We start from the raw sequence: 118692 nt of genomic DNA, 5'->3' as shown, positions 1-118692 counted from the left end.
TCATAGTTTTTATTGCAGCCATAGGCCAAACAACTCATTATATGGATGTTGAACATAATGTGTGAATGGGGCTTTTGAATCTGACACATATGGAGCAAATGATAGTAGATAGGCAGCAGTCCAATTCATTGTTAAGAAAGGCACTCTGCCTATCCTCAGAAGCACACCAAAGGAAAATTTTGAACTATTGGCCAGTATGCGGGAACTGGGGCCAGAAGGTGGTATAGGTTTATTACATTTTTTCTATCTGAACTTTATTGTGAGTGCTGGGGTTAGGGGAGAAGTGCCTGCTGTACATGCCTGCCTATCCTGAAAGCACTGCTCTCTAGTCCAACATTTGGAACGAGAGATGCAACAAATATTTATATACCGCTTTCCAACAAAAGTTCCCAAAGCAGTTTACATAGAGAAATAAAAATAAATAAAATGGATCCCTGTCCCCAAAGGGCTCACAGTCTAAAAAGAAACATAAGATAGACACCAGCAACAGCCATTGGAGGGATATTGTGCTGGGGATGGATAGGGCCAATTGTTCTCCCCCTGCTAAATAAAGAGAATTGCCACTTTAAAAAGACACCTCTTTGCTCAGTTAGCAGGGGACTAACTGAGATATGGTGGATAGGCTGTATTTTTACTCAAGACAGACATTCTGCATGTGCTGAGGGTCATACTATCCTATTTGTTAAAATAGCAACCAGAAAGTAGGAATGTGAGGTGAAAACTGATACTGTGGAAAGGGGAAGAAGGTTGTGAGGGAGGAAATACCCAGACACCATTTGTTTAATTTTCCTTTAGTGACTTTATAGGTCGAACATATTCTTAAGGAACAGATGTTGCTCACAGCAGAAGACAGATTTGATAGCAGCAAAGAAAAGACAAAGAGCATTTGCTACCATAAATGTGAACTCAATTAGATAATGTTTTCCACTGATAAATGTGATCCTACCTTCAGAATTCTGGGAGCCAATAAATGGAAAGGCTCTGGGATGGTAAGCAAACACCCAGCTAGCACATTTTCTGTTTTAACATTATTCCATGTATTTTTATTTTAGTTATTTGACTGATGAAAAATATTAGGCTATCTATTTAGTGAAACAGGCCCCGAACTGAGAACTTGGATAAATGCTTAAAGCAAGATCATGTTAACAGAGCAAGAAAGTATAGAAAAATATGAATAATTATGCAAAGCAATATGTAGCTCAAAATCAGATATTTTTGCTGATAACTTTGAAAAACTGACTCTAAGAATGGGACCATCTGAATGATCGCTGTCCAACCAGCTGGTCAATGTATGAAAAAGAAGCACACATCCATCTTCCCCTCCATCCAGTGTGCCATTCTGTACCCAACTAGTCATGTGAGGACATCCCAATTTATTTTATTTATTTATTTATGTTATTGTTGAATTTATATACCGCCTTTCATTAAAAACAATCTCAAGGCAGTTCACAAAAGTTAAAAAAACATACAATAAAATGACAATAAAAATATTAAGCTACAAATATAAAAACAAACCAAATTTAAAATCTATAAAATACAAGCATAAAAACTATACACATGTAAAAGATAAAAACACATAGAAGCAGCAATAAAAACAATCATGTAAAAGCCTGGATAAAAAGCCAAGATTTAACAAGCTTTCTAAAAACTGTGATGGAGTTCGAGGAGTGAATGGCCACTAGGAGAGCATTCCAAAGTCTGGGGGCAGCAACAGAGAAGGCCCTGTCCCGAGTGCACGACAGCTGAGCCTCCCTCATTGTTGGCACCCGGAGCAGAGCCCCGCAAATGACCTCGTCAAGTGGGTAAAAACCCTTGGGAGCAGGTGGTCTCTCTGGTACCCTAGGCCCAAACCGTTAAGGGCTTTAAAGGTCAAAACAAGCACCTTGAATTGGACCCGGAAATGAACTGGCAGCCAGTGTAACTCTTTCAGAATGGGTGTGATGTGTTCCCATCGGGCAACTCCAGATAAAACCCTAGCTGCCATATTTTGCACTGGCTGCAGTTTCTGGATATTCTTCAAGGGCAGCCCCACATAGAGCGCATTACAGTAAGCCAGCCATGACGTGACTATGGCATGGGTAACTGTGGCCAGATCTGCCTTCTTAAGAAAGGGATGCAGCTGGTGCACTAGCCGAAGCCGTGCAAAGGCACCCCTGGCCACCGCCTCCACCTGAGCTTCCAAAAGCAGAGCCGGGTCCAGTAGTACCCCCAAGCTGCGTACTTGCTCCTTCAAGGGGAATGCAACCCCATCCAGAACCGGTAAAATCTCCTCATCCTGATTGGCTCTCCTACTGATCAACAGTACCTTTGACTTGTCTGGATTCAATTTCAGTTTATTAGCCCACATCCAACCCATCACAGCCTCCAGCCCCCGATTCAGGACATCCACCGCCTCCCTAAGATCAGGTGACAAGGAGAGATAGAGCTGAGTGTCATCCACATATTGCTGACAACTCAGTCCAAGGATGACCTCTCCCAGTGGCTTCATGTAGATGTTAAACAGCATGGGGTCCCACGAACCCTGCGGGACCCCACAGGCCAATGGCCACAGGGCCAAGCAGTAGTCCCCCAGCACCACCTTCTGGACCCTCCCACCAAGAAAGGACCGGAACCACTGCAATGCAGTACCTCTGATTCCCATACTCGAGAGGTGGCACAGAAGGATATCATGGTCGATGGTATCAAACACCACCGAGAGGTCCAGCAGAACCAACAGGGACGCACTCCCCCTGTCTAGCTCCCGGTGAAGGTTATCCACTAGAGCGACCAAGGCAGTTTCAGTCCCATACCCGGGGCGGAAGCCAGATTGAAAAGGGTCCAGATAATCCGTATCATCCAAGACCCTCTGCAGCTGGGACACCACCACATGCTCTATCACCTTGCCCCAAAAAGGGAAGGTCTATAGTTATCCAGGTTGGAGATCAAGGGAGAGCTTTTTTAATAGTGGTCTTACCACCGTCTCCTTGAGGCATGGTGGCATCCTGCCCTCCCATAATGAAGCATTAATGATCACCTCCAACCATCTGCCTGTACCTTCCCTGGCAGCTTTTATTAGCCATGAAGGGCAAAGGTCAAGAGCACATGATGTCGCTCGCACACTGCCCAGGATCTTGTCCACATCCTCAGGCCGCACCAGCTGAAAAGAATCCAACACAACAGGACCAGATGGTACCAAAGGCACGTCTGCCGGAACTGCCAAAACTCTGGAGCACAGATGTGAGTGACTTTATCTGCAAAGTGGTAGGCAAACTGATCACAGTGAGCTGTAGATGATTCCTCCCCCATTACCCGGGGGGATGTGTGGAGCAATGTTTTTACCACACAAAACAACTCTGTTTGTCTGCACTGAGCAGATGCAGTGGAGGCAGAGAAAAAACATTTCTTCGCCGCCCCCACCACCACGGAGTAGTCCCTAAAATGGGCTCTAGCCCATGTTTGGTTGGGTTCATCATGACTCTTCCTCCAGCGTCGTTCCAGCCATTGCCCGAGTTGCTTCATCGCCCGAAGCTCTGAGGAAAACCAAGGAGCAGATTGGGCTCCACCAAGCCGGAGAGGGCGTTTAGGAGCAACCGTGTCAACAGCCTGGGCTGTCTCTCCATTCCAGAGAATGACCAGGGCCTCAACAAGGTCACCAGCTCTGGACGCTGGAAACTTCCCGAGGGCCATCTGGAATCCAAGCGGATCCATAAGCCTCTGGGGGCAGACCATCCTAATCGGCCCACCACCCCTGCAGAGGGCAGATGGAGCAGTCAAACTAAACCCCACCAGATGATGATCTGTCCATGACAAGGGAGTCGTCTCAAATTCCCCCACCTCCAGATCATTTATTTCCCAGTCGGCAAAAACCAGATCCAGAGTATGTCCTGCCATGTGGGTAGGGCCCGATACCAACTGAGACGGCCCATGGTTGCCATGAAATCCTAAAATCCATGAAATCCTGAAATCCAATAGCATGGTTTAAATACTACTTTAAAGTAGGTGGGTGGGTTTTTTGCTCAGTTAGGGGCAGTTCAGATGTGTCCCCCCCCCCCACATAACTATGTCGGGATGAAGTGATATGCCCTGTGGAGGGGGAGACCTATACAAGCACACTCCCCCTCACATTGTTTGAAATGGGCCAGAAATGTGGCAATATGATTCCAAGAAGATTTTTTTTAAAATGTAGTTAGACCAGTTCTGTGTCCAACTTCTCAGATGCCTTCTAAAGAGAAGAATTTCAGGAATCACCTGGACACAAGGTGTGTCCATATTAAGATAAGGCATATAGTCTTGTTGCAAATGTAACATGCCCAATGTTGCAGTGTACAGCATGCTGCAGCTGCTCCAACAGATCAACAACTGAAAAAGTTTGAGGAGAGGATTTTTGCTGGTTTGGGGATTACTTTGAAATGCACCGTAAAAACTACTAGTGTGGATCCAAAATTCAGAGCAAGAGCAAGAAGATGACAAGGAAACTGACAATGCCAGCAGCTGAGCATTCACATTAGGCTTTGTTCTTCATCTGACTGAGAAGAACAGGGCGCTTTCCAGACTAGCTGCTCATTAGCAACAAAATGCCTCAGTTCGGGCAAGTTGCATTTGGAATGGAAACAGCAGGGGAAGCAGTCTCGCAGCGACTAACAACCCAACAAAACAGCAACTTTTCCATACTGGATGTACGGCGTCGTAGCTTCATTTCGCAGTGATTAAATTTGAAACAAGGCATTGGAAATGTGATGTCCACGTAGGGACTGCGGTGTCAGGACAGAGGAATTGTGGAAGCACACTTCCGAGATGCTTGCTGACCCCATTACAGGGTCTAGTCTGAAAAGTGCCTAGGAAAGGCCTACCTTGTAACTCACTTCCTCTCAATGCTCCAAAGGAGTGAGTGCTGATTTTATTTTTCTGTGAATTGCTTTCTGTTCTGTATGTTTAAGTAAACCATGGAATTTGTAAAGTCTTGATTGAATTATGCGAGTCTCCTTGTTTCAACAGAAATCCTAACAACCTGTACTTATAATCTGCCAACAGGAGGTAGTATGGAAGGCATACTGCCATACTATGTACATTTAGCATTTTGGTCTCTACCTGGACTTTTACACACACACACACACACACACACACACACACACACACACACACACTTACACTTTTTTGTTGCTTTTTGCTATGGCCCTGTGCAATGCATACTCATCCTGTTACTGCTAGAGGAAATTTAAAAAAAATTCCTAGAAACCATTTCAGTGAAATTTGAATGGGGAGAAACACAAACAGGAGAAATGTCAGGGCTTGGGTTAGAAGGTCTTATAAAGTTTTAAGGGTGAAACTCAGAGGAACTTTTAAAAATGTTGTTAGACCAGTTCCACATCAGCTCCAGCTTCTCAAATACCTTCTGAAGAGAAAAATGTTGGAAATCACCTGGAGATAAGGTGTGTCCATGTGAAGATAAAGAGTGTGGTTTTGTTGAAAATATAATATGCACAATGTTGCAGAGTATAGCATGATGCTTCAGTATATAAACGACTGACTGAAAAAACATATCCAGGGTAGGAATGGTTTTGCTGGTTTGGGGCCACATTAAAGTGAACTGAAACTTTTTCCTGTAAAAACGACTGGCATGGAGCCAAAATTCAGAGCAAGAACAAGATGGCAACAAAGCAACTTGAAACAAGCTTGAAGAAATACTGCTGCTTGGAGCTTAAACATTTACTGCTGCAACAGTAAATATTCTCTTTCAGGTTTATGCTGCAACATTGCAGGTAGCAGAAGCAGCACATTAAAAGCACTATGCCTCTTCCTGGTGGTCGAATCCTGTGGAATTATGCTACATCGCCATGTGGCCTCATTCCAAGGGATCTTCCAAAGAAGAACCTGCAGCTAGATGGAGCCAGCAACTTATCTGGTTTGCAGCCAAAATGTACAGTACTTTCCCAAAAATCCCATGGCACATTTTTTTCCAAGCCCTGAAATTCAGCAATCTCACTTATCCACAATTGAGACAAGCACATTTGAATGTACTGATATGCTGCCTCTTCAGGATGTCTTTAACAGAAGGCTATTTATAAATGTATATGGATTATCTCAGTGTCCCCCTGCCAGCAGCCACATGTCATCTGGTCCTAGATTCTATTCTTTTCTCAACTACCATGAGCAATGTTTCATTCCAACCGCTGTCACCCTCATCTACATTCCATCCTTCCCATCGAGGAGTTGAATTCCATAAACTTTTCACCCCTTCCTGCCCCTGTTTTCAGTCTCCCATTCCTATATCCAATCCGTACTCTCTACATAAGCTACATGTTATTCTCCATCTCTTCCCAGTCCCACCCCAAGTAAAATTCCATGCTAGAATGCTGTATTTCTCGCATGATAGAAATGTTCAAAGTTTTGGCTGTTATATGTAAAACATATCTATTTCTCAGCTTCTCTTAATAATCAGTATATCTTGGGTTAGGTGCCTACCAAATTGCAGCTTTCAGAGTATCTTAACCAATTCTTGCTGCCTTCTTTCTAGGGAAAGAGAATACATTTCTAGTAACCTTAGACCATGTTTGCACCAAATTTGAGCTTTCTGGGGGGGCTAGAAATACTTTATGATTTATGGAGAACAGAAAGGAAAGCCTACCCAGGATACAGAAACAAAGAGGTACACAGAAGACATTTATTGCCTAGCATGTTTTGAGTACTAACACTCTTCCATGGTGGCAATTCCGATACAGCTCTTTCAAAGAAAAATCTAAACTGTTAAAGCAGAAGTTAGGCTTCTCTTTGAGAGAGAGTTTCCCTATGGAAAAGTTGCAGTACTTGAAATGTATTGGGTAATGCATTGTCTTCTCTGCATCTTTGGAGGTCTCCTCCCCATTCATTCCTAGAAGTATCTTAGCCATGAGGGATTACAGAAAGTAGTAGGGACACAACACTGTAGTCATGTGCAGCATCTGAGAGCATGCTCATAAGCTCTGGCCCACCCCCCACTAGGGATGTGCACGAAACAGATTTTGCGTTTTGTTTTAACCTGGGAACAAAACACAGATGGCTGAAAAGTTTCATTGAAACAGCAATCAAATTGGTTGTCCTAATGAAACAAAACTTGAAGTGTTCCAAGTGTTCTGGCTATAGGGTACAATGCGGAAATTCAAAACACCCCATTGTTCCCCATGGGTAGATCATAGGGACACCAAAGTGGGTTGGGTGGTAGGGCATGATGGGTGCTACCTACCACCCAAAAAGGATGGTTTTGGTGCTACCTACCACCCCAAACAGATGGCTGCAATGGGGGTTTGGGGGAAAGGTTAAAAATGGGGGTGGAATTCTTCTGATCTGCTTGCTGCTTAGCACACAGTCAAGATCCCAACCCTACCGCCAACCCTGATTTTAACGGACAGATGATTGGAAACAGGAGTGTGGACAGCACCCAAATCAAGGCAGGAGGCTTCTCCTACTATAATAATGATTGTGTCAACTGCCCTATGATATTAAACTTGTCATTGATTGACACCTCATTCAGCAGCTGAGTACAGCTGTGTGTTAGGAGGGAGCCCTCCAACCCATCTGCTGCTTAACAGATGATCAAGATCCCCACTTCTGACCTTGGCTTTAGCGGACAGACTATCAGCAAGTGGGAAGGCAGTAGGCAGCTTCTCCTACCCTAATTATAATCGTGTGACTTGTCCTCATGTGTGATTGGCCCTCAGACCTGGCAGAAGCAGTGCAATTTTTTTGGTTCCTTTTTTTTTAGCAAGCAGGCAGGTAAAGGGAGAGCAACCCGTGGATAGTTATTTTACTATCTCCAGGTGCAAGGGCCTGCATACAAGCACCATTTGATGGGCAATTACAAATGATGGTTTTATTTTGTGGCATTTTGACAAGAGAAACAAGTTTACATAGCCATGAAATACAAAAAGCTACAAATTCTGCCCAAGATGAAGTTCAGTTTAAAAAGTGTGTCACAGCAGCTTCTATAAACACGCTCTTATTTCTGTGGACGTCTGCAAAACTGCATGATTCGAACGCCTCTGACAAAAACTGCCAATATCCTGCTTATATTTATTTGCTCCCCATCATCCAGTATATAGAAGTTATCAGGAGAGTCCAACCATGCTAGTGCACAGGACTGTTAAGCCACTCCAGTGCACACTACAGACTGTATGCAACGTAAGTGGCACTATGTGCATCCTACTGTGCCTTCCTATAGTCTACTGAGCTGCAAGTGGGGAGAGTCAGAAGTACAATGCTAGAAGGGAAAGGAAAAACTGTAGGTGTGATTCTATGCCATACCCATGTTATCTTTTGCTTCCAGTCCAAGAGTTCTACAAACTCCAAATGCCCTACCACTTGAGGGACCCCATGCAGCAGCTTGGCCGCACATTTTCTATGCTGTTCATGCCACGTGGGCAGCTTTCTAGTATATTTTGCTCTCTCTCACTCAGGACTGCTGATTTCATTAGCAAGAACTGTAGGCCTACATCTCAGACAGTAGACGGAGTGGTGAATTTGCAGCTGGACTATACCACTTCAGACTGCAGGTGGGGGTTCCCATGACTAAATGCTCCTACACACACACACACACACACACACACACACACACACACACACACACACACCTACCTCCAATTCCCTGCATATAGAGAACTAGCATGTCAGGGGAAATGCTAGGCTGCAACAGTTCTGTGATATCTAGTTTTCTGTGTGGAGTTTGTGGTGTTATTGGTTAATCCATTCAGGTCAGCTTTTGAATGGGGCTTTAGTTACTGGTATTTGAGTCCTGGAGTAGAGGCGAAAAACAGCCAGCAGCAGGAGCACTTCAAAGCAGTTTGCACTTGCCTCTCTGTACATCATATCTATTTCATTAAATTATTAATATTCCCAATTCCACTCCACTGCCTTGTCCTTGCATACCACAATGCTGGATTCCTTGGATTCTACAGAGTTAGGTTTAGCAACAACTGTCCCCTAAGCTGCAATTTACAATATTTTAGAAATGAAGTAGTACATAATGCTCTAACCCCTTACTGTGCCACATTATATATTGTGTGGTTGGTATGATCAGGCACAACAGATTATACTTTTGTTCTCTTCTGGTGGATGGCAGTCTCCACCTCCTTCATGAACCGAAGGCAAAGCTCCTCTTGCCAAGACAAAGCCACACACTGGACGGCCACTGGGAGCCCAACAGCACCTTCAACAGCCTGCAGACAGAGAGCAAGGACAGCATTACCAAGTTGGAAGGGCTACTCAGGCCTAAACACACATTGACTCCTTTGGCAATGCACACTGACCTCTTTCAGGCGCTTATCCCAAGGGTCACCATAATGCCCTCTGTAGTGTTTCAGCTCTTCTTCATCAGCCTGTGTAACAGTGGTGACTGGTACAATCCCAGCAGGAAAGTTCAGGACATTATATAAATTGGTGTAGGACGTAGCAGCTGAAAGTGCAGAGAAGCTATAAATATTTATTTATTTATTTATTTATTTGATTTATATACCATCCTTCTCAAAATGGCTCAGGGCAGTTTACATCAAAATAAAAAACAAACAATTAAAATCAAAACCAAATCAATTAAACAATTAAAATCATTTAAACATTAAAATCATTTAAAACCAACATTAAAAATTTAAATACCATAAATCTAATTAAAAGCCTGGGTGAATAAATGTGTCTTCGGTGCCTTTTTAAAAGTTGCCAGAGATGGGGAGGCTCTTATTTCAACAGAAACAGTTTGGTCAACCATATAGAGATTGTGGGTTTTTATAGTACCTCTGCTGATCTACAACCTTAAACAAAGTGAATGAACTTTCCCCCATAATTTCATGGTTTCATTCTTTGGAAACACTGCTAATGACTGCTTAATTCATTTACCGTATGCCATAATGTCACATGTACTAGAACACTTAATCCAATGACAAGGTAATGAAAAGAACTGTGGGATGAAGATCAAACTATCTGATCCCAAATTTGAACTATTTAACCTCACCCAAAATGCTATGTTAACATGCTCTTACTGAAAAAAGCACATCAAATAAGTATACCCTATATATTTTTGAACCTTTGTCATCTTCACCCAAGCCCTTTGCCAATGGATTTTGTAGGCTAATTACAAAGTAGTTGTAAGGGAAGTCTATTTCCTTCTGGTATGTGGCAGGTTCCCAAATGTCCTATTAAAAACCAGGGAGATTGGCATTTCTGGCACTGCTATGGCAAAAGAAAAAAGGCCAAGTGATAATACCAAACAATTTCCCGGGGTATCCTTCATTAAAAGCTGGGCCCAATGCAGGACAAAGGATGACATCCAGCTTCAGCTTCCTCCATTCATCAAGGAATTCTTGACGGTAAGTCTGTACATCAAATGTTGGAAGAGAAAGAGAGAATGAACCCATTATTTAGTGCCATTTGCTCTTCTACACTGCAGGACAACTCACACCCATACAAATTCCTGATATGCCTTGTTGAAAAATTGCTCTTTGAGAAGATGGAAAAAGAATGAGGTGATTGGCTATCCTTGACCTTATTCTAACCAATAAGGAAGAGTTGGTTAATGAAGTTGATGTAGTGGGAACTTTGGGATGAAATGATTGTGCACTGCTGGAAAGTAAAAGGTGACCATAGACAAATGTGTATTTTGGACTTCAGGAAATCTGATTTTCATGAACTCAGAGAAGTGCTTCTAGCTATGGAAGAATCCTAACAAGGAAAGGAGGCCAAGATTAGAAGGTGTTTGTAAAGGCACAGTCACAAACAATAGCAATGAGAAAGAAAAATGTTGTTATTCACCGCCTAGAGCCTTTGGAGGAGGCGGTATATAAGAAAATTTAAATAAATAAAATGGAAAACCACCAACATGGTTCCACAAAAAGCACTGCGATGAGATAAGGGTTTTAAAAGGACACAAATGAAACTGAAGGAAAGGCTTAAGATGAATATAGATAAGTCGCTCAGATTTGTAGGGCCAAGTCTCAGAAAAGCTAAAGCGTGGAACAAGCCGAGTCTGGTGAGCAATGTTAAGAGCAACAAAAAGGGCATTTTCAGTTATATAGAAAGATAAAGGAAGCATAGGCCTCCTCCTCCATAAAGATGGCAAAATGCTAATGGATGACAAAGAGAAGAAGGAACTGTTCAGCTCCTATTTTGTCGCCAACTTCTCCCAAAAAGAGAATGGCGGGCAACACAAAAGGAATATGGAGTGGGGGGCGGGGGGGCGGTCAGGATTGCAGTTCAAGACTGATGAGGAGTTGGTCGATCTACTTTAAATGAATTTAAGTCTCCAGGACAGGATGAATTGCATGCTGGGGTATTAAAAGAACTTACTGAGATATTCTCAGAACCTCTGTCTGCCATCTTTGGTTGGATTTACCACCTGTGAGAAATCCTAAAGAACGGAAGAGATGTTACAAGACTAAGGATGAACTAATGGTGTCCTGATTTTCAAGAAGGGGAAAAGGAAGATCTGGGAAGCTAGTCAGTCTGACTTCAGTGCAAGAAAAGATACTTGAACAGATTAAAAAGCAGTCACCCTGCAAACATATCGGTAACAATGCAGTAATTAGTAGAAGCCAGCATGGACTGGTCATGAATGAATCCTGCAAAACTAACCTTATCTGGGTTTTTTTATCAGATTACTAGTTTAGTAGATAGTGGAAATGCTGCGAATGCAATTTATTTTGATTTCAGCTAAGCATTTGACAACATTCCTCATTACATTTTGCTTAGCAAACTGTTCAAATGTGAGCTAGATTATTATATTACAAGGTGGGTTCACAATTGTTGGGAAATCCACATGTGCTTGTCAATGACGCCATATCAGACTAGAGCTGGATGCCACAGGGCTCTGTCCTGGACCTGGTACTTAAAATAAATAAATTTTATATTTATACACACACACACACACACACACACACACACACACACACACACACACACACAAAATATAAATTTATATATCTATCTATCTTAGAAGAAGGAGTGGGGGGAATCCTCACCAAATTTGCTGATGACACAAGACTCGGAGGGATAGCCAGCACCTCAGAAGACAGAAATAAAATAATAATGACTCTGACAGGATGGGGGTGGGGGAAATGTCTGAAACAATCAAATGTAGGTTGGCAAATGCAAAGCTCTGCACCTGGGCAAAAAAATAAAATGCATAGGTATTAGGATGGATGGCAACTGGCCAGTAGTACATGTGAAATGAAGCTTATTATAACAAGCCAAACATGAATCAGCAGTGTGATGCAGCTGCAAAAAAGGCCAACTGAATGTTACGTTGCATTAATAGAATCATAGTTTACAAGTTACAAGAAATAATTCTTCAACTTTAATGTGGACTGTTCAGACATTATCTGGAGTTCTGCTTGCTGTACTTTTAAAAAGATGAAAACAAATTGGAACAAGTCCTAAGGACAGCAACAAAGATGGTCAAAGGTCTGAGAGCAGAGCTGGTCTTGTGGTAGCAAGCATGACTTGTCCCCTTAGCTAAGCAGAGTCTACCCTGGTTGCATATGAATGGGAGACTTGATGTGTGAGCACTGCAAGATATTCCCCTCAGGGGATGAAGCTGCTCTGGGAAGAGCAGAAGGTTCCAAGTTCCCTCCCTGGCTTCTCCAAGACAGGGCTGAGAGAGATTCCTGCCTGCAACCAGAGGAGTAACTATAGGGGGGCAGGGGGGGCACGTGCCCTGGGCGCCATCTTTTTTGGTCACATGGGGGGCGCCGCCATGACAAATTTTTTTTTTATTTTATTTTTTATTTTTTTGTTAATACAAATGTTTCCTGCTCAGTGCAGCAGTGCTGCAGCAGTCAAGGGAGCGTGTCGGTGCCCCCTCCCCCACGAGCGGTCCCTTCCGCGCCGCCTGCGCCCACGCCATTGCCTTGCTAGCGCCTGGCGGCCAGTCAGTGGCCTAGCTTGGCGGCAGCGGTGGGCGCTTGTGAGGAAAAACCTAAGTATAATGTAGTATGTTGGGGGCACAGGGGGCGCCATTTCAATGCTTGCCCCGGGCACCGTTTTCCCTAGTTACGCCTCTGCCTGCAACCTTGGAGAAGCTGCTGCCAGTCTGTGAAGACGATACTGAGCTAGATAGACCAATGGTCTAACTCAGTATTTGGCAGCTTCCTATGTCTGGAAAACAAGTCTTATGAGTAAAGGTTGAAGGAACTGGGTGTGTTTAGCCTGGAGAAGAGAAGACTTGTGATGCGGAGGACATGATCGCACTCTTCAAGATACCTGAAGGATTGTCACACAAGAGGACCAAGACTTATTCTCTGCTGCCTCAGAGGGCAGGCAGGAAAAATGGACAGAGGCACCACCAAAAACAACAACAAGGGGGGATGCTCAGATGCCTCACAAGATTCTTTATTGAGCCCGATATGTTTCAGATAAATATATCCTTTTTCAAGGGCACTTTCAGGTCTTAAAACAAAAAATTGATTTAAAAGGAGGCTGAAGCCAAACAACCTCACAATGCATCTCTGCTTCTGCCACCCCAGAATCCGACCCGAGAGAGGACAAGACTAGATCTAATGAACTTAGAGGGGAAGATTTCAGTTGGACATTAGAAGAAACTTTTTGACAATGACAGCAGTTTGACAGTGGAACCAATTATCGGGGAGGGGGGAGAGGGAGGGTTGACTCTCCTTCGCTGGAGGTCATTCAAAACAGAGGCTAATCAGCCATCTGTCAGAGATGCTCTTGGCTCTGGATTCCTTGCACTGAGCAGGGGGCTCAACAAGATGCCCTACCAGATCCCTCCGATGCTGATTCTATAATTTTAGTATGACTAGATTGCCACCTAGTGACCATTTCTGAAACAAGCTCCTTTCTAGCCCAGCACAGTTTTGCCCAAAGACCACTTCTTATTTATTTAATTATTTTTATTGGTAGTTAGTTATGAATATCACAGTACAAAAAGCACCCGTTGCTAGAGTATGAAGAGTGCATTAATGCATTTTAAAATGCAATAACAGAAAACATATCATGTGTCTAATATCTGGGCAACGCATGTATATCTATTTACTTAGATTCAGGTCCAGTTTGAATGATATCACCTGCTGGCCCAACCACCACACAATTGAAAGTGAGGATATGCACATCCTGGCCCCTCCAGGGTACTGTTCCACTTTGCGTACTCATGTGATGGGGCAGAACATCCAAGCTATCCTTAAGCATGTGGTTTGAATTATGGATGTGTGGACCGGTCCGGCAGTCTGGTCTGGGAGTTCGAGGTCGAACCGAACCACCTCCCCGGTTCCGTTGGACCGGAACCGGACTGCCGGCTCCAGTCCAGCCGGTCCACAAATTTTCTTTCTTTTTAAAAAATTAAAGTATATTTAAAATACCTTTAGCCCCTTTGGAGGGCTTGCTGAGGCCGCGCGGGGGGGGGGGTGTCCACGCAGGTTCCCTCTCCCCCCACCAGCATCCTTATCACTACCGCTGCCGGGTAATTGACCATTTTCGGCCCTTTCGGGCCTCTGTATGATTGCGTGGCCGCTGTTTTGGTGGCCGCCACGCATGTGCCAATGCCCTCTGATGCATGTGTGGCCGCCGCCAAAATGGTGGCCGCGTGCTCATACGGAGGCCTGAAAGGGCTGAAAATGGTCAATTACCCGGCCATGGCAGTGATAAGGACGGCCAGCAGGGGGAGAGGGAACCTGTGCGGACCCACCCCACGCCCCCGCGGCCTCAGTAAGCCCCCCGAAGGGGCTAAAGGTATTTTAAATATACTTTAGTTTTTTAAAAAATAAAGAAAATTTGCGGACCGGACATGGGGGGAGTTCAATGGGGGACCGGACTGAACCGGGCCAGCCAGTTCCATGCACACCCCTAGTTTGAATACTATTTAATTAGTAGTACTGAAACCACTATTACTATTTTTAAAACTAATAGTACTATTAGTTTACTATACTATTGACATTAAAAGTAACAGTATTAATTACTTGTAACTATTTAAAAGTAATAGCATTAATAATCCTGTTTATTTAGTATTTTAACCACATGTTTAGGATTTTTTGGAAGTTCCACCTCCCCACACATGAGCATGTAGAGCAAAATGACACGCCAAGCTGGAATGGATGGGATACACAGGCCCTTCTTCCTTTTAATCTCATGGTCAGTTAAGCTGACAAATTTATTTATTTCGATTGATTTATTTTAACATGTATATCCCGCTTTTCCTCCCAGGAGCTCAGAGCAGTGAACATGGTTATGTTTATCCTCACAACAACCCTGTGAAGTAAGTTAGGCTGAGAGATACATGACTGGCCTAGAGTCACCCAGTGAGTTTCATGGTTGGATGGGGATTCGAACTCGGGTCTTCCTGGTCCAAGACTCTAACCATTACACTGATAGTGGAGTACAAAAACTACCATCTGAAGCATTTTAGAGCAGAGGTTCTTAATCTTGGCTCTTTAGTTGTTGCTGAATTACAGTTTGGATTATTCCCAGCCACAGCAGCCTTCAGCCACTGGCTTTCATTGTGGCTGGGGATGATGGAAGCTGTAGTTCGACAACATCTGGGGAGCCAAGGTTGAGCGCCCTTGTTTTCAAGCTACATTGTATATTATGCTTGGTAAAATGAAATTTTTTCTCTGAGTAGAAAGCAGAAAATATAACAATGCAAGTGGTAATAATTGAATAGAAGAACAGATGGCAACCCAGTTATAAAAGAAAGCCTTAATATTCCATTGCCCTTTACCAGGAACATGAACTTACCACCACAGCCACATGATGCTTCCACAGGTTTTTTGCTGACCTGCAACAGGGATAGAATTAATGAGCCGATAGCTGCCCAATGAGCAGAGTCCAATTCAAGACCCTGCTTAAAAAGTGTGTCTGCATGGATGAAAAACTTTAGCTCAGTTGCACCATGAAGCTATATGTGTGTGAACAATTGGTGCCATGCTGCACTATGCGATTTGCATTTTATTCTATTTGTATTTTTATATCCTAATTGAATATTTTAACTGTAACTGTTTTATAATTTTATATTGTTTTAAACATCTTGTAAACCACCTTGAGATTGTTTTAATGAACAGTGGTATAAAAATCTTACAATCCATCCATCCGTCCATCCAATCAAGTGTTCTTTGGCTATATGTTCACATGATCAAGTAACAGCAAACGACACCACCGCAGAATCTCTGCATGCAACATCTGAATGGTGTAGAACCAGGCTTCCAACATTGTACTCCACAATCCCTGCAAGCTCTCCAGGATGCACACTAGTAGGTGAAAGGGACAGCAGTCAAGCTGCATACATACTGCATGGACCTCAAAGTGGGTTGCCTACTCTAGGAGGATAAATATCATCTGAAAACATCCAGAGTTCTTTATATATCATTTTATCTCCAGATCTATGAAGCTGTCAATTGCCAGCATACAACTTCCTTGATAGCTCTATTTTTCCTCCTCTGCATTCCCTGTACAATGATGAAGGCATTGCTTACATTCTGCAGAGTTGTCATTTTTAATAAGTGGGGGAGGGGACTTGTTTCTTACCCAACTCCACATAATGCATTGAGATCTCTGGCAATCCGGGGGTACTGGGAGGGAGGGAGAGAGAGAGAGAGAGAGAGAGAGAGAGAGAGAGAGAGAGAGAGAGAGAAGCACACACATGTTCATTTCTTTCCATTGTGAATCCAACAGTTGCACAATTTTATCTTCACTGGTGAGTACAGTCAATAGTGATTTCATCTCCATGCACTAGCAATCACATGTCCTGCACTGCTTTGGCTTATCACCACTATGCCATATTCCTCTACAATGAATCATTATTCTGCAGCCCCATACCCATGTCCCTACATCTTGCTCATCAGTATCTCTCAGTGTTTGCTATTATAATGAAACAAATGAACAAAATGCTCACCACTGGTTTTAGGATGAATGCCAAAATTCTCTTCAGCAGAGTTGGAATACTGTAACAATTAATCTGGGATTTCAAAACTGGATCAACAATATCTCCTTTGCTGGGAAATGAAAGAGCCATATTTAGGATCAAAAATGCTGGATTACCAAACACACTTTAATCATGTTCGATATGTTAAATTGTTTAGTGAATCTGCAATTAGGTTTCACTCTGTACTGAAGTATGTTGAATCTGCCAAACTGTTGTATTTACTAATTTTACTTAGTGTGTTTGTTGCTCAATGAAAATGCGTTGTTATGAGCTCTTTGTCTGCCTGGAGTTATTTTGTGTAAATACTACACAAGATCTTACAAATCATCTTTTGCCAAAAGTCAAAGACCATTCAGACTGGAGCTCTGTTGGCTGAATTCATAAAAACAGGTTTTCAAAAGCAATTAACTCCAGAACACCAAGCTGTCCATTTTCTCCGAGTATGCACTGCAAGACAACCACAGGAGCTCTGCCAGGAGTTGACACCGACTCGACGGCATGCTTTACCTTCTATGCACTGTTCAAAAAGGAATGCACACCCAGGCACATAATTTGGTTCTTTAGAATCATACATTTCATTTTTTTAAAAGTGATTTAACAAAGAATGTGATCCGATGCCTCCTGAATCACCTTCTTTACTTGTCAGAGCACATGCTCCACATTCAGAAGGTCCCAGGTTCAGTTCTGACATCTCCACTGAAAATGTTGTTGAGTAGCAGGGCGAGGGGTGGGGGCCCGAAGTCCTCTGACTCTGCTAATCAGAGTAATCAATACCAAGCTAGATGGACCAATGTTATGATTCAGTGTTAGGCAGTTTCATATTATTAAAACTGGTTCATCCGCTTAACTCCATTTAGACTCCATTAACTCTCCATTTGATTCCAATTACTTTTAACTAAAATTACTTTCACTACCAAGGGCAGCATCCAAATTAAGCCCCATGACTTAACATGTTCCATTACTTTCAATGGTTGCGACTAACTAGCCTAAATGCTGCCCCAAGTATTTCCCAGCTAGGTCTTAATGAAAATCATTTATTCAGTAACAATCCGGAACATGTCCCAAAACCCAACATCCAACTCTGCCAGTGCAAGACCACGACAGCAATTCCCCAAGCAAAGCTATCAAGTCCCAGTCAGGTCCAGAAGAACTACTTACAACTTGTCAAGCAAAGTTGCAGCTCCATCAGCAAAGAGGCCTCTGGTGAAGAGCTCGTCTACTACATAGTTAAGGCGTGGAGGAAGAAAGGGGATGAGCTGTGTGAGAAAGATAACGATTTTGTCTGGATAGCAGATAAATTGCATGTGCTGCATTGAGGCATTCTGTAATTTTGCCCCACTCCCATAGCTGACTCCACATTTCAGGCAGCCTTTGGCAAGCTGTCCTCCATGGCCTACTCCTCCCTGAGTGAGCACCAAGAGAGTCACTCTGCCACCATTCCATGGAGATTACAAGCAAAGAATTGGTCTGAGGGATTCAACAGTGGCCCAGCAGTTGTCCAGTGATGCCAGCCCACTCTTCAACAATTGAGGAAGTGAACATAGGAAGCAGACCATTGGTCTATCTAGATCAGCATTGTCTTCACAGACTGGCAGCAGCTTCTCCAAGGTTGCAGGCAAGAATTTCTCTCAGCCCTATCTTGGAGATGTCGGCAGGGGCGTATCTAGGGGTAGGGCAGGCAGGGCATGTGCCCCGGGCGCCACTTGAAGGGGGCGCCATTTTGTAAAATTATTTTTTTTAAAAAAATGGCTGCCAAAAACAAAATGGCCACCATGCATGCTCAAATGGCCTCTGTGAGGCCCTAGGTCATGCCAGGCTTTGCAGAGGCCATTTGAGCATGCGCGGTGGCCATTTTGTTTTCAGTGGCCTTAAAAAAAAGATTATTTTAAAAAACGGTCACTGCACATGCTCAAATGGTCCCTGCAAGGCCCTAGAGGCCAGTGGAGTGAGGGGGAACCTTTGCAACCCTCCCCCAGCCTTTAGGAAGCCCCCCAAAGGGGCTACAGGTAATAATAATAAATAATAATAATAATAATAATAATAATAATATAATACACTGTACACATATTCAGATTGGCACTATGTACAGAGAATCAGGGCTTGTGAATACTGAGCTGACGCTTATGAGCTAGGATTGTATTCATTTGCTCTTACTTTGCTTCTTGTGATAAGTGAGTTAAATGTGATGTCTTGCTAATATGGCTATTAATGGTGAGTTTGTCTTTGAATCAGTGTGAAATCCTTAATATTAAGGCCCACTGGGAGTTTCTTGCTCTCTTTCTTTCATTTTAACTGTCTTTCTGAAAGACTAGAATATATTCCAAGCAGTGACACAGTTTACTCTGCATATCCTTTAATTATTTTCAGAGTATCTGGGAAAAGTCAAATTCTCCATTGATTATATGTGCACACACACACACTTTTCAAACCTGGACTGGCTCCAAGCTGGCCCGGGGATTGGGGGGTTGGCTCATGGTTGAGCTGAACCCTTGAGCCGAACCAGTTCAATGGAGAACTGGTTCAATCTCGAGCTGCTTCGCACATCCCTAGGTTTGGGGAATACTTATGTGAATGAAAAATAGGGAGGTACATGGAATGGGATTTGCATTTCATTCCAAGCTCAGAACAGTGTATTCCTGAAATGCCTGGAATGTTCTGTTGGAACAACTGGTCAAACCAACTGTTCCAACAGAATGAGCTCTGAATGTTTCAAGTGTTCCGAGCACCATTTTGGAGGCCTGTTTTTCCCTTGCTGACTGGTTTTGGCACTAGCTTCTGATTGGCTTGCTATCTCCTTGCTTCTTGGTTGGCTTGTGATCGTAATCGGAAGCCAGTGCCAAAATCAGTCAGGAAGGGAAAACAGGCCAACAAAATGGCACCCAGAACACTTGGAATGCTCTGACTTGGAACAGCGACGTTCTGTTCTGAACTCGAAACAGGCCCTTCATTTGAAATGTGTTTGTTTTGAGCTCAAAATATTCAAAACAGCCGGTTTCAAGTCGAAATGTTTCAAGCTCGAACCATTCCGCACATCCCTAGTGAAAATGTATTGTGTGAATTGACCCTCTGACTCCCTGTTTAACGGATGAATGGATGGTGCAAATGAGAAAGTCTTTGTGGCTGTCCATGGTGGTTGGAGCACAAGTGTCAGGGACAGGGAAAGAATATTAAGCAAGAATTTGAGTGAAGGAACTTTTAAAACAGAGTGGGGGAAACCATACCATGTGCCCTGCTGACTGCAAAAGATGTTTTGTTTCTTGAACAGCTCTCCTCATGCTGGGAGATGGCTGGAAATATCCATCATCTTCATAGTATCCAATCCTGAGAGGCTTTGTACTGGTGTAAATCTGGAAGGAAGAAAATAACTGTATATACTTATGGTGTCTGGAGCAGGGAAGGAGTCTCCTACAACCTATGTAACTCATTTCATGGTTTCTTGCAGTGAAGCAATTTCTGCAGCATAGGTTGATGCTTTATAAGATAACAGACTATAGATTAGAATTTGATGCCAAGTTCTCTTGCTCGGTTATCTAAAGGAGGAAGTTAAAAACAGGTTAAACAGGTTGTGCAGGCCTACACCAGCAGCAATTCAGCCCACACTGCTGCAGGCATTTTAGGAAACGCTGGTGAACTTGCACAAGTTCACTCTTGCACAAATCCTAAAAAGGGCACAGTCACACTTGTGCAATACTACGTGCATTTTTTTCCAGTGGTGGTAGTGTCATACAACTCTAATCATGCTGCTTTAAATATTTGCACAAGGTTACCAATGGTTCCTTAGACATCCACAGCAGCATGGGCCAAGTGAAATGCTGGCATAGCCCTGCACAACATGAAGGGCAGGAATTTACTTTCGTGGATTGTTTAAGTGCTACAGAATTAATATTGCAAGGCACTGGAAACCAATTTTTTAAAAAACAGAGATAGATCAAGCACTTCAGAAAGTAGAAAACACTGTCTGAGTAAAGAAATAAAACACCCCTCTTATAAAGAAAGGCTCGATACGTGTGTGTTTTAAATTAAATGCTCAATGTCTTTGACAAATTCAGAATTGTATCAAATCATGCATTCTCAAATAATCACTATATACACTATTATTATTATTATTATTAAGATCCATCATGTCCATGATGGTAAACCTTTCATCCACTTCCTCCTTGCGGGTTCCAGTTACCTCCTCATTGAACGGCATGGGAGGCACGGTGGGATCCAAGTGGAACAACTCATCACATAGGAGAGCTTTCATGCACAAAGCCAGGCTGTCCACATTTCTTGCCATGGGGCCAATTGTTGCCGTAACTGCAAAGAAAATGAAGACATTGGGGGGGGGGGGGAGCTTCTGTGCCCTGACCTAGTTGCCCATAGAATATTCTCAAGATCTGCAAAAGCTGACTTGAAGTGCCATCAGGTATGCTACTCCAACTGAAACACATTAAAATTAGGACAGGGAAGGAAATCTTAACACACACACAAAGTTATACCTTGTCAAGATTACAGGTTTTATTACCAGTTTTGGATAGATTCCTATTACTAATCTGACCTCATCTCCAGAAGATCAAACTGTACGAGTTTATCTACACTGATCATATCCTTTTTAGACAGATATTTGCCTGACAGTGATTTTATTGCTGACTGCCACTATTGTGCCCTCTCTGTGTTGTTGCTGCTGGCTTTTATTGTTCAATGTACGTTATATTTTAGACTTATTGTACATGGCTTTGAGTACAAGTGTAGGGAAGCGGTTTATAAACTAAATGCACACATCCATAAAATTCCTTGTTTGGGAAGCTCAGGCAAGAGGATTTCCCAAGCAACTACAGGGTTCCTCAGGCAACACCAACCAGGCCAAGAAGTGAATAGCTTTAACAATGCAACAGTGTCATGCATTCTCAGATCCTCCTTTGGGATCATTTGCTCCAAAACAAATACCGACATTTCTTTAAAAAGCAGCCAATATTATTTCAATAAAAGGTACATGACACCAAGGGAACAATAACCTGATATTTAGCAAACACAAGGAATTTCACCAACACAAGAAAGATAATATCTTGACAGAAGAAAGGTTTTTGTGACAGTGTTGAATAGGTTGTAATGACTCACCCGACTTCATGCCTGCTATAGGGCCAGCAAGACCAGAGGTGCTAGGAAACATACAAATAAGGCAGAGGGGAAATAAGTAACTATATCAACACAATGGAAGAAAACCACCATACTTGAACTATAAATCCTAAGGCAGGCATGCAAATTAGGCAAGAGGAAGAAGAGTGGATTTAGGGGCATTTTGGAAATTTCTTTTGGCTTTAGTATTATGAAGATGCTTCTCTAATGATTCAGAAATAAAAAGCTGAATATAAATGTTTTTATCATCATGTAGCAATGATTGTAAAACAAAAACACAGTAATAATAATGGTCGACAATAAAATTATTTGTGATCTAAACATCCAACAACAAATTGCAATACTGAAGTAAAAGAGTACTAATAATTGATTTGTTAATTCAAAAACCATTCTTTTCCATTTCCAATTAAGTACTTCCCACTATTGTTGGGGAAACAGGATTTGTTAGTGTTCAGCTGCTTGGGTACTTATCAGTCCAATGAAGATTCCAGGACCTACCTCAGACGAGAGCCTGTTGGTTTGAGACCACAAAGCCCACAGAAACTAGATGGCAGGCGGATGCTCCCAGCAACATCCGTCCCAAAGCCCAGGATGGAACCTCCTCCTGCAATAAGAGCCCCTTCCCCTCCAGAGGACCCACCAGGACTTTTTGTGTGGTTCAGGGGGTTCACTGTCTGACCAAAGATTAAGTTGCTGCAGTCATAGCTAAACGAGAAGGGGAGAAAGTTGACTGTTAAATGCTTATAGTAACTTTGTGCCTTAGATTGAGACATTTCATAGAATCAACAAAGAAATTGCATGGAAATAGTATCTGGAAACTCACAGATTAAAGAGCAATTGATAAAAGCACGGAAAAGCATCAACAAAGTAAGCTGATGCAAGGTGGGGCCAAGACTCAATGGGATACTATATGCTTTAGCTGCCCAAAGATGGTAGAATGGAAGGAAAGAACACTCCGGCTTCAACCAATGGCCATTCCCTGGAAAGATGCACTGCCTGCCTCCCAGGATGAACATCAAGGCAAGGCGAAGATCATCCTGGCCCCTGCCATTGGCCAGAGAAGGAGCAGCTTCAGAGAGCTTGCTTTCCTCCTCCCTGCCAGAAAGAACTCTACTTCCCAGGAGTGCTGAAAGACCAGCATGCCCTGAGAGGAAGGCATGAAAGGAGGCGCCCAGGCCAGGGGAGAGCATAACATCGGCCCCCATAGAGACCACCTCTGGCCTGTGAGGACTGCTGGGGGAGGCCCTCCCCTTCCTTCCCAGGAGTACTGAAAGACCAGGGTGCCCTGAGAGGAAGGCAAGAAAGGATGCGCCCAGGCCCGGGAGCTCTTGTCCTCAGCTCCAGAGAAGACCAACAGCCTGAGATGTTTTATTAATCTTCTGTAATTTACTTCTTTTAATATTGTAAACCGCTTTGGGTGCCTTTGTCAAGGCAGAAAGGTGGTATAAAATGTAGCAAATAATAATTAATAATAATACTTTGCTGCTCCAACTGCCACTTGCCCAAGAGGACTACAGGCCAGAAGAGAAGTACACATGGCATTGGTCAAAGGACTCATGACTTGTGTGTGTAAATTATTATTGCAATCTGTTGTAAGACATCTTGAGAACTGTTTGAACAAAAGGCAGAGTAAATGTTCAATCCCTGTCTGAAACCCTGTGGAGCCACTGCCAGCCAGTGTAGACAATACTAATGTAGGTGGAATGCTCTAGATGGCGCAATGTTCTAATTCAGTTTAACCCAGCTTCCTATGCTCCAAGGTAATAATACAAGAATCCTTAATTAATCGGGTTAGATGTCCATCTAATTCAGCACTTTCTCTGCAGCAGTGACCATTCAGATGATCCTGAGAAGATCTCAAGAAGGTGATGGAGATAATCCTCCCCTGCATCTGATATAAAGATGTATACTTCCTCTGAGCATAGAGGTTTCATTCAGCCATTCTGGTTAACAGCCACTGATAATACTCTTTCAATGGTAGTTTAGATGCTTCAAAAAGGAGTTCACCAATTTATGGAAGAAGGGGTCTAATTGCCAGCACATTTTGTGGTAGTAAATTTCCTAAAGTAAATGTGTTTTGTGAAGAAACCTATCTTTTTGTCAGGAGCATACTGCCAATTTCATTGGAAGACCCCAAATTCTAGCTCTTGGAGAAAATGAATTAAAAAGGGGGAGGGGAATCTCATTCTCCACATTGTTCATAATTTCATCAGCCTACATCATATTCTTCTTAGCCTCTTTCCAAAATCAGCCTCAGTTTCTCAAGCTTTCCTTCAACTTCATGACCTGTACATTTGCAAATGGAATGAGAAGTAAAGGGAGAGCAAGAAATACTTGATCATGCTCTGGGGAATGTTGGTTTTCACAAATGGGATTGCTCCCTGTTTCTTCAGAACTTTCACTATCACACTGTCATCTTCTTCCACTTTATCGAGAAACTGCACCAAGCCGCCTGTGGAGATGTGGCCCTTGGGGAGAGAAAACATACAGCTGCTTTGACAACATGAGACTAATGGATCTAATCTCATCCACCAAGAGCAAAACAATGAACTTTTATTTGTAAAATGGAGACAATGGCAAATGTGATGAAGAAAATGCCATGCAGCTAATGGAAATGCAACTAATAGCCACTTACTAATGCTGTGCAAACTTTGTGGAAATGTTATTTCATCTTCCAAGCCACTAAAGGGCGCTGGGTAGGATTTCAGAGTTCTGACCTGCTTCTATTGGCCCGCACTGTTCTCTAAGGGTGATTAATCACCTGGTGTTCCAGTCTGCCATGCTTTGTGTAATAGTTAACAAAGTTGTGGCCCTTTTCTTCTATACTAAGTCTACGTGTTTTCTTGAGCTGGGGTCTGGGGACAATGTTTAATTTTTGTTTTAAAATGTTTTTAAATTGTTAGTTGTTTTATTGTTTTTAATTTGTTTTAGCTTTTCATTGTTTTATGAGTTGTTTTAATTGTAAACCGCCCTGAGCCATTTTGGAAGGGCGGTATATAAATTAAATAAATAAATAAATAAATAAATAAATAAATAAATAAAGGTATAGCCAGAGCATAATGTAAAGCCATTGCTTTCCACATGGTGCATCCATGAGAAATGCATTCACATTCAAATGCATATTTGAATATGAATACTTATATATAAAATTCAGGGCCCCAAAAGTCATATTTCAACTCCAGGAAGTTTTGGAGGAAACTGATTATCTAGATCCATTTCAAACTGGCTTTAGAGCTAGCTATGGGGTTGACACAGCCTTGATCAGCCTGATGGATGACCTTTACCGGGGAATTGACAGAAGGAGTGTGACTCTGCTGGTTCTTCTGGATCTCTTGGCGGCGTTCAATACCATTGACCATGGTATCCTTCTGGATCACCTGGGGGAGTTGGAGATGAGGGCACTGCTTTGTGGTGGTTCCGCTCCTATCTCTCGGGTAGATTCCAGATGGTGGAGCTTGGTGACAGTTGCTCCTCAAAGCAGGAGCTGTTATATGGAGTCCCTCGGGGCTCCATTCTGTCACCAATGCTTTTCAATATCTACATGAAACCGCTGGGTGACATCATCAAGAGATTTGGTGCTGGGTGTTACCAGTATGCTGATGACACCCAAATCTACTTCTCCTTTTCATCTTCAGGAAATGGCACTCATTCTCTAAATGCCTGCCTGGAGGCAGTAATGGGCTGGATGAGGGAGAACAAATTGAAGCTGAATCCAAGCAAGACAGAGATGCTCATTGGGGGGGCTCAGAATCTGAGAGATGAGTTAGATCTTCCTGTTCTGAGTGGGGTTACACTCCCCCAGAAAGAGCAGGTGCGCTGCTTGGGAGTACTCCTGGACCCAGGCCTCACCCTGGTATCTCAGGTGGAGACCACGGCCAGGAGTGCTTTATATCAGCTTTGGCTGATTCGACAGCTGCACCCATTCCTTGAAGAGGATAACCTCAAAACAGTGGTGCATCAGTTGGTAACCTCCCAGCTTGACTATTGCAATGCACTCTATGTGGGGCTGCCTTTGTACGTAGTTCAGAAACTTCAGTTAATTCAAAATGAGGCAGCCAGATTGGTCTCTGGTGCAACCCGGAGAAACCATATTATGCCTGTCTTGAAACAGTTACACTGGCTGCCAATATGTTTCCAGGCAAAATACAAAGTGCTGGTTATTACCTTTAAAGCCCTGAACGACTTAGGTCCGAGTTATCTTAGAAAGCGCTTTCTTCTGCATGATCCCCACCTCATGTTAAAGTCATCTGAGGAGGTCCATCTCCAGTTACCACCAGTTTGTCTGGTGGTGACTCAGAGGTGGGCCTTCTCTGTAGCTGCTCCTGGGCTGTGGAATGCACTCCCGGTAGAAATCCGTAATTTGAGTTCAGTACTGTCTTTCAGGAGAGCCCTTAAAACCAATCTGTTTGGCCTGGCTTGCAGGGTTTTTAGCTGTTTGAATGTTTAAATTGGGCTTATTCTGTTTTTATAGTTTTGATTTTAATTGTTAACTGGTTTTAATTGTTTTTATCCTGTTGTAAACTGCCCTGAGCCATTTTGGAAGGGCACAATATAAATAGAATGAATGAATGAATGAATAAAATCTACATGTTAAATGGCATATGACCCAACTCCAGTGAAAGTTCTCTGCCTTCTCTGGAATTCCACAAAGACCAAACTTGAGCTGGGTGATGCCCTGTGTTATTAGAAATCCATGATTTTTTAATACCACAATTTATTCCATGACATATCCTATCATGTGGGTCATGGGATGATCACCTTGCATCCAATGTGGTCCTTAATGCTGACAGGAACTCCGTACAGCAAACCTTTCTCCTTTTGCTTCTTCAGTTCCTGGAGTTGTTTCTCGCACCCATGAATAAAATCGGTCACACAGTTCACCTCACGAGTCACTTCCAGAGCCTTACCACAGAAGAGAGACATCAAGGAGAAGATATTTAGCATGGAGAAGGAACTGCTTTCAATTAAAAAAAAAACCAAAATAGAACAGACATTTCTCTTGCAAGCTGAAAAAGGTCAACATTGTAAAATAGCCTAGACTTGATTACAATAGGACTTTTTCCTTTTGCTATGTACTGCTCCATAATTTAGTTAACAGCAAGTGAATAACGATGAACGTAGGGATAGATTATGGCCTTTCCAGGACCTAACATGAGATGCACTGTAACCTGCTACTGACAATGTAGTCAAATGATACCCTAATTACTTGTCCCCTTTTCTAAGTAGGGTCTGCCCTGGTTGCATTTGAACAAAAGACTACATGCATGAGCACTGTAAGATATTTCCCTTAGGGGATGGAGCTGCTCTGGGAAGAGCACCTGCATGCTTGCATGCAGAAGGTTCCAAGTTCCCTCCCTGGCATCTCCAAGATAGTGCTGTAGCAGAAGATAGAAAATAGGGCAGAAGCCTGGCTAAGCTTCTCCTAAAACTATTCTATATTTCCAAAAGGTTTAAAATGCTGCTGCCACCACCCCTTTTGTCTTCATAAACAGGGCTTGGGGCTGGGATAATCCCAGAGAAAACTCTCTTAATTTGGTTCTTGGACAAGTACAAAAATCTTCCACATAAAAACCTACATGTGATGAGAAAACTGATAGCTGCTGAACATTTGAGGACATGTTTGCACTAGAGAAAGCCCCCTTCGTGCCCCGCCCTTTCCCGAGTTAAAAACCAACTCAGAGAGGCTTGTAAAAAGGAAAGAACAAAAAAAATCAGTTTTATTCCATTACTACAGATTGCTTCCATCTGAGGCTTTATCAGCTTTTAGATACAGTTAAAAATACTTAGTAGGATTACAAAAATAGGTTGTCTTAATGCACGCTTAAATGTTCACAGAGGCTTTTGCAATGTCCTAGGGGTATTAAGTGTAGGCTAGTGTTTATTTCAATTACATTGCAGGTAAACTATAATAGAACAGTGTCCAGAATATGCAGAGCACATACACCAAAGAAATATAACATCTGTAATGCAAAGTCTGACTAAACAAACTTTTCCCTAGACTAAATTTCCCTTTTTGCTTGAACTTACCAAACTCCTGATGAGTCTTTAAGCCACCTGTAATCCTGTCTTCCCAGGCTTTACAGTTATCCTCCTGGAACCAACCTCCATGGCCACATATCCTCCTGTGCACCTCCAGCCTAGCTTCTCTCAGCAAAGAACTCCCTCCTTCCTGGCAGCAGCTCTCTAGGTCCCACCTACCTGGAGTCCTGGAGTTCATCAGCCTGTCAGTCAAGACCGGGTTCACTTCCTGTTAGTTCTTTAGAGGGAGGAGAGGCTGGTTACTACAAGGCCTGAGAGAGATTCCTGCCTGCAACCTTGGAGAAGCTGCTGCTGGTCTGTGTAGACAATACTGAGCTAGATGGACCAATGGTCTCACTCAGTATATGGCAGCTTTTTATGTTCCTATCATGGATAAGTCACAGCATGCTCTGTAGCATCTTATGAAATCCATAGTCCCTATACCAGCTGCACAATGAGTCCAATTTGTTTATTGGTGAGGATTTATATCTCATCTTTCTATTATTAATTATTATTATTAATAATAATAATTCAATTTCTATACCACCCGTCCAAAAATGGCTCAGGGCGGTTTACACAGAGAAATAATAAATAAATAAGATGGCTCCCTGTCCCCAAAGGGCTCACATTCTAAAAAACACACAAGATAGAGACCAGCAACAATCACTGCAGGTATTGTGCTGGGGGTGGATAGGGCCAGTTACTCTCCCCCTGCTAAATAAAGAAAATCACCACGGTGAAGATGCCTCTTTGCCCAGGTAGCAGGGGATTAAAACATAATAATATCAGGTGACAAGGAGGAGACAACCACCTTGTAGTTACCAGTCTCACCTCCCTCTAAAGAATTAACAGGAAGTGAACCCTGTCTTGACAGACAGGCTGATTAACTCAAGGGCTCAGCCAATCAGCCATGTAGTAATTGAATGCAACTTTTTAAAAAGTTCTTTTCTTTTTACAAGCCTCTCCGAGTTGGTTTTTAACTCAGGAAAGGGTGGGGGGGAGGGAGAGTTCTCTGGTGCAAAAACATCCTCAAATGTTCAGCAGCTATCAGTTTTTCTCATCCTGTGTAAGCTTACACATGGAAGGTTGTCCCCCAGCCCCGCAATACTCAGTTACAGAGGGACCTTGGATTACAGCACCCAATCCACTGCTGGTCCAGTTCTCTGCAAGTTTTAGGGTGCTTGGTGGCAGCATTTTGAACCTACCAATAATACAGAATAGGTTTAGGAGAAGCCTAGCCAGGCAGCTCAGCAGGGATGATACAGCATTTCTTTCCCACACATGAGCATGCTCTGAGACAAAGGCTGTAATTCGTTACACACCTCTTAAACTAGTTAAAACCCCAACTGAGAGAGATAAACTCAAAAGGGGGACTTTAAAAACTCTCTGCTGGCCAAAAGCCTGCACACACACCAAATCTCTACAGGCCAAAAGCCCAATACACTCCAAACCTCAGAAAACAAAACTCAGAATATATCAGCAGTGTGGGTTAGTTTGTTGGGATTTTCTAAAGATTCATTTGTTTCAGAATCACATTGTCTGTAGTGGTTTGCCCCTTTGTATGCTTATAGTAAACTCATCTGCTAGAGATTTCCTAGGACAAATGAGCAGCAGCAGCACCCTATTTACTGCATAAGATGTGTACACTTTTGTGTAAGTCACTCAGTTAAATAGAAATATGGCAGATTGCTTCATGTTGAAGCAGTACTAGTAAACCGTGTCTCACTCACCTTCTTAATGTAGGTATACAGGACACTCTCTGGAGAAAGAGATTCCTCTCTCATTTTCTCTGCCAGCTCCACCAGTGGCAGAGAAAGGATAAATTCTGACTGGACTCCAGGGTTCTGCAAGAGGAAGCAGTTATGTTATAGGTAGAAATACTCCCTTCAGGCACTGGGAACATCCCCAACCAAACCCTTAGGCTAATTTTGAAATATAAATATAATGTCTGAAGTCACAAGCTCAAAATTGTGAAACTGGAATGAAACCTCCTAAGATCTTCCACAGTCTTCTTTCATTCTAGGAGATAAAGAATCTTAAGAATACAGAACTTTTATTTTGCAAAATAATTCCTCATACAGTGCTGTTGAAGAACAATGGGCTAACAGATGTTGCACTCAATAAGGCAATAAGCTAGCGGATGCTGCACTTTCAAATTAGGGTTTATGTTGCAAACACGGTGGCTCCCTCAGCCCAAGCATGGAGCCAGGATTCTATTGTATCCCAGCTTCAGATCTTGGTTTATTTTGAGATTCTTGCAAAAAATAAACCAGAATCACCAGCTTCAAATACAAAGAGAAATTCTGGCTTGTTCTAAGCTAGGACTGGAAGTGGAATCATCCCTCCCCTTGTGCTCAGGGTGGAAGGGAATGTGCACATGCCCAAAGCTAGGGCATCTTCTGCAAAATCAGGATTTAATCCTGGTTCTGCATTCGGTCTGAACATTTGCCAGTGCAAATGTCACTATTACTGCCCAAATTGCAACTATCTTCCTGTCTCAACAATTTCTAAGGTCTTGGAGTTGCTCAAATACAGCTGGCCTTCGTTACCCTTGTTTTTGCATATCCGTGGTTGGCTCTTTGAGACCCAGTTGCTTTATCCACGGTATAAAAATAGGCTAAAATCTGCCTATTCACAGTTCTGTGTGGCCAGAAATGACCTCCAATGTAATTTCCAGCTGCCATTTTATAGTGCAGAGCCATTTTGTGGCTCCTTTCATTTAAAAACTTTGAAACCTGGGTACCAAAAATGGCCAGTGTGCATGAACGGTGGTAAAAAGAAAAAGGAAAAAAGTGGCCTTCACATGCACAAAGGCCCCAAACAGGATGAAGGCAGCCCAAACTGGCCCTATTCACTGGGGAGAGGCTGGCGGGGGTTGGGGGAGCTGCGGCCGGCAGCAGCTATAGTGAGTACTTTCTAGATGATTTTAATTGTTCACACACACCATTTAAGAAGCCCACCGCTCCGACTGCCCCTTTACCAGTAAAGGGGAATTCTTGCTGGATTCTCCTTTGTCAATAGGGCTCCAAACCGGGCCCGAACCAGTTCAAATTTGAACCAAACCGGGTCCTGAACTGGAAGGGGGCAAAACCAAACCTGTCCAACCCAGTTCTGATTCAAATTGAGCCCCAAAAAACTAGTTTTGTGCACATCCCTATCAGTGAGACAGTATGCTTCAGTCGGGTGAGAAAGGGCACTGGCAGCAGGGATGGTGTCCATGGTAGCAGTGGGCTGGTGCCCTGTCCTTTGTTGTGCCCATGACAGCCACCTCACTCTGCCTCATAGAAGCAGAACTACCACCAGCAATGGCTGGGAAGGAGCCTTCTCAGATTTCCCTGCCTTGCTCTGACCAGAGATTTCCAGTAGGATGAGATCTGCCCCTTCTTGGTCAAGCCCCTTGCTTATTACTGCAGGGATCCCATGAAGTGGCTGGAGCAAGGAGCATTTAATACAGTCCCTGCTCTTTTGGTCACTGTCCCATGTTCTGACAACCTTTGCACCAAGATTTTGGGCTCAATGGTAAAAATCAAGCCAGGGATCACAAGAATCAACAGCTTAGGCCTTGAGTAATCAAGAGAACACCTTCTTTGCCATGAGCCCCATCGCCCATTGAGATAATCTGGAGAGGTTCGTCTGCAGTTGTCACCATCTTGTCTGGTGGCTACTTGGAGACCGGCCTTCTTCATTGTTGTTCTGAAGCTTTGGAATGCACTCCCTGACAACTTTTAAGAAAGCAGTTAAGACACATTTGTTCACTCAGGCTTTTAATTAGATTCACAGTTCTTAATAGTTTGAACTTTGTGTTAAATTTTTAAAAGTTAATATTTTAACATTTTAATTCTATTTTAAATTGTATTTTATTGTGAGCCAGCCCAAGACACAAATTTTGGGTAGTATAAAAGTATGTTAAATAATAAAATAATAATTTGAGTGGGGGGTGGGAAATGTGGCTTCAAGTCTTGGGATTCTCTGTGGTGGATTGGAAGCAAGGTAGGAAGAAACACTACTCAGGTTTTCCTCCTACCTTTCTTCCACACAATGAAGCTATTCTTATGAGCAGCAGAAACCAGGCTAAGGGAGCCCAGCCCAGTTTCTGCTGCTCGTGTGCACCAATGGGAGCTGCATAGATCCCAGTGGTGGCTCAGCGACAAGCCTACTTACGGAGCCCGCTGCTTAACCCAGGTTTGGGGCACAAGCACACCCCATAACAGGTTAACAGATCATGGTGGACACACTCAGGGAGGGGGATCCCAGAAATGCACCATGCACTTGTGCGGTGCATTACTGGTACTTGGAGGGAGGGGCGCAGCGTGGCAGCGCTTCCTCTCACTTGACCCCCGGAGCTGCCAGGCAAGGCACGGGCAGATGGCAGGAGTGCTGCTGCTCATTTGTGCCACTAGTCCACCCGCCCAGAGCCCTGGCTGCAATCATCTGCAGGGAGGTAAGCGCTTTGGGCTTCCTCCCCGCAAAAGAGGGTAGCCTCCTCATGCAATCGTGAGGATCGCTTCAATCACTTCTCCCTCTTCCTACCTAGTTGTTTGCAGCCACACAACCGAAACTTGGGAGTGAGAACGCACAGCTCCCAAACCTGGATAGAACACAGTTTTGACTTGTGTGAATTCATAATCAGAATGGCATCAATTAGGGAAGATACATATAATTCTAGCAAATGTTTAATACGTTTCTAAAGAACACCCAGTACTGTGTGTGTCCTTCCTGAGTTAACTACTACAGTCTGTTTTACAGGCACAAAACTTAATCCTACTATAAGAATAAATTGTAACCAGCACATTGAGAGTTTCAAATTTCTCTGTTCTTAATCAAGCCTTCTCTCCTGAGTTGTGGGACCATTTGCAAACTGCTCGTGCCCATCCTTGAACGGACCTTGAAAACAAACCCACTTGTGACAGAAACAACCTTGGCTCCCCCAGTTTGTTAAGCTTTAACCCCACATTCAGGACAATCAAGACTTCTTGGTGATTATTAAATCATGCTGGATCTCCTTCAGCCCACAAAACAAGTTTCTCTCACTCATACCAGTTACCACAAACTGAGCCCATTCTCACAACTGGAGAATGGACCTGGACAGGGTGAGGAGAGGAAGCTATGAAAAGCTTACCTCCCCCACAGACGACCCCATCCATGTTGCTGGGTGGCCGGATCAGCCACCCAGATAATTGCTGGCTTCTGCCGGTAGCAGGGAGGTTTGGGGACCAGGAGTGTGCACGGTGCATGAGTGCACGGTGCATTATGGGGAGCCTCCCAACACTGGTCAGGAGGCTACCTGTGCGTAGGTGCAATGCAAAGCTGCGCAGCATCGACACATGAACATTCAGCCCGCTTTGGGGGCATCCTTGCACCCAAAACCTGGGCTAAATGAAGGGCTCCCTAAGTGGGCTTCCTGCCACACCACTGCCAGGAGCAGCACAGCTCCCAGCAGTACACACACATGCGCTGAAAATTGGGTTGGGCTTCCTTAGCCTAGTTTTCGGTGAGCGTGTGACTAGCTTCACTGAGTGCAGGAGCACACACAGCATGTCATGACAGAATGTCACATACAAAGATTCAAAAATAGTTTAGTTAACACAAAACAGATTATTTAAGATGGGGAACTTGATGTGCAAAAAGAGGCAACACAAAAGGGCTCTGCTATCCAGACATGACCATAGCTTCAAAACCGTTGTTTCAGAGAGAAGTTATCAGAGCCCACCTCCATCTCCGCCCCCCACTGTATGTATGCACACACGCTCTCACTCTCTCGCTCTCTCTCTCTCTCACACACACACACATCACCTTCTGTTATAACTTACAAACCACTTTTCCCATTTGCTGCAAGCTGATACCTCACCACCTGGCCTTTTCATCGTCTGGATTCATCTGTGTTCCACCCATTTCCATACCGCAGCCATACAGTACAGGCAATCTTCCATACAGGCAAGGGCAAAAGCTGCTCGAGGATTTATCCATGCTAGGGAAGGATCTCTCCCAGCTTCTCGTGGATCATGGCAGGAACTCCTGTCTGCCTGCCCTGCTTGGCCCTACACAGTTCTCTCTGAAGCAGGCAAAGGCTCGTTCTATTTAGCAGTCAGCCCCAGAGCTATTCTAAATCCAAAGAGAGCTTCAGAATTTAAGCCCACGCTAGTGTCCTCCCAAGGCATCTCAGAATCTAACCTTTAGACCAGGGTTTTCTAACCTTGGGTCCCCAGATGCTGTTAGACTACAACTCCCATCATCCCCAGCCACAAAGGCCATGGCAGGGTGTGGGACTCAAGGTTAAGAAACCCTGCTTTAGAGAGTAACGAGAAGTTACTCTCAGTCGCTCATATCAGTTACCACAGGAGCCCACAAGGCATGCTATGAGAGTGTGATAGTACAAAGATTCAAGGATTAGTTCGGTAACACAAAATAAATCACTTATGAACGCAAACCACACACTTTAGGGAAAAGGCAACTAAAAGGGTCCATTTCTTGACCTGGCTTCTGCCATTCAGACACAAGCACAGCTTCGAAATGGTTGTTTCAGAAAGCCTCCATTAGAACCCATTTCAAAAGAGGACTCTCTCTCTCTCTCCTGCCCCCCAGAAAAAAAACCCTACACAACCACAATTACTTTTATTTAAATATTTATGCTACCTCACCCAGATAGCTTTAGGCGGTTCACATAAAAACAAAATAAATAACCCATTAAAAACTCAAAACCATTTTTAAAAAATCACTAAAGGTCAGGCTAGAATGGTGTGTTTGGGGGGCTATTTTAAAGGCTGGTAAAGATCTTAAGCCTTCTAATGTCTATAGGAAGCACCTTCCGCAGCCCAGAAGCAGCTATGGCCTGATCCCAAGTTGCTGCCAGGCAAGCTGGCGGCTGCTGGAAATGGACCTCTCTTGATGACCTTAATGTGCAGTAGGGATCATGCTGAAGAAGCCAGGTGCTCATTCTCCCAGGTAACCCGGTTCAAAGGCTGTTTAAGGCTTTGTAGGTAATCACCAGCACTTTGTATTTTGCCCAGAAACACACTGGCAGCCAATGCAACTGTTTTAAAATAGGCATAATATGGTCTCTCAAGAAACCCCAGAAACCAATCTGGCTGCTGCATTTTGAACTGACTGAAGTTTCTCAACTACGTAACAAAGGCAGCCATGTAAAGTGCCTTTTTTCCTATAGGAAAAAGGAAATGGATGGGTTCACACAACCACTTGTAAGTACTTAGAAAGAAGGTACGAGAGGAATCAGAGGTTCCAGGGAGCATCATGCCCATTAAGAGCACATATTTGAACTTGCCGGCCTCCAGTTCCTGAGCCCGGTTACCCACTTCTACCTTAGGTTTTTTATCATCTTTGTTAAGCCAACTTCAGCCTTTGGTTTCAAGTGGGCATCAAGTCAGGAAAACTCAAAGGGAGAAGTGGGTAACCAGATTCAAGCAGTGGAGGTGGGCGGATTCAGACATGTGTGCTTGATGGACAGAACACTCCCTGGAACCTCTGGTGCCTCTTGAGTCTACTTTGTAAGTAGTCAGTCAGTCAAACTTTATTGTAGTCTCCCACCAATAATTTTGGGGAGACCCAACATTAATAAGATAGATACAGCATTTTGTAAGTACTGACAAGTAGGCATGTGCCTGAAACGTTTCAGAGGCCATTATAAAGGCCTCCGAAACGTTTCTGCGCTGGGGGGGGGGGTGTTCGGCATTTCAGCGCCAGTGGGGGTGGTGTACTCATCCCTCCTGCTGCATTTCCCCCGCTGGCGCTCTGTTATCTTTAAGCCCCTCGGGGCAGTAGCATTCCTCCTTGCTGCTCCGTTTCCCCCATCGGCCAGAAGTGGCCGGAAGTAGCGAGCGTACATGCGCCCATCGTCGTCCCCCGCCCTTAAAGTACTATCTCCACCGGTGCCGAAGTTATTCGTGCACATCCCTACTGACAAGTGCTTGTCTGAACCCTCCCAACAAAACAAGGTCAATTGTCTGACCTGGGTTCTGCCATTCAGACATAAGCATGGCTTCCAAATGGTTGTACCAGAAAGCAAGGATCAGAGTCCACTTTCAGAAGAGACCTCCATGTCTCTCTGCCCACCACCAACATGCATGCACACACACTCTTACACAAATCACCTTCTGTTTAAACTTCCAAACCACTTTTTCCATTTGCTCCAGGCTGCTATCTCGCCACATTCTGGCCTCTTCCATCTTCTTCTGGATTCTTCTGCGTCCTACCCATTTCCATACTAAAACCACAGCAGCTGAGCTACAGGCAAGGGCAACAGCAGCTTGAGGATTTATTCTATCCTTGGGCAGGATCTCTCCCAGCTTCTCCTGGATCATGGCAAGAGCTTCTCTCTGCCTTCTGCGTTTGGCTGTCTTTGAAACAGCTGGGTTCTATTCAACCAGCAGCCCCAGAGCTATTCTAAATCAGAAGAGAGCACTAAAATCCAAAACAGCCCTAGACTCCTCCCAAGGCATCTCAGAATCTGACCTTCAGACTCTGACAAAGAAGAACTTCCACTGGTATCCAAAAGCCTGTCTCCTCCCCTGCATACACAATTTGATTAATGCCCAATAGAATAGAGGCATCTAGTAAAATGGACCAATGGTCTTCCTTGAACTGATAAAAATATTCACCTTGAAAACAACAGGGATTGGGGAAGGAAGAGTAGTGTATCATGTAGCCTGAATATTTTTATTTATTTTTACATTTGTATCCCACTCTTCCTCCAAGGAGCCCAGTACTACATACTTGAGTTTATTCTTACAACTCTGTGAAATAAGTTAGGCTGAGAGAGAGCGGGGATTGGGAGGGAGGGTGTCAGTTGCAAAAGTGTGTCCACTGCATCCTCCTTTGAGTCCTCAGTAGAAGTTGAACTATCCCGTATCAAGATAGGCGTGCTTGGGCAAGCATGCCATGCACACAAACATCCAACATCGAGGCACTCATTCTGTGCATCTGTGGGAGCTTTTGCTTTTCAACCACTCCAGTGGCAAACCTATTTTGAAACTGAGGGACATTTATTTCATTCATTCAGATATATCTTTAGTGGGTATAGTACCTTTTTCTCACAGCAAGCCTGGAAGGTAGATTAGGGCAATAGGGACCAAGATCACCCAATGAGCTCCGTAGCCTGAGCTGGAATTCAAACATGGGACTACACAATCCAGCACTGTAACTACACCACCACACTAATTCTCATTCAAAAAGAAGCAATTTTGCATGTTTTTTTAAAACGTGGAATAAGTGCTACAAGGCAGGCAGGGATGGGGGGAATTAGTAATTCTATTGGGAACAACCTAGCCTTTGAAAATGCCAAAATAACCCTTGGTAACCTGTCCAGTACTCTCAAGCACAGAACTTAATTTTCTTCCAAGTGAGTGAATGTCAGTATATTTCTGTGGGGACAAGTAAAGAGATGTATCCCAGGAGAGTATCATGGTGGGTGCTACAAATCTGTAGCTCTGTGTGTGTGTGTGTGTGTGTGTGTGTGTGTTTAGGAACATAGGAAGCTGCCATATACTGAGTCAGACCATTGGTCCACCTAGCTCAGTATTGCCTTCACAGACTGGCAGTAGCTTCTCCAAGGTTGCAGGCAGGAATCTCTCTCGGCCCTATCTTGGAAAAGCCAGGGAGGGAACTTGGAACTTTCTGCTCTCCCCAGAGAGGCTCCATCCCCCAAGGGGAATATCTTACAGTGCTCACACTTCTAGTCTCCCTTTCATATGCAACCAAGGTGGACCCTGCTTAGCTAAGGGGACAAGTCATGCTTGCTACCACAAGACCATCTCTCCTTGTTTGTGGGGTGGGGGGCTAGGGGCCAGGTTTTGCCCTTTTCAACTTGATTCCATAGAGCTACCTGCATACTTTGTCCCACATAACTTTCAGTGAGCAGTGAATCAGTTCTGCATTGTCCACTTCGCAAGTTGTTCCAGTCGCCTCCAGGGAGCGAGCCAAGATTCTCTCCATCGACTTCCTGTGTCTCCTGCAGTTGTTATACATTACAGAACTGTAGAGTTGGAAAGGGCCCTAGAAGAAGACTTATATTTTGACATCCTGGTCAGTACAGAATTTGCTACTGTAAAGCACCATGTGTACAAATAAAGAGATGTAAAATCTGATCCCCTGTAATGAAGACTTATAAACTGATGCTATGCAAACCCCAATACAATGAATGGGGATGGTGCAGGAACAGTGTCTGCTGATTTGCTCTAAGTGGCTGACAGGCATGCATGTATCCATGCATGCATGCAAAGAAAAGATCATGTTACATAGTGAGGGTCTTGGGCTGGGCAGTGAGTGGCGGTGGGGGTGGAGAAGGAAGTTGTTTTAGGTCTGTAGGGAAGAGGAAAAGCAAAACACATCTTTGGGGTTGAAACAAAAACCAACAACAAATATTTATATACTGCTTTTCAACAAAAGTTTCCAAAGCGGTTCACATGGAGAAATAATAAATAAATAAGATAGCTCCCTGTCCCCAAAGGCCACAATAAAAAAGAAACATAAGACTGACACCAGCAACAGTCACTGGAGGGATGCTGTGCTGGATAGGGCCAGTTACTCTCCCCCTGCTAAATACAGAGAATCACCATGTTAAAAAGGTGCCTCTTTGCCCAGTTAGCAGGGGACCATAAAAAGGCCATAATATATTTCAATAAAACTGTAATTGTTAGATACGTTTGAATTACATACAAAGTGAATCTGCAAAATAGGTTTCACTCTACTGGAATCTGCCAGGCTGTTGTATCTGCTGTCTTTACAAAAAGGCCTTTTTGTTCACAGACCTTTTACATTTTGATTTTCAATTTTGATTTTAAAAGTCTTTTTAAATTGCTTTATACTGTGTATTGTTTTTTCTCCCCCTCCCAACCCCACCCCCCTTTTGGTCTGTTATGATTTAATGTGTTTTTATTGTTTTGATGCTGCGTTGTGAATGGCCCAGAGAGCAATTTGTTATGGGGCGGCTAACGAATAAAGTTCATTATTACTGTGTTTGTTGCTCAGTGAAAATGCTTTGTTAAGAGCTCTGTGTCAGCCTGGAGTTATTCTGTGTGAATACGGCACAAGATCTTACAGTAATGTCAGCTGGTGTAGCACTGTACGGTGATCTTCACATTTTAAGCAGGGCCACTTGGGCAAAAGAAAAAAGACTTCAGTGTGGGAGCTATGGCACAGGAACGTTGCAGGTGGCCCTGGGACAAAATGGAAACAGCAGCAGCCCCCCCACTTCCTCTTAGTTGCTGGGCCACCCGCCTGTCTGTTCTCTTTGCCCATCACCCAGCCAGCTACTTTTACTGCAGCTGGGTGTGGCCCGATGACATGGTCAAGCCAGCACAGCTCCAGCTACCAGGGAGAACAGGCCTCTCTTTAAGGGATTGCCTATTTTCCCTGGAATCGGGGCTTGCTTGATGGCAATGGAGTGCAGCAGAGGGGACTAGTAGCCCCTAGGCAGCTGCAGGGCAGCAGTGGCCCCAGGGGAACCACATTCCCTATCTCCATTGTCCCGACACCCGTGTGGGAGCCACTGTCTGAGAGATCTCCCTGTGGCGCTGCACCTTCCCCAGCACCAGAGGGCCTCTTGAAGAGAAATGGAGCTCTAGCAAATCTCAACGCCATTCTGGTAGGCACACTGGGAAGTGCCCTGCTCCCCAGTGTTTCCCCCCTTAGAGCTCTGTAGGGAAAAATGCTGGGAAAGACCGCGGTTCCCAGTATTCTGTGTGCTCCTCCTAGAAGGGTGGTGCTGGGGCTCGAGAGGGCTCTGTTTCCCCACAGGGCACCAAACAAAGCGCACCACCGTGTGGTGGGAACCGTCGGCTCTGCACAGTGCCAGAGAGCTGTGTGGTGTATTCAGCTTGAGCTGAAGTTTCATACAGACCTAACAACAACAAAAATGTCAGGGAGCCACACTTAGGGTCTCTAGGAGCCGACCCTGGCTGCTGGGCCTTGCAGTGAAGAACACTGGCATCGTGGCTAAGAAATCAAGCTACAAATCTGGACGGTTGTGGTCTGAATTTTGCTTCTGCCAGAAAGCCAGGAGGCAGCTTTAGGCAAGACGCTCCCTCTCAGCTCCCCAGCAGCAGTATGGAGGAGAACAATGCCTAATTACCTTACAGAATGGCAAGGATAACACCACATGAAGCTTTTTGAATACTCAGAAGTTCTAGAGAGATGCCAAGTCGCATTACCACCCCTCTGCCTCCAAGAAGCAACACTACAGAGACACAGGAGTAAACCTGAATGATCACAAATATTTACTAACAGAATGAAGGAGATATCAGCACTAACACAAGATTGCAACTCTCTTTAAGAGGAAGGGAGGGGCAGAAATAAAGCGATATAACAGGAGCAGATTACCACCTGGAAGAGTGACCCTTGGAGAAACTGCCTCAGGTGGTAAAGGTGGACTTTGGCCTGTCTTAACTGAGGTGAACTGTTACTCATTTCCAAACTTACGATTGTGTGCAATATTAACTCACTTCCATGTTACTGAATGACTAAGTAATATACCCTTGCCCCTAACTCAAGGTGTGTTAGGGACCCTGCCTGATTGTACATTTTATTTGGAGCAAGGACCCTTTAACAAGATAGTGAATGGGAGTGTCAGGAGCCACTTCCTCCAGCGTGAACCAAGCTCTCAAATCCCCCCCCCCATTTGACACAGTTTTTTAATCCCTTAGACAAAAACAGACCCCTGCCTCACCATTTGGGGATTGTGTGTGGGGGGTATATCTAATGACAACTGCACAGATTGCAAGGAGCTTTCAGGGAAAGAATTCACAGAGATACAAGGCAGCCATGTGACCACCACTGCCTTTTCCCAGTGACTCCTTGGAAAGTCATCACCACCAGACAGAGAAGAACTTATGTTATTTAATCAAAGCAGGTACCAACAGGCCAGGATTATTACGGGCTCATTAGTAGCCCTCCACAGTCTTGCTTTCTGCAGTATTGCATTCAAAGTTCTCTTTGTTTATCTCGGGTCAGCTTCTCCACTTCCTTCATAAACCGGAGGCACAGCTCATCCTGCCATGGCAAAGCCACACATTGAACAGCCACGGGGAGTCCCACAGCTTCTTTCATTGCCTGCAGGGCCAGAACATGGGAAAAGTTTTTTGCATCAGCGTGTCAATGCAACGTTGCCAATAACCAGCCCACAGCAACTGTTGTCAAGTAAGCCAAACTACATACCTCCACAAAGACCTTGTCCCACATATCATTATAGTGCCCTCTGTAACTCTTCAATTCCTCCTCATCCTCCTCAGTCACTGTCGTTACAGGCACCACTCCAGCAGGGAAGTCCAAATAGTTATACAAGATGGTATAACTGGATCCAACTGAAGAGATAAACGACCAAGTCTCCATTGAGACAAATTGAGTTTAGTTTAAGGTATCATGAAGCAGGGTAATGCTCTTTGGAGCAACTTAGGATGCACAATCATGTGTGTCATAGGCATGTGTGGGGAGTCAGTAATGGGGCTGCATCACCACTGTGTATTTAAAATGTATAACACATACCCTGTTACTCATCCTTAACAGTTCCACGGCTGAGATGTGTGGGTTTATTTGGTTATTTAGAGATTTCATTAATTAACTGTTATAATTTGGCTGTTTTTTTACTTTGAAAAATTACCATTTCCCCAAAATATAGAGCAGTTGCATAACCGTGTGATCAAGTCTAGCAGCTGCCTTGCCAACCAGATCTGTAGTGCAAATTAGGCCAACACCATGATACGTGAATCGGGGGTAGGTTTATTCCGAGCTCTGGGCCCTCTGTGCCTTGTCAAGGCCACCAGACACTTTCAAAGTCCCAACAGAAATAAACAGGGCCTCTCTGGGTGCAAAGAGAGATGCAATGTTAAAGAGCCAGCATTAGACAAAGTATACTGCATTTTTTGCTGTATCTGTGTCAGAAGATAATGGGTATATGTGTGTGTGTGTGTGGGGGGGGTCCATTTGTACATCCAGGACCTGCCTGCACATGCCTATGATTTCTATAGCACTTTTACAGCAGTAAGTGCTTTTTAATTAGGGTTGCCAGCTCTGCCTCAAACTATTCCTGGATATTCCCCTCCCCAGTATATATTTTTCATTTTTCTTCTCTTCACAACAGCAAGCCATTCAAACCTCCAAGATTGCTTTCAATAGTCTCCTAGAGATGGATGTTGATTCCTGGAGCCTTGGCAACCCTACTCATAATCCAAATGGCACGATCTGTTATCACCAATTGTAGAAGGCAGGTTATTATCCTTCCCATTCTAGAGATTGGGAAACTTAGAGACTTATCTGTCTTGAGCCGCTTCATAGCTGGAAGCCTCAGTGCCAGTAGATGGCCTGGGACTTTCCATGGGATTGCGCCAATCCCTACAGTTAGCCTTTTACAAAATGTTATGACTCTCACATGGAGCACCCACCATATAGAGGTGATTTTCTGTGGCAACCACAGCCTCTGCACCTTATAAACTGAGCAGCTGAGAAACAGTTTGCACCAATGGTATCCCATGTCGACCTCCAACGCCTAACCGCTCAACTACCTCAGCTCACAAGTAGTTCTAGACTTGCAACAGCTTCCAAGCCAGAGCTGAGATGGGAAATATGTTTTTTCTTCCCAACTCAACAGCGATCCCTTCACTAACACTATATTAAATCTTATGAGCATGGCAAGTCAGCTGTGGAGGGGACAGCAGGCCCCTCTGAACACTTCCTGACAGAGTGGAGTGATTTCTTGTCGACTTGGTGGCTCTAGCCAGTTTCCATCAAGGTGCGGATAAAAGCATCTACTTACAAGTGCAAGTGTGGGCAAACAGAATTGTTTTCCAAAACTGAGAGACCGAGGAAGATTCGCTTTTTAAGATTACAACTCTCTCCTTAGTTTCGTGTGCAATTCCCCCATCTGGCAGCTACTCCGGGAAGCAACCAGACATGGTGCACAATTTATACATGTTTTATTACAAAGCTTTATCATGCACCCTGAGGAAAGGCAAAAGGATACTGATGACTGACCTCTGGAGGGAATCTTTTGGGAAGCACATTCATGCTTTGCAGTTCCAAATTTATGGACTTCCTGTCACCGAAGTGTCTATATTCAACTACTAGGAAGCCATTATCACTAAACAAATCTGACAACAATGAGCTTCACCACTCACGGGGTGGGTTTGTGCAACCAAATCTCTCTCTCCAGTCCCCAGACCATTGCCTAGAAAATAGGGCAGTCCCCAAGAACACAGAAATTGGTCATTCCTGGCTGAAAACATCAGGGTTCAGTGCACCGATCAGGCCCAAGCTGGAGTACGTCAAGGAGTACTAGTGGCCCCTGGAGGCTCAGTTTTCCATGCTATGTATATATACCTGACAATCTCCCGGGAAATCCAATCTTACAAGCAGGACCCAGTGCAGGACAAAGCATCACATCCAGATCCAGTTTCTTCCATTCCGCAATGAATTCCTGGATGTATTCCTACAATGGAGGAACAGAAAATTGGCAGGCATGCTTCAGCTGGGGGAGTAATATTTATTCTATTCTTGATAGTTTTCATTTGGTATGTTATACTTTTGTTCATTATTATGGCTATTGCATTGTAATAATGAACCACTTTGAGCAGCACCCTGGTGCAATATGTGCCAGCAGAGGATACCTTCCCCAGCCCCTCCTCCCTATTGAAGCCCCTCAAAAAGCCACTGCTGAGAGTCATGGGGCCACTGACAACAGCAGAGGATGCACTGTAGGGAGATATCCAGAAATCACAAGCAGAGTGGTTCCTCTGCTAATGGTTCCACTTGTGGTTTAGCAATAGCACTAGCAATAGCACTTACATTTATATACCGCTCTATAGCCAGAGCTCTCTAAGCGGTTTACAATGATTTAGCATATTGCCCCCAACATTCTGGGTACTCATTTTACCGACCTCGGAAGGATGGAAGGCTGAGTCAACCTTGAGCCCCTGGTCAGGATCGAACTTGTAACCTTCTGGTTACAGGGCGGCAGTTTTACCACTGTGCCACCAGGGGCTCTTCTGCATATTTCCCCCGGCATTGTGCCAAAATGATTGGGAGACTTTGGACAATGGCATGGTGGGCATTTAGGGAGGCTGCATGGGGAAATGGGGAATATCTGGAAACCACAAGTGGAACCATTAGCAGAGGTACTGCTCCTGTAGCGTTTCCCAGGTATTTTCACACCCTCCCCAGCTGTGCTGCCTCCCATGCCATTTCTGAAGGTCTCTCAAATTTCAGCAATGACTTTTTGGGGAGGCTCAGGGTGCTACAGTAGAGAGAAGGGGGTAAGGAAGGTATCTTGTGCTGGCCTGTGTTGCACCAACAATGCACTCCAGATGCTATCCCTCAGTTACACATCTGTATAGAAAGGTGCCATATAAACCATACCAATATATAAAAGAGCCATGATCTTTTGTTTGAATAAAACAGATTCCGAGTTCCTTTTTGTGCCCTGGAATAGCCACAGCCCAAGGCTAGCAATGTTCATGAGGGCATTTCCTGTAAGTTTCCCTAGACATTACAAAGCAAAGAGGGCCACTGGAATTTTTAAAAGAAGGGATATTACCTCAGTCTCACTGTGAAATTTCCAAAGCTCTTGCACAGACCTGGCATTTGCACAAAAACAAAACAACAGGACATTGCTTTTATGTTCATGCTAACTGTAGAATCATGCACAATATCTTGAAGAAAGTATATTTCTGAGGTAGCATAAATAGGGAAGATGGTGGGAGGATGGAATTTCTACAGAATCACTCCTGTTTTATTCCATCCACCCCCACCCTTCACTCAAGCCACACCATTTCCCCCTTGACTAGGCTCATTTCCAGTTTTGGAATGAGGGAGCTGGGATGTTCATTCAGTGGGAGAGAAGACAGTATCCCACTGTATCAGGGGATTGAGAAAGCTCCCTTCCTACACAACTAGTGATGTGTGGGAGGTAACAATTAAGAATGGTGGCCTTAAATTCTCAGCACATTACTCCTTACCTCTCTTTCATGCTTATCAGACTTTTTGAGATACGAGGACTCTAGGGAAACAAAAGAAGAATTGACAAGTTTCTGTATCTAGTTTTTAACTGAAAATAAGAACATTACAAAAAAACTTCAGCACCTAATGAAAAAAGGCACTGCAAGTCAGGAGTCCCCCTATCCCCCCATAATGCAGAGAACCCCTTGACGCAATCTACTGTAGCATTCAGATTAATTAAGGGTAAGTCCTACTCAAGGCCAGGGTTGTTCCTATTTTTTATCCCCCAAATCTGCTCTCTCTAACAAAACTCACAAAGGTTTCTGCACAATAGTACATGCAAATAGTGCAAAGTTATGAATCCAAAATATCTGGTTAAAAAAACCTGTGCAACAGGTGTGTATTTTCTTCCGAATGTTTGTAGAACCTGGATTTTTTTTAAAAACCAAATAGCAGGGAGAAAAGTGCAGTGAAGAAGAGTGTGGTCCGACATAGAGAAATTTCACGGATGCGTTTAATCATGTAAACCAGGGGTGGTCAGCCTGAGGCTCTCCAGCTGGTGTTAGACAACAACTTCCACCATCTCGAGCTGTAATTGCAGCTAAGAAGGAGTCTCAATTTTTTGTTTGTTTGCAGGCAAGAGGAAGCCAAGTTCACTCCCCACAGAAAACAATCACTCATATCCCTGTTTGTAAGTCTGCCTGTATGTGCCCTTAAGGCTTCCAGTGACAAGATTGCACAACCTTCCCATGGAAATCTGTGGCACTACCCAGATCCACATAACTGGAAGACACTTTCTAACCCTGTAGATAAAAGGGATCCTTCAGATAGCAGCCTTATTCTTTAAATGGCAGCCTTATTCTTGGGGGTTTCAGTTTCTCTTTTTCAGTTGAGCAACCTTTTACAAAAAGAAATAATAATTCCAAGATGCAAGACCTCCCTTTGAAATGGGACAGGAAGCAGGTTATTGATGCATTATATGGACATCTCTTATGATGATCAAGAGGGCCACACATTTCAACTGTTTCCCATTTCCCAAGGCAAGAACTTCCTTCTCAAAAAATAGGACTAGAATTCTGTGTTTACAACAGCTGCTCTCTTTAGCAAGTCAGGAGAGTTTCGTGGGGACAAGGCTTACTATTGGTTTGAAGATCCAGGATAGCAGGCTTCTAAACCAGTTAGGCAATTTTGCCATGAAAAGCAAATCCTTTAGTTTGGGATCCTCAGACTCCCCTTTGCTGAAAAGCAACCAATACAATCAGGTATCATATAATGTCACAATGCAATTTATATTAGCTTAGCCTTCAGTCTTTCAAGCCCTGTGCACAGATCAGCCAATTAATAATTAATTTAATTTAATTTAATTTATTTATATACCGCCCTTCCAAAAATGGCTCTGGGCGGTTTACAACAACCAACAACAATTAAAATCAATTAACAGTTAAAATCAAAACTAAACCAATTAAACAATTAATATCATTCAAACATTAAAAACAGCAACATTAAAATCAGCATTAAAATTCAAATGATTTACAATTTAAATATCACGGCTTTTCAGAAACGTCTGTTCCCTACAGCCATTTGACACTCCTGGTTCTTTTGGAAGTGGTAGAAGTTGGGATTCACTGGAACAGGAAGCTCCAAATCCAGCATAAGGCTCCTAAGTACCAATGCAGGAGGACACAACGGCTCGGCTGCCTTTGGCACCAAGAGATTGCATAAGAGCTGCTGCACCTTTGGCATGTGTTGGGAAAGGCTACAGAAGAGTCCTGCTGGATCAGACTCAAGGTCCACCAAATCCAGGGGTTTAAAGGTTTTCCAGATGTTCCAGGTGCAGCTCAAGTTTTTATTTTACTCATTTAGGAAAGACTTCAGCTTTTGAAAGGAAAATTTCTTGGCTTTTATAGCCAGACTGTGCTGGCATCCTCTTGGAGATTTTTAAAAATATAAGCTTTCCCTATTCTGTGGTGCATGTTCAATCAACGCTTTTACTTTAGTAGTTAAAAATACTTACGAGAGCAGCAGCTATTAAGCACCCAGACTATTCGTGATACATCCTCTGGGCTTTTTTGCCCCAAAGAACTGCAAAGGTTTGGAGCAAGCTATAGCGGCCATGAATGCAGATGGGGAAGCGTTTCATACAATTGCACTTCAGCAGCAGCAGCACAAATCACCACAATATCCTGCAGCCAACATTGACCCAGCTTGGGACCATCATCTACAGCAGTAGTTCCCAACCAGAATTCCTCCAGATGTTGCTGAACTACAACTCCCATCATTCCGAGCTACAATGTATTGTGGCTGGGGGCGATGAGAATTGTAATTCAACAACATTTGGAGGAATCCTGATTGGGAACCACTGACTTACAGGAAAGTAGCCTTTCGGCATAAAATAAACTTGGAGTAAAGTCTCTTCCTCGGGGCAGCCTTCACCAAGGTGAAGTGAGGCAGTCACCTCGTGCAGCAGGGGCACCAGCAACATGCCCCCCCCATTTTTTTAAAGAGGGAGGAGAGCAGCATTTGTTGCCCTGCCTCAGAGGTCTTGAGTCACCACTGCTCTTCCCCACTGACATGGGGAAGTGATGAAAACTTAAGTAGCATGGTTCTTCCACATGAAAAAACCTTATGCTGGTCATGGCCTTCTCTTAAATACACAAACCAGAACTTAGACAATACTTACAAGCTTTCTAAGAAGGTGGCACAACCATCAGCAAAAAGCCCCCGGGGAGTAATGCTGCACATAAAATATTCCATGCGGCAGGGCTTGAAAGGTACCAGCTAAAAACAGTAAGATGAGAATATCACTAATGCCAAATGAGCACCAAGCCCAACTTGCACAAATCCACACATCCATTTAGTAAAGCCCTTGCATAATGCAGGATGCAGAAAGAGGTTCCCCCAGCACTGACAATTAGCAAGGCTCTCGTTACAGAAGTTCTAGAGAAGGTGGTGCTCACAAGAGGCTTAAAGCCATCCTTGCACGATGCAGGCACTGGCATTGCTCACAGACAAAATGAGGTTTCCACACTCACCCTGCAGCAAAGTAAAGATCATCACACTATGAATTCGGTGCAATTCACTCCGCTACTTAAAATGCAGTATTTATATAGATCAGGCCTGCTCAACTTTGGGCCCCCAGCTGTTTTTGGACTACAGCTTCCATAATTCCCAGCTACAGTGGCCAATAGCCAGGGATTATGGGAGTTGTAGGCCAACATCTGCAGGAGGGCTGAAGTTACTGATACAGCCCTGATATAGACTATCCAACAAGATAGTCTCCAGTTGGACTAGTACTCTGATCATCTCCAGTCACAGTGAGGGGAGGGGAGTTCAGCAGTAGAGCATATGCAGAAGGTTATAGCTTAATTCTGACAAGAGGGCGATAAAGGTGGTTAGTTGAAGGCCTGATCAGGGTATGGGGTTTCAGCCTGTTCTGGATGGGGTTGCACTCCCTCTGAAGGCCATTGTGGCTAGGGATGATGGGAGTTGTATTCTCACATCTGGGGACAAAGTTTGAGAGTCCCTCATATAGAAAGCTTAACTGGTTCTGGTATTCCCAATCACAGCAGTGGGATACCTCCCACAGTCCAAATTTTAACCAGGACACCTCTTCCACTGGATGGCTTGCCTCACATCAGGCAGCTCTGGCAACTCTCTAGATGCTTAGGGGTGGCTAAGCTGTGGTTAGGAAGAGACAGCCAGGAATCTTGCCAGTCCGCTCTTTCCCACATTCCTCCTCCTGCCTGCCAGTCATTTCTTCCCTCAAATTTCAAGCTGTGTGCACTCTTAGCAAGGAGATGGTACCATATAACTTCTATATATCATACCAGGCCTCACCCCTTTCCAAGAATTTCCTGCACTAGTCTCATGAGGAGCGTGAGCATGCAGAGAAACTTGTGAAACTGCAGAACCAAAGGGTTCTTCTTACAGGACATCAAGAAACCAGATCATGACGACTAGGAGAGTAGGCCGACAGCAATGGAGTGCTTGGAAAAGAATGTTGATGCTAATGTGCCCCACCTCTGAAGGCATATAGATCCTTATAATACCTTTTCATTGTCTAAGACAGGAATTATAAGTAGGATTTTTAAATGGGGGTCTTTCACATAAAGAGGCATAGATTCAGCCCTGTATTCGTCTAATTTATAATGACCTTTGTCATGCAGGGGTCAAAGTTTTTTTTAAAGGAAATAATTTCAGACAGCCTGTCTTCATTACAAATATTGTAATGAGTAACCTCCTTTCTGTGCCAAAACCACTGCTGACAATAAGAGGTACTCTTACTCCTGGACTTTGGGGCCCAAGTCCAGGCCCTCCACAGCCCTTGTGGGCCCCCAAATCCTCTTTAGTCTGTCCTGGGAGGTGTGGTCACCTGGCCAAGCATGATAATGCTTCATTTGCAGGCAAGGGGAACCTCCAAAGGCCTTTAGGTCCAGGGTCCAAGATTACCTAGGTGCACCTCTGCTGACAATCACCCAACCACTCCCCTTAGCTAAAACATCAACAGACATGCAGGTGGGAGAGTGGAGGATACATACCGAGTGGCCAGCCTTCTCCAGAAGCTGCTTGGTTTCCATAACAGCCCGTCTCATGGAAGGACCTGGCATTGTGAAGGAATCAGTGGCATAGTAGCCTATCCGGAGGGGCCGGGAGCTGGAGTACACCTAGAGCAAGGAGGAAAGGGGAGTTAATTTGAAAAAAGCTGTCTCCAGTTATTAGAACAATCATGCTGGATTATTTCAAGACAAGCACTAAAGCAATCATGCAAGTGTCCAATCCCCTCATTACTAAAGATACTTAACAAAATCCACTCTTCCACTCCCTTAGTTCTAGGGGAAATCTTGGAAAGGCAGCCTCGCCATATACCTTGAGCCACTTGCTCACACACACAGCCACTACTGCTGCACATGACTACCTTTAAGAGCAGCTCATTCATCCTTAAGCACTGTTTTCTGCTAGCTTGCTAAAGGAGGACCCTGTCTTAACAGCACCTTCCTGGGTGCATGTGAGAAACTAGGAAGACTAACCAGGCTATATTGGTCTGGGGTCTCTACCACTGTCTTTCAAACCCACGGCTTGTCTAAAAACCGGGGTGAGCTGCAGCACTGCACACATCTGTACAGCAGAAGAACTTAACCTGAGCTAGAGTTTCTCTCTAGGCTCCGTTTTTAAAGTGGAGCTACAACAGGGGCTTCATCATATGAAGTGATAATATAGAGAAGCGCCTCTGAGCGCATGCCTGTTGCATACTGCCTCCCACACACAGCCAAGTGCAGTACAGCTGGGACTGGGGGTAAAAGGGGCTAAGGACATTCGTAGCAGATGTGAGCTCTTTCATCTAAACTTTCATTTTAAAAAATATGCCTTGGAGTTCAGGAAAGCAAGGATATTTAAAAGCCCTCATTGAGCAAAACCAGATGCAATATTAAACACGTAGTTTGACTCTGTGTGTGTGTGTTTTCTTTTCTGGTTAAAGAGATGGGAGGAGAGGGCATGACTTAAGATTTGGACCATGGCACACAGGGAAGGGTATGTAATATATTGTTTGCTTTATGAGCTGGTCTATGACATAATAAATCTACCTATCTATCACCCAGGGAAGGGGGAAGTGTTCCCTCTAACAGGGATTCCGAGATGTTGTTGACTACAACTCCCATAATCCCCAGCCAAAGGCCACTGCAACTGGGGATGCTGGGAGTTGTAGTGAACATCTGGAAATCTGTTAGAGGGAACACTGGCAGGGGGTATTTAACCGATTCCCCTTGTGCCATAGTTGCCATTAGCACCAGGCGGAAGCTTCCAATGCATTGTTCATGTACATGGAGGCAGGGGAGGAAAGGTATTTCCCTTACATTTGCTGCCTTTACAAGGCAAGAAGTGGACGTCAGCACTATTTGCTGAAAACCACCCCAAGAGTGGTGGATGTGAAATGGCACTTTTAGAACTGGTTGCTAATTTCATTAGGATTCATGAAGTCTTCTCAAAGGGGAGCTTGCTGTAGCCATGGTGGGGGGGGAGTCCACGCGGGTTCCCTCTCCCCCCGCCGGCCTTCCTCATCACTGCTGCAGCCAGGTAAATGAAGCCTTTTTGGCCCTTTCGGGCCTCCGTAAGAGTGAGCGGCCGCCATTTTGTGAGCGACCAAGCATTTGTGCATGCACGGCAGCCGCCAAAATGGCGGCCACTCACTCTTACGGAGGCCAAAAAGGCTTCACTTACCCGGCTGCGGGGGTGATGAGGAAGGCCAGTGGGGGGAGAGGGAACTCGCGTGGAAACACACACACACACCCGTGGCTACAGCAAGCCCCCCGAAGGGGCTACAGGTACTTGCTTCACGTTTAATTTTTTTTTTAAAGTTCACGGAACGGTCCAGGACCGGACTGGACTGGGCCGAGTGGGTTCGATGGGGGCCGGACCGAACTGGCCAGGTTCCGTGCACACCCCTACTCATTCTCTGCAACTGATGCCTAGTACTAACACATAAAACAACTCCTCTCACCATTAAAAAATATGCACCAGGATCCCTCAACAGATGGTATTCCATGCTCATGATTTAAGATCATATAGCTCCTCTTAGGCTGTGGAATGCACTCCTGGCAGATATCCGTAATTTGAGATCATTACTGTCCTTCAGGAGAGCCCTTAAAACCTATCTGTTTGGCCTGGCTTTCCAGGGTTTTTAATGATTGACAAACTGTTTTAAATTGTTGCCCTGATTCTCCAGGGTTTTTTAGCTGTTTGAATTGTTTAATTGGTTTTATTCTATTTTTATAGTTTGATTTTAACTGTTAACTTGTTTTAATTGTTTTTACTGTGCTGTAAACCGCCCTGAGCCATTTTGGAAGGGCGGTATATAAATCTAATAATTAAATTAATTAATATCAAACAGGTTAGCTGAAGTGCTGTAGTTGTACAATTTCTTTATTACTTGAGAATTCTGTGCAATATGTAAAATACTATATTTTACAGTGTTACCACTCCCCCTATTGGTAAAGAAGGTGTCTTGCATGCAGACCTACGAGGCCCCCAAACAGCAGGTAGAAGTAGATTCCTGCATGTGGGAGGACCCTAGGTCTTTTTCATTTAATATTAAGAGAGAGAGATGCCTGGCTTCCCTCAAAGTCAAAACATTGTCAGAGAGCAGCACATATGTTGCTGGGAGGAATCGTCTGGTACAGCGTTACCTCCTCCATCAATATTCGCAAACAGCCTTTAAGTCAGCGGTTCCCAGCCTGTGGTTGGTCCATTGTGGCTGTGAATGTTCCCTATCTGGGGACTACAGATGGGAACTGCTGGCTTAAGCTGCAAAGGTGAATAGGAGACCCACTGCAGCCCCTCTGCTCAAGTAGGGCATTTTCCCAACTCAAGTAGAGGAACCACAGTGGCTTTCCCCAAATCAGCTCCAAGAGCCAGGCATCGTAGTCCAATAAGGAGATTTGGACACAGTAGCAATCTTCTGTGCATTTATCACTTGCTGGATCAGGAATCTGGGTGAGTTGGATGCACATCCAACTATGCACTGAAGCACAAATGAGATCTATCCACACTACATTGCTTTTAAGTGGGTGAGTATCTGGCTGCACAGTATCACCCACATTTTGGATGCACATCCCACAAAAAGCTATGCCATGCAGATAAAATCATGCTTGGATGCACATTTTGTTGTGCACCCGAGTTATGATATGGCTCTTCATGTAAAAAGTGACCCATCTTCTTTGTGGATTGGATCAAGGAAGCATAGGCTAGGGACAGGGAGGGAAAAAGGAGGAAGAGTTTTCTCCTGCACATTAAGATCTTCCTCCAAGGTTCTTCTTCAGCTCATCTGCTCTCTCTATCCAAGATTCAGTGGGTCAGAACAGGGCTTTCTTGACGTGGCACTGATACTGTGGAACTTCCTTTCCTAGGGAGGTGGTCTGTCTTTCTAGCCCTGCCAAATCTTAGGCATTAGGCAGAGGGGGGTTCTCTTCTGCAGAGTTTTTGGGGTTTGCCAATTAGCATACAAATTGAAGGACGGTTGTAGTCTATTGTTTATATTGTTGGCCTTGTGGCGCTTCTGCTGTCATTTATTCCTCTTGTTTTGGTTTTTATATTAAATTTACATTGTGGTTTTATTTATTTATTTATTTACTTACATTGTGGTTTTCTGTTAGGCATTTTTGAATGGAAAGGCAAGGCAATATTTCAATAAATAAAACTCATCCTACATAACCTTCAGAAAGATATCCAGCAAGAGGCCAAAGAAAGGGAAGACAATGGGATTTCATTAATTGCTCCCATGTTTCACCATGCTTTCTTTTGACAGGGAAAGGAGTATCTGCTACTCCCCAGAAAAATCTGTTCTTTCCAACCTCTCACCTCCTCATTGAAGGGAATGGGAGGCACTGTGGGGTCCAATCGGTACATTTCATCACACAGGAGAGCTCTTAGGCAGAGAGCAAGGCTGTCAACATCCCTTGCCATTGGTCCTACACCTGCAACAGCTGGAATCAAAGGAGGAGAAAATCATGGAGTTCATAACATGGCCTTCCGGACCTGAAAAACATTTCTGAGGGCAAAGTGGGGAGGATATGCTTATCACAATCAGAACAGTGCTATTTTTACCCAATCAAGTAAACCTCAGTCTAGGAAGAGCTAACTCATTGAGGCTGTTCTCACAAGTATCCGAGCCTGGACTTGGCTGCCCGTGAGAACCATCAGAATCCGCATGGATCCCAGTAGTGCTGTGGTGCTAAACCCAGCACCGAAGTCTGGCTGTTAGCTGAGGTTAAGGGTGCTAATGCACCATTAAACCGGCTCCTGGTATCATGTGTCAGCATGAGCTACTTGCAGCTTATGCTGGCACAGAGACAGGCACCTAGAGTGCCCGTCCCCTGGAGGAATCTCCCAGTGCACTGCGCTTGGTGTGCAGTGCATTGTGGGATTCTCGGAGGCAAGGAATCCATTTACCTGCATTGCCGGGAACAGCTTAGATAGTCATTTGTGCTGGTCATGTGGAGGTATGGCTTGTGTACCACAGGGGCTTGGAGCGGTTGTCTGGGGGAAGGTAGGTTGAACCCTTCGACCACATGGCCATGTGAATAGCCCCATTATGTTCTTTCTACCTAAAGCCATTTTGATTTATAAATAAATATCCAAGTTTTTTTTTTAATGAAGTGAGATATCTGAAAACCCTTAGCCATGTCACAAAAGGAAGCGTGGAAGAAGCTGATGAGCTGTTGCCTTACTCCAAGAAGGCGAAACATTAAACTCTAGGTTCACAGTTTTCTTTTTGAAGTTTCCCCCCAGAATTTCCACATTCCCTAGTTTCAGTTTTAAAAGCTGTTCTAGCCCTCATGACTGCAGAGCTAGACTAAAACATGACAGAAAAATATCCAAAGAAGAGGACCAAATGTGTTATATAGTAACATTTTTAGAGCTCATTTTGAAGTGTGATAAGGGTTTTTGTTTGCCTGTTTTTGTGCATAGCTGAGATGGCCAGTTACAACTGGAGAATGCCACGCTGCCGTGTATTCACCAGCCTGGCACTCTACTTTGTACAAGCAAATGGTATCACCTACCTGATTTCTGCCCACGAATGCTGGGTATAATTCCTTTTTTGCTGTGAAAAAAAATGTAGAAAAAGAAAGGGGTGGGGAGACACCTTAGGAGAAGTAGCAGGGTTTCCCGATCTCAACGCCAATGCTTTTCTACTGCTCTAACTTGGAATGTTGGCTAATTCCACACCAATACCCTTTAGTACTACCAAGGTAGTGCTTTTCTGCAATTAGCGGAAAGTGAGTTAAAATAGTGGTTCTACACAACATTTATTATAGTGCCATATTAATTAGAAATGCCCTTCCATATGGCCAAGGTCCTTCTATATTGTCTGCCCGCATAAATAAGTGCCATTCTTTTTGCACTGGAAAGCAGTACATTCATAATGAATACCACCAAAATCATACTATTTCACTATTAAAAAACAAACACACACACACACACTACACGAGGCCTACAAGGGCTAGTATCAAAGCAGCCCTAACTTTAGGTCCTATCATAGATGCTGCTTCAATCACCTTTCAAGTTCCTATCCACTGAGAACATACAAGTCAGTCTGACTAACAATAGTCAGGAGTCTAGTTTTCCCATTGCATTTAAAATAATGGAGGATTTATTTCAGAGTTTCTTCTGCTTGTGCAACAGCGTGCACATAGAGGGACTGGGAGAGCTGTGCACAGGCCCCAATCACGTCCCCATAGTCCCTTTTAAAACATGTGCTTCATTAGTTAAGATGTCAGGAACTAATTTTTGCTACTTGCTCCTCCATTCTTGCCTTCACACTTACTATGGGGCCAGACTCTGTGAAGACCCACATGCTAGTACCATGTTTCAACAGGCATTTTGTCTGTATGTCTTATGCTAAGCATTTTCTTTTAAAGATCTGAACACTGTACAATACCTAATTCTGTTGCCTGTCGTTTTGAGCCCACAAATTCCACAGAAAGCAGCCGGGATGCGAACGCTCCCCCCTACATCTGTGCCAATGCCCAGGATGGATCCTCCACTTTTAATAAGGGCACCTTCCCCTCCCGAGGAACCACCTGGGGTTTTGGTATGATCCAGAGGGTGCACAGTCTGTCCAAAGATCAGGTTGCTGCAGTCATAGCTGAAACGAGAGAGAATATATCCACCAATCAGGGCAACACTTTTTTTGTTTTGTTTTACAAGTAGGAAGCACATTTGCTTTGCCCAATGGTTATCATGTTGGCCAATATGGTTTTCACACACAACAAAAGATGAGCCCTTGAAGTCCTGTTTAGGCCAGCCAGTGACCTAAAACAGGACTTTGTGTTGTGTGTGACATTTTACTTCTTTGGGGTTTCATTTTCATAGGGACAATAGAGTGTTATCCTGTTTATCTAGAAACAAGTGCTTTCAGGCAGCACACAATTATCCCATATAAATGTTCATGTTTATCAATAGAGATGCTAAATCAGACCAGTCTTGTGATGTCTGAAAACAGCTGATGAGTTGCTGGATGCATGTATCAGGGTCCACACATACAACCAAACAGAAAAATTACAGGATTTACTTCAGCAAAGACTGAGGAACGTTTGTTTTCACAAATGGAACTGCTCCTTGCTGTTTCAGCACCTGGACTACAACAGCATCTGCTGCCGCCGGCTTGCAGAGACGCTTCACCAGGCCCAGAGTAGAGTCGCGGCCCTGAAAAGAGGAGCACAAAGACAAGAGATTCCGCATCCCCACAAAGCCTTGAAATATTAAGCAGTGATGGGAGCTACATTGATAGTGACAAAAGCAGTGCTTTTTGATTGTATTTATCTGTATTATTGTACACTGCTTTATGTATCCTTTGGGTAGAAAAACAGTATAAAAAATGTAATAAATAATACTGATAATGAAGCTGCTATTAATATTCTTGAAAAACACAGAATCTTATGCATCAAAAATTCAAGATGAACACCTACCGGAACTGGCATGGCCATATGTAAACTGATGACAAACAGGTCAATTACATGATCACTTTTGTTACAGCTGAACTGGGCAGCCCAAGATCTCCCAGCGCCTAAAACAGGGTGCCAAATCTGCCTCCCTCATCCACTCTCCTGTCCTTTTACTCTGTAGCAAGGTATTTCATGTCCAACAACCAGGCAAAGAGCTGTTTCTCCTCCACTGCCCTCACTGAATTTGAAATGAGGAGAGGGAGGGAATGAAACAGGAGGTGTAGAAAAGAGGAATGTACTGGCTTAGAGCATCTTCTCTCTTCTTAGTTCACAGCACCACTGGCACCATTAGTGGTCTGCTGCGGGCAAGAAAACAGTATGCCTATATTCTCTGCCATACACAGCTCACTTCAGGTCTCTTCATGGACAGATCAGCCCTCATGCTGAAGCCGCTGTGAAGCAGACCTTCCCCCCCACCCCCACAAAGAATTCGAGTAACATAAGAGTGCTGCTGAATCAGACCAAAGGCCTTGAACAGCATCCTGTTTCCCAGAGTAGCCCAATCAGCGTTGGGTTTCAGAAAGTCCACAAGTAGGGCTTGAAGACAATAATCTTCTCCAGCTGTTGCTCCCCAATCAGCAACATACTGCCTCTAAACACGGAGGTTTAGAGCCATCATGATTAGTAGCCACTGATTTGGCAACTGAACTTCTGAATACTTGGATGTGAGAGAAGATCATGCCTCACCACATGCTAAGAGTATTCTATGGTCGAGAGCATCAAGGAACAGTAAATTACAATCGACACTTGTGACCTAGCACTACTACTATCAATATTTATATACTGCTCTTTAACAAAAGCTCTCAAAGCAGTTTACATAGAAAAATAAATATTGAATAAGATGGATCCCTGTCTTCAAAGAGCTCACAATCTTAAAAAACGACAGACACTAGGAACAAACACTGGAGAGATGCTGTTCTGGGGTTGGATAAGGACAGTTGCTCTTCCCTTGCTAAATATAAGAGAATCACCACTTTAAAAAGGAGTCTTATACAATCTACCTTTAAAGGGTTCTTCAGCATGTGAAAGGTCAGTCATGAAAATATGCACAAGACCAATCGGAGTTCTGAATTATACCCTGTTTTATGGGGGCATGATACACAAGACCAATCAGCACACCAAACTGTGGAAGCTCCAGCATGTAAACATAAAAATGTCATGTAAATTAACAAACTGGAGCACCAGAACGGTCACGGTAAAAGCCTTGCAGAATATAAGAAGGAGAGCACTTCTCTCTCACCTTTGGGAAAAAAAAAAAAAAAAGAGGCCTCTAAAGGCAATAAAGCTAGATCTGCCATTCTGCTTGATAGACCACACCCTAAGGTATGGAATCTGAACCACATATTCACTATTATTTATTTGATTTCCATACTGCCCTTCCAAAAATGGCCCAGGGCAGTGTACATTAAAATAAAACTAAAATCAATTAACTGTTAAAATCGAAAACTGTAAAAACAACATAAAACCATCATTAAAACATTTAAAACAGTTTTTAAAGCCCTGGAAGGCCAGGCCAAACAGATAGGTCTTAAGGGCTCTCCTGAAGGCCAGTAATGAAATCAGAAATTGTTCTGAAAATTAAGGTATGGCTTAATTTAATTCTGTATCTTATGCCTTGAACTTTCTTAATACAGTATCCAGAACAAGCGATGAGAAAAAAAACATTACTGAAACTTACATAATGCAAGCTCTCCACTCGGATGTTATTCCCAGGTTTTGGACATTATTAACTATTTATTTACCACTTATAGGGATATAAAGCAGTGGACGAGAGAAAACAGGCCTCTGCCAAATTGGCTCAGTAATACAGGTATTAGTCTTATCTCATGAAGTGCAAGCATGCAAACCATTAAGAAAGCTTCATACCCAATTACAAGTGCCCAGAATTCCAGCCCATGGCTGACGCCAGTGGTACCTTGCAGTCAATGGAGTCCTTTATACTGATGGGAACACCATAGAGCAAACCCTTCTTCCCCTGAGTTTTCACGTGCAGGAGTTGGGCTTCACTATCTTCCAAATAATCAGTGATGCAGTTGACATCTCTAGTCACTTGCAAGGCCTGTGAAAAGTCAGAAAAGGCAGTCAGTTAAATCCAGAGACAAACCTCCTCCCTGAAGTGAGCTGGCAAGTGCCTTTGTCTGAGCAGAACCCAAGACACTCTCTCTCTCTCTCTCTTCTGGGCAATTTATTCATCTATAGACTAAAGTCTGTGGATGATCAGGGTAACACAAGATTAGCAACTATAGCTAGGCATTTTAACTCATGCATACAGCATTCACAGTGGAGAAGAGTATACATATTATTTTCTGCTTACTTTAGTCTCTCTCCTAGAGTTATGGAACTTGAATTTGTATCCCAAGTGCCTGTTATTTAGGGGAAAGATTAATCAAAACATGAATGGTTTTACTTAACTGACTGAGGCTACAGTCTTGAGTTTTTAAACCATTAGGTTTAGGATTACAAACTAACAGTAGCCAGTGATGGCTCTTTGGAAAACACTCTGGAGTTTAGAGAAGTTAGAGACCCTAACATGTGAATGATTAGAATTCACATGTGAGTTTTTGGTGCCCATAGCACCAAGTCTCCTTGGCACATGGTAGCATAGTTCACTGTAGATGTCTCAAATAATTTATTTTCCGGTATCTTTCACCTTGGATCACCTGTTCTGTCAGAAAGAGGGCATTGCAAACCACAAATTCTTGCATAGTCTCCCCAGCAAAAATTGGCAGAACACCCACAGGACTTTTTCAGATAACAAGTATTTTTTAAAAAATAAACATTGGTAGACTTACTGTGAAGGGTTCTTTTCTGGTATGGGGAGGGCATCCATCATGTGATGGGTATTATGTTACGTTCTGCATGCTTCGAGACAGGACCAATAGAATTTAAGCACGCCGTGTACCTTCTTGGCAACTCCCTCTCCAGCCCCAGTTCTGTTCTGTTCTGTTGAGTGAAGCCGGACCAGCGCCCAGAAAAAAATTGCTCAGTTCTAAATGTTAAGGTGATAGTTGCCGGGGGGAAACGCTCAGCTCTGAATGTTAAAGCAATACTTTTCAGGACAAGACTCATAGAACAAGAAATATCGTACATAGTGTAATGCATATACTGTACCAAGTGTAATACACAATACACAGGGGAAGAAAAAGATAAAAGTAAAGCAAAAACTATGTTCCCTGGGAGTTGCCCCGCCACCCACGATATCCTTTCAAAAATCCACGGGAGGGTCGGATGCCCTCCCCATACCAGAAAAAGAACCCTTCACAGTAAGTCTACCAATGTTTGTTTTTCCAAGGTATGGGGAGGGCATCCGTCACGTGACGGGACGTACCCAAGCTTAGAGATGGGAGAGTAGCGGATGTTTACACCACCTTTTGCAATACCATCTTCCTACCGCTGCCTGCGCATCATAGAAGGACGGTATCTTGTAGTGTTTGATAAAAGGCGAAATTGATGACCATGTCACCGCCTTACAAATTTCCTCTAAAGTAGCCCTCGCTGAAAAAGCTGCTGAAGCCGACGCACTCCTGGTGGAGTGTGCCGTGATATCCTTAGGGGCTGGTAAATCAATAGCTTTGTATGCCAAGACAATAGTCACCCTAATCCAGCGTGCCAATGTCCCACTTGAAACCTTAGCTCCCAGGGACGAAGATAGAAAAGAAAAAGAGAATCTGATTTTCTGAAGTCCTTTGTTCATTTCCGATAGATTCTCAGTGCCCTCCTAACATCCAGGCAGTGCCAAGCCCTCTCTTTCGGGTGCTTGGGAGAAGGACAAAACGATGGCAGTACAAGGACCTGGCTCCTATGGAAAATAGAATTACTTTTAGGGACAAAGGTGGGGTCCAATTTTAACACCACTGCATCTTCTTGAAAAACACAGAGCTCATCCCTCACCGACAAGGCTGCCAGTTCTGAAGTTCGTCTAGCAGACGTGATTGTGACTAAGAACAACACTCTGAACAATAACAATTTTATAGAAACTGACTGTAGGGGTTCAAAAGGCCCTTTGGTAAGAGAGTTCAGAACTTTATTAAGATCCCAAGTGGGAAACCTGTGAATTGGAGGTGGAGCCAAGTTGGTCACCCCTCTAAGAAAATGTTGAATATGGGGGTGAGGTTAGTAGAACCCTGAATCCCTAAATCCAAAACCAACGCCAAAGCCGAAGTATGTCGGCGTAGTGTAGAAGGGCATAAGCCCTTTTCCACCCCTGCCAGAAGAAAGGCCAGGATCTCCAGAATACCAGCTGACAGAGGTGCTACACTGTTCTGTTTCCCCCAGGCACAAAACGGCTTCCATGTAACCTGATAAATTCATTTGGTAGATTCCCGCCTAGCCGCCAAGATGGTATTTTGGACTGGCGGGAATAACCTCTATTCTCTAGCGCCTTCCGCTTAAGCTCCACTTGTGAAGATGGAGTCACGCTGGATCTGGATGGTACATGGACCCTGAACTAGGAGATCATCCAGTAGGGGGAGGGGCCACGGTGGTCGAACCGACAGGGCTATCAGATCCAAAAACCACGGTCTCCGAGGCCAGTAAGGAGCCACAAGGATTACTTCAGCAGCCTCGTACACCAACCTGTGTATCACCGTCCCCATAATTACTGTCGGGGGGAACGCAAAGAGAAGACCTGCGGGCCAAGGAGACACCAGAGCGTCTATCTGCTCTGCATTGTGGCACTGATGTCTGGAATAAAATCTGGGCACCTGATTGTTCTGTTGTGATGCAAAAAGGTCTACCAGGGAAGACCCCATTTTCTCACAATCAGTTGGAAAACGTCCAGATGTAACGACCATTCTGCTGGACCCAACCACTGGCAACTCAACCAGTCCGCCTGGATATTCGCTGCTCCGGAAAGATGTTCTGCCGCAATGGACTTTAGATGTGATTCCGCCCACTGGAACAGCCGCTCCAATTCCTTCATCAGAGCCCAGGACCTCGTGCCACCCTGATGGTTCAAATGCGCTTTTGCAGTAGCATTGTCTGTCTGGACAAGTACATACGCTCCTTCCACCAGCTTTTGAAAACAAATGAGGGACAAGTGGACTGCCTTGAGTTCTAACCAGTTGATATTGAACCAGAGGTCTCTCTGGTTCCATATCCCTTGGGCATGGTGAGAAAGACAATGCGCTCCCCACCCTGAAAGGCTTGCGTCTGTGGTTAAAATGATCTTTTGATGTACCTCCAAAGGAAGCCCTTCCCCCATTGCCGGCGACAGCCACTAATGGAGAGAGGACTTGACCTTTAGAGGTAATTTGACCAATCTGTGCTTCCTTTCCATGATTGCTTGTTGATGAGGAAGCAAAAACCACTGAAGAGATCTGGAGTGCCACCTGGCCCATGGGGTGCACTCCAGGCAGGCTACCATGAGACCTAAAATCTGAGCCAGGGACATCACCGTCCCCTTCCTCCTGGACAGCCATGGTCTTATGGCTCTTGCGATCTTCACCTGACGTTCTTGAGGCAGGGATTCAGTGCCCATCTGCGTGTCGAATAACACTCTGAGATGTTGTAGAAGCCGAGCCGGAAGTAAGTGACTCTTGGTTTGTTTTATGACAGACTCGTGGCTTTCCATGATGTGAACCATGCGCCTCACATGCTTGATTGCTTCCCTGTGATTGCACAATCGCACAAGCACGTCGTCCAAATACGGACAGGCATGTATGCCCTCCTGACAGATGTGGGCAATCACCGCCACCATAAGTTTGGTGAAAACTCGAGGGGCTGACGTCAAGCCAAATGGCAGGGCTCTGTACTGGTAACATTTCTGGTTGTAAGTGAACCGTAGATACTGACGAGAAGCTGGATGAATCGGAACGTGAAGATAAGCCTCTGATAAGTCTATGGAGGCCAACCAATTTCCCTGATAGATAGCTGACTTGATGGTTCTGAGAGATTCCATTCGAAACGTGCGTTTTTTCACAAACTGATTCAGCAGCTTCAAGTCCAGTACTGCTCGCCAGGTATCGTCCTTCTTTGGGACCAAAAACAGTAAGGAGAATACGCCAGCACATATATCCGTCAGTGGTACAGGATTTATTGCCTTGATATCCATAAGATGTTGGACAGCTTGGTCCATCAGGATCCGCTTTGATGGGATTTGGGTACTGGGGTTTCGAAAAAGAAATCTGGTGGTTGAGACATCAAATCTATTTTGTACCCTTGTGATACTGTTTGTAACACCCATTGGTCTGAGGAGCTTTCCCCCCATACATGAGCGAACTCCTGTAGTCTGCCCCCCACCGGAATAGAGTCACTGCTTATGGTTCTGCCCGTCCAGTGGGCCACTGAAGGATCCTGGTCTATTCTTGGAACTTCCCCTGTTCTTGTTTCCCCATGACTGACGCCAAGGCTGTCGGAACGAAGATCCACGTTGGTCTCTATCCCGGAACCCATCTCTGTAGCCGACATTGGTGAATCGGTTAAAACCTCGGAACGAAAGGAACCTTGGTTAAAGCTGTTCCCTCGAAAGGGCCATCACGGTTCCCCTCGACCCCTTGGCATGGTTTTCTTTTTTATCACGGGTATCCACCAGAATTTGTTCCAGTGATTCCCCAAAAAGCTCCCCCCCCCCGCTGAACTGAGTTGCCGCCAGAGCCGACTTCGATTTAGAGTCCACCCTCCAATGTTTAAGCCACAGTCCCCTGCGTACTGCCACCCCAGCTGCCATGGACCTGGATGCGTACTGTATACAGTCAACACTAGAATCTGCCATTAGAGCACATGCCCTTGCAATTTTGTTCAAACCTTGGCGAAGCTTGACATTTTCCGGTGGTACCAACTTAGCCAATTCCTTGGTCCATAATACGGACATTCTGGCGAAAATTGAATTGGTCGTAGCTGCTCTAATCACAGTAGTGGAGGCCTCATGTTCCTTTCTTAACAGATGGTCAGCCTTTTTCTCCTCCGGTGCCTTTAGAAACTCATCACCTTCCTTGCTCAGCAGGGCACCAGTGACCAATTGTGCAACGGGCGCATCCACAACAGGTACAGCTAGGAGAGACATAATATCAGGTGGAAGTGAATAAAGTTTTTTGGGAAATGATAAGGCAGGCTTGGTTGCTACCGGTACCCCCCATTAAGCAAACATAACCTCTTTAAATAAGGACAGAAAGGGTACTGTGGTTGCTGAGGTTGGGGTAGATGGGAATATATACTGATCCAAACAAGACACCTGAGTAGTATCAACAGTAGGTGTCACATCCTTAATGGCTCTCTTAACTTTAGTCAATAGGAGCTCAAATTCTGCAGCTGGAAACAACCTGATTGTACTGGGTTTCTCAGGAAAATCTTGTTCATCTGATAGCTCGCCCTCCTCCTTTTTGTCATCTGATGAGGCAGAATCAGAAGGATGGCTATGCCTAATGCCGGAAGGTAAAGGGCCTATTACTGGAGCAGTCACAGGAGCTATCGGTAGAGGATGTGTATCCCCCAAGGGGTTATTGCTATTAATGGCCATAGCTGTAGTCGGGGCCCCTTGTATGACACCCCTTGAGTGTGCTAGTGCCTGTGCTGCTTCCTCAGAAAAGAAAAAATCCATAGCCTCCCTCCTATGATGTCGTCTTTTGGAAGGTCTTTGGAACATAGTCCTTTCTCCCACAGGGATGGCCCTTCTAGCTGGGCGAGAATCGGTGGATGATGAGAAAGAAGGGCACCTGTGTCTGCGTGGGTTTGGTAATACAGAAATGACTAGGTCAACAGCCATGCCAGCAGTAGTGGGTACAGTGTTCACCCCAGATGACATAGTGGGAACAGTATTCACCCTAGATGCTGTAGGGTGACCAAACAGGCTCAAGCATTGCTTCTTAACAAAGTCACCCAACCAGCGTAATTCATTAGGTGACATATGCTCATCATTAGGCCCCATAATCACATCCCCGCTGTGAACGTTACCCCCGGTATGATCACGAATAAGAGATTCTGTGTTACCGCCAACATTTAATGGTCCTTGCGTCGTCACCTGCTGCACCGATTGCAAAATAGCAGCTTGTTCTGCTGCATTAGAGTTATCCGTAGCTACAATAGAGATCATGCTAGGACTCAAAATGGCAGCCGCCATTTTGGTGGGAACAACTGTTGCTTCCAGGGCCGGTTGCTGTGCTCTAACCGCCTGCATTTGCAGACGTTCACTGAGAGGAGCAGCCTTTGAAGCACGTTTTCTCTTCCCCCCCCTTCCCCATTCAAGAGCTTTGTTTTCTTTGCAGCTTTGAGAACAGCCAGCGCTGCCGTCACGGCTTTCAAAATAGCCAGAGGTGATAAGGCAGCCGGGGGTAGCACTTGGCCTGATGAAACAGCCCTATTCAGAGGACCCGTTTGCAACAGGGAGCCGCTTCCTTCTGCCGCAGGAGTTTGCAGCGATTCTGAGAGAGGTCCCTCCTAAAGGGAGCCTCTAAGCATGTCGCCTGTGTGAGCCAATTCCATCATTGGAGCGGGGCGGTACTGACGAGCCCACAGAAAGGAGCAGAACACAGGGGGAGGGAAGAGTGGGAGGGAGAAGAGGAATTGGAAAATGGGGCTTGAGAACCGGGCGCAAAAAAACCGGGACGATCGGTGACTCTCTTCCCCCCCTCGCACACAGTAGAAAGAAGGATCAAGAATCGAGCTGAGTGGAATGATAGAACAGCACTGTCTGCGAAGCGAGACAGGACAGAACCGGGGCTGGAGAGGGAGTTGCCAAGAAGGTGTCTCGAAGCATGCAGAACGTAACATAATACCCGTCACATGATGGATGCCCTCCCCATACCTTGGAAAACACTTTATTATTAGATGTCCAGTCCTTTCCAATGCATGTTTATTCACAATTCTATGACTGACTTCAATGGGCCTCACTCCCAAATGTATATGAGACAGTAGTCTTAAAATAATGCTAGCAGGGATCCAATGTTAGCAGCCCAATATGCTCTCAAACACTGATGAACTAAAAGAAACAAATCTTCTGTTTGGCAGAGGAGAAGAGGATAGTTTTGTTGCTGTTATTAAGGATTTTATGAACACACACAGAGACACACACCATTTTAAACAGGTATGTAATTTATCCATCTGGATGGATATTGTAAGGAATACTTGGATCTATAGAAAAATACAATCAGAAAAATTCAATTTATAAAGTGCCAAAAGGCCGAGGGGACAGAAGCTGCTGATACAAAGCTAAAAAACCAAACTTCTGCTTCCTTGCATTCCTGCACAGGCAAATCCTGTGTGATTTCTGAGCTGAGAGAAGCAAATAATATAGCTTCTCCTTTCCCAGTCCTTAGACTAATAGTGTTATGGTGGCATAGATTTTCTTGGACTATAGCTTATATGACAAAAAATCCGGTAGTCTTTAAGATGCCATGAGACTCCTCTGTTGGTGTTAAGTCCAGCTTTACTTTTAAGGAATGTTTCATAAACTGAAAAAGAAGCATTCAGGTAAGGATTTTATGGTGCAGTGGCATTAAGGCCAGAATGCATCATGCACCAAACGATGGTTCAAGAGGCCACTGCTGACATTTCCATTTTGCACATAGAAATTTCTGCTCATAGTAGCCGTATCTCATCCATTCTAAAGGACTTAAAAGAAGGACAGCCACCTGATGGTCTTATAAGGAAAACACACAATATCCTACCCAAAATGAAGTTAGGCCCATATGATATGGATCAGGTGCTTGTTTTTCGTAGAAGTTTGGCAAAAATTTAGGAAACATGGACTTTCAAGCAATACAGTGAGGGGGATCACGGCAAGGCATACATACATCCTGTGGGGCCTCTCCCTTCACCAGGTGCTGACACACATGAGATAGTGGTTAGAAAATGGTACATTTATTGCAAGAAAGGTAGGACAGGAAGATTCACAAAGCATGAACACCTTCAGGAAACTTCTGTTGAATAAAGATTTGCAAGCTCTAAATAAACCAGGATTAAGGACTGAAGGTTAAACCTTGGATTACTTTTGGATCTCTATTTGAGAGCACGGTTACTGAGTCAAGGTTTCTTCAGACCATTATTCTTCATTCCCACCCCTCATTTCAACTCAGTTTAGCTGGTAAAGAAATCACTCTCACCTTGTCCATGTAGGTATATAAGGCACTCTCAGGAGAGACTGAGCCATCCCTGAGGTTCCCACAGAGTTCTGGCAGGGTCAAAGACAAAATGGGTGCTGGCTGGTGACCTGGATTCTGAAAGAAATGTCAAACAACTATAAATAATTAAATAATTAAATTAAATTAAATTAAATTAAATACACAGACATTATAGTTTACATTACCTGCTTCAGCTATCTACCCACACAAAAGCAAGTGCTTGTTTTCAACACAGCAGAAACAGGGGGACCCTGCTCAAAACTAATACCACCACACAATAGACAGGGCATTTGAGTTGGAAGATCCTAGATCAAATTCTTGCTTGGCCATGAACTCAATGAATGGTGTCTGGTAGCTCTCAGACTCAGTTCCTCTTTGGTACTTTGCAAAGGTTGCTGGGAAGCAGAACAAGACTGTAAAATACTCTGCACAATAAGTTGTAATAATCTGTCTCGGTACCATCCTTGGACTTTCCAAGGTGCACATTCCACTCTGCCATTATAAGTTTTAGTTTACTTTTTGCATCTTACTAACTTTCTGAAGCCATCCTAATAAGTGCTGGTTTATTCCATGTTTATGGCTGCAGAGCCAACATCTCTAGTGATTTCGTCACCACCTGATGAAGAATTCAGCCCAGTATCTTGCCTGTAGGCAAGGATGTAGTTATAATTGAGTGGATGGGCTCAAAGAACCCAGACACCCCAGCTCCATCTCTCCCCATTTTCTTCATTATCTCCCTCACTCCAAAGGGCCACTGAGGAGAGGGGCAAACACGAGACCCCTCTTCCCTAGCTACATCACTGCCTCTAGGTTTCATATGAACTTACCCACTTGATCTATCCAAGATAAGGATTTGTTCACCCAGCAAAGTTTGTAAACTCTGCCACTTAATCCAGGTTATTAGCATTATTTAAAAGTTTAAGCAACACAACTTGAGGATTGGTTCCATCCTTCCCAAGGAGGAAAAACAATCTGCTAAAAACATCAATATCCTCCAATCTGCTGTGAAGAATATAAAAAAAATCACCGTATTCAAGAGCACTGCAATTCAGAAGCTGAGATACCTTACAAAGCACTGCTTTCACCATTACAATGCAAGATGATACAGGCTTTAATTTAGGTGTGGCTACAGTTGCAACACCATCTTAAGTGGCGCAATGGGTAATTGCTTGACAAGAAGACAGGCAATTGCTTGACAAACAAGTAATTGCTTGACAATTGCTTAACAAGCAGAAGGTTGCGGGTTTGAATCCCCGTGAGTACTACATAGGGCAGCGGTGATATAGGAAGATGCTGAAAGGCTACATCTCATACTACGTGGGAGGAGGCAATGGTAAACCCCTCCTGTATTCTACCAAAGGAAACCACAGGGCTCTATGGGCGCCTGGAGTCAAAATCGACTTGATGGCACACTTTACCTTTACAGTTGCAACAGAAGTCTCACCATTTCAAATGTTTCTGTTACATAGGTACTGCTCAGTAGTGTAACTTGTGATGAAACAGACCTTTAAGTACACCCTAAATGCAATAATCTAATCACTTGAACAGCACAAAATGTGTGTCATATTTAGCAGAGCTTGTACAAAAGCACCAAACTAATTTTTATTCCAAAGAAGTATTTGGGAATATTCAGTTTCTCCTGCTCAAACTTTTTTTGGCTCTACTGCCCAGCACATTTTACACTAAATTAATTCAAGCTCTTATTCATGCCTTAGGCACAGTAGCCCCATCAGAATTCTAGCTATAATCATACTTGAGAGGCTGAACTACAAGACCTTCATAAGGCTAATTTTGTGGTTCCATAAATATCTGCTGTTTTTCAAACAACCTTTCATTTGCTCCAAAGACATTTCTGTGTAGATGTTCCAATTCTTAATACACCCCCATTGCACGAGTAATCTCACAACAGAAGTTCTTTCTACACTAGTTGTCCTTTTAAAAAAATCCCAAAAACAATTAATTAAAAGCTCTTCAGGAGTCCATATGATGTATTTAACCACTGCTCAATTTCATATCTTGTATATATTGGCAACAGGGTTCCTGTTGTTTTAATTCAGTGGTATATTGTGAGCAAAATCAATTTGCTAGAAAGTCAGGGCATGGAGTAGGGAATATTCCAGTATTATCCACTGATTATTAACAACAGTCACCCTCTTCTCATGAGGTCTAATAGATTCCAATAATAAATTAGGGAGTAGATTCTCCATCAGTTTTTGACATTGGGGAAATGCTTGACTAACAAGCAGAAGATTGCTGGTTCAAATCCCCGCTGGTACTATATCAGGCAGCAGCGACACAGGAAGATGCTGAAAGGCATCGTCTTATACTGTGTGGGAGGAGGCAATGGTAAACCCCTCCTGTATTCTACCAAAAGAAAACCACAGGGCTCTGTGGGTGCCAGGAGTCGAAATTAACTTGACAGCATACATTACCTTTACCTTTAATGTCAGATAGTACATGCATGATTGTGCTATACTGAAATGCCCTGCACCTTTAAAGCTACAGTTCTAAACACTCTCACTAGGAAGCAAATTCCAGAAGAATAAGCCCTTATCCAGCTTGTACAGAACACACACAGTCTTGCAGCCCCTTAGACTATCAGAATTATGGTGGTCTAAGTTTCCTTAGATCACCATAACTCTGATATCCTTTAAGAAGCCTCTTTTGTTGATGCTGAGTCCAGCTGAATTTAGCGGGGTCTTAAGTGGCACAGCAAGAAAATGCTTGACTAACAAGCAGAAGGTTGCCAGTTCAAGCTTCTGGTACTATATCGGGCAGCAGTGATATAGGAAGATGCTGAAAGGCATCATCTCATACTGCATGGGAGGAGGCAATGGTAAACCCCTCCTGTATTTTACCAAAGAAAACCACAGGGCTCTGTGGGCACCAGGAGTTGAAATCGACTTGACAGAACACTTTACCTTTACCTGTCTGAGTAAGCATGCTCAGGGCTGCACTGCATAAGCTGCATAGAAGACATAAATGGAATATTTATTGTCTCCTTGCTGAAATAAAAGCATCTCCTCCATTTGTTTTCAGGAGACCCTCAAGACTCTCCAGTTCTCACAGGCTTTTAATTAGAATTAATTTTAATAATTTGTTTTAATAACTGTTTTATGCTATTGCTTTTATTGTGTCATGTACTTTAATCTGTGTTTATTTTATTCATTCATCAAACTTATATACTGCACAAACTTTTGTCTCTGGGTGGTTAACATAAAACAATTTATATATGTTTAAAAGTTAAAACTAATCAACAGTTTAAAATCAACTATAAAATTAAAACAGATAATTTTTAAAAGCTGAGAAAGCTTGGGCAAAAAGATGGGTTTTCAGGTGTTTTTAAAAAATTGCCAGAGATGGGGAGGATCGTATCTCAACAGGGAGCACATTCCACAATCTCAGGGCAGCAACCGATAAGGCCCATCTCTGTGTGACCACCAAATGAGTTGGCGGTAACTGGAGATGGACCTCCTCAGATGACCTCAATGGACAGTGGGGCTCATAGTGAAGAAGACACTCTCTTAAATACCCAGGGCCTAAGCCATTTAGAGCTTTAGGGTTATAACTAGCACTTTGTATTTTGTCAGGAAACCTATTGAAAAAGAGGCACCTTTTGAACCTATTGAAAAAGAGGCACCTTTTACCATGGTGAGTCTCTTTATTTAGCAGGGGGAGAGTAACTGGCCCTATCTACCCTCAGCATAGTACTTCCAGTGACTGTTGCTGGTGTCTATCTTATGTTTCTTTTTAGAATATGAGCCCTTTGGGGACAGGGTTCCATCTTATGTGTTTGTTATTTCTCTGTGTAAATCACCCTAAGCCATTTTTGGAAGGGTGGTATAGAAATTGAATTATTAATTATTATTATTATTATTATTATTATTGACAGCCAGTGTAGCTCCATCAGTAAAGGAGTAATGTGGTCTCTCCGAGATGACCCAGAGATCAACCTGGCTGCCTCATTCTGAACCAACTGAAGTTTCCAGACTACGTACAAAGGCAGCCCCACGCAGAGCACATTACAGAAGTCAAGTCATTTAAACATGCTAAAGTGAGGGCTCGTCTAAATTTAGGGACAAGCACCACATCAAAGTACTTAGCTGGTTTAAGATTAATAGCTTGACTCCCTAAATATAAACCCTGCTTGATCCATGCACCTTCTTGTTGAACTTTTATATCCAGGACACGTTGCTTAACTTTCTGGCTTGCTCAATGCAAATCCTCTTCGGAGAGGCCAAAAAAAGAAAATTTACTCAACACAACTCGTTTCCAGCTCGAATTAAAGCCATCATTCATAGCCAAAGAGGCTAAACCTGCCTGTCCAAAACTCAATTTTAACCAAAACCGAAAAATACAGCAGCAGTATAAGGATTCCAGCCTAATAAGCCCAACTTCTCTTCTGATGACAGCATTCGGAACACAACACGGCACTAATAAACTTAGTCTGGATAGCCTCCAGTAGGGCAAAATTACTTGCAGGTCCCAGTTGGGCTCCATATAAGACCAAAGACAGTACTTTGGCTGTATAAAGTCTCACTGTCGCAGGTATAAAAGCAGGACCATGTGTAAAATGATAAGATTTGATCTTATTTACAACCAACTGAGCAGCCTGCCTGATGGAGTTAAAATGGGCATTTCTAGAGCCAACAGAGTGAAACGTAATTCCTAGATATTTAAAGGAATTAACTTGCTCAATCTTGTGTCCTTGTATGGACCAATTATAATGCCTAGCTCGCTTGGCGAACACTAAGACTTTAGTTTTACTATAGCTTATGTTTCTTTTTGGATTGTGAGCCCTTTGGGGACAGGGGACCACCTTCTTGATGTATTATTTATTTTTCTATGTAAACCGCTTTGAGAACTTTGGTTGACAAGTGGTATATAAATACTGTAGTAGTAGTAGTAGTAGTATAGTTTATTTCAACAGACGCTTGGTTACAAAACGATGAGAACAGTCTTAGGGCACACTTAAGGCCTACAGGTGTCTGCGACATAATAGCCATGTCATCCGCATATAATAATATGGAGACATGCCTATCGGCTAACAGGTGAATGAATAGAAAGGGTGGACAAACAAGTGATCACAGAATTAACATAGATGTTAAACAAAGTAGGAGCAAGTATACAGCACTGATGTACTCCTCTAAAAGATGGAATTTCCTGTGTTAACTGTCAGGTTGGGCCATAACGAACCTTCAAATAAGTATGCTTATGCAGACTAGCAAGTTTGAGTAATCTTTTATCTATTCAGGGGCATAACTACTATTAGGCAAGGGGAGGCGGCTGCCTGGGGGCCCCCACGCCTCGAGGGGCCCCCCAGAGACAAGTCACATGAGGCAAGTCACATGACTATAAATTGTGAAGTGTGTGTGTATCAGCAAGGGGCCCATTTTAAAACTTTGTCTCTGAGCCCACTCCAACCTTGTTACGCCCCTGTAACTATTCCAAGAGCTTCCAGTTTAGACCACAGTCTCTCTCTAGAAACCAAATCAAATGCAGCTTTAAGATCAATTAATGCTACATAAAGTGCTGAACCTGGGAACCTGATTATCTCTCCTAGCGGTTTCATGTAGATGTTAAAAAGCACTGGAGAAAGTATGGAGCCTTGAGGGACACCATACTTAAGCTCAGATTTCGAAGAGCAACAATCTCCAATCGACACCATCTGGAATCTGTCCAAGAGATAGGAGCGGAATCACTGTATCATTACAGTGCCTCCCACCCCCAACTTCCTCAGACGTTCCAGAAGGATACTATGGTCGATAGTATTGAAAGCCGCCGAGATCCAAAAGGACCAACAGAGTCACACTTCCTCTGTCAATTCCCGATTGGAAATCATTGGCCAACCAAGGCAGTCTCCACCCCATAGCCCACCCGAAAACCAGTTTGAAATGGGTCTAGATAATTAGTTTCCTCCAAGACCACCTGGAGCTGAGAGACCACCATCTGCTCAATTACCTTGCCCAGCCATGGGAGGCTGGAAACAGGCCTATAATCGCTCAACTCTGAGGGATTGAATGCAGGCTTCTTTAGAAGAGATCTAATGATTGCCTCCTTAAGACAAGGAGACATCCTGCTCTCCCTCAGAGAAGCATTAATGATTTCCACCAGGCTGTCCACAACAGCCTCCCTGATAGATAGAACAAGCCATGTTGAACAAGGGTCAAGAGAACAAGTGGTAGGCCTCACCACTCAAAGCAGCTTGTCCACATCCTCAGGAGTCACAAACTGAAACCGATCCAGTGGAATCACATAAGAGGAGTTGTTGGGCACCTCCAGTTCAGACATCAGATTAATTGTGGAGTCTCCATCTAGGTTAGTTGACTTTTAAATATTTTAAATTTTGTACATTGCCTAGAGAAGTACATATCAGGTGGTATAAAAATATGATTGATCGATAGATAGATGCCCCAGGTGCAGTTTCTTCTATCACTGCAGTTGCGAAGGGAAAGCGTCACACTGACCTAAAACGATTAAAGATACAGGAATCTTCCTGAGGCTTGGAGCCTGATGACTTTAACCATAGAGCTCAAGCCAAAGCCAGCTCTCTCTATCCCATTACTCTCAATGAGAGCAAAATCAACTAGGTTATTTTCCGGCCTTACGGGTCAAGAATTCCCCTTGCTTATTCTCTGCTTGGAGCTCCCGCGGTTTTCCCCGTTGTTTGGCTGCATCGGAGATGCCAGGGCTTCTCCCAGGCAGGCACACTCGGAACACAGTCGCCTCCATTTCCCGGTCATCAACCTACCTGCCCCTTGAACCTTCGAACAGCCTTGTCCATTTGCTCGAGGGCGCGTTCTCGCCTCTGTTTCGCCCCTTCCCTCTTCCCCTGGCCCTTTCTCCTCCCTCGCCATTTCAGCAGAAGGATCGTAGCAGCCGAGCAGCACAAGAGAGCGGAGAGCAGGCTGACATTCATCATCGCCGCGGGCAGAACCATTCACCACTTCCTTGGCGTTCACAGCAAGCCTTTGCCTGCCAGCCTACTCCGATCGGTTCCTGTCCCAATGACTCGGTGGTGGTGGTTGCTGCTCTACAGCAGAGCAGCGCCTCTCTATCGATCACAGGCAATGTAGGAGGAGCCGCCCCTGGGGCGTCTGATTTGAATGAATCGTGCTGAACACGGAGTTTCAAAACATCAAGCGCTGGGAAGTCATTTCGTTCGCCCCTCCCCCTCCGTAGCTTTGACATCCGTGCCAAGCTCCCCGGCCCGGATATATTTCTCGCGCGGGGATTTGAGAAACAGAAGCCTTCTCTTCAAACATTGCATTGTACCTGCCTACAGGTGTCTGCACACCTGCGCCTGTTTATGTCTGTGTGAATTACGATATGCATTCATGCTAAACGTGAACCTAGATATACAGGCCCTCTTCACAACTCAGTGGTGTACTACTGAGGTCTTTTGAACATAATGTGTGAATCAAACATATTGGCAAACCCGGAGAGACCATATTATACCTGTTCTCGAGCTGGCTGCCAATGTTTCTGGGCAAAATACAAAGTTCTGGCTATCCCCTTTAAAGCCCTAAACGGCTTAGGTCAGGGTTACCTGTGAGAGCGCCATCTTCTGTATGATTTCTATCACACAAAGTCATCCGGAGAGGTCCATCTCCAGTTACCACCAGTACATCTGGTGGCAACTCAGAGCCAGGACTTCTCTGTAGCTGCTCCTGGTATATGGAATGCACTCCTGGTGGATATTCATAATTTGGGCTCGTTGTTGGCCTTCAAGAGAGCCCTAAAGACTTACATGTTTAGCTTGGCATTTCAAGGTTTTTATGTTTTTAAGTATTTTAATTGGTTTTAACTGGCTCTGAATTTAGTTTTAGATTTGTTTTTATATTGTTTTTGTTTGCTTTTAAATTGTTTGTTGTATTTTACTTGTTGTGCACCACTCAGAGCCTTTGGTTAGAGCAATACAGAAGTGTAATGAATAAATAAAATAAAATAAAATAAAAAATAGAGCTAATTTCTACCATGGATCAGAGAGCTTTGTCATAATCCCAGCTACCAATGACAAAGGACTAAGTTCAAAGTGTAACAAAGGGGTGGGTGGGGGAGAAATGTTGACAGGGAAATTAGTAGGGATCTAAAAGGATGACATGGGGGGCACTACGTATTGGGGTGGGTGTATGGTTTCTTTACACAATCCTTTAGCACTATTCAGATATTATTTCGACAAGCATGATAATAGTTACTTCTGTTTGGCTCATAAATGAAGTCCAAACCAATAGTTCAACACTGTGAAATACATGGTCAGATCCATCACCTGTTCATCTTCTAGTTTTACCTCCTCAAGTAATGAGTACTGCTCTCAATCAACAATCACATCTGAGCAAGCAAAATGTAGCCTCTCCTTTCCCTGTTCTGTCAGAAAGAGGGCACTGTAAAGCATAAATTCTTGCATAGTCTCTCCAGCAAAAATTGGCAGAACACCCACAGGACTTTTCCAGATAACAAGTCTTTTAAAAACACTTTATTATTAGATGCCCAGTCCTTTCCAATGCATATTTATTCACAATTCTGCCACTGACTTCAGTGGGCCACACTCCCAAATGTGTATGAGACAATAGTCTTAAAATAATGCTAGCAGGGATCCAATGTTAGCAGCCCAATATGCTCTCAAGCACTGATGAACTAAAAGAAACAAATCTTCTGTTTGGCAGGGGAGAAGGGGTAGGAAAAAGATAGCTTTGTTGCTGTTTTGAAAAATATTATGGACCGACCGCCCCCACCCCCTGCCATTTCAAACAGGTATATAACTTATCCATCTGGATGGATATCGTAAGGAATACTTGGATCTAAAGAACAGTCAGAAAAAATTCAATTCATAAAGTGTCAAAAGGCTGAGGGGACAGAATCTGCCAATACAAAGCTAAAAAACCAAACTTCTGCTTCCTTGCATTCCTGCACAGGCAAATCCTGTGTGACTTCTGAGCTTAGAGAAGCAAAATAATGCAGCCTCTCCTTTCCCAGTCCTTAGACTAATAGTGTTATTTTTATTTATTTTTTTATTTCTACATTTATATGGTGGCATAGGTTTCCTTGGACTATAGCTTATACAACAAAAAATCTGATAGTCTTTAAGATGCCACGAGACTCTTCTGTTAGTGTTAAGTCCAGCTTTACTTTTAAGGAGTGTTTCATAAATTGAAAAAGAAGTATTCAGGTAAGGGTTTTATGGTGCAGTGGCATTAAGGCCTTAACGCATCATGCACCAGATGGTGGTTCAAGAGGCCACTGCTGACGTTTCCATTTTGCAGCTAGAACCTTTGGCTCATAGCATCTGTATCTCATACATTTTAAAGGTCTTAAAAGAAGGACAATCACTTGATGGTCTTATAAGGAAAACACACAAATTAACATATGCTACCCAAAATGAAGTTAGGCCCATATGATATGGATCAGGTGCTTACTTTTTGTAGAAGTTTGGCAAACATTTAGGAAACATGGACATTCAAGCAATACAGTGAAGAGGAACACTGCAAGGCATACACACACCCTGTGAGACCTCTCCCTTCACCAGGTGCTGACACACACAAGATAGCAGCTAGAAAATGGTACATTTATTGCAAGAATGGTAGGACAGGAAGATTCACGAAGCATGAATACCTTCAGGAAACTTCTGTAGAATAAAGATTTGCAAGCTCTAAATAAACCAGGATTAAGGACTGAAGGTTAAATCAGTGTTAACTCTTGGAATACATCAGGTCCTTTAAAGGGCTACTAAAGAAAGATTTGTAAAGGACATTGCTGTGGATACAACCTTTTCTTCCCTGGTGTTGTGCTTTCCTATTAAGAGATCAACATAGCCTTCATGTTATTAGCACACACACACACTTATTAACCAGGTTGGTAGCATTTCTAGTGTGCATCAGTGCCTCATCTTTAATTCTGACATGATGAAATATTTTAGTACTATTTCATGGAGAAGCCCTTTAACTGAAACAACCCACTCACACTACACAGCAGTGAAATGCGCATTTCTCAAGAGATATCTGAAAACAAAACCCTCCCAGCTGGTCAGGAAAATGTTCTTCCTACCACAGAGGCAGAATTCACTGTTTATTGATGCCTAATGCAAGCGTTCTCAAATTCGGGGGCCCCTTCGGCCACTGCTGCTAGGGATGATAGAAGTTGTAATCAAAGAACATCTAGGAACCAAGGTTTGAGAACCCTTGGCCAGCCCCTATCCAGGTAATCAGCCCTTAAAGTTAAAAGAAAAGCAGTAGGTTACTGGCTTAGGTAATTAGCTTAATCCATGAAAGCACATTTAGGGGGGAAACAGTGAAGCACTGTGCGCAAGATGAAGATGATTCACCATTTTTTCCACATTTTTATTGAGTGCTTTTGGCACTGCATTCTTCTTGGGACATCTCTGAATACCAACATACATCTTATTCTCAACTCATGGTGGTTGTTGCTGAAAACCCCTTTGCCATGCAAGTGACCCACACAGCAAACCTCCTCTAAGGTATGCAGCATTCATAGGGCAGCATCAGCTGCTGCTGGGCCACATGATGCAGGCAGGCAGAGACATGTAAACATTTATCCCCTCCACACAGATTGTCTGCACAGGGAAGGGGGAGCTTTGGGCCAACCACAGGCACTGGTTAACATGTAAACAATATTGATGTGAAGTCAATAAAGCAAGATATTCACCTTTTCTTCTAAATTCAACTGCAGGCTACAGAAGAGAGGTGTCAGGGCACAGCTGGTTAGAATCTCCTCTCCCTCCATGCTGTGCTCTGCCCATTCTATTCCAACTTACGCAATTTGCAAAAATACATGGGTCCAAAATTGGCTGTGAGATGGGGAATGACAAGCTCCCCGAGTCTGCAGTCAGGAAAGAAAGAAAACGAGTCCCGGAACACCCTTCGGAAATAGCTCAGGTCTTCAACCTGGACCCTGAGGTTATACTGGACTGCTAGTAACTCCACAGCTCTCTCAACCACATACTCATTCTGGAGCTGGGACAAGGTACACGTCGAGTAGACCACCTCCCCGCCTGGCTTAGCAGCCAAGATTCCTGCCCTGGAAAAGGAAAATAAGTAATGTACATTAGACGGAATGACTGAGAGAAGCCATTTGTTCAGTACTATGAGCCATTCTTCACACAACAGTGCAAAAAGCACATGACAGTTCTAGACTACACAGTATTTTATGGTCCTTTACCTGTGACCTACATATCATACTGTCCACTGTCTCTTCTTCAGCAGCAAGGAAACAGCCCAATTACACAGAGATGTACCTCAGTCCTCTTAATATGCCACTTGCCAAAAAAGAGAGCATCACCATTTTGCAAGCAAGCATTCTTATAGACCAGGAACTGCCAACCTTGGGTTCACAAATGTTGATGGACTACAACTCCCATCATTCTCAGCCACAATGGCCAAATACCATTGTGGCTGGTGATGATGGGAGTTGTAGCCCAAAATCATCTGAGGACCCAAGGCTGGCAACCCTTGGTGTAGACGAGTAATGTTTGTGGACTTCTTTGCAAGACCATAAATAATTCAATCGAGCCCTCATGCCAACATACTGTACACCACAAAAGTTCAGGATCACTCACACAAGCAGCTCCAGCTGGAGCTTCGGCAACATCTGACGCTCCCCCTTTCTCATCTGCATGAATATGTTGTTATCTTCTTCCATGACTGCATGCCGATCAGTTGTGCATGGCACATCTACGAGCACCTACATGGCAAATATCAAGCACTTAAACTCAGAAGGTTTTTTTCTCCCAAGCCCTTTTTTATTTGCTCCCACCAGTCACAAGTATTCTGGAGGTTCCTTTCAATCTGCTTGACTTACAGGATTGCAAAGCATATGAGAAAGCCAAAAGAAGGTTTTCAAGTTAAAGTTATTTTTCCATGATTGGCTGAAGAAGTAATTATTATTAATTATTTTTACATTATTTTACATTATCGTATTACATTGATCATATTACTCCTGTGTTAAAAGAACTACACTGGCTGCCAATACATTTCCAGGCAAAATACAAGGTGCTGGTCATTACCTATAAAGCCCTAAACAGCTTAAGCCCTGGGTATTTAAGAGAATGTCTTCTTCACCATGAGCCCCACTGCCTATTAAGATCATCTGGAGAGGTTCACCTGTGGCTGTTGCCAACTCATTTGGCAGCTACTCGGGAAAGGACCTTCTCCATTGCTGTCCCTGGACTTTGGAATGTGCTCCCTGTTGAAATAAGAGCCTCCTCATCTCTGGCAAGCTTTTAAAAAGGCACTGAAGACACATTTATTCACCCAGGCTTTTAATAAGATCTATGGTTTTAAATTTTAATGTTGGTTTTAAATGATTTTATTATTTAAATGATTATAATTGTTCAATTGATTTAGTTTGGATTTTAATTATTAATTTATTTTGTTTGTATTTTGTTGTAAACCACCATGACCATTTTTTGGAAGGGTGGTATATTAATTAATTGATTGATCAATCAATCAATTAAAGCTCTGATGAACTTCTTACTTTTTTAGAACATGAGAAGCAGAATTCTCAGGCTCTTATGCACAACACACATTATATGTTAGTGGCCACATGCTGCCATTCACATCCTAGCTGCACCCTATTACTAGACCCCTTGCTATTAAGAGTATGCTCTCACACCCAAATTGTGAACATCTTTATTCTCTCATACCTCCACATCTGGATAATTAGGATTATTGAGAACTCTAGGTAATCAGGGATGAAAAACAGGAGGTTTTTTTAAATAGCTGGTTGTTTACAGTTCAAGAACAGATTCCTATTAGACCTAAACTAAAATTACATACAAAACTAGTAAATAAATTATCAGACAGAATACAGCTGCCTTAATTTCAAACACACAACACAAGGGTCTTGGCTATATGTGTATTTATCAGTGGTAGTACTAGAAAGAAAGAGAGGGCGAAGGGAAGGGAAGAGGAACACAAATAAGTTATTTCATGTTCAGCAGTTGTAAGCACCAAATAGTACTCTACCAATGGGGCAGGATATCTCAGAAGCACCAGCAATGGTGTTACTTGCCTTATGAAAAGTGTTCACCTCCAAGTCACCCCATTTCCTTCCATCCCATGATGAGATCCGTACTACATTGTGGAGCTCTTTGGGAAGGTAGCTGCGGAGGACCTCACGCAGCCGGCCAGTGCGAGATGTAGACAGATCATTGGCTGCCAGCTGTCCTGTCGCAAGAGGAACAATGGCATAAATGGAGGGTAGCCAAACTCTCAGACTTTTCCAAATTGCAATCTAAAATCTACATGACTGAGAAATGTTGGATACGTTGCTGTGTGGTATTTAGGTTCTCTCTCTTTCACACACAAAGTGCTACTTCAAATTCAGGGTTTTTATCTATGCAGTTTCACTACAGGGAGTGAAAGTGATCAGAACATCATGTTCAACTTTCTCAAACAAGGCAGCCCCACCCCCACAAAATATTAACTTATCTAACGGCGGCATTCAGATGATCTTCCAAACTATAATTTGAAGGATTATAAACAATCTCCTTTTCTCTCTTTCTCTGTTACATGGGGCTTAGTTATATTCAGTTTTAATCAAACCATAGTTTGTTTGTTTGTTTGTTTATTTATACATTTTATTTCCCGCTCTTCCTCCAAGGAGCCCAGAGCAGTGTACTACATACTTAGGTTTCTCCTCACAACAAGCCTGTGAAGTAGGTTAGGCTGAGAGAGAAGTGACTGGCCCAGAGTCACCCAGCTAGTCTCATGGCTGAATGGGGATTTGAACTCGGGTCTCCCCGGTCCTAGTCTAGCACTCTAACCACTACACCACACTGGCTCTTAAGCAAGTCCCCCAAACCAGAATGGCAAAGGCTCACTTCCGAGTAGGAATGTGCACAGGAATGTGTAGGTATGTCCTCAGTGTCATAAAGCCTACAGGGGTCAGCAGGGGGCGATTGGCCTTTAGGCAGAATATATTAGAAGTATATATTAACCACGGACGCTGTTCTCACGAGCAGCCAGGACCAGGCTAGGGCAGCTAAGCCCAGGCTTGCCTACTCGTGGGAACCGTCAGGAGCTACACACCTCCTAGAGGCACCTTGGTGGCAAACCCAGCTGGGCTGTTAAATGAGGTTAAGCGAGTGCTCCCTTAATTGACAGTGTGTCAGTGCTGCTGCTAAAATACCAATGGGTGTCCGCCTGTCACTGGGGGGATTCCCACAATGCAGCGTGCACTTGCGCGCTGCATTGTGGGATTTCTGGGTGCCAGGATGTGTCCTGACCCCCACACTGCCCATGGCAGCCTTGGACTGTCTGGGCACACGATTTGCAAGCCCAACTCCACAATTCGCAAACCTAATAACTCCATGTGGATCATCTGCGGGGAAGGCAAGCTTCTACTGCCTTCCCCGCCACCCACCCTCAAGCCCTCTCACTCAACTGTGAGGAAGTGTTCATGGAGATGGCTGTCCTCCCAGCTGAACCCCTCAGTGGAAATTGCCCCTGTCAACATTTTCTAGACAGAAAAAGGAAAAATAGTAACTGCCTGTCAACACTAGGTGAACATGCAAGGACAAAGGCAGGCGGATTTTACTTACGACAACATCCTGTCTGGAGAAGAGCCAACATCTTCCCACCGGGTGCAGCACAAAGGTCAAGGACGAGGTCACCAGGCTGTACATTGAGAGCCAAGACAGGCAAGACTGATGCAGCATCCAGAAGATAGTAGCCAAGGATTCCTAGTATGTCTGGCCTACAAAAGAAGGTAAGGTGTGAAATATGAATAAAGGATGTGCACCAAGTTGTGTGAGCTCTGCAGTGGTTCCTAATTAAAATGTCCTGGCTGTCATTCATACTCAGGGTCCCACTTAGAGGTGGAACTTCAAGAAAGAAAGCAACAGTCAGAATAAAAGATCCTGCCAGAGGCTTCAGCACCAGGCTGCTTCCTTTCCCCCTTACCTGTCTTCTCCTGAGTGGAAAGAAGGAGGCTGTCATCTAGTGTGGTACAACAGTTAAAATGTGGGCTAGGACTGGGGAGGGCCAAGTTCAAATCCCCATTCAGCAATGAAACTCACTGGGTGACTCTGGACCAGTCACTTATCTCCCAGCTTAACCTACCTCACAGGGTTGTTGTGAGCATAAATATAACCATGCACACTGCCCCGGAATTCGTGGAGGAAGAGCAGGATATAAATTTAAATTAAATAATTAAATCTTCCACAGTGCTATGAGGGCAGAAGGATGACTTTGCTCTAGCAGGGAGGCAGGAGCCTAGCTATATTGAAGGCTTGTCCTGCACAAGTAGAGGGGGAGGTGGTTTTCGCTTCTCTCCTCCCTCCTGACCCTGAGAGTCTCGCAATTTCTAGCTTGCTTCCCCAGTAACCCTACTCCCCCCTCTGCTGCTCCCACTTTTGCTCCACTTCTAAGGATACACCCCACCGATTCTCCCGGTTGCGTCCCTTCCAAGCATCTTTGCTGAGTGAGTCATCTGCACAGAACACCTGGGTAAGTTCAGTGCCTGCTCCACACTCACTGCATTCTTGGGGACTTGGGCAGGCATCAGATGCTGACAAATGTTGAAGAATATCCAAAGAAACCATCAGTTATGTACCTAGCTGGACGGAAGAGGCTGATGTCTCCTTTTGGGAACGTGTAACATCTGATGTTGGGACTGATGGCTCTAGAAAGAGAGGGAAGGGGCTGTGTTTGAGGCTCAGAAAGTTCATTCTTTGTTTCTGGGGACATAGTTGGTTCACTGGTCTCTTGCTGTGCTGTGGAATCAAGATTCTGTGTGTCTTTTTGAGATTCCCGAATGAAATCCATGGCATTCAGTTGTTCCAGCTGCTGGGTGACTTGCTCTAGATCAGAGAAATTGTTCAAAAGAGCGCCATACTTCCTCTCTGAGAGAAGGCCGATGCGGATTGAGGGCCAGAGGCTGCCAAACTGCACACTGTACGTCATGTCAAAGTTCTGCAGAGCACGCCTCGTGGCAGAGATCCGGGGAATGCTGGTTGCCTTTAAAAGGATTAAAATATCAAACCTGTAAAAGATTCAAACTCCCCAGTGCTGATAAAGAACTAACATTTGCATAGCTTGGGATTGGTCTAACATGGGACTATGGACCCCCTTTAAACAAGTACTGGGAACTGCTCCCCTATGATGCAGTTTCACAAATACTTGAAACTTCATGTGAACATTGCAACCATGAGATTGGAGCCAGGACCAACAATTGGAAATTCAGGGCCAACAAGAGGAAGTACTTTTTCACACAGCGCATAATTAATCTATAGAATTCTCTGTCATGGGCTGCAGTGATGGCCGCTAACTTGGATGGCTTTAAAAGCGACTTAGACAAATCCATGGAGGGCAGATCTATAAATGATTACTAGCCTGGTGGCAATAGGCCACCACCAGCCTCAGAGGCAAGATGCATGAATACCAGTTGCAGGGAAGCAATGGCAAGAGAGAGGGCAAGTCATCACCTCTTGCCTGTGGGCTTCTCAGAGACATCTGGTGTGCCACCGTGTGAAACAGCATGCTGGACTAGATAGGCCTTGGGCCCAATCCAGCAGGGAGATTTCCAATCTTGCACTTTTATGAACCTCTCCCGTGCCAAAAATGGACCAAAATGGCACAGAGGCCTGATACAGCCCGGAATGCCAAACTGTCAAGTTGCATCCCAAAAACAGTAGAATGGGTTGCAGACACTACCAAGTTCTATCATAATGAAGGCTGTATGAAAGAAAAGAGTGTGGCCTTCTTTGAAGATTTTTTCCTTTGTCATTTATGTCAGTCCTGACACACACCTTAGCAAGAGGAGGACCATTGTTTCCTTCTTTGGTTTCTTGCACAGCTTTGCCATTAAGCACAAGGACCAACAAGACCTGCAATACTCTTCTACTGCCTAAGACAGGAACTGGATAGGAGATGATGACCCTTGAGGTGCATTTCTGGAAATGGCTGTCTTGAAGTTGGTTCTGATTTGCAGCGCATTCCAATGTTTTTTGGATGCAACTTCACAGTTTGGGTGCTGTTCTAGGCCGTTGTGCTGATCCAGTCCATTTTTTGTACTGAAACAGTTCATAAAAGTACAAAACTGGAAATACTTTGGTGCTGCAACATTATTTCCCAGTGTCTGCAGTCCATTCCACTGTTTTTGGGATAAGGCTTGGGTGCTATTCTGTAGTTTGTGTGCTATTTCAGGCGATTGCATGATTTCAGTCCATTTTGGCACTGAAGGGGTTCATAAAAGTGCAAGACTTGAAATACTGTAGTGCTACAATATTCTTCTCCAGTGTCTGCAGCCCATTCCACTGTTTTGGGGAAGCAGCTTGACAGTTTGGGGGCCATTCTGGGCTGTTTCAGGGTGTTGTGCCATTCCAGTCTATTTTGGGCACTGAATGGGTTCATAAAAGAGCAACTCTGAAAATATTTCAGTGCTGCAATATTCTTCTCCCATTTCTGCCACACATTCCACTGTTTTGGGAATGCAGCTTGTCAGTTAGGGGGTGGTTCCAGACTCGTTCAAGTTGTTTCGCAGTTCCAGCTCTGGAGCGATTAATAAATGTGCGCTAGTCTAGCCCAGGCTAGACTACTACAGGGTAGTTCTAGCAGAGTGTTCTGACACCATTTTTAGCTCTGAAGGGGCCAATAAAAGTGTAGTACTGGAAATGTTTCAGTGCTAAAGCATTGTTCACCAGTGTCTCTAATACATCCCTCTGGTTTGGGGATCCAGTTTGATTAGGGGATCGTTCCAGCATGTTCCAACCAGGGGCGTAACTACTATTAGGCAAGGGGAGGCGGCTGCCTGGGGGCCCCCACGCCTCGAGGGGCCCCCCAGAGGCACGTCACATGACTATATATTGTGAAGTATGTGGGTGTATCAGAGAGGGGCCCATTTTAAAATTTTGTCTATGGGCCCACTCCATCCTTGTTACGCCCCTGGTTCCAACCCATTCCGTCTTTTCACCCAGACTCCTTTCTCCCTAAGATCACATCACTCAGCAGTAATATAATTTCATACAAAGGAAACCCAGGCAAGATGGTGAAGACTGGGATTCGCCTTGAGAGATCTGCTTGCACTTGCGACCGGCAGAGAAGACTGAAAGCAAACGTGGAAGATACGCAATGAGAATTGCGGCTTGATAAGCAATGGGAACTGCGGTAGGAAGCGGCGAGAAATGACCCTGATAAGGCTGGAAGGATGCTTTCTATGGGGCTGCACTTCCTCCCACAGGGCTGTGCGCTACTGCAGTAGCTCAGTTCTGGAGTCGGGGAAGCGCATGGAAAAGTGCCTTTCGGGGCTTTATGGGACTAGGAAAGGACATTTAGCCCCCCGAGCCGGCGGTTCGGTCTCTGCTTCCCTCCCGCTCACCCATTTCTTCTTCTGGTGTCGATACCGGCAGGGAACCACGACAACGACGGGGCTAGACAGTGAACGTTCCTCTTTTCGCAGTAACTGCAGGAGCAGCCGCCTCCCGTTTCCAGCATGGGCAGCCGCAGCCATCTTTCTGCGCCAACGTCAAGAGCCCCGCACAGGGGCGGGCCAGGCGCCGCGCAAGCTCCTCCTTGCACTTGCACTGGCTGCCCCTCCTTCTAGGACTTCTCTCGATACAATCTCCGCCTCAAAGATTGGTCAGCTTTGCGGGGTGTCTGGCTGGGGAAATGGCATCCCCGTTGTACATAGTTTAATTTACTCTGCAGGCCAATATTAATTCGGACCAATTGCTTCGTGTTTGCTCACGCTGGGAGTTAACTCCTTCCCTCCCTCCCTGGGAGCACAGCAAATCACGTTGGAGACACGTGTCTCTCTGCTACCGCTGCTACTATTGCTTCAATAGTAGCTCTCTACAGTTGCTTCTCACGCACATGAAAAAAAATAAGGTCCTTGGTTATCCAAATCCTGGAAATGGAGTAGCCTCGTAGCTAGCAGTAGTTAGGGCGCAGCAGTCCTTTCTGCACATCCATTTCAATCCGGTTTTAAAATGACGACAAATCAGTAATTCTTGATTATTATTATTTTTAATGAGCCTTTCCTCCTTTTTTACTGCACGAAACCTCTACTGCTCATTCATAGCCAATTGCCTCACATCAATTCCAAGCCTGGGGTCCTAAATTTAGAAAAGCAACCCCCTCTCCAAGGGTCTTAGATTAAAAAAAAGATGAGTACACTGCACCCACCAACACCTTAAGTGGCACAGCAGGGAAATGTTTGACTAACAAGCCGAAGGTTGCTAGTTTGAATCCCTGCTGGTATGTTTTCCAGACATATTGGGCAGCAGCGATATAGGAAGATGCTGGAAGGCATCATCTCATACTGCATGGGAGGAGGCAATAGTAAACCGCTCCTGTATTTTACCAAAGAAAACCACAGGGCTCTGTGGGCACCAGGAGTCGAAATCGACTTGACAGCACACTTTACCTTTACACTCCCCCCAATCACAGCCATGGAGTGGCAGCTTTATTTATTCACCCTCTCGCTGCATTATGGGACATCACCTTCAGTGGAAGTTTAAGCTCTTTCTCAATGCATTATGAGGCGAGTTGGTTCCAAATGCAGGGCTTAAGCTGTTACTTAAGCAGTTACCTTGTTGAAATCCTGATATAGAAAACAACTGTTGAAAGTATAAAACTCCTATTGGTGGGGGGATGGGTACCCAACCGAGTTAGATTTCTATTGCATGTAGAAAAGATTCACAACATCAAGGTTTCTGTTTTCTTGACAATGTAAGAGGAACTTGCCCTTGGACAACACACACTCACAAGAGGTAATTCCCTAGTCTGGAATGTATAAGTTACTTCAAGGTCAGGTCAGGATTGGAGGCCAGCAGGCAGAACAAAAAGGCAACACTGAGCCAAGATCAGCAATTGACTGGTAAGAAAATTCCACTGTTGTAGACCCAGTCGTTTTGGGGGCCTACTAATGGCTGTCAAGGATGTGCACGGAACTGGCAGGGACCAGTTCAAAGGTGGGGGGGGCATACCTTTAAGGGTGGGGGAAGGTGCCCTTACCCCTCCTGCTACATTTCCCCCACTGGTGCTCCATTCAAAAAGTGCCCATCAGGGTGGCAACATACCTCCCTGCCACGCTGGAGTCCTCGGCAGGAAGTGCCAGGCACATGTCAGGCGCATGTGCGGCATGTGCGCACATGCACACACCAGATACTGCTGGCCGAGGACATGGGGGTGGCAGGGAGGTACTCTGCTGCCCTGATGGGCACTTTTTGAATGGAGTGCCAGTGGGGGAAACTTGGTGGGAGGGGTAAGGGCACCCTCCCACCCCTAAAGGTATGACCTCCCACCTTCATTGACCAGCCAAACCGTCGGTCGTTCTAACCAGTTTGGAGGCCCATAAAGGGCCTCTGAACCAGTTCCGTGCACATTCCTACTGTCATCTTTTATCCAGCTGCTATAATACCTGTTCTCAAAAAGGCAGTTTACAGCTTATAAGCATCTGCCTCTTCCTTTCAAAGACCCAGCTACTTCCTTCCCCCTCTTTCACTATCTCCTGCCCTATATTAACTAGTAAGGCAAGGCTATACATTCACAGAATTGCTACACAGCAGTAGGCAACCTTGGCTCTCTAGCTTTTGAATTACAACTCCCTTCATCCCCAGCCACAATTTATCGGATGGTTGTAATTCAGCAGCTAGACCCAAGGTTGCCTACTCCTGCTGTACAGTATCTACTACAAAACTTTAGATTTCATTTTTTAAGATGAAAAGAACTTTGTAGGCGACACAGCTCATTAGGAATCTAGTAATGTGTTACCTATTTTAAAAACTAGGAAATTAAGACCCATTAATGTTTTAAATGTTATGCAAATTGGATACAGTACTTTACAATACTAAGTTCTCTAAATGTTATTTTTGTTTAATCTCAGAGCATGTTAGAAGACTTTTTTGTTGTCATAATAAGCAAACATTTTCACAGGAAATTTGTTTAATATAGGAAGCAGCAGAAACATTGTTAAGAGCTTCACATTTTCCACAGAACACAGAGGCATCCAGATGGGAACTCCTGAATTCTCACAGAACTGTCAGAGAGCTAATTCCATTCATTCTCAAACCACAGATGCAGAGCAATAACTTTACTGCGACAGAACATGCTCAGGACTTCTTCAGAGTTATCCAAGAAGATGGGCTTGTACGAACATTTATTTCAACTTGGAGAAGAGTTTATGAGCCACCTGAAAAGCAAGAGATGGACACATTAACTGAAATCTGAATTCAGGAATTTTTAAAATCAGACATACATCTTTCTAATACTGAGTGGGTGATTATCCCTTTCAGGGATAATCTCACCTGCCACAATCTAAAAAGTCATGTGTATTTATAGTTGATTAGATACAGACCCATCCACATCACAAAACCTTTGATGTTTTGTGAAGGAAGAGTTATTAAATAATGAATACTGACAAATTTTAAAGATGTACAGTTTCTCTTGTGAGAAGATGATATTCCAAATCCAAAGGGCAAGAATCCAATTAGTGTTTCAACTCTTCATAGTTAAGCAGCTACTGAATCCACATTAGCTTCTTATTTAGTGAATATCTGGATTCAGTAGCTTCTTGTTCAGTCCATACAGGTGTCAATTATACTTTCTATGGCTCAACACTGAAGGGAAAAAATAAATCTGAATCAAACCAATGTCACAGCTAAAAGTCACTTTCAAGTCAACGTACACAGTGGTCCCTAGCATGCAAGAAGTCAAAAAGCTCCTCTGTACACTGCTCTTCTGTGTGGGACCTGGATGACACGCGGGTGTCACATTCTTCTAGACGTGCCCGAGCTTTCACACATTTCTCTGTCTGCTCACATTGCTCCCTGAGAGTAGTTAAAGGATCCTGGAAGAAAATCAATGTGTAATAGAAACAAGAACAGTTAGCTTTAGTACATATGCATCATCTTATTGCTAAAAGTACATATGCATCATCTTATTGCTTTTTTTTTTGCCTACTCCGTTCTGTGTCCTGGGTGCGAAGTTAGAGTTAGGCCGGCCACAATGGCAGGAACAGTGCGGGCGGGGTGGTAATTTGAGGGTTAGAACATCGGTGAACACCCTTGGATATGTAAAAGGGGTGATTGGTTAATCGCTCCTTTGTAGCCTGTGCGACACGGGGAGAATGATTGCCATGAACCCTGCTTCAGGACTTCTCCAACCTTTGGGCTGTGCGGTCCGGGGTGGACGAATGCCTAGAAGTATCCAGATCCTCTCTTACAGAAGGGGGGGTTGGCTTTGAAGGAATTGGGTGGGGTGTACCTGCCCATTCCTGAGCCAGGGTGTGTCGCCCAGTAGGGTGCTGGGTAGGACTTCAGAGTTCTGACCTGCTTCTATTGGCCCGCACTGTTCTCTAAGGGTGATTAATCACCTGGTGCTCCAGTCTGCAAGTTGTGGCCCTTTTCTTCCATACTAAGTCTACGTGTCTTCTTGAGCCAGGGTCTGGGGACAATGTTTAATTTTTGTTTTAAAATGTTTTTAAATTGTTAGTTGTTGTGTTATTGTTTTAATTTGTTTTAGCTTTTCATTGTTTTATAAGTTTGTTTTAATTGTAAACCGCCCTGAGCCATTTTGGAAGGGCAGTATATAAATCAAATAAATAAATAAATAAATAAATAAATAAAAAGACAGGTTCAACCTTGCCCCAACCAGCTAGAATACAAAAGCTTGCAAATTCTAATCCCTGCTGTATGAAAAGTCAGACCATGAGTCTTAAGTCCAGGGTGCTAACATTTTGTTTCCATATAATTTACTCCAACTTGCCATAGCCAGGAGGACTTAAAAACATTTTTTTAAACCATGAACCTCAAGATTATAACATCAGCCTGAGAACTTTTAGGATGCAGAGCACACATGTGGATTATTGGCCAGTTGGCGGCTGCCTCTGCTCTAAATTGATGAACATTAATGTTCGTCAAGAAGGCAAACAGAAAAAAGGTGCGACATTCAAAATGTAACTGCACTATTCACCAAGTATAGCATATGAAGGTACAGTACCACACAGTAATATTGTTTTTTTTCAAAATATAAAGAAACTCAAAACAAACTTGGGAACACACATGTCAGGGGTGGGGAACCTTGGCCCTCCAGCTGTTGTTGAACTACAACTCTCATCATCCCCAGCCACAAGGCTGGGGATGATGGGAGTTGCAGTTCAACAACAGCTGGAGGGCCAAGGTTCCCCACCCCTGACATATAGTCTCAGACTTGACCCACACAATTGTTGTAGCAATTTATTATGATTTTGTTTCTGACTTAGTCCCTAAGAAAAAAGAGTTACATGCTGCTGGCAGAAAGTATGACTTGGCAGCATTAGATTCTATCAGTGTGTCAGTAAGGGTTATACAGAAGCTACCATAAGATTTTATCAATATTCAACACTTCCAAATTCACAAGTACCAGAAGAGTGGTTACGCTGTGCTCTAGAGAAGCTGCTTTGCTCTAACAGGGCTATTTAAATCTAGTTTTGCCACACACAGAGAAAGGTATGTATTTAACATTTCAACAATGAACTTTCAGCTCTGAATCCACATCCACAAACACAATATCTATGCCATATGTTAGCTTTCCAAATCCAAGTGAAGAATTACTTGGAACAGAATTTTAAAGACATGTTTGTTGCCCTCATGAGAACCTGTGAATGTCTCTTTCATTTTTCAGTATCATTATAGTTAGTTACATACCACGAGCTCTTCTTCTTCCTCCTCCTCCTGGATAGAGAGAAAGGAAAATCAGGACTCATGAGTTTCCTGCAGTTTTGTAAATGCAGCTATAGTTTCTTTTTCATAATGTGTTTTATATTTGCTTAACATTCTCACAATGCTGCAGATTAAAAAAATCCATTGCCTCTTCCCCCCTGTTCTGGAGTGCCTGGGAGATGAGAGGTACACCAGGCCACAAAGTTACAATGCAATCCAGCACTATTTAAGGTAGTCATAGCTTAAATGAAGGTAGGGCATAGGCGGGCTATGACTCATAACTTAAAATTAAAGCAAAATCCAAGCTAATGAAAGAAAGCCTCCAACTCCCAAGGCACTGTAGCTACCTTCTGACAGGGATGAGGAGTGATTGACAGGAGAGAGAATATGGCCATGCCATATAGAGGACCTTATTGGACACCTCTTAGATCTGTAGAAGAGGACCAAGGAAGGCACGATATACATTGGTGGCAAGAGAGTTACACTCTGCACACATACAGGTAAGCATTCAGCTGAAGGCATCACTGAGCAACAATATGGGATGTGAGGGAAAAACGGGTAACCAGAATCATCATGCATACAATAATGTGCACTCTGGGGTCCAAAGAGAGGTGAGGACAAGGGACAAGTTGCTAAGATAACTAGTAAAAGGAGCAACACTGAAAAGAAAAAAAAGGCAGCTTTAACCTCGTTAACACCGACAATAAGCTAGGCTCTGCACAGAACAGATTAAATGACTCCCATCCAGAAAGGCTTTACAATTTAAAATAAAAAGAAACGAGAGTGGGTGGGAAAGTCATTTAGAGAGATGTGTACATATACCCAACCTAGGACCTCTTTGAAAAGCAAGACTGGGAAATGTACTAAGTGAAAAGGAGGGACCGAGTACCTTTTACAGGGTGAAGGGACCGATAACATCATTAACACAGGGACCGCGACAAAAGCGAGGGCTTAAACACACGACAGCAAGAAGGGCGGCACACAGCAAAGAAACAGCGGGAAGCCAGAAAATACAAGACGAGAGAGCGCAGTCTCTCTGTCTGCAGATTCGGCCAGCACCCGAGAGACAGACAAGCAGGGTCCTGTGGCGGGGGCAGACCCACTGGATAGTACTGCCCCCACCCCAAGTCTGCTCTGCTCTTCAGGCCCATTCTTCTTTTAAATAGGAAGGGCCGGTTCAGTTGCCATGGCTGAGCTAGTCGTGTCACTGCTGCTAGCCTAGGAGAGCCACGATGAGGATGAGAGAGGGACAAGCAGCAGCAGCAGCAGCAAAGGGAGTCGAAGGCCCAAACTGGGGGTGGACGCGCATGGAGTACGGATATTGGATTGGGGAAGGAGGCACTCCTGAGCTTGAAGAACAAGCTTGCCTGGCTCGCACCACAGCAGCGAGGGGAGCAAGCAACTCACCTCAGGGTCTCCGTTGCGCCCTTCCAAACCCATCCTGGCAAGTCTCCCTCGCTTCGCAGCTTCAGAAGGACGCCCAAGGGTCAACGGCACGCTCAGCGGAAATCCCGCCTATTCCCGGCGCCCTTTCCAAGATGGAGCTTTATTCTATCCGACCTTTCTAAGATGGCTCTCACGCCTAACCCTTTTTCCTGCACCTAACATGGCGCCTGTATTTAGGAGTCATAGATGAGATCCATGACTCTACCAATATGGTCACCGGATCGGCCAAAATGGCGCCGGTTCGAGAATGCTTGACCTACTCTGAATGGCCGCTTCATACGTCCGTGGTGTAATGAGTGACCTCCCCAAGATGGCGTAATCCATCCCGAGTCGTCGTTTTATCGCCTGAGCAGGATGGAGACACAGTCTGGGGAGGAGGAGGCCGGTCGAATTCCCCGCAGCCTCTTTGAGCTAAGTGGAGTGGTGGTCAGCGCTATCATGGGACACGTGGAAGGAGAGGTCTGGGGTAAGAAGGGAAAGAGGATGAATAACTGGAGTCAAGTCCTAATTTTTCCCTGTATTAAGATCCCCAGGCTCTGATAGGTTAGAATCTGCCCCACTGGACGCTAAGGATCGGGATTAGGGCTTCTATGGAGCGCGTATATTAAGAATTTGGCGTACAGCATACATTGATTTCGGAGAACTCCTTGTTTTGCATACGGTCCCTGACCACAGTAGTTAATGTTCGGATGGCGATTTGTTTAAGCTTAAAAATACCTGCTTCTGGTACTGCATATACACCGGGGTGATTTCAGAACCCGCTGTTTTACTCCTATACACACAAAGCTCTACTGAGCTTTGACTGCTTCTGGTTTCCCCAGCTTTGCCCCAATGTACATTAAATATTCGGGTGCAATCCTATGCTCGTTTACTTGTAAGGAAGTCCAATTGAGTTCAGTAGGACTGTGTCTGACTAAAAATTCTTGGGACTGAGCTATGAATTTGATATCAAATTCATAGTTTGTCCTCAAAGTGGTCATGTCACCTGGGTGCCAAGATGGAGAGCTAGTGTAGTGTAGTGGTTACAGTATGCTGGACTAGGACCAGTGAGATGAGGGTTCAGATCCCTCCTCAGCGATGATAATGGGTGACCATGGGTAAGGTCTACTATGAGGATCAAATAGGGGAGGGGGGGAACCTTGTATGTTATCCCGAGCTCCTTGGAGGAAGGATAAAAGTAATAAACAAAACAAAATGTTACTGCAAATTCAGCATAGAAGAGTGGAGAAGGAAATCTCCTTAGCTTACCCATTTGGCAGGAACATCTTATAGCCTGTGAGGTCCTAGTTTACATGGCAGAGTAGAACCTTCTTGTAACAAGGAGATCAGCCTATGGTGGCTGCTTGCTTTTCAAAATGCTACTGTTGAAGAACAAGTTGAAGAACCTACTTAGCAAAAACAGCTTCAAGAGACTTCATTAGATTAGGAAAAGAGTAACCTATTCATCTAAAACTGTTCTTTCTCTATAACTGAAATAAAGCTTTGTATCAATCCCACCCCCCTGCAGCGCTTCCAGGTCCAGTACTCCAGGGCATCCTGCCTCTGCTTAACATCTATTACCTGGAGCGAATTGAGGAGACTGCTGTGAAAAAAGGTCAGTTATCTTTAGTGGGCGAATGGGCAGGAGAGAGTAGGAATAAATGATGGTTAACATCATTTCTGTGATCTTAACAAACACTTGATTTCTCGTTTACACATTTTATATCCTTATATACTTTGTGTTCATCACAGTAAACTTAATCCCTTTTGGGATTAAGACAGACCTCTGCCAGTTGTCTTCCTCTGTTTCCTTAAAGTGTCAGTGAAGTGGGTCAAGTGGTTTTCCATTGCTGCTGAGGTTGGCAGGTGTTGACTGGAGTCGCCATGCTTTTTGAGCTCAGTTGCGCTTCAGCCAGATCAAGAGCAATTGGGATTATAATAGTTTTTGGGAACATAATAGTTTTAACTTTTTTTGTTTGTTGTAAAAACGACTAAACCTAGCAAAAGTCTTATGAACACAGGACAAGAAACAATAGTTTTAACAACAACCGTATGCATGTTAATTCAGAAGTAAGTCTCACAGTGTCCAGTGGGATTTACTCCCATGCAGTTGTGTGGTAAATCATTGTAAACCGCTTAGAGAGCTTCGGCTATAGAGCGGTATATAAATGTAAGTGCTATTGCTATTGCTATAAGAGTGCAGCTTTAGATCCAGTGTGATTGTGCTATGTCTAGTGTTAGTTTTCACTGTGGGGAACCTACACTCAAATCCCTGGACATGGGTAACCTTGGACTAGTCAGTCTTTATAACTGGTCCCAGATTATCCTCTGAGGATGCATAACGTGGCCACCCTGCTGAAGCTAAATAGGCCTGGGTCTGATCTGTGCCTTGTTACTTTTACTGAAGTAAAGTCTTCAAAGAAAAATTCAGAAACTAGTAAAAGGTGCTTTTTCAAGATGCTTCCAAAACATTAGGCACTTCAAAGTGCTTCCAAAACATCAAAACACCTTGAAGGTGTGTTCAAGGTGCTTCCAAAACATAAGGCACTTCAAGCAGTGAATAGTGCAGTTCGATGAAAAAGGCCTAGATTCAAATCTCATCTTGGCTGAGAATTCACTGGATAGCCTGAGGAAACCATTTGTCTGAGCATCCAGTTTCTGAATGCAGAACACCTGCTTTGTGACTGAAGCTGCAATCCTGAACATACATACTAGGAAGTAAATCCCACTGAACTCAATTGAGCAAATGTGGTTGGGATTCCATCATATGTGAGATAGATTGCTAAAAGACGCATCCACAGTTGCAAAATTATGCAAACTTCCCTGTTCAGTTTTTAAATTTGAAGCAGCTCTTTCATAGTGAAAATGATGTGTACTATTCTTAAAATAGGTGCCTTTAATCTATGACAGAAAATTTGTTTTAAATAGTTTACTATTTAAAATAGTAAACTATGTTTACTATATTGTTTTCAACCATATATCATGTGCATGTGTTTGTGCAATTGATTGCATAGATTACATTTTAATGTTTGAGTGTTTCTTTTCTTTTCTTAGGACTCTCAACCCAGCCTATATGGTGCAAACTCTGGTTTGACATCATGAAAACCAAACCATCCAGATTAGAGGTAAGTTAAGGATGCAACCAACAAACCAGGAATACCTGAGTAGGCCACACATTTCCCATCTTCATGTCTGCTGCGGTCTTTGACCTCTGTTAATAATGGTGTTGTTTTTGGACCAGTTTTACTGGTGGCTTTTGTTCTACATACATGTCTATCTTTTGAAAAATTACATCAAGGACTTAATTGCAGGCAGCCAGTATAGGGCCTTTGCTTCGCTACGGGGCCCATTATTTTCTATTACTTGCCAAAGGCTGTTCTTTCTCATAGTCCACCATTTAACACTAGCTCTCTCTCGTAACAAGAGACTGCAAGATAAACTATAACTTTCTATACCATCCCTGACAGATCTAACCCAAAAGCTCTTTGTTGTTTCTAGTTCCTAGGCCTGTTCTTCAATGCTTAGTCCAGCACATCTAAGCATGGGTGTGTTTTAAAGCAGATAATATATTTGCTTCACTCCTTGGGTTCCTAATGAAAATATTTTCCAAAAGGTACTGGGGTGTTTATCCTTTGCAGCAAGTGTTGAGTCCTTCCACAGCCTTCTCTTAGGCCTAGTTCTTATTGGGGTAGTAAGCCTTCATCTTTGCTATACAGTATTTGGAGGCTCACACAATGGATTGCTCCCCCACAAAATGTAATTATATATTAGTATATTTTAATATTGACATCAAGGCTGACAATGAGTACTAGCTTTTGTATGTTAAGCCCATAGGCTGCAGTCCTAAATACACTTCCTTGCTAGTAAGTCCCATGGAACTCAGATGGACTTAAGTTTGAGGAAACACACTGAGGATTGTGCTGTTAGTTCATGGACCATAGATGGAAAACATAAACAACCCCACTACTACCACCACTGTTGAAATGTTTCGGTTTTGTTATGTTGGATAGTCCCAACTTGTAGAAAAATGGTAAATGAGAAACCAAGATAAGTTAGTATTAAGGAAGCAAATGATTAAACAGGAGAATCTGATGGAAACTATAGATTTGTTTACTAAAATCATTGATTTGAGATTGCCTAGGCCCTCTGCTATCTGTTAAGAAGCAGGAAATAGGAAACTGCCCTATACTGAGTGAGACCTTCAACTCACTGTTGTCTTCACAGACTGGCAGCAAGTTTCAGGTAGGAGTCTTCCCCATCTCTACCTGGAGATGCTATTGATTGAGCCTAGAACTTTCTGCATGCAAAGCAGATGCTCTAGTACTGAGCATAGTTACCATCCCTAAGTACTATATCAGTCATTGAAAACTGATGTGTGATTCTAATTGCCAGAAAGTCATACAATATTTCACCATAATTTTAGAGAGAATTCAGTCTAATGGCACTCTGTATTGCTTACAAGACGATGTATGGCTCTAAGTAGAAAAAAGAAAATGGAATATATATTCTCTCTGAGGTGATAATCTTGTGCTGGGTTTGTACTCCTTCGGACTGCAGATGAGGGCTCACATTATTGAATGTTCCTCCATTTAAAAATATATATATCTTCCACATGAAAAAGGAAAGCTTTAGCCTAGCTTTTGCTTTGGAATGATAGTTTTCTGTGAGTAGGATTACTCTACCCCTTAAACTTCCATAAAAATTGTGTGTAAAGAGATTTAGTTTCAGCTTCATTCCATTTTTAGTATTTAGATTTCCTGAGGAACTAACTGGAATATCATTCTCCTCATGTAAACCAACTGCTGAGGAAAGGCCAGGTCATCACTGTCCATTAAAGTCCCACAAAAGGATTAGGCAGTCAGTTGGAAATGCAACTTCTTTTGTTCATTCTTCTAAATCTCCCTATAATTATATTTATATACAGTATGCATACTTTTATTGGCATATATGCATTTACCTCCACTATGGGGTTGTTTTCAGGCATCCAGATTTCACAGATTGTAGAGTAAGGTTTGATCTGAGGTAATTAGTGAAACCTTTGGATTGAGATTTATATTAATCAATAAGGCATTCTATGGCTCTGTCTCTGTTCTCAGCTTTAACTGCAAGAACCATTGTGGTGACTGGCAGCTAGGCAAAGATATTTCAGAATAATGGCTGACATCCAGACTGTTACCCAGTAGTACTACTCAGGAGTTACTCTAAAGAACTAACTAACTTCAATAGGACTACTCAGAGGTAATTTAGTCTGGATGTCAGCCACGATTGTTTCACTCCAAAGGTGGAGCAATATTGTTTCATTTCTTCCTTTTGCCCTGGATGTCCCCAGGCATGCCAGTGTATGTCCATCATTGGTTAGATAGACTGCAAACCTATGCAAACATATTTGGAGTAAGTATTATTGGGAGTAGTGGGACTTACTTCTGGGTAAACATGGCTAGGATGGGGTTGCACAAAGCACTTACAGTTGTTAGTTTGATTTCATTCCAGAGCATCAAGTGTTGGAGGAAGAAGTTCCTTGAAACTTTCTTCTCCAATGTGCTGCGTGGTATCTTGGATGTGTCTTCAGACCAGCGCCTGAGCGACCCTTGCTTTTTGCCCTTGCTACACACTTCACAGCATGTTACTCAGCTTACTGTATACAACATGCTCGAGGGAGTATTGGAGCTCATGGCTAAACACAACCAGAGGGTGCTGGAAAACTTGGCTGTCTCACTCAGATCCTTGACATTCCGTCATCTCCTCTCATCTAGTCAGTCGGTTAGACAACAACTGAGTTTGCTCCTTCATCGCTTGATTCATCATGGGGCTGTGACTCATCTGGCTATGTACTCTTGGCCTGATCCTGACCCAGCACTTTTAGTCCTCATTCTAAAAATGAGTGCTGGGGTTTGGCACCCAGGAAAGACGCTTGTGGATCAAAAGAGCCTTTGCCATCTGTGCAGAGAGACTTCTGTTAATGGGAGCCAAAAGCCAGATCAAGAGCATAAATCTTTTTTTGGTTCCAGCCGGATGTTTCACACATCAACAACAGGACCATGTACTGATGAGGATGTGAGAAATGAGAAAATATTGCCCAGTGTATCTCAAGAATCTGTTCCAGGCTTTGAAAATGCAGTAGAACTGGTGTGCACAGAGACTTTTAAAAACTCAGTGGACTACAGATTGCATAGCCATCCTTTGCAGAGTGGAACGCAGCACGGTGCAAGTTCAGAGAGTTGTAATGCTGAAAAGGGATCTCTCAGCCTTTCTGCAGCAAAAACATTTCCAGAGGTCCCTGCTTTGATAAGGCCTCAAAAGCGGTACAGGGCTGCAAAGCGCAACTGCCATCAGAGGAGCAGCAAAACCTCTACACATTCTGAAGACCTTTATGACTTTGTCTTTGCAATAGCAAGGGAAAAGGAAGAAGAAGCACTGCTTAATAAAAAGAACAGTGAGGAGACAGAGAGTCCTGCTACATGTTCCCATCCATCAGCAGAGGCTACCAGCGCTACTGCTTTGGTTTGCACAGTTGGGGCCCGACCCATTGGGATCACTTCTCTGAAAACAAAAAGTCACTTCCGAAGTGTGTCTACTCTGGAAGTATTCTCCATCCCTCTGACCAGGAATACATGTCAGATGCTGGGTAACCTGCTCAGCTCTTGGGTATCTTTAGAGAAGCTTGTTCTGTCTTTGAATGGTGAGTAATGAATCAAACATTTGACTTCAGATAAATTTCCCAATAGAAATGCGTTTGAAGTTTTGAAGGAAGTATGGAAAACATTGGCAGCTTGCAACTGCACTTTTGTCAATCCAGACATCATGGCCGACATCCTGTCTAACTTTGCAGAAGTGTTGCATGCAAATCACCTCTGCAGCATTTAGTAACCCAGAGTCCAGCTGCATGATGCACAGGGGTGGCCATTTTCACCACTTATTTCTTCTTCCCGGAGCATTCTTTAACCCATGAAAATATATCCCTGTAGATCACATAGCCCACAGGAATATATTTAAAAGAATGCTTCTGGGGGAAGGAGAGATCAGTGAAAATCCATCCCTCTTCCTCTATGCAAGTGCCCATGCAGCAGGATTCCAGATTAATAAATGTTGCCGAGATGCTTTGCATGCAGGACCTCCACAGCGTTAGTCAGGATGTCAGACAGCACTTGCAAAAACCTTGGGAAATTCAGACAGGAATAGTTGAACTACCTCTCTCCCCATTACATAAATTGAGGCCTAGTTCACGGCTGATAATCCAGATTAGGAGAGCCTTCTACACTTCCGAAGGCTTTCCTAAAATGTATGTTCATGTTTTTAAAATATACTCTGCTTTCCAGTGAAAGAATTGCAAGCTGGCTTTCAATAATAAACAACATTGCAACCAATAAACAATAAAAAGTGAACCAAACAGCAGCAGTAAAAACTGGCAGCAGCAGTAGAACACCACATTACTATATGCAAATACATTCTGGACAAAGAAGATTTTAACCTGGCACCTGAAGCAACCCAGCGCAAAAAGGGTAAATTGACACATCTTAAAAGAATGGTTTAAAAGTCCAGCCCAATCCAACCCTCTCTCTGCGATTGCATACTCGCAGTGAGTGGCATACTGCCACTCTTTCAGTATAGGTTTATGGGAGCATTGTGAATCCACATCTGCGTTCCAGATTTATTTGAGAACCATTGCTCTAAAACAGGCCCACACAACATAAGGCCTGGGGGCTGGATCTGGCCCATGGGGATGTTTTTACTGGCCCCAGCTAGGAATATCCTGCAACAACACAGGAGCTGGAAACTGCGTTATAGCGCCATCCTATACATGTTTACTCATAAATACGTTCCATAGTGTACCCAATGAGGCTTACTCCCATGCCTAGAATTGCAGCCTGAAAGCAACAGCAATTTAGGGAGAGGAGAGGACAGCATTTGTTTGGGGCTGGCAGTGGGGGCCCCCACTGACTGAGCAGGGACAGGACCTATTTTCTGGCTACTCTCAGTTAAAACTGTAGGATCCTTGACAAGGGGAATGGATCCACAAGTAATTTATAATCACATTAATATTTTTAATTTTAAAGTAGTAATGTGCTAAAAATTGGCCTTGGCCTCTGCATCATGCATGCCACGTTGTGCTTGGTTCCGGCCCACCAGGGCGATTGAGTTGTGCTCTAAAATAACAAGTATTGGTCTGTGGCCATAGACTATTTAAGGTGGCCACAGATCTCCTAAATCAATGGAGCAAGCTGGTGCTTCTGTCCAAGAAGCACTGGCACAGACACAATTGGCCACTATCAAAGTCACAGCTCACAATTCTTATTAGAGTTGCTACTGCATCCATCAGGACTCTTTAGAAGATGGGGAAATCCATGCTTTACTGACCTTGATAATCTGAAGTGTAAATTAATGAGCATTAAGAACAGGCTAAGCCGTATTTAGTGAGCTTGTGATAGGGATGTGCACAGAACCGTGGCGGGGCGGTTCAAAGGTGGCAGGAGTCTCCCTTTAAGAGTGGAAGGAGGGTGCACTTACCCCTCCTAACGCTTTTCTCCTGCTGGCATCAGTTTTTTTTAAAGCCCATCAGGCCGGCGGCAGCATACCTCCCTGTCACACCGTTGCCCTCGTCTTCCAGATATGACCAGAAGTTGCCGACACACCTGCGACTCTTTTTAAAAAACTGACGCCGGCGGGGGGAAAGCGGTGGGAGGGGTAAGTGCACCCTTCCCCACTCTTAAAGGGAGACCCCCGCCACCTTCGAACCAGCAGAACCACCGGTTCTTCAAATGGGTTCCGTGCACATCCCTAGCTTGTGAATATCTGCTAGAAGTGCTCTCAAAATGTCTCTTTCAGCGTGAGGCCACTGCCCAGGCTGTAAAACCTTATTTTTCATACATCAGTAAGTGGCTGAATAGTTGTCTGTTGGATTCACTCTCTGAGAGGCCCACCCAATGGCTGCCTCTTCCAACTTTCCCCCTTTTCAACACTGTTCTTTTGGAACCTTTGTTTACTTTTTCTGTGGCCACCAGCACTGTAGTCCAAACTCCTATTATATTATGAGACCGCACATGCAAACTACAGCCCCCGTATGTAGATAAACAGCTGCACAGGTGGTGGCACAGAGGGAAGTGTGATGGTGAGTAGACTGGGTACTGGCAGCTCCTGACAGGGGTTCCACTAGGGGTACTTGAAGGGCTCCCAGGAGATACTCGGAATCCTCCTGCCTCTCCCTGTGACAGCCATGCTCTTTGTTTCCCAGCTGTGGATGGAGAACAAATTTGTCCCATTAATTTCAATAAGACTGCTTATGAATAATTTAATCTGGATGTAAGCCAGTGACTGGAGTATTTTTATTATTATTTTATTATTAAAACTTGTATACCGCCCTTCCAAAAGGCTCAGGGCGGTTTACATTAAAACACCATTAAAATCAGTTAATAATTAAAACAAAAAGTATAAAGCATAAAACAATGATTAACAATTAAAAACATCATAAAACAACAATTAAATAATCAGAACAATTTAAAAACAAGTTTTAAAAAGCTGAGGAAGCCTGGTTGAAGAGATGTGTTTTCTGAAAATTGCCAGAGATGGGGAGGATCGTATCTCAGCAGGGAGCGCATTCCACAATCTCGGGGCAGCAGCCGAGAAGGCCCGTCTCTGTGTAGCCACCAAACGAGTTGGCGGCAACTGGAGATGGACCTCCTCAAGTGATCTCAACGGCCGGTGGGGCTCATAGCGAAGAAGACGCTCTCTTAAATATCCAGGGCCTAAGCCGTTTAGGGCTTTATAAGTTATAACTAGCACTTTGTATTTTGCCCCGAAACATATTGGCAGCCAGTGTAACTCCATCAACAAAGGAGTAATGTGGTCTCTCCGAGATGACCCAGAGACCAACCTGGCTGCCGCATTCTGAACCAACTGAAGTTTCCGGACTACATACAAAGGCAGCCCCACGTAGAGCGCATTACAGAAGTCCAGTCTGGAGGTTACCAACAAATGTACCACTGTTTTGAGGTCATTGATCTCGAGAAACGGGCGTAGCTGGCGTATCAGCCGGAGCTGATAGAAAGCACCCCTGGCCACCGCCTCAACCTGAGAAACCAAGGAGAGACGTTGATCCAGAAGTACTCCCAGACTGCGTACCTGTTCCTTTTGGGGAAGTGTGACCCCGTCTAGAACAGGCAGATCAAAATAGTCTCTAGAGTTCCGACCCTGCACAATAAGTACCTCCGTCTTATCTGGATTCAGCTTCAGTTTATTCTCCCTCATCCAGCCCATTACTGCTTCCAGGCAGGCATTTAGGGAGGATATGCCAACTCCTGAAGAAGTTGACATGGAGAAATAGATCTGGGTGTCATCAGCATACTGGTAACACCCAGCTCCAAATCCCCTGATGATCTCTCCTAGCGGTTTCATGTAGATGTTAAAAAGCATTGGAGAGAGTACGGAGCCTTGAGGGACACCATACTTAAGCTCAGATTTTGAAGAGCAACTCCAATCGACACCATCTGGAATCTGTCCGAGAGGTAGGAGCGGAACCACTGTGAAACAGTGCCTCCCACCCCCAACACCCTCAGACGTTCCAGAAGGATACTATGGTCGATAGTATTGAATGGTGTAGTCAGTCTTATAGCTGTAATCTTTAAATGTGTGTTGGTATGTGAGTATAAATACACACACACACACTAAAAAAAACCCTAGGGGGTATCTGAGCTGGCAGTTTGCAACAGGAGGGGTACACTTGTTTAAAAACGATTAGGAACTGCTGCACTAGGAGTATCGGGTATTTGGGACAGGAACTGTGCAATGCTGCTCTAGCTTATAAGGGACACTGAGACTATTTCATAACTTGGGGAAATAGACTGGGAAGACCCGTTTTAATCCTCTTTCAACCATGAAACTCACTGGGTGACTCTGGGTCAGTCATGTATCTCTCAGGCTAACCCACCTCACAGGGTTGTTGTGAGGCTAAAAATAACCACGTACATAGTTCTGAGCTCCTCGGAGGTAGAGTGGGATATAAATAAATAAATAAATAAAAATAAGCAAGATTAGATAAAGCTTAGGGGAAATCTGTTGCAATGATCTCGCAAAATTACCTACCTAGCCATTGGTTTGCAATTAGTGTATCTAATCTCTCTGAAGGGCCTCAGCAAGCTTTGCAGACCCCAAAGTTCTATTGTCTATTCCTGTAATGTGGAGCAGGTTTGAAACTCTTGAGTATCAGTGTCTCTGTTGGAAGTTTGTATAAAGTGTGCATCTGTTTTAAGTGAAATAATAATGTTGCATGTGTGTTTCCCTTTCGTATTTCGGCCTTTAAATGTGGTTCCAGGTCTAGGTCCCAATATCTTCAGCATCCTGTCTGGACTCCGGGCCCTTTCTCGCCACAGTGATTACTGCCTCCGTGTGATGTGCATCAGTGACATGTTCTCATATGTCCCCTGCATGAATCTTGTCCATTCCATTTTGAGTGCTGTTCCATTGCTTCAGAAACTCTTGATCAGCTTTGATCTTAGAACCCCAATGGAATGGAACAGGCAAGAAGAGAGCTTGGGTTCATTATCCCTTGAAGAAGAAATTCCAGGTATTGCCATTATAATGTGTGATCTTCCTGAGTGTCAATTATGTGGAGATGTTCCGTTTGTTAACTGAGAACCATGACTACATAATCCTCTCTTACAAACCTGGTTATTTTATATTTTGAATGAGGGTCTCAAATCTGGGTCCCCAGATGTTGGACTACAAAGCCCATCATTGTGGCTGGGGATGAGAGGAGTTGTAGTCAAGCAATATCTGGGACCCAGGCTTTAGAACATGTACCATAGCCGGTATTCAGGTTTGCTCTTGCCGTTAACTCATGCTGGGAATGAAATTGCAAATGGTTGGACTGGAATTGAATCTCTAAGTGAGAAATTGGATGTTGTTTTCTACACTCTTATCGCTGTCCTTAATATAGAAAAGCCAAAGAGAGCTCTCTAGTCTTGACTTGCCACTCTTTGAGACAGTGCCACCTGTCAGTCTCATAATGTTTCCTTTGAGATGCCTTGTGGCAACGCTTGCTGTTACACGTACACTTTGTGTTAACTTCAAAGCATTTCTCCACTCAAATAGCTTGATTTAATGCAACACTGATTCACACACTTAACTTCGTTTCAAGAAGGTTGAAGTGGTCGCTTGTTCATTTCTAGATATGAACAGGATTTCATTTCAAATGTTATGCACCCTTTTTATCTAAGGGTGCATTTGTATCTACCCTGTCAAGCATCAACAGTTTGCTCCAGAAGTAACTACAGCAGTAAAGTATTTCACTTCTGTACAATCTGCACTGCCAACATATTAGGGAGTCCATTACTCCTGTTTACTGATACATCCACATCTGGATTGAACTTTTTTTTGAGAGCATAGGGGCAAATGCAGTCTGATTTGGGACCTGACTCTTAGCTTCAGATAACTCCGCACATACCAAATGTGCTTCAGTCTCTGCCATGCTCCCAAAGTGATTTGACTACAAATCAGTGCCCCTGGCCAAGTCAGGGGCTCTTGACTAGTCTCCCTTTCATGTCAAGGTAAGGGACCATGTTTTTATGTACCCCTGCTGACTGAGCAAAGAGGCACCTTTTAAAGTGGTGATTCTCTTCTGTTTAGCAAGGGGAGAGCAACTCTCCCTTCTTTCCCTAGCACAGCATCCCTCCAGTTATTGTTGCTGGTGTCTACCCTATTTATTTGTAGATTGTGAACCCTTTGGGACAGGGAGCCATCTTATTTATTATTTTTCTAAGTAAACCGCTGTGAGAACTTTGGTGGGAAAGTAGTATATACATATTTGTCATTGTCATAAGAGACTGCATGGGTTTTTCAGCTTCACTTATTGGAGCCAACAAACTATGATTTCGTGAGCTTCTGGCAGTGTTTATAGCTCAGTTGTAAGTGTGGGTTTTCAGTTGGGGAATGGGCTGTGGAGATTTGCGTTCAAGCATCAGAGTCAAAGTGTTGAACTGTACATCTAAAAAATCTAGATATTAAAAAATCTAGTTGTCACTTATATTTAAATGGCTATTTTGTGGAATTTAAGGAAAGTGTGAAGATGTTGACTAGTGAGCAGTTTTATCCTTTCTTTCCCCTTTCCCATCTAGAGAGCCATCTGGAACATCTTGAGATCAGATTTCCTAGAGAACCTCTTCAAACAAGTCTCCTGGTGCCTGTGCTGAAAGCCTCAGGCTCTCTCCAGAGTCTCTCTCTAGACAGTGTTGCAGTTTCCTGCCCCCAAGAAGTTGGGCTTCTCCTGTGTGCCCTCAAAGGTACAACAGAAGCCTATAGCACAGTTGGCCAGCAACTGTGGAAGTTGTACTGAGAAGTAGCTAATATCTTCAGCACCTACACATTCATACATAAACCCATAGGCAGAGCTTAAGAACAGAATAGCCCTGCTGGATCAAGGCCCATCTAGTCCAGTGTCCCGTTTCTCACAGTGGCCCACCAGTTGCCCCCGGGAAGCCCACAGGCAAGAGTTGAAGGCATGCCCTCTCTCTTGCTGTTACTCCCCTGCAACTGATATTCAGAAGCATCCTGCCTCTGAGGCTGGAGGTAGCCTATAGCCCTCAGACTAGTAGCCATTGATAGACCTCTCCTCCATGAATGTATCCAAACCCCTCTTGAAACCATCCAGGTTATTGGCTGGATGGATAATTCTAAAACCTTCTACTGAGATGCTGAAAAGACAAATCTATGCAGTTGTCATGCATGCTACTGAACAATAAATCTTTAAGCAGCAAGAGACTTGCCATAATATCTTGTTTGTTGTGCAGAATATAGCCCAAGCCTGAAGAAGCTCAGCTTTCATGATGTGAACCTTTCTGGCCATGCAAAAGAAGTCCTAACTCTTCTGCAGGATCCCATTCTTCAAGGTTTGGCAAATTCACTTGTCTGTTCTTACCCCAAACTATATGTCAGTAGTCATTATTGTATGCTGCCAGTATAAAGAGGTCATGGTCTTTATAAAGAGGGCTATAGCCACCTAATGGCTCAGTGTGGAAATGCTTGACGATCAAGCATGTGGTTGCCGGTTTGAATCCCTGTTGGTACACCTATATCAGGCAGCAGTGATACAGGAAGATGCTGAAAGGCATCATTTCATAGTGCACGGGAGATGGCAATGGTAAACCTCTCCTGTACTCTTCCAAAGACAACTACAGGGCTCTGTGGTTGCCAGGAGTCAAAACCAACTCAACGGCACACTTTACTTTATAACTCTCATGGTCATCCTGTATTTCAGAGACTGTGAAATGCCAACTGAATTATTAATCTGATAGCATGAGGAGCTTTGCTTTGCTCTCCTTTGTGTTTCATCCTTGGTGTTGAATTCCTTTCGGTTTTGAAGCTCTTCCTGATGGGACTTAGGAGATGGACTTGAGAAGAGACAAGGATATTATGGGGAAAGGCACAAAGCCTAGAATGGGAGAAAAAAAATGGGAGTGCTATATAATCCATTTTAACCATGTAAGTCCTCCTTAGAAGTAAGTCCCCTTACAAGACTTTGTTCTTGTTCAATGAAATTGACTTCACATAGCAAATAATAGAAAAGACAAATACCTCAATTTTCTTCTCAGGTTTCTTAGATTTAAACCTTTTGGGCAATGATATTCTTTGCGTGCGTGTGTGTGTGTGTGTGTGGTGTTATATTTTATATACACACATACATAAAAATATGTTTTTGGTCTTTGTCTTGTGATAGAAATCACCTTTTCATTTTGTCGGCTGTTTGAAAATTGTACTGCTGAATTTCTATCCAACATCATAAACATTGTGAAGAAGAATTCCTCTTTGAAAAGCTTGAAACTCCCTGGAAATAGGCTTGGTATGTAAGGACAATTTGGTGGCTCTTCTGGAATGTTTTGTCTCTTCTCAGTTATAGGGATGGACCTCAAGACTATCAAGAATGTTGGTACTTGCCTCAGTGAGTGTGTTGATTGCTGTTACTTTGTCTTCTCTCTTTAAAGTTCAACTGGCATAGGTAGATGGCTTCAGGCAATCTATTTTGAGTTTTCCCATTTGAAAATTAGGCTGTTGCCTACCAGAGTTTGAGACATGGAGGCGATTCACATGAGTAGCCCAGCCCAGGCTGGGTTGGACTGCTCTTGTGGATAGCTCCTGTTCCTGGTGCTTCCACCTCCTCTAGCCTGACTTTCTGACCCATCTGTTAACCAAACCTTAGATTCTCTTCAGCCTGGCAGGCGATTATGTGCACAATTGCCACTGGATCAAAAAGCTCCCCACCCCCTGGCCCACTGCCATTTCCAGCAGCAAGCCAGTGGGTGGGGGAAACGTGGCCAGGTCAAGCGCAGCAACTGCTCTAATGCGATCAGCCGCTGCACTCCTGGTGCAGGGCACCCTGGAATGCGGGAGGGGGAAGTCCTCCCGCTCCCAGCTCTTACTTTTGTTGCGCCGTTGGTTGTGTTGGCGTGCAGCGTAAGCAAAGGCAAGAACGGCCACGGCTCATCAGTCAGGAAGGCAGGTGAGCTCCTGCCTTCCCCAAGCCCTTCAGAGCAGTGAACAGGAGGTTGTGTACAGAACAGGAGGTTGTGTACAGTGAACAGGAGGTTGTGTACAGAACCTCAATATGACAGTTAGGGTGCTTAAGAGAACTATGTCTGTTCTCATTTATCTGCCTTTATCCAGGCTTTCTACCTTTGCTCCTAAATTCTAAGTTCTTCAGTAGGCAGGTTCTTAGTTTCAGAATCTATCTTCTATGTATCTATTTCACAAAGATGGTCCATGCGTGGATGAAGGGGGATGCAACACAGAAATCTCGTGAGAGCTGTGGAATTCTTGCAAGGAACTCTTGCAGAGAAGCAGGGGGAGAAGCAAACTGGCCCAGAAGGTTGCAGGGCGGGTGGCAAGAGGGTTAGGGTTAGGAGGAAGCGGCCGCTGGGCTGAGGAGGCAGCGGCGGGCCCTGGCCTGGCCACTGGGTGGAGGAGGAAGAAAGAGGGGGGGAAGAAGTGCCCAGCGGGGAAGGAAAGCGCTGCCAGCGGCCAGGGACAGAAAGTTGAGAGGAGGCAGGTGGTGGAGCCGCACTGCCGAGGGGAGCCCAGGCAGGCGGTGGAGCCACCTGGCGGGGAAGGAAAGCGAGAAAAAGGCAGGGAGGGAAAGGTGAGAAAAGGCGGGGAGCTGCGCCGTGCCCAGAGGGCAAGGAAAACGCTGCTGGCAGGGGCGAGGAGGGAAAAGTGAGAGGAGGCGGGCAGCAGCAAGGGAAGGAAAGCACAGTGACAAACTAGTGGCGCATATATATATATATATATATATATATATATATATATATATATATATATATATATAAAAAATTTATTTCTCTAAGGCATACCCATCGCGAATCCCATGCGTTGCGGCTCTCACAAGAGTTCGAGTAGGGATGTACACGGTGGTTCAAAGACGGCGGGGGTCTCCCTTTACAAGCGGGGGGAAGGGTGCTTTTCCCCTCCTGGTGTCGGTTTTTTAAGCAGCCCATTGGAGTGGCAGCGTACTTCCCTGCCGCCCCATTGCCTTCCTTTTCTGGATATGACTGGAGGTTGCTGATGCGCCTGCATGCACCAGCGCAAGTGCGTGCACGGCACATACACAGGCACATCAGCACCTTCCGGTCATATTCGGAAAAGGAGGGCAACTGGGTGGCAGGGAGGTATGCTACCACCCTGATAGGATGCATAAAAAACAGATGCTGGTGGGGGGAAAGCGAGGGGAGGGGTATGTGCACCCTCCCTAAGCTCTTAAAGGGAGACTCCACCACGGATTTGTGCACATTCCTATTCGCAAGCAAGCTGGCAGCAGGGGGAGAGGAAAGTACAGGTGGACAGGCTTGTGGGTGAGGTAGGAAACAAAATGGGAACGGTGGGGAGAAAACGGTGGTGGCGGACAGGTGAAGAAGAAGGCGGCAGGCGGGCGGGGAATTAAATGGTAAGGAAAGAAAGCAGCGGTGGGCAGAAGAGAACTAGAGGTGCAGATGCTTTGTGCCTGGCCCAGCTAGTGTGTGTGTGTGTGTGTGTGTGTGTGTATAAATAATTGTCTAAGGTGTACCTGTGGCTAATCCCGTGCATGGTGGCTCTCACAAGAGTTTGTGAACAGAAACACCTGATTGGGCAGTGTGGATTCCATATGCAGATAGGGTGGAGGAGCCTGTGATGGTTACAGGCTCCTCATTTGGAATGCCACTGTTACTGGTTCGAAGACTTTCTTGATTGTAGAGGAGATGAATGAGTGTATGTATATATATGTATATGTATATGTATATGTAAATATATGTAAATATATATATAAAAATAAAAAAATGGGCAGGGGTCTGCGAAGAGAGGGGTCGTGAGGGAGGAAAGAGCCCCTTTAGGAGAAGGAGGCTGCTGTTGTGTGAATTAGATGAGGAAACAAGATGAACAAGAGCTGTTAACTCAGGAAGAGGGGGAGGGGAAGAAAGAGAGGGGACGAGCAAGTGAAGGAGAGAGAGAAAAAGAAGGGAGGGGAAGAGAGAAAGGAAGGGCGAGGGATTGGCCTGAGGGGAACGAGCGGCCATGGCAGCACCTATTGGCAGAAAAGAAGGGCCCAGTCATCCACTGCTGCTGTTTGGGGCTACTGAGGCCATGGGAGGGAGGGAGGCAGGCAAGTGACGGGCTCTGGCCTCTCAGCGGCCTGAGGGGAACGAGCAGCCAAGACGACCGCTGCTGCTCCTGCTGCTCCTGTGGAGAGGAGCAGGGCTTGGGTGAGGGAGGGGATGTCTCTGGGGATAGGGGGCTGCAGCTTGGCCAATAGTCGCCAGCAATGCTGCAGCCACAACCAAAAGGGGTGAGGGGGATAGAAGCAACCGGATGGAAGAGGAGGAGCAGGTGTGCGGCTCAGGTGAGGGTGGAGAGATCTCCGATCTTAGGGGGCTTGTGGCAGGGGGTGAGGGGAGCAATCAAGTACTAACGCGAAGGTACTTTGCGTGGGTTAAGCTAGTAACCCATTAAAACAGTGGGACTATTAAGCTTAGAAAGGGGTGCTGTTCTGAACTGGGGCTCCTAAAAGCTCCTGTTTGAGTGCTGCAATTTATTTGGTACTATAATTGCAAGCTATGCTGCTTGTCCTCTGGACTAGAGGTGGTCAGATTCAATATGGGATGAAGTTCTGCGGGTTATAAAGCTGAGCCCACATAGCATCTCCCATTACTATATCTGGAGCTGGGAATGAATGTATGTATCATTTATATTCCACCTGATGTGTATCTCTAGGCGGTGTACACAGTTTAAAACAACAAATATAAACGAGTGAAAACAAAACAATTTCACAGAATAAACAGTTTAAGCAATTTCATGGAATAAAAAAAGGTTTAAAATTAATTTCAATTAAAAGTATGAGAAAACAGGTTTTTCTTAAGAGACTTTTAAAAAGCAATCAGAGATGGAGATGCTCTTATTTTGACAGGGAGCAAATTCCGTAATACCGTAACCGGACCTCCCCAGATGATCTTAAAAGGCAGGAGGGTTCATGACAAAGAAGGAGCTCTGTAAAATACCCTGGACCCAAGCCATTAAGGGGTTTATAGACAATAACCAGCACTCTTTTGCACGGAAACATTTTGGCAGCCAGTGCATTTCTTTTAAAATCAGCTATGTGGTCCCTTCAGGTTTCCCCAGAGACCAGTCTGGTTTCTGCATTCTGTACCAACTGTAGTTTCTGGAATATATACAAAGGCAGCCCCTTGTAGAGTGCATTACAGTAGTCATGCCTAGAGGTTACCAGCATTAGAGATATGCACGAACCTGTTTGGAGGCCCTTTTATTTATTTATTTGATTTCTATACCGCCCTTCCAAAAATAGCTTAGGGCGGTTTACATAGAGAAATAATACATAAATAAAATGGATTCCTGTCCCCAGAGGGCTCACAATCTCTTCCAGCCCTCTTTGGCCAGAAGTACTGGGTGCATGTGTGCACATCACGTGCACACGCCCGTCTGATGTCTGAACCGTCTGAAGCACCCAGTACTTCCGGCCAAAGAGGGGGAAGGGGCAGCAGGGAGATACACTGCCGCCCCGAAGGCTTTTAAGGAAAATGAACACTGGGGAGGGATAAGTGCACCCTCCCCCACCCTTTCAGTGGCAACCCCCACCCCCTCGAGCCATCCACACCCAGTTCTATGCACATCCCTAACCAGCATATGTATCACTGATTTAAGGTTGTTTCCCACCATCAGTGGGCATAGCCAACACATCCGCTGGAGCTGATAAAAGGCACTGTAGGCCACTGCCTCAACCTGAGGAACCAGAGTGTTTCAGAACCAGGAGCAATCCTAAGCTATCCACATTCTTTTGGGGGGAGTTTAACCCCATCTGTAACAGGTAGATTTAAACCATCTCTTATGTCCTGACCCACCCCCCACAATCAGTATCCCAGTCTTATTCAGATTCAACTTCAGTTTATCCCTCATCTAGCCCATTACCACCCCGAGGCAGGCATTTAGGGAAGTTATCCTATTTCCTGAGGTTAATAATGGAGAAATAGATTTGGGCAGTATCAGCATATTATGGTGTTGTGGCCTTCCCTTGCAGCGTGTCACTTAGTTTACTTTCTTTGATGGCTTATTTATTAAAATGATTTTTTTCAACCTTTCTATCAAGAGAGACCCAAGGCAGCCAACATCATCTAAATTATAAAAAATTAATGAAGTAGCTCAAAATAACATAAAGTGCAAAATACAGAGCAGCACTCAACTACCTGTACAAACTGCAGAAAACTATAGACATCTGAATTACCATTACTTTCAAATGTCTCCTGGAATAAAAAAATATTTGCCATTGTTGCTATACAGGTACCTCGTCAAGCAAATGTGTTGTAGAAACACTGTAGTCAGCATTGTTTAGGTAACTTCCATGTTTGGTAACAGTGTTGATAGGACTGCTCGATGGAAGGTAGTTAGCATAAATTAAGTGCTTAATTTTAAAATAATTTAAAGTGCTATATAAAGAGTAGAAGAGGAAGTCTCCTGCTGTATTGTATCATATTTGGTATACTGTCCTTCAGACTCCAAAAGGACTCTGATCTATTAGATGGCTTACACTATTACTCAAAAGGGAAAGGGGGCAGGAAGGAAAGAGCAAAATATCGTTAGGTAGCTACCTAATGGCGCAGCGGGGAAGTAACTTGCCTAGGGAGCAAAAAGGCTGCCTAGGGAGCAAAAAGTAGTGTTTCTTTTTTGCCCGTTTTGCCTTTGCAAGTTCACATCCAGCAGAGTTGTTCAGGGTTGTGAGGGGACTAGTATCCGTCTCCCCTCTCTTGAACCAGAATTTGGAGTCATCAGTTACCCGCTGGGATGTGTTTAAAGAGTTTTTCGCAGATAAAAGCTCTCAGATTCAGGCCGATCTAGATGGAGACTCCACAGTTAATTTGATGTCTGAACTGGAGGTGTCCAGCAACTCCTCTTATGTGATTCGACTGGATCGGTTTCAGTTTGTGACTCCTGAGGATGTGGACAAGCTACTTGGAGCGGTGAGGCCTACTACTTGTGTTCTTGACCCTTGTCCAACATGGCTTGTTCTATCTAGCAGGGAGGCTGTTGTAGACAGCCTGGTAGAAATCATAAATGCTTTGGATATTATCGACCATAGTATCCTTCTGCAATGTCTGAGGGTGTTGGGGGCACTGTTTTACAGTGGTTCCGCTCCTACCTCTCGGACAGATTCCAGATGGTGTTGAGGAGCCAGGTGTTACCAGTACGCTGATGGCACCCAGATCTACTTTTCCATGTCAACTTCTTCAAGAGCTGGCATATCCTCTCTAAATGCCTGCTTGGAAGCAGTAATGGGCTGGATGAGGGAGAATAAACGGAAGCTGAATCCAGATAAGACAGAGGTACTTATTGTGCGGGGTCAGAACTCCGGAGACTATCTTGAGCTACCTGTTCTAGATGGGGTCACACTTCCCCAAAAGGAACAGGTTCTCAGTCTGGGAGTACTTCTGGATCCACACCTCTCCCTGGTATCTCAGGATGAGGCAGTGGCCAGAGGTGCTTTCTAACAGCTTTGGCTGATATGCCAGTTGCACCCGTTTCTTGAAAACAGTGGTACATTTGTTGGTAACCTCCAGACTAGACTTTTGTAATGTGCTGTACATGGGGCTGCCTTTGTACATAGTCCAGAAACTGCAGTTGGTTCAGAATGCGGCAGCCAGGTTGGTCTCTGAGTCATCTCGGAGAGACCACATTACTCCTCTGCTGATGGATCTTCACTGGCTGCCAATATGTTTCCGGGCAAAATACAAAATGCTAGTTATACAGCCCTAAACGGCTTAGGCCCTGGATGTTTAAGAGAGTGTTTTCTTCACTATGAGCCACACCATTCATTGAGGTCATCAGAGGAGGTCCTTCTCCAGCTACCACCAACTCGTTTGGTGGCTATACAGAGACAGGACTTCTTGGTAGCTGCCCCGAGATTGTGGAATGTGCTCCCTGCTGAGATACAATCCCCATCTCTGGCAATGTAAAAAAACAAACACCTGAAAACCCATCTTTTCACCCAAGCTTTCCCAGCTTTTTAAAACTGTCTGTTTTTAATTTTATGGCTGTTCTTAAATTGTTGCATTGCTCTAACTTTTGTTTTAAAAATTGTTTTATGTTAACTGCCCAGAGACGAAAGTTTGGCGGTATAGAAGTTTAATAAATAAATAAATAAATGTTGGCAATAGCTCTAGGGCACGGTGGGTGGGGAAGCCAAATGGAAGTTCGTCACAGCAGGGCTTACAGTGGGTCTCATTAAGGAATCTGGAATTAAGCCAGATTCTGCCTTTTCTAAGTGAATACCTGACCCCTTCAAAATCAGAGTGGTGCTGCTGTAGCAAGAAAAACTGGACTAGCCAGCTCAATATTCCCCCCTCCTCTGCATTTAAGATAGGAACATAAGAAGCTATCTTATACCAAGTCAGACCATTGATCCATCTAGCTTAGTGTTGTCTACCCTGTCTGGCAGTGGCTCTTCTAGGTTTCAGGCAGGAGTCTCTCCCAGCCCTACCTGGAGCTGCCAGGGAGTGAACCTGGGACCCTTTCCACTGAGCTATGGCCCCATCTCCTATGGGGGAATATCTTGGACCGTTTGTAAGTGAGTCTTGTGTATTTACAAATGCAAACTAAGGTGAACCTTGCTTAGCAAAAGGAACTCATGCTTGCTACCATAAGACCAGTTCTCCTTCCCAAAGTCAGATCATTGGTCCATTGAGCTTGGTATTGCCCACACTGACTAGCAATGGCTCTCTAAAGGTTCAGATGGGTATTTCCTAGTCCTCTCTGGAGATGCCAGGGATTGAACCTTAGATCTTCTGCATGCAAAGCAAATATTCTTCCACTGAGCTACGTTTCTTTCCCATACTGAATCTGGTAAACAAGAAAAATCCTGACCTCAGGTAGTCACCAGTAAGAAAGTTATCTTCAGTGTTGTTTTGAGGATAAAATGGGAGGGGGAGGCAGGGAGAGAACTATGTATGTCACTCCGAGCACCTTGGAGAAAGTGTGGGATAAAATAGTAGTAGAAATAATACTGGCTAAAGCCTTGGCCTAGGAACTTAATTCCCTCCGATAAGATGGCATTATGTGGTGCTGGAGATGAGAAGCAAAGGAGATCTGTAGAAGAGATGTTTTCCTTACCATACAATCAATTTCCAGCATTTCACTTCACAAACCACTTGATCTCTGCCAAATTTGCCAGTACTGGATCTGCATACATCTTTTTGCTCTATCATTGCTTTCCTATATATACTCAAATTGTATCTTTCCCATTATTAGGAAATCACAGGTTGATTGCACTGGCTGATATTTTCTCTCAAGATTCATCCTCTACCATCTGTCATCTAGATGTAAGGTATGTTTCCCTTCCCTTAGAGACAGAGTTCTCAGTCATTTTTGGCAGGTAAGGGAGAGAATGGCAGTGCTTTACTAGAAGATTCAATTACATTTGTGCCTCAGTGTTCATTCCTACACTGCATATTTTGGTACGAGTAGGTTTTTTTTTTAACCTTGATTAAGGTGAGTCCACAAAATAGTTGTACTTAAGTACCCAAACCATTCAGATGACTGTTGGTCCATATTAAGCAGATTGCTGGGTCTCTACCCCTCCCCTCATTTTCAGTAAACAAGAGGATTGAATTTTGTGGCTGATACAGAATCATTGTGACTGGAGTAAAGCCATAAAATAAGACAGAATAGTCAGGGTTGCAGCTATGTTGGTGTTATGGAAGTGGGAAGTTGTGTGATGATCTAAATCAGCACATGGGCACTTTCACAGCATTACCTCCATAGTTTCCAGTAGAAGTAGTACAACACAAGTGTCTTCATGCTGTGTTAAGTCATTGCACAACTCCTCACTTCTGCAACACTGCTACCTTTTGTGTGTGCAGCAGCCCAAACTGGTCACAAACGTTGGCATTGGATGGTATAGCTTGTCAGCCAGTCATTTCTTCCTACCCACACCTTAAAGCTGTACAGCTGCTGATTACACAAGTATACACTACTTGGGCAGTTGGTATGGTGTACGTTCACACTCAGACTCAAGAGGTTTTTTCCTCTATTCCCTCCTTGTGTTTTTAATGTGTAAGCAGAGAAGTGCAGCAAAACCTGTTTTGGCAGTACTTTTAGTGTCTGACAGTGGATTCAGAAAATGTGTTCCTGTAGTGATCAGATGACTAACACATTTGCAGTCATTTGAACTGACCAAATGATTTGCCATGAAGTAGTGGTCAGTGGGAAGAAAGTGAGTTTCCTTATGAACACACTAACAGCTTGTTTACAGATGGCAAAACAGGTCCTCAGTCTATACCAGGCCTGCACATCTTCAGCTTTCCAGCTGTTGGACTACAGCTCCCATCATCCCCAGCCACAATGGCCAATAAGGGAATCCAAAAAGACAGTGAGGTTTCCACTGTGCAGGAGAACCACCAGGAGCTGTGCGGCGGCAACCTCCCTTGGATAGCCCACTGCTTAACCCAGGTTTTGGGCACAGGAGCGCCTGAAAAGCAGGTTAACTGCTTGTGTGTCACCGTGGCACTGTGCCACAACAACTCATGAGTAGTCTCCTGAATGGGAGGCTACAACAAGCCTCCTGGCATTGAGAGGCTGCCCAAAACGGAGCATTGGTTTCAATTACCATGAAGGCTTCTTCTGGTTGCTGGGGCCAGGGACATCTCATGGGTTATCCTCTCTCAAGAGCTCCAGGCAGGACAGAAAGTAAATAGTTAAAAAACTAAGCCACACCCACTAGAGCCTGAGAGGGATAACCCCGCCCCAGTTCTTTCGGGCTGAGACATAAGAGGACAAAGGCAATACAAAACAGTAGAAAACAGCAGGTCAGAATAAAGAGGTTTAAACATTCCAGAATAACAGAGTGTAGCAACCAACTGTAGAACTAAATGTCAGTCTCCACCATTTCAACAGAAGTAGACCAGAGCGCAAAATCACAACTGGGTGGGCTGAGATGTCCCTGGCCCCAGCAACCAGAAGAAGCCTTCACGGTAAGTGAAACCAATGCTCCATTCTCGGTTGCTGAGGCCAGGGACATCTCATGGGACATACCACAGCTGTCCAACTCGGGTGGGAGCACTCTGGTCTACTAGCGAGGAAGAACTTGTTGCAAGACCCATCTGCCAAAGGTTGCCCGGGCAGACGTGAAATCCTCCATCTTGTAAAGTTTGTGGAAAGTGGAAGGCGACGCCTAGGTGGCCGCCTTGCAGATCTCTTCAACCGGTGCATTAGTGGAAAACGCCACTGACGCTGCTGCTGCTCTAGTAGAATGTGCAGAGAGATGCATTGGTGGCCTCAACTTCTGAACCTCGTAGGCCAACGATATACACACTATAATCCACGTTGCAATAGTGGTCGAGGAATCTGGGACCCCCATGGAATGCAAACAGAGCGTCTGACAATCTGAATGAGGCTGAGTGTCTAATATAGACCTTAAGACATCGCTTAGCGTCCAACTTGTGCCATTTCCGCTCCATAGGATGGACGGATTTGGGGCAGAATGAAGGTAGGAACCCATCTTGCGATGGGTGGAAGGGGGACACCACCTTTGGCCTCATGAAGGGGTCCGGAATGAGCCTGACAGCCTCTTTCTGAAATATACAATATGACTTGTTTTATAGACAGCGCCTGCAGCTCCAAGATGAGCCTTGCAGAAGTGATGGCAGCCAAAAAAGGCCAATTTAAACGATAAGATCCTGATCAGAATAGCTGCCAAAGGTTCAAAAGAATGAGCATGCAATGCCTTAAGGACAGTATGTAGTTCCCAAGAGGGTAACCTATGCACTGTTGGTAACATGAGCGAGACACCTCATAAGAACCTATGCTGGTGAGGATGTGACTCAGATATTTTGCCCTTTTCTGCTTAGAGCAACTCCACCAACGGCAATGCCTGCCGTTTCAGGGTATTCGGACATAGTCCCTTTTTGAACCCTTTGTGTAAGAAGAGCAGTGTGAAGAGCCTGAATGGGGTTTGGGCGGAGAGTGGGTTTGTCAGGCTCTAGTGGGTGTGGCTTAGTTTTTTAACTATTTACTTTGTGTCCTGCCTGGAGCTCTTGAGAGAGGATAACCCATGAGATGTCCCTGGCCTCAGCAACCAAGAAGGGACTCCTGAGAACTGGGGGGCCCCCAAACCCCACCACCCCAGCCTGCTCTGTGATGGAGCCAGTAATTGTCTGGGCAGACAATCCAACCACCCAGGGAGAGTGGGACAAACCCACTCTCCGCCCAAACCCCATTCATGCTCTTCATACTGATCGTGTCTAGAGCCTTAGTATGTTCAAGCAGCAAAGACCAGATGCTGGTGCCTGTTAGCACTGCCCTTCTCTTCAACCTAGTTTTATATTGATAATTATGTGGAACTTTTAAAGTTCTTTCTAGGACACAGTAAGGCTCTATACATGATCCATGTGAAGAGCCTGAATGGGGTTTGCGGAGAGAGCAGGTTTGACCCACTCTCCCTGAAGACAAGCAGGGAGTCCTGATTGGCCGCCCAGACAATTACCGGCTCCATCATGGAGCCGGTTGGAGCGGTGGGGTTCAGGGACCTCCTGGTACCTGGGAGTCCCAGAAGGCACTGCACAAGTGCCAGTGGGGAAGCTACTCATAAATCGTTGCATTACGGAGCTATGCCATGGCAACACACAAGCAGTTAACCCGAAACCTGGGTTAAGCAACAGGCAACCAAAGAGGATTTGCCACTGTGGCTCCCGGTGGTTTTCACACACAGTGGAAACCAGGCTGGGCTCCTTTAGCCTGCTTTCCGCTGAGCATGAGAATAGCCTCAGTAACGAAGGTGGGAAGAATTACTTCATATGCATCAAATTAACTGATGAACAGCCATGTCTCTTCCTATCCTACAGCTCCAACTGCATCAAACCAGATGGACTCCTGGAATTTGCTAAGAAGTTGGAGAGTTATATTGCCCAACGTGGAGAACAGCTAAAATTCAAACTGTGCCTCTATCAGAACTGGCTAGACCAAGATGCTGTAACTGCTCAAGAGGCTCTTTGGCGGCTGAAAGCTATGTGCACTGTGGTTAGTGACACATGGGACTCCTCTCAGGCCTTTGCTGACTACATCAGTGTGATGTAATAAATGCTTATGGGACAATCTTTTAATAAAGATGCTTATTAATTAACAATTCAGATTAATGTTTTTAGACAGTTGTAGTAACTGGCAATAGCAACCATTCCACTCTCTCTTCAGTATGCAACTGTGTTTCTTTGGGTGTTGATAGGAACAGAACTTAAGTAACTCTAGATCCTGCATATCAGATCTTATGCCCACTGTAATATTACAAAAACCATAGGTAGTTATTGCCTTCATGTGGACAATCTTCTATCTATATATTTCTCCTGGGTGTGCCCAGGAAAAATGCGTCCCGGCAGCCCAGCTGATTGGCTGGGCTGCGGGGGCGCCTGATTGGTCCTGGCACACCCAGGAGAATTGCCCAGCCGTGGTGGGCAAGGCGGCGGCGGCAGCAGGCCCGGCCACGGAGGCAAGGCGGCGGGCCCGGCCACACCGACGGGCCAGCTAGAGGCACAGATGCTCTGTGCCCAGGCCCACTAGTAGTGCTAATTCTTCCTATTTGTAATCAGGTTTTGCAAACTCTTCCTCAAAGCCAAGTATAACTAA

The 118692-nt window shown here is 44.3% G+C and overlaps 5 protein-coding genes across 6 annotated transcripts; 1 reads left to right on the top strand and 4 right to left on the bottom strand.

The window, feature by feature from the left end:
• Nucleotides 1-7811: 7811 nt before the first annotated feature.
• LOC128323693 (vitamin D3 hydroxylase-associated protein-like) lies at nucleotides 7812-36312 on the bottom strand. The gene is made up of 15 exons (XM_053247267.1): nucleotides 36103-36312; nucleotides 29728-29841; nucleotides 26738-26881; nucleotides 24314-24447; nucleotides 22478-22684; nucleotides 21962-22002; nucleotides 21036-21160; nucleotides 20083-20208; nucleotides 18020-18117; nucleotides 16832-16931; nucleotides 16465-16508; nucleotides 15679-15718; nucleotides 10205-10313; nucleotides 9258-9403; nucleotides 7812-9167 (listed from the first exon to the last, which is right to left on the bottom strand). Exons 1-15 carry the CDS (start codon nucleotides 36310-36312, stop codon nucleotides 9039-9041), a joined length of 1767 nt encoding a protein of 588 aa, XP_053103242.1. The 3' UTR covers nucleotides 7812-9038.
• Nucleotides 36313-40829: 4517 nt separating this feature from the next.
• LOC128323692 (fatty-acid amide hydrolase 1-like) lies at nucleotides 40830-73671 on the bottom strand. The gene is made up of 15 exons (XM_053247266.1): nucleotides 73237-73671; nucleotides 66468-66581; nucleotides 58346-58489; nucleotides 55998-56131; nucleotides 55365-55571; nucleotides 54487-54527; nucleotides 53285-53409; nucleotides 49471-49596; nucleotides 47613-47710; nucleotides 46071-46170; nucleotides 44953-44993; nucleotides 44532-44571; nucleotides 43319-43427; nucleotides 41162-41307; nucleotides 40830-41056 (listed from the first exon to the last, which is right to left on the bottom strand). The coding sequence occupies exons 1-15, from the start codon at nucleotides 73423-73425 to the stop codon at nucleotides 40928-40930; spliced, it is 1743 nt and encodes a 580-aa protein (XP_053103241.1). The 5' UTR covers nucleotides 73426-73671; the 3' UTR covers nucleotides 40830-40927.
• A 1256-nt stretch (nucleotides 73672-74927) lies between these two features.
• NSUN4 (NOP2/Sun RNA methyltransferase 4) lies at nucleotides 74928-85184 on the bottom strand. The gene is made up of 6 exons (XM_053247268.1): nucleotides 84819-85184; nucleotides 82056-82459; nucleotides 81043-81197; nucleotides 79512-79666; nucleotides 78058-78182; nucleotides 74928-77519 (listed from the first exon to the last, which is right to left on the bottom strand). Exons 1-6 carry the CDS (start codon nucleotides 84948-84950, stop codon nucleotides 77243-77245), a joined length of 1248 nt encoding a protein of 415 aa, XP_053103243.1. The 5' UTR covers nucleotides 84951-85184; the 3' UTR covers nucleotides 74928-77242.
• A 2183-nt stretch (nucleotides 85185-87367) lies between these two features.
• Nucleotides 87368-91654, bottom strand: LOC128323695 (cytochrome b-c1 complex subunit 6, mitochondrial). The gene is made up of 4 exons (XM_053247269.1): nucleotides 91549-91654; nucleotides 90127-90153; nucleotides 88128-88289; nucleotides 87368-87632 (listed from the first exon to the last, which is right to left on the bottom strand). The coding sequence occupies exons 1-4, from the start codon at nucleotides 91579-91581 to the stop codon at nucleotides 87600-87602; spliced, it is 255 nt and encodes an 84-aa protein (XP_053103244.1). The 5' UTR covers nucleotides 91582-91654; the 3' UTR covers nucleotides 87368-87599.
• An 83-nt stretch (nucleotides 91655-91737) lies between these two features.
• Nucleotides 91738-118255, top strand: LRRC41 (leucine rich repeat containing 41). 2 transcript variants are annotated; one of them, XM_053247262.1, is made up of 10 exons: nucleotides 91738-92053; nucleotides 93095-93181; nucleotides 94621-94691; nucleotides 97057-98245; nucleotides 102872-103123; nucleotides 104673-104837; nucleotides 105345-105443; nucleotides 106271-106393; nucleotides 114328-114403; nucleotides 117918-118255. In XM_053247262.1, exons 1-10 carry the CDS (start codon nucleotides 91942-91944, stop codon nucleotides 118147-118149), a joined length of 2406 nt encoding a protein of 801 aa, XP_053103237.1. In that variant the 5' UTR covers nucleotides 91738-91941; the 3' UTR covers nucleotides 118150-118255. The 2 variants fall into 2 exon arrangements, with proteins under 2 accessions (XP_053103237.1, XP_053103238.1); XM_053247263.1 differs by lacking the exon at nucleotides 106271-106393 and having other exon boundaries at nucleotides 91794-92053.
• The last annotated feature ends 437 nt before the right edge of the window (nucleotides 118256-118692 follow it).

This window comes from Hemicordylus capensis, chromosome 4 (assembly GCF_027244095.1).
Source record: "Hemicordylus capensis ecotype Gifberg chromosome 4, rHemCap1.1.pri, whole genome shotgun sequence".
Classification (NCBI taxonomy): domain Eukaryota; kingdom Metazoa; phylum Chordata; class Lepidosauria; order Squamata; family Cordylidae; genus Hemicordylus; species Hemicordylus capensis.
Note: the sequence above shows the minus strand (reverse complement) of the source record. Positions and strands in the feature narration are given on the sequence as shown.

Excerpts from the sequence above, each read along its gene's own strand:
- LOC128323695 (XM_053247269.1), bottom strand. The coding sequence starts at position 91,581 with ATGGGTTTGGAAGGGCGCAACGGAGACCCTGAG. Across the intron at positions 90,154-91,548 it reads GGCGCAACGGAGACCCTGAG|GAGGAGGAGGAAGAAGAAGA; the intron begins GTGAGTTGCTTG and ends CTCTCTATCCAG. Across the intron at positions 87,633-88,127 it reads TGCATGCTAGGGACCACTGT|GTGGCTCATAAACTCTTCTC; the intron begins GTACGTTGACTT and ends CTTGCTTTTCAG.
- LOC128323692 (XM_053247266.1), bottom strand. The coding sequence starts at position 73,425 with ATGGTTCTGCCCGCGGCGATGATGAATGTCAGCCTGCTCTCCGCTCTC. Across the intron at positions 47,711-49,470 it reads TGGAGAAGGCTGGCCACTCG|CTGGTACCTTTCAAGCCCTG; the intron begins GTATGTATCCTC and ends TACTGTTTTTAG. Across the intron at positions 44,994-46,070 it reads CCTGGATCTTCAAACCAATA|AGTCCTCGTATCTCAAAAAG; the intron begins GTAAGCCTTGTC and ends TTGTTTCCCTAG.
- NSUN4 (XM_053247268.1), bottom strand. The coding sequence starts at position 84,950 with ATGGCTGCGGCTGCCCATGCTGGAAACGGGAGGCGGCTGCTCCTGCAG. Across the intron at positions 82,460-84,818 it reads GACACCAGAAGAAGAAATGG|GCAACCAGCATTCCCCGGAT; the intron begins GTGAGCGGGAGG and ends ATCCTTTTAAAG. Across the intron at positions 78,183-79,511 it reads AGGTGAACACTTTTCATAAG|GTGCTCGTAGATGTGCCATG; the intron begins GCAAGTAACACC and ends TTTGCCATGTAG.
- LRRC41 (XM_053247262.1), top strand. The coding sequence starts at position 91,942 with ATGGAGACACAGTCTGGGGAGGAGGAGGCCGGTCGAATTCCCCGCAGC. Across the intron at positions 92,054-93,094 it reads CGTGGAAGGAGAGGTCTGGG|CGCTTCCAGGTCCAGTACTC; the intron begins GTAAGAAGGGAA and ends ACCCCCCTGCAG. Across the intron at positions 104,838-105,344 it reads TCTCCTGTGTGCCCTCAAAG|AATATAGCCCAAGCCTGAAG; the intron begins GTACAACAGAAG and ends TTTGTTGTGCAG.
- LOC128323693 (XM_053247267.1), bottom strand. The coding sequence starts at position 36,312 with ATGATCCAGGAGAAGCTGGGAGAGATCCTGCCCAAGGATAGAATAAAT. Across the intron at positions 29,842-36,102 it reads TTTGGAAGTTTAAACAGAAG|AACCCTGGAGTCCAGTCAGA; the intron begins GTGATTTGTGTA and ends TTCCTCTTGCAG. Across the intron at positions 16,509-16,831 it reads CATTCATCCTAAAACCAGTG|TACCCCCGGATTGCCAGAGA; the intron begins GTGAGCATTTTG and ends CCTCCCTCCCAG.